Source organism: Procambarus clarkii, chromosome 92 (genome assembly GCF_040958095.1).
Source record: "Procambarus clarkii isolate CNS0578487 chromosome 92, FALCON_Pclarkii_2.0, whole genome shotgun sequence".
In the NCBI taxonomy this organism is placed as follows: domain Eukaryota; kingdom Metazoa; phylum Arthropoda; class Malacostraca; order Decapoda; family Cambaridae; genus Procambarus; species Procambarus clarkii.
Window position 1 is genome coordinate 980,403 of NC_091241.1, and position 144,179 is coordinate 1,124,581.

General features: G+C 47.2%; 3 protein-coding genes across 6 annotated transcripts in view; all 3 read right to left on the reverse strand.

The window, feature by feature from the left end:
* Positions 1 to 15,249: 15,249 nt before the first annotated feature.
* LOC138359681 (uro-adherence factor A-like) lies at positions 15,250 to 23,327 on the reverse strand. The gene has a single exon (XM_069319101.1). The coding sequence runs from the start codon at positions 21,740 to 21,742 to the stop codon at positions 20,234 to 20,236; it is 1,509 nt and encodes a 502-aa protein (XP_069175202.1). The 5' UTR covers positions 21,743 to 23,327; the 3' UTR covers positions 15,250 to 20,233.
* Positions 23,328 to 24,594: 1,267 nt separating this feature from the next.
* LOC123775177 (uncharacterized) lies at positions 24,595 to 98,157 on the reverse strand. Of its 4 annotated transcripts, none has more exons than XM_045770128.2 (8): positions 97,200 to 98,157; positions 86,405 to 86,559; positions 84,249 to 84,423; positions 77,570 to 77,793; positions 63,405 to 63,516; positions 47,916 to 48,239; positions 36,241 to 36,498; positions 24,595 to 25,770 (listed from the first exon to the last, which is right to left on the reverse strand). In XM_045770128.2, the coding sequence occupies exons 2-8, from the start codon at positions 86,551 to 86,553 to the stop codon at positions 25,618 to 25,620; spliced, it is 1,395 nt and encodes a 464-aa protein (XP_045626084.2). In that variant the 5' UTR covers positions 86,554 to 86,559; positions 97,200 to 98,157; the 3' UTR covers positions 24,595 to 25,617. The 4 variants fall into 4 exon arrangements, with proteins under 4 accessions (XP_045626084.2, XP_069175203.1, XP_045626083.2 ...); XM_069319102.1 differs by having other exon boundaries at positions 97,139 to 98,157; XM_045770127.2 differs by lacking the exon at positions 97,200 to 98,157 and adding an exon at positions 96,164 to 96,322.
* A 25,317-nt stretch (positions 98,158 to 123,474) lies between these two features.
* Positions 123,475 to 144,179, reverse strand: part of LOC123775178 (ankyrin repeat domain-containing protein 50) — a 217,066-nt gene continuing 196,361 nt past the window's right edge. The window contains exons 7-8 of the mRNA XM_045770131.2: positions 133,575 to 133,743; positions 123,475 to 126,294 (exon numbers count right to left, since the gene is read on the reverse strand). The gene's annotated coding sequence lies outside the window, so the exon portion shown is untranslated. The remainder of the gene's footprint in view (positions 126,295 to 133,574; positions 133,744 to 144,179) is intronic.

Here is a 144,179-nt window from a genome sequence, read left to right on the forward strand (position 1 = left end):
AAACAGAGAGTTAGTATAAATGGAATCAAGTCAGAGTGGGAAAATGTTGTAAGTGGAGTGCCTCAAGGCTCTGTCCTGGGACCTCTGTTGTTTATAATATATATAAATGATTTAGATTCAGGTTTGAGTAGCAACATTTGCAAATTTGCCGATGATACGAAAATCGGTAGGGAAATTAATTCGGAGGAGGACTCACTATCACTTCAAGTTGATCTAGATAGGGTTTTGAAATGGTCAAAGGATTGGCAGATGCAGTTTAATGCTGATAAATGTAAAGTTCTGAGGTTAGGTAATGATGATAGAGTTACAAGATACGAGCTAGATGGTGTTGTGATTGCGAAGTCGGATTGCGAAAGGGATCTGGGAGTTATGATTAGTAAGAATTTAAAACAAAAGGATCAATGCATAAATGTTCGTAATAAGGCAAATCGGACACTTGGATTTATTAATCGCAGCGTTAGTAACAAGACACCTGGTGTGGTTCTCAAGCTATATCTTGCTCTAGTTAGGCCCCATTTAGATTATGCAGTTCAGTTTTGGTCGCCATATTATAGAATGGATATAAATTCACTTGAACGTGTCCAGCGTAGGATGACTAAGTTAATTCCCCAAATTAGAAATCTTTCATATGAAGAAAGATTAACAAAGCTTAAGTTGCATTCACTGGAAAGGCGAAGAGTTAGGGGTGACATGATAGAGGTTTACAAGTGGATGAATGGACATAACCGGGGGGATATTAATAGGGTATTAAAAGTATCAACACAGGACAGAACACGAAACAATGGATATAAATTGGATAAGTTTAGATTTAGGAAAGACTTGGGTAAATACTGGTTCAGTAACAGGGTTGTTGATTTGTGGAACCAATTGCCGCGTAACATTGTGGAGGTGGGGTCCCTCGATTGTTTCAAGCACGGGTTGGACAAGTATATGAGTGGGATTGGGTGGTTATAGAATAGGAGCTGCCTCGTATGGGCCAATAGGCCTTCTGCAGTTACCTTTGTTCTTATGTTCTTATGTTCTTATGTTCTATTTTTGGCCGGTAGCGGCGAAAATCGCGATTTTTGATTGCCAGCTGCGAGAATCGCATAGTTTTTGGCCGCTAGCGGCGAAAATCGCGCGGTTTTTGGCCGGTAGCGGCGAAAATCGCGCTATTTTTGCCCGTCAGCTGCGAAAATCGCATGGTTTTTGGCCGCTAGCGGCGAAAATCGCGCGGTTTTTGGCCGGTAGCGGCGAATATCGCGCTATTTTTGGCCGATAGCGGCGAAAATCGCGATTTTTGCCCGCCAGCTGCGAAAATCGCATGGTTTTTGCGCAAAATAGCGCGGTTTTCGGCCGTTAGCGGCAAAAATCGCCAGATTTTTGGCCGCTAGCAGCGAAAATCGCACGGTTTTTGGCCGCTAGTGGCGAAAATCACGCTATTTATGGCCGGTAGCGGCGAAAATCGCGCGGTTTTTGGCCGGTAGCGGCGAAAATAGCGCTATTTTTGCCCGCCAGCTGCAAAAATCGCATGGTTTTTGGCCGCTAGCGGCGAAAATTGCGCAATTTTTGGCCGCTAGAGGCGAAATTCGCACGATTTTTGGCCGCTAGCGGCGAAATTTGCACGATTTTTAGCCGCAAGCGGCGAAAATCGGTCGATTTTTGGCAGGTAGCGGCGAAATTTGCGCGATTTTTGCCCGCTAGCTGCAAAAATCGCATGGTTTCTGGCCGCTAGCGTCGAAAATAGCGCGGTTTTCGGCCGTTAGCGACAAAAATCGCCCGATTTTTGGCCGCTAGCGGCGAAAATCGCACGGTTTTTGGCCGCTAGCGGCGAAAAACGCGCTACTTTTGGCCGGTAGCGGCGAAAATCGCGATTTTTGCCCGCCAGCTGCAAAAATCGCATGGTTTTTGGCCGCTAGCGGCGAAAATCGCGCGGTTTTTGGCCGGTAGCGGCGAAAATCGCGATATTTTTGGCCGGTAGCAGTGAAAATCGCGATTTTTGCCCGCCAGCTGCGAAAATCGCATGGTTTTTGCGCAAAATAGCGCGGTTTTCGGCCGTTAGCGGCAAAAATCGCCCGACTTTTGGCCGCTAGTGGCGAAAATCGCACGGTTTTTGGCCGCTAGTGGCGAAAATCGCGCTATTTTTGGCCGGTAGCGGCGAAAATCGCGATTTTTGCCCGCCAGCTGTGAAAATTGCATAGTTTTTGGCCGCTAGCGGCGAAAATCGCGCGGTTTTTGGCCGGTAGCGGCGAAAATAGCGCTATTTTTGCCCGCCAGCTGCGAAAATCGCATGGTTTTTGGCCGCTAGCGGCGAAAATCGCATGGTTTTTGGCCGCTAGCGGCGAAAATCGCGCGGTTTTTGGCCGGTAGCGGCGAAAATCGCGATTTTTGCCCACCAGCTGCCAAAATCGCATGGTTTTTGGACTAGCGGCGAAAATCGCGCGGTTTTTGGCCGGTAGCAGCGAAAATCGCGCTATTTTTGCCCGCAAGCTGCAAAAATCGCATAGTTTCTGGCCGCTAGCGGCTTAAATCGCGCGATTTTTGGCTAGTAGCGGCTTAAATCACGCTCTTTTTCCCGCCAGCTGTGAAAATCGCACGGTTTTTGGCCGCTAGCGGCGAAAATCACGCGGTTTTTGGCCGGGAGCGGCGAAGATCGCGCTATTTTTGCCCGCCAGCGGCAAAAATCGCATAGTTTCTGGCTGCTAGCGGCGAAAATCGCGCGATTTTTGGCCGCTAGCTTCGAAATTCGCACGATTTTTGGCTGCTAGCGGCGAAATTTGCACGATTTTTGGCCGCTAGCGGTGAAAATAGCCCCTTTTTAGGCCGCTAGCGGCGAAAATCGGTCGATTTTTGGCAGGTAGCGGCGAAATTCGCGCGATTTTTGCCCGCCACCTGCAAAAATCGCATGGTTTCTGGCCGCTAGCGTCGAAAATGGCACGGTTTTCGGACGCTAGCGGCGAAATTCGCGCGATTTTTGGCCGCTAGCGGCGAAATTCGCACGATTTTTGGCCGCTAGCGGCGGAAATCGCACGATTTTTGGCCGCTAGCGGCGAAAATCGCACGATTTTTGACCGCTAGCTTTGAAAATAACCCCTTTTTTGGCCGCTAGCGGCGAAAATCGCGCAATTTTTGGCAGGTAGCGTTGAAATTCGCGTGATTTTTCCCCACCAGCTGCGAAAATCGCATGGTTTTTGGCCGCTAGCGGCGAAAATCGCGCGGTTTTTGGCAGGTAGCGGCGAAATTCGCGTTTTTTTTTTGCCTGCCAGCTGCAAAAATCGCATGGTTTTTTCCCGCCAGCTGCAAAAATCGCATGATTTCTGGCCGCTTGCGGCGAAAATCGTGCGATTTTTAGCCGCTAGCGGCGAAATTTGCACGATTTTTGGCCGCTAGCGGCGAAATTTGCACGATTTTTGGCCGCTAGCGTTGAAAATCGCCCCATTTTTGGCCGCTAGCTGCGAAAATAACCCCTTTTTTGGCCGCTAGCGGCGAAAATCGCGATTTTTGCCCGCCAGCTGCGAAAATCGCATGGTTTTTGGCCGCTAGCGGCGAAAATCGCGCGGTTTTTGGCCGGTAGCGGCAAAAATCGCGCTATTTTTGCCAGCCAGCTGTGAAAATCGCACGGTTTTTGGCCGCTAGCCACGAAAATCACGCGGATTTTGGCCGGTAGCGGCAAAAATCGCCCGATTTTTGGCCGCTAGCTGCGAAAATCGCACGGTTTTTGGCCGCTAGCGGCGAAAATCGCGCTATTCTTGGCCGGTAGCGGCGAAAATCGCGATTTTTGCCCGCCAGCTGCAAAAATCGCATGGTTTTTGGCCGCTAGCGGCTTAAATCGCGCGATTTTTGGCTGGTAGCGGCTTAAATCTCGCGATTTTTGCCCGCCAGCTGTGAAAATCGCACGGTTTTTGGCCGCTAGCGGCGAAAATCACGCGATTTTTGACCGCAAGCTGCGAAAATCGCATGGTTTTTGGCCGCTAGCCGCGAAAATGGCGCCGTTTTTGCCAGGTAGCGGCGAAATTCGCGTGATTTTTGCCCGCTAGCTGCGAAAATCGCATGGTTTTTGGCCGCTAGCGGCGAAAATCACGCGGTTTTCGGCAGGTACCGGCAAAATTCGTGCGATTTTTGCCCTCAAGCTGAAAAAATCGCATGGTTTCTGGCCGCTAGCGTCGAAAATAGCGCGGTTTTTGGCCGTTAGCGGCAAAAATCGCACGGTTTTTGGCCGCTAACGGCGAAAATCGCGCTATTTTTGGCCGGTAGCGGCGAAAATCGCGATTTTTCCCCGCCAGCTGCGAAAATCGCATGGTTTTTGGCCGCTAGCGGCTTAAATCGCGCGATTTTTAGCTGGTAGCGGCTTAAATCGCGCGATTTTTGCAAGCCAGCTTTGAAAATCGCACGGTTTTTGGCCGTTAACGGCAAAAATCGCCCGATTTTTGGCCGCTAGCGGCGGAAATCGCACGGTTTTTGGCCGCTAGTGGCGAAAATCGCGCTATTTTTGGCCGGTAGCGGCGAAAATCGCGATTTTTGACTGCCAGCTGCGAAAATCGCATAGTTTTTGGCCGCTAGCGGCGAAAATCGCGCGGTTTTTGGCCGGTAGCGGCGAAAATCGCGCTATTTTTGCCCGTCAGCTGCGAAAATCGCATGGTTTTTGGCCGCTAGCGGCGAAAATCGCGCGGTTTTTGGCCGGTAGCGGCGAATATCGCGCTATTTTTGGCCGATAGCGGCGAAAATCGCGATTTTTGCCCGCCAGCTGCGAAAATCGCATGGTTTTTGCGCAAAATAGCGCGGTTTTCGGCCGTTAGCGGCAAAAATCGCCAGATTTTTGGCCGCTAGCAGCGAAAATCGCACGGTTTTTGGCCGCTAGTGGCGAAAATCACGCTATTTATGGCCGGTAGCGGCGAAAATCGCGCGGTTTTTGGCCGGTAGCGGCGAAAATAGCGCTATTTTTGCCCGCCAGCTGCAAAAATCGCATGGTTTTTGGCCGCTAGCGGCGAAAATTGCGCAATTTTTGGCCGCTAGAGGCGAAATTCGCACGATTTTTGGCCGCTAGCGGCGAAATTTGCACGATTTTTAGCCGCAAGCGGCGAAAATCGGTCGATTTTTGGCAGGTAGCGGCGAAATTCGCGCGATTTTTGCCCGCTAGCTGCAAAAATCGCATGGTTTCTGGCCGCTAGCGTCGAAAATAGCGCGGTTTTCGGCCGTTAGCGACAAAAATCGCCCGATTTTTGGCCGCTAGCGGCGAAAATCGCACGGTTTTTGGCCGCTAGCGGCGAAAAACGCGCTATTTTTGGCCGGTAGCGGCGAAAATCGCGATTTTTGCCCGCCAGCTGCAAAAATCGCATGGTTTTTGGCCGCTAGCGGCGAAAATCGCGCGGTTTTTGGCCGGTAGCGGCGAAAATCGCGATATTTTTGGCCGGTAGCAGTGAAAATCGCGATTTTTGCCCGCCAGCTGCGAAAATCGCATGGTTTTTGCGCAAAATAGCGCGGTTTTCGGCCGTTAGCGGCAAAAATCGCCCGACTTTTGGCCGCTAGTGGCGAAAATCGCACGGTTTTTGGCCGCTAGTGGCGAAAATCGCGCTATTTTTGGCCGGTAGCGGCGAAAATCGCGATTTTTGCCCGCCAGCTGTGAAAATTGCATAGTTTTTGGCCGCTAGCGGCGAAAATCGCGCGGTTTTTGGCCGGTAGCGGCGAAAATCGCGATATTTTTGGCCGGTAGCAGTGAAAATCGCGATTTTTGCCCGCCAGCTGCGAAAATCGCATGGTTTTTGCGCAAAATAGCGCGGTTTTCGGCCATTAGCGGCAAAAATCGCCCGACTTTTGGCCGCTAGTGGCGAAAATCGCACGGTTTTTGGCCGCTAGTGGCGAAAATCGCGCTATTTTTGGCCGGTAGCGGCGAAAATCGCGATTTTTGCCCGCCAGCTGTGAAAATTGCATAGTTTTTGGCCGCTAGCGGCGAAAATCGCGCGGTTTTTGGCCGGTAGCGGCGAAAATAGCGCTATTTTTGCCCGCCAGCTGCGAAAATCGCATGGTTTTTGGCCGCTAGCGGCGAAAATCGCATGGTTTTTGGCCGCTAGCGGCGAAAATCGCGCGGTTTTTGGCCGGTAGCGGCGAAAATCGCGCTATTTTTGGCCGGTAGCGGCGAAAATCGCGATTTTTGCCCACCAGCTGCCAAAATCGCATGGTTTTTGGGTACTAGCGGCGAAAATCGCGCGGTTTTTGGCCGGTAGCAGCGAAAATCGCGCTATTTTTGCCCGCAAGCTGCAAAAATCGCATAGTTTCTGGCCGCTAGCGGCTTAAATCGCGCGATTTTTGGCTAGTAGCGGCTTAAATCACGCTCTTTTTCCCGCCAGCTGTGAAAATCGCACGGTTTTTGGCCGCTAGCGGCGAAAATCACGCGGTTTTTGGCCGGGAGCGGCGAAGATCGCGCTATTTTTGCCCGCCAGCGGCAAAAATCGCATAGTTTCTGGCTGCTAGCGGCGAAAATCGCGCGATTTTTGGCCGCTAGCTTCGAAATTCGCACGATTTTTGGCTGCTAGCGGCGAAATTTGCACGATTTTTGGCCGCTAGCGGTGAAAATAGCCCCTTTTTAGGCCGCTAGCGGCGAAAATCGGTCGATTTTTGGCAGGTAGCGGCGAAATTCGCGCGATTTTTGCCCGCCACCTGCAAAAATCGCATAGTTTCTGGCCGCTAGCGTCGAAAATGGCACGGTTTTCGGACGCTAGCGGCGAAATTCGCGCGATTTTTGGCCGCTAGCGGCGAAATTCGCACGATTTTTGGCCGCTAGCGGCGAAAATCGCACGATTTTTGACCGCTAGCTATGAAAATAACCCCTTTTTTGGCCGCTAGCGGCGAAAATCGCGCAATTTTTGGCAGGTAGCGTTGAAATTCGCGTGATTTTTCCCCACCAGCTGCGAAAATCGCATGGTTTTTGGCCGCCAGCTGCAAAAATCGCATGGTTTCTGGCCGCTTGCGGCGAAAATCGTGCGATTTTTAGCCGCTAGCGGCGAAATTTGCACGATTTTTGGCCGCTAGCGGCAAAATTTGCACGATTTTTGGCCGCTAGCGTTGAAAATCGCGATTTTTGCCCGCCAGCTGCGAAAATCGCATGGTTTTTGGCCGCTAGCGGCGAAAATCGCGCGGTTTTTGGCCGGTAGCGGCAAAAATCGCGCTATTTTTGCCAGCCAGCTGTGAAAATCGCACGGTTTTTGGCCGCTAGCCACGAAAATCACGCGGTTTTTGGCCGGTAGCGGCAAAAATCGCCCGATTTTTGGCCGCTAGCTGCGAAAATCGCACGGTTTTTGGCCGCTAGCGGCGAAAATCGCGCTATTCTTGGCCCGTAGCGGCAAAAATCGCGATTTTTGCCCGCCAGCTGCAAAAATCGCATGGTTTTTGGCCGCTAGCGGCTTAAATCGCGCGATTTTTGGCTGGTAGCGGCTTAAATCTCGCGATTTTTGCCCGCCAGCTGTGAAAATCGCACGGTTTTTGGCCGCTAGCGGCGAAAATCACGCGATTTTTGACCGCTAGCTGCGAAAATCGCATGGTTTTTGGCCGCTAGCCGCGAAAATCGCGCGGTTTTTGCCAGGTAGCGGCGAAATTCGCGTGATTTTTGCCCGCCAGCTGCGAAAATCGCATGGTTTTTGGCCGCTAGCGGCGAAAATCGCGCGGTTTTCGGCAGGTACCGGCAAAATTCGTGCGATTTTTGCCCTCAAGCTGCAAAAATCGCATGGTTTCTGGCCGCTAGCGTCGAAAATAGCGCGGTTTTTGGCCGTTAGCGGCAAAAATCGCACGGTTTTTGGCCGCTAGCGGCGAAAATCGCGCTATTTTTGGCCGGTAGCGGCGAAAATCGCGATTTTTGCCCGCCAGCTGCGAAAATCGCATGTTTTTTGGCCGCTAGCGGCTTAAATCGCGCGATTTTTGGCTGGTAGCGGCTTAAATCGCGCGATTTTTGCAAGCCAGCTTTGAAAATCGCACGGTTTTTGGCCGCTAGCGGCGAAAATCACGCGATTTTTGACCGCTAGCTGCGAAAATCGCATGGTTTTTGGCCGCTAGCCGCGAAAATCGCGCGGTTTTTGCCAGGTAGCGGCGAAATTCGCGTGATTTTTGCCCGCCAGCTGCGAAAATCGCATGGTTTTTGGCCGCTAGCGGCGAAAATCGCGCGGTTTTCGGCAGGTACCGGCAAAATTCGTGCGATTTTTGCCCTCAAGCTGCAAAAATCGCATGGTTTCTGGCCGCTAGCGTCGAAAATAGCGCGGTTTTTGGCCGTTAGCGGCAAAAATCGCACGGTTTTTGGCCGCTAGCGGCGAAAATCGCGCTATTTTTGGCCGGTAGCGGCGAAAATCGCGATTTTTGCCCGCCAGCTGCGAAAATCTCATGGTTTTTGGCCGCTAGCGGCTTAAATCGCGCGGTTTTTGGCCAGTAGCGGCGAAAATCACGCGGTTTTTGGCCGGTTGCGGCGAAAATCGCGCTATTTTTGCCCGCCAGCTGCGAAAATCGCGTGATTTTTGCGTAAAATAACGCGATTTTCGGCCGTTAGCGGCAAAAATCGCCCGATTTTTCGCCACTAGCGGCGAAAATCGCACGGTTTTCGGCCGCTAGCGGCGAAAATCGCGCGGTTTTTGGCCGGTAGCGGCGAAAATCGCGATTTTTGCCCGCCAGCTGCGAAAATCGCATAGTTTTTGGCCGCTAGCGGCGAAAATCGCGCGGTTTTTGGCCGGTAGCGGCGAAAATAGCGCTATTTTTGCCCGCCAGCTGCTAAAATCGCATGGTTTTTGGCCGCTAGCGGCGAAAATCGCGCAATTTTTGGCCGCTAGCGGCGAAAATCGCACGGTTTTTCGCCGGTAGCGGCGAAAATCACGCTATTTTTGGCCGGCAGCGGCGAAAATCGCGATTTTTGCCCGCCAGCTGCGAAAATCGCATGGTTTTTGGCCACTAGCGGAAAAAATCGCGCGGTTTTTGGCCAGTAGCGGCGAAAATCGCGATATTTTTGGCCGGTAGCGGCGAAAATCGCGATTTTTGCCCGCCAGCTGCGAAAATCGCATGGTTTTTGCGCAAAATAGTGCGGTTTTCGGCCGTTAGCGGCAAAAATCGCCCGATTTTTGGCCATTAGCGGCGAAAATCGCACGGTTTTCGGCCGCTAGCGGTGAAAATCGCGCTATTTTTGGCCGGAAGCGGCGAAAATCGCGATTTTTGCCCGCCAGCTGCGAAAATCGTATGGTTTTTGGCCGCTAGCGGCGAAAATCGCGTGGTTTTTGGCCGGTAGCGGCGAAAATCGCGCTATTTTTGGCCGGTAGCGGCGAAAATCGCGATTTTTGCCCGCCAGCTGCGAAAATCGCATGGTTTTTGGCCGCTAGCGGCGAAAATCGCGCGGTTTTTTGCGAAAATTGTATGGTTTTTGCCCAAAATAACGCGGTTTCCGGCCGTTAGCGGCAAAAATCGCCCGATTTTTGGCCGCTAGCGGCGAAAATCGCACGGTTTTTGGCCGCTAGCGGCGAAAAACGCGCTATTTTTGGCCGGTAGCGGCGAAAATCGCGATTTTTGCCCGCCAGCTGCGAAAATCGCATGGTTTTTGGCCGCTAGCGGCGAAAATCGCGAGGTTTTTGGCCGGTAGCGGCAAAAATCGCGCTATTTTTGCCAGCCAGCTGTGAAAATCGCACGGTTTTTGGCCGCTAGCCACGAAAATCACGCGGTTTTTGGCCGGTAGCGGCAAAAATCGCCCGATTTTTGGCCGCTAGCTGCGAAAATCGCACGGTTTTTGGCCGCTAGCGGCGAAAATCGCGCTATTCTTGGCCCGTAGCGGCGAAAATCGCGATTTTTGCCCGCCAGCTGCAAAAATCGCATGGTTTTTGGCCGCTAGCGGCTTAAATCGCGCGATTTTTGGCTGGTAGCGGCTTAAATCTCGCGATTTTTGCCCGCCAGCTGTGAAAATCGCACGGTTTTTGGCCGCTAGCGGCGAAAATCACGCGATTTTTGACCGCTAGCTGCAAAAATCGCATGGTTTTTGGCCGCTAGCCGCAAAAATCGCGCGGTTTTTGCCAGGTAGCGGCGAAATTCGCGTGATTTTTGCCCGCCAGCTGCGAAAATCGCATGGTTTTTGGCCGCTAGCGGCGAAAATCGCGCGGTTTTCGGCAGGTACCGGCAAAATTCGTGCGATTTTTGCCCTCAAGCTGCAAAAATCGCATGGTTTCTGGCCGCTAGCGTCGAAAATAGCGCGGTTTTTGGCCGTTAGCGGCAAAAATCGCACGGTTTTTGGCCGCTAGCGGCGAAAATCGCGCTATTTTTGGCCGGTAGCGGCGAAAATCGCGATTTTTGCCCGCCAGCTGCGAAAATCTCATGGTTTTTGGCCGCTAGCGGCTTAAATCGCGCGATTTTTGCAAGCCAGCTTTGAAAATCGCATGGTTTTTGGCCGCTAGCCGCGAAAATCGCGCGGTTTTTGCCAGGTAGCGGCGAAATTCGCGTGATTTTTGCCCGCCAGCTGCGAAAATCGCATGGTTTTTGGCCGCTAGCGGCGAAAATCACGCGGTTTTTGGCCGGTAGCGGCGAAAATCGCGCTATTTTTGCCCGCCAGCTGCGAAAATCGCGTGATTTTTGCGTAAAATAGCGCGATTTTCGGCCGTTAGCGGCAAAAATCGCCCGATTTTTCGCCACTAGCGGCGAAAATCGCACGGTTTTTGCCAGGTAGCGGCGAAAATAGCGCTATTTTTGCCCGCCAGCTGCTAAAATCGCATGGTTTTTGGCCGCTAGCGGCGAAAATCGCGCAATTTTTGGCCGCTAGCGGCGAAAATCGCACGGTTTTTGGCCGCTAGCGGCGAAAATTGCGCTATTTTTGGCCGGTAGTGGCGAAAATCACGAGTTTTGCCCGCCAGCTGAGAAAATCGCATGGTTTTTGGCCTCTAGCGGCGAAATCCGCGCAGTTTTTGGCCGGTAGCAGCGAAAATCGCGCTATTTTTGGCCGGTAGCGGCGAAAATCGCGATTTTTGCCCGCCAGCTGCGAAAATCGCATGGTTTTTGCGCAAAATAGCGCGGTTTTCGGCCGTTAGCGGCAAAAATCGCCCGATTTTTTGCCGCTAGCTGCGAAAATCGCGCTATTTTTATGCCGGTAGCTGCGAAAATCGCAATTTTTGCCCGTCAGCTGCGAAAATCGCATATTTTTTGGCCTCTAGCGGTGAAAATCGCGCGGTTTTTGGCCGGTAGCGCCGAAAATCACGCTATTTTTGGCCGGTAGCGGCGAAAATCGCGATTTTTTCCCCGCCAGCTTCGAAAATCGCATAGTTTTTGGCCGCTAGCGGCGAAAATCGCGCGGTTTTTGGCCGGTAGCGACGAAAATAGCGCTATTTTTGCCCGCCAGCTGCAAAAATCTCATGGTTTTTGGCCGCTACCGGCGAAAATCGCGCAATTTTTGGCCGCTAGCGGCGAAAATCGCACGGTTTTTGGCCGCTAGCGGCGAAAAACGCGCTATTTTTGGCCGGTAGCGGCGAAAATCGCGATTTTTGCCCGCCAGCTGCGAAAATCGCATGGTTTTTGGCCGCTAGCGGCGAAAATCGCGCGGTTTTTGGCCGCTAGCGGCGAAAATCGCGCTATTTTTGGCCGGTAGCGGCGAAAATCGCGATTTTTGCCCGCCAGCTGCAAAAATCGCATGGTTTTTGCGCAAAATAGCGCGGTTTTCGGCCGTTAGCGGCAAAAATCGCCCGATTTTTGGCCGCTAGCGGCGAAAATCGCACGGTTTTTGGCCGCTAGTGGCGAAAATCGCGCTATTTTTGGCCGGTAGCGGCGAAAATCGCGATTTTTGACTGCCAGCTGCGAAAATCGCATAGTTTTTGGCCGCTAGCGGCGAAAATCGCGCGGTTTTTGGCCGGTAGCGGCGAAAATCGCGCTATTTTTGCCCGTCAGCTGCGAAAATCGCATGGTTTTTGGCCGCTAGCGGCGAAAATCGCGCGGTTTTTGGCCGGTAGCGGCGAATATCGCGCTATTTTTGGCCGATAGCGGCGAAAATCGCGATTTTTGCCCGCCAGCTGCGAAAATCGCATGGTTTTTGCGCAAAATAGCGCGGTTTTCGGCCGTTAGCGGCAAAAATCGCCAGATTTTTGGCCGCTAGCAGCGAAAATCGCACGGTTTTTGGCCGCTAGTGGCGAAAATCACGCTATTTATGGCCGGTAGCGGCGAAAATCGCGCGGTTTTTGGCCGGTAGCGGCGAAAATAGCGCTATTTTTGCCCGCTAGCTGCAAAAATCGCATGGTTTTTGGCCGCTAGCGGCGAAATTCGCACGATTTTTGGCCGCTAGAGGCGAAATTCGCACGATTTTTGGCCGCTAACGGCGAAAATCGCCCCATTTTTGGGGCGAAAAAGATATGAGGGCGGCCAGACGCACTAATATTTCTCCTACAACAATATTGTTTATGGTGTTATTACGCTATATACACACATTATATATAAATATCTACCTGTTTTATTCACCATACTTGTACAAGTAAACTGGTATGGTGCCCAAAGACCATCGTGGTCATTAGTAAACAACATGATAAGTCCTGCAGACGACGCTTCACCCTCACCAAAATGACGGCTCCCAATCTCCTACTCTCGCTGTTATCTCACACTATACACACGTTATATATAAGTATCTACATTTGTGTTCACCATAGCGAACCACTAAGCTGGTATAGTGAGTGAAGTCAAAAAAAGGAGGCCATGCACAGTCAGAAGACATCGCCACCACCCTCCCTCCCACAGCATTACTCCTCCCTCCATGGCGCAGAGCGCCAAATATCACCACAATCCTGCTATTATCAGAACCCTGGTCAGTTTTATCACAGTCTGGGGTCTTCTGTAATAATATCATCGCTACATAATAGCATGAACAAGTATATTTTGGCATTTTTAGGCGATGCTGTGGTCACAAGCTGAACAGCAGTGCTGTAAGCTCATGCTGCGTGCGTCAGGCTTGGTAGCTGGCTCAATACTGAGGCCCCTAACACCCAGGAGTTTGGCCCACGATTTTTTTTTTAAATAGCGTCTGTTTACAAGAGCCCTGATGAAGGTGTGGTGAACCCCGTGTATCCGAGGGCCGTCTAAATCTTGCGTAGTACTCCAAAGCATTACATGATGCGATGCGCAATTTACTGCAAGTCGGTCAAAGCATCATATGATGCGATGCAATTGAAGGGTTAAGAACCATCAGTCCATCGAGATTGGGTTCAGTGACAAAAGGGGGATTGACAATAAAAGGTTCCCCTCGCTCTCGACGTTGGGTACTACAGTTCTACGGGTGCAAGAGTATGCCTCCTCAAGCACCCGGGCGTCAAAATAGAAGAAGTCCAAAGGAATAATCAAAACAAGCAAAAGGTCGGCAGGAAACGATAAGCAGATAGGAGAAGAGGGGGGAGAAAAACGAAACAGAAGGAAAAGTTGTTCAGCACAATTTCGTAAAACAGTCTCCGTGGTGTAGTGGTAAGACACTCGCCTGGCGTTCCGCGAGCGCTATGTCATGGGTTCGTATCCTGGCCGGGGAGGATTTACTGGGCGCAATTCCTTAACTGTAGCCTCTGTTTAACGCAACAGTAAAATGTGTACTTGGATGAAAAAACGATTCTTCGCGGCAGGGGATCGTATTCCAGGGACCATAGGATTACGGACTTGCCCGAAACGCTACGCGTACTAGTGGCTGTACAAGAATGTAACAACTCTTGTATATATCTCAAAAAAAAAAAAAAAAAAAAATTTGAGAGGACAGCAGCAGGAGCACAAGGCCACAAAAGAACAGAGGACTGTTCCAAGGAGCATCACACTCCGGCAGCCGCCCACTAAGCGGCACATGATGCCTCACGGCATCAACAAGCTGAACAGGGAGGGGGACGTTCTAGGAAGCTTTTAAGGTCAGGATTGACATTACAGTTCAGCGTTTTATATATATAAATTACACATGAAAGGATGTGCAGTGACTTAATATCTAACATATTCAGAGATTTGAGAAGGGGTACCGAGTGATGTCTGGGGCCAGAGTTAGATATTGTCCTAAAAGCAGCTTTGTATTGAGTAATTAGAGGATGTAAATGATTTTGGGTAGTAGAACCCCAAGCACAAATACCATTGGTGAGCAGGCGATGAGTCACAATAACATGGCTAAATTATGTAAACCAGACAACACACTAGAAGGTGAAGGGACGACGACGTTTCGGTCCGTCCTGGACCATTTTCAAGTCGATTGCGATGAGGAAGTAGATGCAGGCAATAAATAGGCAATAGCGGTGAGGAGCAAAGTAAGATGTAGTAGAGGGGATAGTAGTAGCAACAAGAACTGCAGAGGGCCTATTGGCCCATACGAGGCAGCTCCTATTAAAACCACCGAATGAGAGGAGATAGTAATAGGAATAAGAAGAGGATAGTAAGGGAACGTAAGAGAAACAATGAACAGAAAAGAGAGGAAAAAGAAGATAAATGGAAGTGTAAGTTTAACCAAGCTTGACCAAGACAAACGAGTGCCAAAGATTAACCCTAAAAACCTCAGCAGAATCCCTGTACACAAGGGAATGACCATAAAGTCTTAAGGGATTGACGACAACTCCCAGATCCGATTGTACAGACTCAGTAAATACTGAGACATGCATGGAGGGAGATGGGGCAGCACTTCATAATGAATGCCATCGGAGCCCGCCGCCATAGAACCGCAGAGGGCCAGGGCAGACTGAAGCTCAGAGAGAAAAAGGATCATTATAGGGAAGGCGAAGATGAGTACAGAAATTTAAAGGACGAGATTCAAGAATAGGCTTACGAAGGAAGGAAGGATTGGGGAAGATGAGAACCAGAACTAACATTAAAAATGGGAACCCAGTTCGGTCGCGACCTGCAACGGGTCCGCCACAAGAGCACCACGGAGGCAAAGGACCTGCGAGACATCGGGAACGAGTATATAAAATAATCTACGTGAAATTCTCTGCAAAACAAGTTCTATTGTTGAAAATCCTTTAACTGTACCATCAGATAGTTTTGCTAGATTTATAATGCTGCATTTTTGGTGGTAAAATTAAAATGCCTAAACATCATAATTTTATTATTAGTTTTGAGTATTTTTTTATTAACAAAATTAGGTATACACAGCACTGTGCTGCTACCCTATTATATATGAGATAGAATAGACAGTGTAGATCAAAAACTAGCTATAGGTTCAACTATTTTCAAGCAAAATATTAATGAATTATTAATCTGAAAACATTGTTCTAAATGAGACTCGGGGCCTCTTGAGTCATTATTTTATGACTGTCACATGAATTTTTAAGGAAACGAGCATTAAAAATTATTATTTATTTTACTGTATAGTATATAATATACAGTTGTCAGTGGCCAAAACTGTATGTTAAATGCAGTCAACTTTTGTAGTGTTTTTTGACTGTATATACATTTGTATTCATGCATGTATATGCCCACTCAAACTCCCTCACTCTCTACATTACATACATTATAAATATTATAGTGTGAAAGAAATAATTCAAATCTAAAGAATTATTCCTTCTTAAACATATTAAAAATTCTGTAAAACATATTAAATAAAAGAAATTTAGAAATGTGCAAGTACATACTATACAGATTCCTAACTTATTATATCTTACACATCTATAGGAAATCAATATTAAAGTATGTTTAAGTGTTTAAAATCAATGGTGAATTTGTTTTATTCTTTTAATAACAATTCTTAAGGACTTGATCTAACACCACAAAAAAATAATCATACAAGGTCAAAAGTTTACAACAAATTTATAACACAAATATTTAGAAATTTCCCTAATCAAAAGATTCAGTTTTTATCAAAGGTATCTTTTTTACATTTTTGTTACTATCCACACATCATTTCTGCATTTTGAAATAAATTAAACTCATCTTTAATCATGCAAAAGCATAGACAAAAATATAAAATATTATAAATATATTTTTATACAAATGGTGATTAATAATAATTAGAGTTGACAATTTCTTCCCTGTCAAAAGCCATGTGTCATCGCTCTGAGAAAACGAGAATGAGGAGCCACATACAAGTGAGGGTAAATGAGAAGATAACTGAAAGAGTAGAAAAACAAAGACTGAGAAAACATTATTGAGGGGGTGATGAGGTGGAGAAAACTTTTAAAACCTGAGTGACACTGCAGTGTGAATGTACACACATAGGTAAGATGCAGGAAAAGAGCTAAGAGGGTAACTAAGTTCAACTAGTCTACTACAACTCTTACTTAAAACATATCAATTGAATTTATAAAGAGAGAGAGAGACAGGCAGGCAGACAAACAGGCAAGCACACGCCCGCATACGCACCGGTGAAATACTAAATTATAACGTGGAACTTCTGACAAGACTAAAAATTATTACCACCAGAATCCTACTCTAGTTTGTCTGAACGAGATCCCATTGTGATTCATCAAGGAAAGAGAACACAGCTCAAAATTTATCTGAGCCAGTTCAGCCCAAGTAAGTAATTATCAAAAGAAGGCACCAAGCCAGAAAGGCTATGCACCATCAAATGTGGGGGGTATTCAAAGGTGCTAAATATCACTAAGGATGCCAATATGAGAACAAAAACGCATTAGGCGAACGATATCAAAGGTATCCAATTCACCAAGAATTCTATCGAGGGGGACAAGTGACCGCGAGGGATGGTCGGACAGCAAGACACATGCTCATCCTGGAAGGCAGGACATTCAACAAGGATATACATGACCGTAAAAGTGACAATGCAGTTTGAGCAACAAGGAGCTGGGCGGCACGTCATTAAATGCCCATGAGTTAAACGTGTATGGCCAATACAGTGGGGCCTCGACCTACGATGGTAATCCGTTCCCAGAGAGGGATCGTAAGTCGAAGCGATTTTTCCCATAAGAAATAAAGGGAATTGAATTAATCCATTCCCCACCCTCCAAAATATTAACTTACAAATACATTTTATACTGAATACAATTTTGTTCTCTAACTACAATACAGTACATATGTTTATCTTACCTTTATGGAGGACTCTTGATGGCGTATGGAAGATGGTGATGAGGGGGAAGGAGAAGAGGTGTTACTGTTTAGGAGAGTCCCCTTCCATTATAACATCAGGCAGTGATGACTTTTCTGGGATACACACTCTGGCATGTTTTGCCTGCATACCACTAGGACCTCCTTGTGGCTCACTGCTTGCTTGTCAGAGAATGTCTAAAAACACTTGTTTTTCCCTACATTTTAACACTTGTCTGTAGTAAGACATCACATTGTCATTTAAAAGGTTAATGCAACGGCCTGCTACAGCTTTATCTGGGCGAGTTTTTTCAACAAAACTTTGCAGTTCTTCCCATACTTCACACATTTTCTTAATGAGGAAGGGATATCCTCTACTGCCTCAACTCACAACTATTTTCTTAGGTTGAACCTTACCACTGACTTTCTTGGGATCCATGGCATGATATATAATAATCAGTTTTATGTTCAAAAAGCAAAAAATCACCATAAAAGTGGAATTTCTTATAGGCGTGATCGTCAGTAAGCGGGCAGCTCTAGTAAACTGAGGCAGGTTGGCCCGCGTGACCGGGAACCACGCGCTCGGTCGACCCAAACGTGTACCAACAAATATCATTAGTCGATGACACTATCGTAAGTTGAGTCGCATTTTTCGATCAAATTTACATAGTAACTCGAAATTATCATAGGTCGAGGTGCCACTGTACATAACCTCACCACAGCTGGTTACGGTGGTAGGAGGAGGAAAGCCATGGGGATACACTGCTCTTAAGAGCATGTAGCTTGTTACCAGCAGTTCAGCCGAAGAAACGCATTCTTATTCCATGGAAAATAGCTTCATACCACTCTTGGTTTAGGGAGAAAGAAACCAAAACTTTTAAATAATATTAAATGGCGGCTTCATCCATACTAGCTAAAGAAGCAATTACAGAGCCCTAAGTTGAAAGGAAACTCACTCAATTTAAAATGTATGGTAGGGAAAGGTAAGCAAGCATAAAATGTCCAGCAGGTCTACTAACCTGAACCCAGGTCAGCTTAAATGGAAAACACTGTCATCTTGTCTTCAACAGGAGAGGAAAAAGATCTCATGACCAAGCCAAGGTAATCAGAAATCAAAGATAACGTCTATCTCAGCATCAGAAAACTGACGACCTGCCAACTTGACTCTCCACCTACCAATAAGGAAGTCTATTATGATCCAGAGACAATGGAAAAAGGTCAAACTCTGGATGTTTAACAGTAACAGCAATAGGTACTTGTTACACTGCACCGGTCTATGTCACCTACAACCTGAAGTATGGAACCAGATCCATATTCCCCGATTGTAATAAGAATCATTTTGACTAAGAAGCCCTAATCTAACCCTGTTACAACAATGAACAAGGAAAAGCCAGCAACTCTAATGGGGTGCAGTTATTCGCAAATTAATTTAAGGCTTAACCTCTAGCGTATAACAATTTATATGACCCACACACATGATGTTGAGGGAACAGACAACTGAATCTTGTGAGCCAGCAAAATATAACACCTGAATTTCCCTGATGGTTACTAAGGTAGAGTCACATTTTAAGCGACAAATCCCAAGAGGAAAGACACTGCTGCTCATCAATCGCCTCTTATTTACTCTGAACAACTGCTCCCTACCTGCTGACTAACATCGAATACAGTTAGGAAGCACAAAAGTTTTTGATATATGTTGAATAGCTGGGGGCTGGGATTTGTTTATGATGGTAGGATTACATGTAAGGGCAGGATTATGTGTGATAGTGGAATTGTAAGTAAATGATTATTAAAAGAAGGCACCAAGTCGGGAAGACTATGCCGCATCATCAGTGTTGCGGGATATTCAAAAGGCACTAAATATCACTGAGGACGCCAGTATGAGAACAAAAGCAATCAAGGCGAGCGATATAAAAGGTATCAGATTCGCCAAGGATTTTGTCAAGGGACATTAGTTGAGTAAGCCATACGATCGTCCTGAAAATCGAGACATTCCACAAGAAGGTACACAGCTGTAAGTGGGACAATGCAGTTTGGACACTAAAGAGCAGGGCGGCATTTCATTAAGTGTCCATGGCCAATATGTAATCTAGTCAAAGCCAATTCCACCATCTATTACAGTGGCAGAAGGAAGGCCAAAGGGATAGGTTACCTACAAGAGTGTGCAGTTTGTTACCCATAACCTCGGACCAATGATCCTGCCAGTAGCCTCCGATTGAGGAATGAATGACTGGGTAGAAATCTGAATAAGGAATGGCTTCTTTTTTTGAAAATAGGACAAGTGTGGATAGCCTCCTTAGTAGCAGTATCTGCACGTTCATTTAAGGTAATACCAATATGGCTGGGAACCCAGCAAAACTTAACTGTCTTAAATCTACTAGAGATAAGCAGCAGCCAACACTGAATATCGATTACCACAAAATGAACAGGGTTAAATGAATCCGGGGCCACTGCAAATCAACCACAATGACAAAGGAACACTGACATAAGGAAAGCAGTTGACGCACTGCTCACAAGATTGCATAAAGTTCTGCTAGTCTCCAGAGGTAGTTGGCACGTACAAGTTTAAAAAGGAAAGACAATGGAGTTGCGTACACCATCGGCAGACTTGACCCATCTGTGAAGAGGGCAATGGAATGTGAATGTAAAGAAAAGTTTTCTAGGAAAGGGGTTTCATAACTGTAAGAGGGGTAGAGCCTTTACCATGTGGGGTCAAGGTCATGCAAAATTTTGCAAGTGGGTCCCTCCATGGTGGGGTAAGGATGGAACAACACGAGTAGAGATTGTTAACATGAACCAAGAGGGACACTTGCAAGCACAGAAATCCATACAGAAAAAGGAAAGTAGTGAAAGGAAAGAGGCCCACATGAGGGGTAACAGTCAAAGCACAGCACAAGTGAGTGAGGATGTTGCAGGGACCGTGTACGGTAGCAAAGGCAGTAACGACCACAACTTGTGTGAGAGGCTGGCATTGTGTGAGAGGCTGGGATTATATGTGAGGGTGGCATTGTGTGAGAGGGTGGCATTGTGTGAGAGGCTGGGATTATATGTGAGGGTGGCATTGTGTGAGAGGCTGGCATTATATGTGAGGGTGGCATTGTGTGAGAGGCTGGCATTATATGTAAGGGTGGCATTGTGTGAGAGGCTGGCATTATATGTGTGTGGCATTGTGTGAGAGGCTGGCATTATATGTGAGGGTGGTATTGTGAGAGGCTGGCATTATATGTAAGGGTGGCATTGTGAGAGGCTGGCATTATATGTGAGTGTGGCATTGTGTGAGAGGCTGGCATTATATGTGAGGGTGGTATTGTGAGAGGCTGGCATTATATGTGAGGGTGGCATTGTGTGAGAGGCTGGCATTATATGTGAGGGTGGCATTGTGTGAGAGGCTGGCATTATATGTGAGTGTGGCATTGTGTGAGAGGCTGGCATTATATGTAAGGCTGGCATTGTGTGAGAGGCTGGGATTATATGTGAGGGTGGCATTGTGTGAGAGGCTGGCATTGTGTGAGAGGCTGGGATTATATGTGAGGGTGGCATTGTGTGAGAGGCTGGCATTATATGTGAGGGTGGCATTGTGTGAGAGGCTGGGATTATATGTAAGGCTGGCATTGTGTGAGAGGCTGGCATTATATGTAAGGCTGGCATTGTGTGAGAGGCTGGGATTATATGTGAGGGTGGCATTGTGTGAGAGGCTGGCATTGTGTGAGAGGCTGGGATTATATGTGAGGGTGGCATTGTGTGAGAGGCTGGCAATATATGTGAGGGTGGCATTGTGCGAGAGGCTGGGATTATATGTGAGGGCGGCATTGTGTGAGAGGCTGGGATTATATGTGAGGGTGGCATTGTGTGAGAGGTTGGGATTATATGCGAGGGCGGCATTGTGTGAGAAGCTGGGATTATATGTGAGGGCGGCATTGTGTGAGAAGCTGGGATTATATGTGAGGGCGGCATTGTGTGAGAAGCTGGCATTGTGTGAGAGGCTGGGATTATGGGTGAGGGTGGCATTGTGTGGAAGGCTGGGATTATATGTGAGGGTGGCATTGTGTGAGAGGCTGGGATTATATGTGAGGGTGACAGTGTGTGAGAGGCTGGGATTATATGTGAGGGCGGCATTGTGTGAGAGGCTGGGATTATATGTGAGGGTGGCATTGTGTGAGAGGCTGGGATTATATGTGAGGGTGGCATTGTGTGAGAGGCTGGGATTATATGTGAGGGCGGCATTGTGTGAGAAGCTGGCATTGTGTGAGAGGCTGGGATTATGGGTGAGGGTGGCATTGTGTGAGAAGCTGGGATCATATGTGAGTGTGGCATTGTGTGAGAGGCTGGGATTATGTGAGGGCGGCATTGTGCGAGAAGCTGGGATTATATGTGAGGGTGGCATTGTGTGAGAAGCTGGGATTATATGTGAGGGTGGCATTGTGTGAGAAGCTGGGATTATATGTGAGGGTGGCATTGTGTGAGAAGCTGGGATTATATGTGAGGGTGGCATTGTGTGAGAAGCTGGGATTATATGTGAGGGTGGCATTGTGTGAGAAGCTGGGATTATATGTGAGGGTAGCATTGTGTGAGAGGCTGGCATTGTGTGAGAGGCTGGGATTATGGGTGAGGGTGGCATTGTGTGAGAGGCTGGGATTATAGGTGAGGGTGGCATTGTGTGAGAGGCTGGGATTATGGGTGAGGGTGGCATTGTGTGAGAGGCTGGGATTATGGGTGAGGGTGGCATTGTGTGAGAGGCTGGGATTATATGTGAGGGTGGCATTGTGTGAGAGGCTGGGATTATGGGTGAGGGTGGCATTGTGTGAGAGGCTGGGATTATATGTGAGGGTGGGATTTCATATGATGCTGCCACCAAAGATAAATCAATGTGGTAAGTGGTTGTTAACCAAAGCCTGCCTTTGGCTGCCACCCTGTTATGTAATCCACGGCTTTCTTCAGTGGCATTTTAGCACCCTACATGACCCTGCAGTGACAGTTGTTTGAAAATATTCCTCTAGTGCCGGTACCATGTCGTCCTGCCCAAATGATTTTCTTATATAGTAAGATGTTATAATTTTTAACTCTAAACTCTGTACAGCCTGCAGCAGGTTATGCCCTATCTGATTCAGTCTATCATGATATTACTGGCTATATAAATGGAGAGTGGATCAGGAATGTGCTTAGTGGAACAAGAAGTATTGTGCTAACTTCTGTTACAGCAATGTTTTTGTGGTCTTACGTGCCATTACAAAACAAATATATACAATATTGTCATGCTTTAGTAATATAGTGCTTACCCTAAACCATTACATCCATGTGCAGTGTGTTCTCAATGCTACAATCCAAGAGAGTGGAGTTATTAGATTACTAAAAAATAACTCTGAGCAATTCTTAAAAAGTTAATTTTGTTGTACATTGGTGTTTGTGAGCCTAACTACGAATACAACTTGTGTAATACTTGAGAGATACATTAAATAAAGACTCCATTTTCAGTCAATCACTTGAGTAAACATAAACAAATACCTGTATTTTTATTATTTAGAATAAACACTTCTAAACAGCATAGCAAATTCTGGACATACTGAAAAACATTAATTAATTAAAAAAAAAAAATACAGACCCTGATTTTAAGACCCATCATCAACATTAAATTTACATTAAAAATTGCTGTGAACTCTGTATTATATTGAGGGAGGTGGTGTGTGTGTGCCGTCTCTCACAAACCTTGACTTTTATCATGTCTTATGAATTTTCAATATGCTCCCAAATATTGCCAAGCAATGAAGTTGCAATTTGCAACATAATAAGAAAAGAAACACTTAAATGTAGCCAAATTACAAATGCTTTCATAGAAGCTTGATAACATTAAATGTATCTGAAGACTTAAACCTCTTTGTTCTGACTATATAAAAATAGGATTAGAATGATGGTAACTACATACAACTCTTTGCTACCTTGACCTAAATACTGTACTGGTACTGACTTATTACAATAGGGGGTCATGTACTATACACATTTATACTCCTACCCTATTAAACCTTTTTTAAAAATAAAAATCTCAAATATGGAAACCCCCCCCCAAAAAAATTAAGTACAATTACATAAAACTAGTATGAAATTACATACTAATGAGTGATTTTCAGTTTTATTTCACACTATTAACACTTTCGCCACTCGGTGGTGCACGAGCGCGTCACTAAGTTTTGTGCGGGTTCCGCAAGGGTGACACTGGCGGGCATCACGAGAATAAATATTTGTATAAATTCCAATTTCGATCCGATCTACTTGGGGATAGTTTAGAAATGTTCACCATGAAATTTACGTTTTCTCTAATAGCCGAAGAGCTTATTTGGAAGAACGGCATGGCAGTGAATCATCGTGGTAAAACAATTGTATTATTGACACGACGAGTATGATCGACATAGTTTTTATATTTGTTGCTGGTCGAACGCATCCTTATGTGACGTTTTATACTTGTGTTCTTCTAGAACATTCTATTGCGAACACATTGGTACAAAAATGAAATACGTACATCGAAAAATAATGTCAGGACAGTGAATTGAATATACACTTTTCAATGCAGGTTTCGCCGATATGCCGCCGTGGGTAACACTTCGGCCACTTCCCACACTCTTTTGGGTCGGTTGCGACATTGATTCTATATTTATATGCATATGTCCGTGTAGAGAATTTTATTGAGATTTCAGTGATACCAAAATTAACCCTGTAGGACAAGTGTGGAGTTGACAACCCTGAAGATAGTAGAAACATTTCGTTGCTGTCTGGAGCTCACGGCTAGTGATCGACGAAGTTTTTTATTTGGTGCTGATCTAACTTATGTTTTGATGACATTTTATACTTATGTTCTTCTAGAACATTCTATCGGTACAAAAATGAAATACATACATCGAAAATTAACGTCAGGACAGTCAAAAGAGTATACACTTTTAAATGTTGCCGCTCGATCGCCAACACGCTCATTTCAGTTGGGGAAAGTTTTTTTTTCAAACTCCGTTTCGCGAAAGTGTTAAAGGTTTTTGGGCATGGGTAAAAGTAACGCTATAAGGGTGGGTAGAAATGGCTGACTTGACCGCTGAAGTTGTGGTAATTCAATTTTGACACCAACCAACACCACCAACAGTGGTGCTGGTGTTGGTGGCTTACAGTGAAGTGGTACAGGTATTTAACCATCTGGATGAAGCAACGAGTCAACAGTAATGAAAGTGCCCCCCCAAAAAGGGGTGCAGCTTATAATAGTGCAAATATATAATATGCAAATATACAAATATACAGTACACAACAATCAGTATTACTAGTCATATTTACATTGTATCATTGCAATTATCGGACACGTTAATCACATTGATGAAATCATCTGATATGAGGTGTCATAGGAATTTTTCACTTCCAAAAGTTCTAGTACACTGTTATTCATTGAATAAAGTATCTGGTTCTTAATTGAACACATCATAACATATATATATATATATATATATTTTTACAGAAAAAAAGGACATTACAAAGACAGTTACTCACCCAACAGAGCATAACCTTGGAGAAAAAAAATTCAGCGAGTTCAAACAGAATCTGACGACATATCTTAAATGACTTGAAATTATATCTTGGGTTAGGTTAGACTATTTTGGGATGGACACAATTAAATAGAGCCGATGGTAGTGTACTCAAAATATTTATATTTAGATAATAGCTTCATCAAAATACAAATTTAAGCAATTAACATCTTTGTTAAATAACTAATTTAAAAACCAGGATATCTTCAGTATTAAATACTACTCTATATCTTTCTTACTATTTGTACTTGAAAAATAATTATGCCAGCTCACAATATTAACTTTCTTGGCCACTTGATCAAAACTTGGTACATCAACTTTACGATGAGATTATATCATTTTTCTGTACTTTACTTCACCAAGCAGTGACACCAGTGTACCTTACTTCACCAAGCAGTGACACCAGTGTACCTTACTTCACCAAGCAGTGACACCAGTGTACCTTACTTCACCAAGCAGTGACACCAGTGTACTTTACTTCACCAAGCAGTGACACCAGTGTACCTTACTTCACCAAGCAGTGACACCAGTGTACCTTACTTCACCAAGCAGTGACACCAGTGTACCTTACTTCACCACGCAGTGACACCAGTGTACCTTACTTCAGCAAGCAGTGACACCAGTGTACCTTACTTCAGCAAGCAGTGACACCAGTGTACCTTACTTCACCAAGCAGTGACACCAGTGTACCTTACTTCACCAAGCAGTGACACCAGTGTACCTTACTTCACCAAGCAGTGACACCAGTGTACCTTACTTCACCAAGCAGTGACACCAGTGTACCTTACTTCACCAAGCAGTGACACCAGTGTACCTTACTTCACCAAGCAGTGACACCAGTGTACCTTACTTCACCACGCAGTGACACCAGTGTACCTTACTTCACCAAGCAGTGACACCAGTGTACCTTACTTCACCAAGCAGTGACACCAGTGTAACTTACTTCACCAAGCAGTGACACCAGTGTACCTTACTTCACCAAGCAGTGACACCAGTGTACCTTACTTCACCAAGCAGTGACACCAGTGTACCTTACTTCACCAAGCAGTGACACCAGTGTAATACACAGCATTCACTAACACTGCATGGCAAGTAACAGCACTCACACATGCATGCACACACTTCAGCAATATCCAGTTTCTATTTTGTCAGTTAGTTCATTATTTTCAAGAAACTGTTCCCACAAAATAGGGAATTTTGGTCGGATATTGCTGCTCTGTACGTGATTGAGCCGAATTTCTGCATCCAACCATCGTAGAAAACGTTGAGCAAGTTTCTAAAAAAAAAAAAAAATAATTAAAAACTAAAGAGTCATTTACTTAGAATAAACTGGCTTTGTAAGACTAAGCTACAGTATTGAGACTGGAACAAATAAACACAACACTGATACAAACAACCATGAGGGTATGATGTTTTGATCCTCACTAAACAACAAAGGGGCTGAAGCAAACAAATTCATTAGAAGATCACATGTAATATTAACTAAGTCTTTAAAGTCATCTTGAACTCTTATCGACATCTTGTATAAACATATCTGCTTTCCTTCCACTGTAATTATCTTTATATTTCTTCTATAAAATAAGAATATTGTACTGTAAATTCAAAATTAATTTATATTATGAAATTATAGTTTCCCTATTGGGAATACCTAATTAACTCAAGAGTTATGTAACAGTAAAAAAAAAAAAAAAAAAAAAAAAAAAAAAAAAAAAAAAAAAAAAAAAAAAGCATTGAATGTAATGAAACGCCATTTTCTGGGTGAATCCCAGAGGCTCCCCGGAGCTATCCATGGCTGATATGGATACCATAACTATTTTCCTTCAGTTGATGTAATTACATAGGTGTAATTACCCAAGTGTAGTTACAGGATGAGAGCAACGCTCGTGGTGTCCCGTCTTCCCAGTACTCTTTGTCATATAACGCTTTGAAACTACTGATGGTCTTGGCCTCCACCACCTTCTCACCTAACTTGTTCCAACCGTCTACCACTCTGTTTGCAAAAGTGAATTTTCTTATATTTCTTCGGCATCTGTGTTTAGCTAGTTTAAATCTATGACCTCTTGTTCTTAAAGTTCCAGGTCTCAGGAAATCTTCCCTATCGATTTTATCAATTCCTGTTACTATTTTGTATGTAGTGATCATATCACCTCTTTTTCTTCTGTCTTCTAGTTTTGGCATATTTAACCCTTCCATTGCTCGGGGGTCCTGAGGACATTTACACCCCTGTGCGCAAGAAAAAAAAACCAGCGTTGAATGTAATGAAACGCCATTTTCTGGGTGAGTCCCGGAGGCTCCCCGGAGCTATCCATGGCTGATATGGATATCCTAACTATTTTGCATCAGTCGATGCGGGTGAAGTTCTAGGCCTACCGGGGACCACGAGCCAGAACCTGGCCCCCCCTCACAGAGGCACGGGGAGTAATGGCCCATAGAATGCACATGTGATTTGGAGCATTCTATATCTGCCATCGACCGGGACCGGCACCCAGAAAGGTAAGCGCCCCCCAAAAAAACCTATTCTGGTTAACAACAAAAATTGACAAACGAGTGGACAACTCCCCAAAAGAAAAACAAGCAAACCAGCATGACGTCACACGAGCCACGCCGCATGTCTGCGCAGCTCCCCTCTCCCTGGGAGGGGAAAGGGGGAGCCCCAGACCCCTGAACCGGTGATCCACACCCCAGTTCTGAGGCTGGACATCAAAAACCGTGAAAAACCGCCGACCGGAGGGCGGGAGGGATGCCGGGAGCCTCCGGGACTCACCCAGAAAATGGCGTTTCATTACATTCAACGCTGGTTTTCTGGGGGGAGCCCCTGCGGCTCCCCGGAGCTACCTCACCAAAGACTACAAAGAAAACCAAGGGCACTTACCCGGGAGGCGGTCGGTGCTCCACACCTCAAGACGAAGCCGAGACCACGAGCTGCAACCGCCAACCTAAGGCAACACAGGCCCGACTGGGCCCAGGAACGTTAACAAGGTAGCATGCAGCCAGGACCCTGTTTGACCGCCAAAATCCCTGTGCCCGAATGTCAGCCCAAAACATATTGCCGAAGACAAGTTCGTTCGTAAGTTCGCAAGCGCAGCGAACTTACGAACGTCATGGGCACGGGGATAGACCGCAGGCTGGCTGGATTTAATAACCCTGCGGACGACCTGAGAGACCCGAACCCGCGAATAGGGAAGAAGGGAAACCGGATCAACCCAAAGCGCGTCCCCGGACACTGAAGCCGTGGCGCGCAGATAACGGCGGAGGGCTGCAACCGGACATAACACATGGTGAACCCCCGGCCTGACAAACCACGCATCAACAACCCAAGGACCCCTCCGGAAAGCAGCAGTCTCATTCTTCGCCAGAAAAGAGGGAGACGACTGCAAACAAACAAACCGAAGACCACGACCAAAGGAGCAAAAACCCCAATTTTTTGCTCCGGAAAAAAGCCGGAGAAGAGCATGAAGCTCCGCCACACGACCCCCAGAGGCTAATGCCAACAGAAAAAGAGCCTTAGCAAAGCAATCTTGAACTGAAGGGGCCACCACAAACCAAGGAGTGGAAAGATAGAAGAGCACTCTGTCCAAGGACCAGGACGGCTCAGGCGGTGCATGAACAGGCCGGAGGTGAAACAACGCCCGAGACCGCTTGCGAAACGATGCAGAAGTAACATCAATACCGAAAGCAAGCTGCAGCGGCTCTGCCAGCGCTGCACGATACGAGGCGACAGTATTAGGCATCAGATGACGGTCCCGAAACAACCAAGAGAAAAAGGACACCACCACCCGAACCAAAAGCGAGGAGCAACGACGAAGGGTCAAAAACAACCGGAAGGACCGCCAGGAAACTTCATACTGCCGCCAAGAGGAAACTCGCAGGTGAGAAACCAACAAGGAAGCCACCTGCTCACCATAAAGATGGTGATAAACACGAGTCAAAAACACCAAACGCGAAGACTCGCGGAGAAGAGCGAACCAGTCTCGTACCGGACCGGACCGATCTCCTGAAAGAGGCGGAGCAGCAGAAAAACCCCCGGGTTCGGACACCGAGCAAGCAGCGCCTGAAACCACGGCTGGGCCGACCACCAAGCGGCCAAGAGGACCACACGACCCTGGTAAGTCTCCAAGCAAGCCAAGACCCGGAGCAGCAGCCGAACTGGGGGAAAGAGGTACAGGAACCCCCACCTCGACCAGTCCTGCCGAAAGGCGTCGATCCCGACGGCCTCGCAGTTGGGGAAGGGCGCCATATAAACCGGAAGACGCCTCGACCACGCCAACGCGAAGAGATCCACCTCCGGGCGCCCGAACGTCCGGCAGAGCCAACGGAAGGAGCCGGCATCGACCGTCCATTCCGTGGACAGGGGAACGAACCTGAACAGGCCATCCGCCATAACGTTGGACACCCCCTGGACATGAACCGCCAGGAGAGCCAAACCCCAAGAACTCAGCAGACGAGTCACCCGAAGTGACCAACCCCAAAGAGCCAAGGACCGCATCGAACCCCCTTGGTTCAGACAATGAACCACTGGGGAGCAGTCCGAATGGAGCCGGATCGTCGATCCGCGGGCAACCCGAATCCTCCGAAGTGCAAATCATACCACCGCGAACTCCCGCACCGTGCTGTGGACCCGACGGAAGGACGGACCCCACTGTCCCTGGCCGGCCTGGTGAGCACTGGTCACAAAACCCCAGCCTAGGGACGACGCGTCCGTGAACACATCGAGCGAGGGCTCGGGTAGGCGCCAAGGCACTGAACCCCGAAAAACCCGAAGAGGAAGCCGGCGATGCAGCAGCCGACACAAAGCCCCCGGGGGTCGAACCCAGCGATCGTGAGAGAGGCGGAAGGGACGTCCCCGAAGGAACCAGAACAGCCGACGAAGCCAAACCTGACCCGGCGGGTAGACCAACATCGCGAAGTTCAGGCTGCCGCACAAACTCTCGAGCAACCTCTGGGTGACCCGGAAGCCCCCCAGAAACAGACCCAGGCGAGACCGCAGCCGAAGGAGAGGCTCGGATGAAGAGACAAGGAAGCGGCCCGAGAGTCCCACACAAGACCCAGCCAGGACCGAACCTGGGAGGGCACCAGATGGGACTTCCGCCAGTTCACCAGGAACCCGAACCCTGCGAGCTGGGAAAGCACCAAATCCCTGGCAAGCAAACACGCGGACCGACTGGGAGCCCAAACCAGCCAGTCGTCGAGGTAAGCCAACACCCGAACACCTAAGAGACGCAGACGGGCCACCACGACCCGAGTAAGGCGTGTGAACATGCGAGGTGCCAGGTTCAACCCGAAGGGGAGACAACGAAAGTGGTAGCATTGATGCCCCACAACAAAACCGAGCCAGTCCCGGAACCCCACATGAATAGGGACGTGCCAATACGCGTCCTTGAGGTCCAGGGACACCATCCAAGTGCCCAGCTCCAACAGAAGCCAGACCTGGGATAGAGTGGTCATCCGAAACAAGGGGCAAGAAACCCAAGGGTTCAGACAGGACAAGTCCAGAATGAATCGCAGGTCCACACAGTCCCGTTTCGGAACTGGAAACAGGCGGGAAACCCACCTGATGGATGGAGTCGTTTCGACCACGCCCAGGCGCACCCACTCCAAGATGACCTGACGGAGCGCAGGAGAGGAAGCCTGCCCCGTCAGCCCCGAACCCCCAGCAGGAGGTGGAGCCATCCAACGCCACCTCAGGCCGTGAGAAACGACCCGAAAAGCCCACAAATCGTGAGACCAGGCGTGAGCGAACAGAGACAGCCTTCCCCCCATCGACCCGTCAATGGGGCGAACCGCGAAAGGGTCGCTGCCCCTTATGAGAACCTGACCTGCGCGCAGAGCGAACACCGTGCCGACCAAGCACAGGTGGGACCTCAGGCGGCACCGGCACCGAACCCGACACCTGTGGCCCACCCCGACGAATGGAACCGCGCGCCCTGGTACGACCCCACTGGGAAGGAACACCCCGGATCCCCCGGAGAACCAACAACTCAAGACAGGGCGGCAAGAGGAAGAAGCCACCTGAATATAATGTTCTACCGCAGAAGCCTCAAAAAACAGAGGACAAAAGGGAGAAGACAACCTAAGAACCAGGGCCCAAGTGGATTCCAAAGAGGAAGCCAGGACCTCTTGACGACACGCGAAGCGCGCAGCAAAAAACCGCAGCAATGCCTCCCGCAGGATAGGCGCAAAAAGCTTCAACATGGCAGACAACGCCCGAGCAGCTGAGACCAAGGCGTCAGACCCTGGAATGGTCCCAAGCACCTCAACATCCTCCTCAAGCAAATCCGAAGACAGCTCCAGGAGGGAAAAGAAACGAAGGACCGAAGCCAAAAAGCCACGAGCGCGCAAGTCCTTAGCCAAAAGAGCAACCGACAGGGAAGGAACTTGCACATGGAGCTGCACCGCACCAACATCCCACAAAAGAGCAGGAGCGAAAAGACTCATTAAGATGCTGAAAATCGCCCCACAGGTAAACCTGGACCACCGTCAACGCCTTGCACCACTCAAACGTGCAGGTCCGACAGAATGAGTCCCAAGTATCCAATGAAAACAAGGGGCAGTCTGCAAGCCAGGATGACCCCAGAACCTCATAACGCATCCAGTAAGGACACGACAATCCAAACCTGAACGAAGAAGGATCCATTATGGAGGCGTACTCCAGGTCACGCAGGAGGTAAGCCGCAATGGCCGACTGCACCTAAGGCGGAGAGATACTGGAAGCCGAAAACCTCCGGAAAGACGGAACCGAAGAATCCATAGGGACATGAAACAGAACCCAGGGAGGAGCAGAACCCATGTCCAAATCGTACGTAGAGGGCGGAAAGGAAAACTCCACTCCTCGCAACAGTAAGCGTCGCTCAGAAAGACGGAAAATCCAGGCGGGGGTCCAATGGAGCCCAAGGCTCCCAAGTCAGGTCCTCCCCCACCCCAGGAACCTCCACACCAGGCCCCGGGGGTCGAGTTGTCCTTCAAAGCAACGCCTTCACAAGAAAAAGCCGGGGCAACCGAAAGAGCTGGAAGGGAAGGGGCCCACTGGTCAGACCCTGGAGCATCAGCAGGAGGAACAGACTTGAATGCCTCCGCAGCCACCCCGGATGGGGCAACCCCCGAAACTGCCGAGTCTCAGAAACCTCTAAACTCTGACCCGACCCCGAAGCCCTCAGATGTTTAGGGGCCTGAAGCAGGGGGGGGGGGGGAAGAGACCGAATGAACCACCGAAGGGGAAGAACGAGGGGGCACAGACGGAACCAAGGCCGAAGCGACCAACACCCCCAAGTCCAAGTCCCTATAAGCAAAGGGGGGGCAGCCTCTGGGCGTCCGGGGAAGCGTCAACCCGAGCGCGTTGCAATAACGTAAACCTACCCCGCAACGCGCGTGCTGGCTACAGCCGAAGCAATTCATCATCAGTCTGAGTGAATTGAGTCACGAACAAGCAACATAGCTCGCAGGACTCAGGGTCGAATGTGTCACCGACCCAACAGGCAGCATGACGGAGGCCAAATCAATGAGTGTCGCCCCGAGACAAGGAGACAGAGCAACTCTCAAACTCATACAAAGTGAGAGGGGACACAAGGGTCTCCTCCATCGGACCCAAGAGCCCCCATAGGGTTTTCCAGGGCCCCTAAACTGGGTCTGCTAAGTGTTATCCAGATGAGTGTGATACAGACAGTGATAGTGACACCGTGCCTGCCTCTAGGGTGAGGCTGCACCATCACCACTGCTGCCTTGCCCTCACTCCACACCAATACCACCACCACCACCACCAGACAGTTCATGTGGGCATGTGCAGCATGATGTTGCTTTGGGCCACCAATATGTGGAAGATGACTAATTTTCTGGCTTAAGTGGTGTGGAATCTGATAGTAGTTTCACTACTAGTCTTGAGCTAGGCACAGTGGTGTTACCTGGTGGAGCTTTGAAGCATCAGCTGCTCGCCCAGGCAAATGCCACTGTATATCACATGGAGAAAATGAGGAACAAATGCCCTCATCTTCAGTTTGTGCCCGTAGAGTGCATAGTACACTCCACGACCTAACTGCCGGACCTCAATCTTTCGTTTATTCCAACTATTTGTTTGCTATCCGATCCCAAGCGGTGCCTCAACTCCTGAGAGGCCTATGTAGTTTCACAGCCAACCACCGCATCGCTGCGGTGACCGCTACACCTGCTCAACGACCCAGTATTGTTTTAGTGGCTGCCCACGGCGTACAAAGACTTTTCCCCTCTTATCTGTGCATATTTTTCGCATCCTGATACTATGGCATCAGGAAATGCAGAAAATCTAACTACGGGCTCACCAGAGCCCGTGCTAATTGAAACTTTTTGTTCCAAGTAGCGAATCTTAAACAACAACAACAACAACACAGGAAATCTGTTGTTCTGGGCTTCAACAAGCGGTAGAGCCAAGAGAAAACATGTTGTGATGACTTTTGAACAAAAAGTTCAGCTTAAAGGAAGTTGAAACTGGAATTCCTAGAAGTGTTGTGTGCACCAAGTATAAAGTTAGTAAAACCACTAAGTGATATATTGAAGGCAAAAGATAGGATTTTTGCAAGTTATGCTAATAGTGAGAGTGATGTAGCAATGCAAAATAGAAAAATTGTTAGGAAGGCACATATTAAGTGTTGATGAAGCTGTGTGGAATTGTACAGGCAGACACGTGATGAATCAAAGAAGCCAGTGTCAGGATGGCTTATTAAGGAAAAGCCAAGCATTTTCACCAAGAAATGAAGCTTCGTGATAACTGTGCATATAGTGATGGGTGGCTAAGGGGCTTTAAGGTTCGTTACGGTATTAGGCGTGTGAAATTACGAGGTGAAAAGCAATCTGCTGATGTAAAAGGTGCAGAGGAATATTTGTCAAAATTTGAGATCGTGCAGGACGATTCTTTATCTCTCGAGCAAATTTATAACGCAGACGAAAGTAGCTTGTATTGGCGCATGTTGAACGGTTATACATACGCTCATCAGGACAAAAGTGATTGTTCAGCTGGGTTCAACGCAAATAAAGAACGGCTTTCTCTACTTGTTAGTGCAAATGCAGCTGGCGCACACAAATTAAAATGACTTGTTATAGGCAAAAGTGAAAATCCAAGGGCATTTTTACGGGTGTCAAGCATACTATATCTTATTTATAAGGCTCAGCCCAGCGCATGGATGTCTAAAACCATTTTTCATGAATGATATTCAAGTCATTTTGTACCCGAAGTGAAAAACCATTTTAAGAGTACTGGTTTACCAGAGAACAGCAAAGTAGTGCTCTTTCTTGATAATAGCTCAACACATCCACATGAAGATGACCTAGTTAAGGGCAATATATTTGGTACATTTTTGCTACCCAGCACAACTTCCTTGATCCAACCCACGGACCCAGGAATGATTGCGAACTTAAAACTCCACATCAGAAATGAGTTCGCAAGGCAACTCCATACAAAGAAGGGTATCAAGGACTTTATGAAAACATTTACTATAAAGTCAGCTGTGTGGTGTACTGCACATGCATGGGAAATGGTCAAGCCATCAACCTTGAAGCATGCCTGGAACAAATTTTGGCTTGCAGCTGGTTTGTTTCTTGACGACGACGACAATGCTGCCGATTTTGAAGGATTTGGTGGAAAGAAAATCAATGAAATGATGAAATTAAGACAAGAACTCCTTGCCTATGTTAAGGGAATATATGAACAGTCTCAACATCCAAGAAATGAATTGATCACAGCCAATCTTGAGGAAGGATTGGATGTATGGATTGAGTGTGATCGAGATGTTCCTACTGCACCAAGCAAGTCTGATGATGATATCATTAATTTGATGACAGAAAACAGCCAGGTGAATTTGCAGGACTCGGAAGATTCATCATCATCAGAGGAGGAGGAAGACAGAGCAACTCGAGCAAGCATTGCAGAGGTAGAGAAGAGCTTTGAAACCATTTTAAAGTTCATGGAGAGGATATCTGATGTCAATCCTCAGAGTCTGATGGCATTTTATAGATTTTACACAATTTTAAAAAATGCAAAGGCTTGAGGCAATTAACACTCAAAGAAACTTTTGAGAGAGCTTCCAAGAGAGCATGAACTGAAGGCTCTTGTGTTCCTTCTCTGTGTAACCCTCAACATTACCTCCACCCTCAATTAACACCATAATCACCTATCCATCAGTCCAAGATCAAATGTGGAGAAACATCTGGACACTTGGTGAGTACCCATATTTATTGTTCGTACTGTACTGTATGTGTGTCTTGTGACAGGTTTGTGTTACTCCTCAGGTGCCTGCATTTTGCAAATAATGAAGACCAGACCAAAGATGACACACTTTGGAATGGTGAGGCACGTTCTGAATGAACTGATTGGAAAGTTTAGAGATTTTTACATACCAGCTAAGAAATTGGTGATTGACGAATCGCTTGTGCTTTTCAAAGGACGTGTTGCTTTCAAACAGTATACTCCCTCCAAACTCCACAGATTTGGATTAAAATCCTTTGAACTCTGTGACTGTTTAACAGGAATGGTCTTACACATGATATTAAATTCTGGTACCAATGTAGACATTCCCAGTAATGATCAACATGGTTTCTTAGGTAGTGTGGTGAAGACACTGTGGGACCCATGGATGAACAAGGGGCCACATTTTATATACACAACTATTACACAAGTCCCTTGCTAACTAGGTTCTTGCTTCAATAAAACTGTAGTATGTGGAGCACAGTAAAGGCAAGAAGAAGGGAAATGCCAGTGCTTGACTGGCATTGCAGTAGGTGACTGCCAGATAAGAAAAAGTGATCAAATACTTTCAGTGTGGTGGAAAGACAGGCGAGAAGTGAACATGATGACAACCATTCACACTGGTACAATGGTGAAGAGTGGCAGGGTGAACAAAGTAACCAAAGAACAAATATATTAACCAGATTGTGTCATGGACTATAACATAAACATGCATTTGGTTGATAAATGAGACATGATGGTGGCCGCTGTCAAGTGTGTACGTAAAACAGTGAAATGGACCAAGATGTGTTTTCATCTTGTTGACGTAACCATGCTGAACAATCACAATATGTACCTGGTGAAAACAGGTTGTAAACCAATTTTCTGTGTGTTAAGTTTTGCCGTTCTGACACAATTACTGTACTAACAAAGTTCGGCAAAGATATTACTGTCATACAAAGATGTATTCAGAACCCCAACATTGCCTCACAGTGCTACAGACAGGCAAGCTTTCAGGGAAGCCTTACATGTACACAAAATAGAACATTTACCACCTGCTGGAAAGTGTGAATATTTTGATGAAAAATCAGAATTTATATTATATTTGCTCTGAAAGAAAATATTTGGGTATGGATAATTGTGACACGAATATGTGAGTGCATATTGATTTTTATTATAATCAAGTGATATCAAGTGAGAATATATTGACCAATACCAGTGAAAAAAATTGTTATAAAATACGTCATAGACATTGTAAATAATGCCAAGAGAATAAACTTGTGGCCACTCCGGCTGATTGAATGCTGCGCACAACGTGCAGCAAGTTTGATGATGCCATGGCGAGAGTTCTCGGCCAATTCACGTCAAAGGTAAGTAAAATTATTTTTTGTTTTCCCATGATCAGGGAACACATGTTAACATTCTTAGAAGAAAAAACTAAATTTCTTTCACACAGCAGTTTTGTTGGCTATTAATAGCTTTGCCACTCTGGGGTTAATTAAACAAATAAATTGAACTCACACACCAATGTTTACAAGAAAAAGATATATTGAATCTTACTTCCCATTTTTGTAGACATTCATCTGAAAGCTTTAACCATCCCTGAATTTCCAGAAAGCGTTTATTGGTTGAATTTATATGTTGCTCCAAGGTCCAGCCACCTTTTTTCATGGCCGCTGTGAAACAATACACGGCTTTTTCACGCAACGCCCTGAGGAGAATGTACCAGGTTGACTTCACTTTTGCTAATCCAATGGTTTCATCATTCTCATTCAGGAAATAAAACACTTCTCCTTCATTGTTGATGCTTCCTCGAATCTGAAGAAAAATGCAAAGTTAATTTTATACACAGTATACTGTACATTTTAGTAAAAAATAAAAACCAACCTAGAAAATATGAAAAGTATTTTTCTTAGTAGTAAACTTGATTGCTCCCTAGGGCAAGATTCTACTGACCTCTGGGTTAGAATCTACCAGTCAGGGTAGGACAACATTCTTGCACCGTCACAGTGGGAAACTTTTCAAAATATCTCTGTCGAGTCATACTGATGCCAAGGAGACACTGGAGAACTCTCAATGCAGCCCAGAATCTAGACAGAAAGGTGCATTACAAAAACTCTGAAACCTTTCTATGCCCAACTTTTCTATCATTATTCAATTTTTTTTATTTTTAATTTTTCATATGCATGCCACACAGGGCACTTTCCTTCCCTGACTCCCTCTACTCACAACTTTAGTCATACTTTCCTATTTATATGTACACCTTCCAATTTTCTTACATGCCTTCTCCACTTGCTGTCTGAACAGAAATAACGGTACAGTACTTGGTCCACACAACCCACTATGTGGGTTGTGGCATGAGCCTACTCATCACTGATCAATTTCTAAAGTTATTTCCTGTACCCTTTCAATAATTATTTTGCCATACATTTTGTCCCTACACTTAGTAGGCTTATGCCTCCATAATTTGTATACTCACTACATTCATCTTTGGTTTTCTGGGGAAGTCCCTTGGTTGCTCCCTGTAGTTATCATTGAGACTGCTCCATATTACAAGTCACATCAATCATGGAGTTCTGTTGGGCCTACTGGGGACCAAAGCCAAAACCTGGTCCCGCTCACAGAGGCACAGATAGCAAGCGACATTCCGCCATTTCACCGGGAAAGTATTCAGAATATCAGTGAAGCTGTACAGACAACTCCTGGGTTCACAAAACTCCAAGCCTCAAAACTGCCCAACAACTACCTAAACAATTCAATTAAAAAACAAATAATTTACTTGAAACCAGCTCAAACCCATTAGTATTGATTATTGTCACCAGGTGGCCCAGAGCTCATTCCGCCAGCTTGCCACTCAGTTCTGTCACTGATGTGGTGCCTAGTGCATCATAGTAGCTTTCCACGGTTGCCATTTCTCACGGCGGGTCCCAGCATTTCTAAGCTAAGTGCTGGTTATCCTAAGAATTGGCCTGTGAGAGCTATTTGCTTGTACTGGTATATTGTTCCATTATAGTATTCGTTTCATGACCGTGTTCATCAAAAACACGGTCATGTATTGGTCATCACCAAAACTCCTGGGTTAGAGTGTTAGGGAGGCCTAGCACTCCACACCTACCCTGCCAGGCCCTCGCAGGGTAGGTGGTTGAGTCCGTTTCTTCAGGCGTACATCATGGACAGTGAGTTTGCAGCAGTGTAGAATCCAGCTCCCTCCAGGCTACGGCTCTACTCCAACAGTTAATTGCCTGAACTGTGAGGGGTATCTTCGGTCCTACCCCTCCCTGTGGTGCTGAAGGCTGTGGAAAGCATGTCGTCAAGATTCTTAGGGCTTAGCTTTCTATGCAGTCTACGTGCAGGACACTTCCAACATTCTCACAGAACGTTCATCTTAGTTCCTTCCCATTTTCACAGAGTGGACCCCTCGACAATGTGTCCATCATTGTTGAGGGATCCACCAATGAGTTTGCATGACGTTCGGTTGCCTTGAGGTGGACCTCTTTGCGTCAGTGTAAAACTGGCATCTTCTGTCATACATGGATCCATTTTTCGATTGCAGAGTGCTTGTGGTGGATGTTTTCCAGTTTGACTGGTAAAGATGGGGGGATGCATTTACCTGAGTATGCACATACTTCATTTCACATGCATTTGATGTATGATGCATTTCACATATGCAAAATCAAAAGGAAAAACCACTGCCAGTATTGGGCCTACTCGTATGAGTGAAGGTTCATACACAGAAGATGACAAAGAAATTAGTGAAATCCTAAAAAAACCAGTGTTGAATGTAGTGAAATGCCATTTTCTGGATGAGTCCTGGAGGCTCCCCGGAGCTATCCAGGCTGATATGGATATTCCAAACTTTAGCATCAGTCGATGTGGGTGGACCCCTCAGAGAGGCATGAGGAGCAATGGCCTATAGAATGCACATGTGATTTTGGAGCATTCTATATCTGCCATCGACCAGGATAGGTACCCAGAAAGGCAAGCGCCCCAAAACAAACCCCTATTCTGGTTAAAAACGATGAAAATAAACGAGTGGACAGAACTCCCCAAAAGAAAAAAACAAGCAAACTAGCATGACGTCACACGAGCCACACCGCATGTCTGCGCAGCTCCTCCCTCCCCGGGAGGGGGAAAGGGGGAGTCCCAGACCCCTGTGCCGGCGATCCACCCTGCAGTTCTGAGGCTGGATATCAAAATATATGAAAAACCGCCGACAGGAGAGAGGGAGGGTTGCCAGGAAGCTTCTGGGACTCTCCCAGAAATTGGCGTTTCATTACATTCAACGCTGGTTTTCTGGGGGGATCCCCCTATGGGTTCCCGGAGCGACTTCACTAAAGACTAAAAAGAAAGAAGGGGACTTACCCAGGAGACAGTCGGTGCTCAACACCTCAACTCGAAGTCGAGACAGGCTGCAGCCACTGACCAAAAGCGACACAGGCACGACTAGACCCACGAACATTTACGAGGTAGTGTGCAGCCAGGAAGGCATCCACCGCAAACGCCTCTCAGTCAGGAAAGGGCGTCACATAGATTGGGAGACGCCGAGAGCACGCCGATGCGAAGTGGTCCACATCTGGGAGACCGTACGTCTGGCAGATCCAACAAAACGAGTCATTGTCGACCGTCCACTCCGTGGTCAGGGGATAGAAGTGAGACAGACTGTCCGCCAGAACGTTGGACACTCCCCAGGCATGAACCGCATGGAGAGCCAAACCCCAAGAATCCAGCAAACGAACCACTCGAAGGGACCAACCCCAAAGAGCCAAGGACCGGAGAGAACCCCCGCGGTTCAGGCAATGAACCACTGGAGAACAGTCTGAATGGAGGCGAATCCCCGAGCGACCCGAACCCTCCAAAGCGCGAACCAGACTGCCGCGAACTCCCGAGCCGTGCTGTGAGCCCGACGGAAGGATGGACCCCATCGTCCCTGGCCTGCCTGGTGAGCACTGGTCACAAAGCCCCAGCCGAGAGACGACGCGTCCATGAACACATCGAGCGAGGGCTTGGGTAGGCGCCAAGGCACCGAACCCCGAAGAGGAAGCCGGTGACGCAGCAACTGACACAAGGCCCCCGGAGGACGAACCCATCGATCACGAGAGAGGCGGAAGGGACGTCCCCGAAGGAACCAAAACAGACGCCGAAGCCAAACTCAACCAGGTGGATTGACTAGCATGGCGATTTTGGAGAGAGAGGCTGCAGCCACCGACCAAAAGCGACACGGGCACGACTAGACCCACGAACATTTACGAGGTAGTGTGCAGCCAGGAAGGCATCCACCGCAAACGCCTCTCAGTCAGGGAAGGGCGTCACATAGATTGGGAGACGCCGAGAGCATGCCGATGCGAAGTGGTCCACATCTGGGAGACCGTTCAGACTCCCGCACAACTGCTTGAGCAACCGCCGGGTGACCCGGGACCCCCTCAGAAACAGCCGAGAGCGGTCCCGCAGCTGCCACAACGCCTCTGGAGGGAGAGACAAGGAAGAGGTCCGAGAATCCCAAACAAGACCCAGCCAGGTCCGAACCTGGGACGGAACCAGATGGGACTTCCTCCAGTTCACTAGGAACCCGAACCTGGCGAGCTGGGAAAGAACCATATCCCTAACGAGCAGACGAGCTGACCGACTGGGAGCCCACACCAGCCAGTCATCGAGGTAGGCCAAGACCTGAATCCCTAGAAGACGCAGACGGGTCACCACAACCCGGGTCAGACGCGTGAAAACGCGAGGTGCCAGATTCAACCCAAATCTGGTAGGCATCGAAAATGGTAAGCGTGATGCCCCACCACAAAACCTAACCAGTACCTGAACCCCAGATGGGTTTGGGACGTGCCAACAAGCGTCCCGGAGGTCCAGGGACATCATCCATGCGCCCGACTCCAACAGGAGCTGAACCTGGGACAGTGTGGTCATCTGAAAAGAAGGGCAATGAACCCAGGGGTTCAGATGGAACAAGTCCAGAATGAACCGCAGGTCTGCACAGTCCAGTTTCAGGACTGGAAACAGACGGGAAACCCATCTGAGGGACGTCGTCGTTTCCACCACCCCCAAGCGAACCCACTCCAAGATGACCTGACAGGGGAAGAAGCCTGCCCCGCCAGCCCCGAATCCCCCGCAGGCGGAGGGGCCACCCAACGCCACCAGAGGACGTGTGAAACGACCCGAAACATCCACAAATCGCGGGACCAGGCGTGAGCGAACAGCGCAAGCCTACCCTCCATCGCCCCGTCAATGGGGCGAACCGCAAAAGGGCCGGCGCCCCTTACGAGACCCAGAACCTCATACAGAGAGAACACCGCGCCGACCAGACGAAGGAGCCAAACCAGAATCTAACACCACTGGCCTACCACGACGAGAGGAACCCCAAGCCTTGGCACGACCCTTCCTGGAAGGCCCACAATGGGACCCCCGGAGAACCAGCAAGTCCGACATAGGAAGGCAAGAAGCCAAAGCAGCCTGAATAAACTGCGCAATGGCTGAAGCCTCAAACATGAGAGGGCAAAAAACCAGCGTTGAATGTAATGAAACGCCATTTTCTGGGCGAGTCCCGGAGGCTCCCTGGAGCTATCCAGGCTGAATGGGTATGTATAACTTTCTGGCACCAGTCAAAGTGCTAGGAGTTCTTGCCTACCGGGGACCACGAGCCAGAACCTGGCCCCCTCAGAGAGGCACGAGGAGCAATGGCCTATAGAAACCCCCTTGTGATTGGGAGCATTCTATGTCTGCCATCGACCGGGACAGGCACCCAGAAAGGTAGGCGCCCCAAAACAAACCCCTATTCTGGTGAAAATATTTCTACCGAAAGCCGAACAAGTGGACAGAACTCCCCAAACAAAATTATCAAACTAGCATGACGTCATCACGTCGCCGAGCCACCGTCTGCGCAACCCCCACCTCCCAAAGAGGGGGAAGGGGGAGCCCCAGACCCTCCATGCCGGCGATCCAACTGGCAGTTCTTAGGCTGGATGTCAAAATACGTGAAAACGCCGCCGACCGGAGGGAGGGAGGGATGCCGGGGAGCCTCCGGGACTCGCCCAGAAAATGGCGTTTCATTACATTCAACGCTGGTTTTCTGGGGGAAGCCCCGTCGGCTCCCCGGAGTTACCTTACCAAAAGATAAGTAAAACAGGTAAGGAACCAGGAGGCGGATACCACACATCCTAACTGAACAACCAAAACCAGAGACAAAACAAAGATCAAAACGAGAAGAAAAAGGCCACCCAGGCCAACGACCAGGACAGCCCCAAAACTCAAGAGCAGGCCAGAGGGGAACAACACTCAGGACAGCAAGTGGAATGGAGCAGAAGGAACCGCAACACTGAACGCAAGCAGGAGCGGCTCTGCCAGCACCACCCAACATGAGGTGACAGGACCATCCCAGACGACGGTCCCAGAACAACCCCGAAGGGAAGACAAACCAACCCTATCAAAGACCGAAGGACCCTTCGCAGTGATAGGAAAACCAAACACCGCCCCCTAGACGAAACATGCAGGTGGGAGACCAATAACGAACCCACCTGTGCCGACACAAACGATGAGAAACGAACACCACGATCGAAAGCGCAAAACGCGAATCTAAAAACAGCGACCCCACAACCCAAAGGAGCAACAGAACCAGCTCCAGCAGGGAAGAATGATACACGCATCCCCGAGGCATCCAAGAGGAGAACTACCGAGGACGAGAACCGCAGGAAAACAAACACACCCGGTCCGGAAAAGGAACAAAGAAAAACCGACACCAGGACCGGAACCCAGCAAACCCGGTTCCAAGAAAAGGAACCAGGAAGGCAGGAGCGGCAGACCGAAAAGTCCACACCCCTCCCCCACAGACAGCGCAACCCGAAGCCTGCAGAAAACCACACAGAAATCGCAGGAACTCGGTACCACAACGGAACACCGGAAAAGCCTCCTGCCGCCCAAGAAGAACTTAAGCTACAGGCTTTGACTGAAAAACCATCTCCAATCCAAGGTGGACGGGCCACCGAACTTTCAAGCCTCCTCTTTCCACATCCAAATCCTCTTCCAAGAATTTCATCGCCCCATCCTTCTTCCTCCCACATCCTTTCCAAGCTCTTTGGACATCAAAGCAAAGCAGTCCAAAAGCAGGACGTGGAACATGGACAGAGGTCCACCGGAGAACCAAACAGGATAATCAAGTAGCACTGACTCACACAAAAAAAATGTAGCATGGGGGAGGAAAAACTGAATTAGGCAAGGAAAACCATGAATACGGCTCAAGGAGCGGCCGGGAAGTAATGCACACGACCAACCACAAAATGTGTAGAGGAACGCGTACATACCTGAGTGACCTTACGGACAGCAGGGTTATCTTGAGGTTCTTGAGATGATTTCTCCCTCGGCTATGTGAGGGTGCAGTCAGGCACCGAAGATAGGCAAGGAAAGTGTCCAGACAGGGAAAAGACCCAGGGGTCTACAACGAAAACAAAAGCACCGAAATGTGGGCCAGAGCCCCACAGGACAACAGATGGACAAAAAACCAGCGTTGAATGTAATGAAACGCCATTTTCTGGGTGAGCCCCGGAGGCTCCCACAGAAAAGGCACTAAAGACACATGCAAGGTGACCAAACACCACACCAAACACCCCAGTCAGGAGCCATCGACGCAATCCCGCCAAGCGGGGAAGAGTAAACAAGGATGGAACAGTGAACAAGGGTGGCGGAGGGAGTAGAGTATCCCAAGAAGATACTCGCTCCAAACGCATGAGCCTAACTAGAGAAGCAAAGCTCTACAAAGTACCAACGATGGAACTCAAACTGTTCCGTACGTCCAAGGAAAAGTCCTGCCAACCTGTGGAGAACTGTGAGGCGGCGCCCAAGCATATAACCAGAAGAGTAGCAAATAATAACTAGTCTACCGGCAAGTGTGGTCTAGAACAGACATGCAAGACACCGTACCGACACTGAGCGCCCAACCCGCACCATTGCCCGCCAAAATATCACCCGCAACTACTGAATACGCAACAAAAGATAAGTAGTTCTTTAGTGTTTGTGTTTATTGACCAATCTCCACAAAACAATAGAAACTGGGATAGTGGCACACGCCACCCTTGCGGCACATTGTGGGCACGAAACAATGGGCATAAAAGGGATAAGCGCAGAATCAGGAAAAATCGGAGGAAATGACCTGCACTGTAATAGGCCCGGTGATGCGCGGAACCAATTACCACGTAACGTGGTGGTGGGGCCCCACGATTGGTGCAAGGGCGGGTTGGACATGTATGTGAGTGGGAATGGATGGTAAGAAACAGTAGCTGCCTCGCACGGGCCAATAGACCCTCCGCAGGTCCAATGTACTTATGTCCTTATGTTTGTATGCACAAGGGGACACAGGAGGTAGTGAACACCCAAAGGAGCCACAGACACTAAAAAGAACCTGATTAACGTCAGAGGAGAAAGGAAGTGAAAAGCACCAAAAAGCCATGTGGAGGAGGCAGACGCCACCCACAGGAGCAAACATGAAGACAGAGCCCAGAAGGCTCAGGAAACTGCACAACCGTCAACTGACAGAAGTGGGGCCCAAGAGTCAGAGCTCAACCCCCGCAAGCACAACTAGGCAAGCACCCCACCAAAAGTGAGAACCAGCACTAGGCCGACAGAAGCGCCAGACAAGACAACCTCACCTGCAGAGCAGACACACGACCATGCCACAACACAGGCGAAACAAGTAACATACTAGGAGCAGCGCTAAAGGTGTGCCCGAAAGCCATGCATACTCGAGGCAGTAGGCATAGTATGTACCGTTACCTGAATAAAATGCGAAGTCGAAGGAGAAATACGGCGAGAGGCGCGCGCCCTGCAGAAGACGAAGCAGTACAGAGTGACACCCCCAGATATAAATCCAAAACACCCTCAGCAACCAGAGGGCCATGACTGGAGGGAGAAACGAGCATTAAGTAGTAGAAAATCACGAGAAGCGACGCGAACACACGAGCATACCGCCCGTAAACAAAACGCACACCGTGGCCCCAGCACACGAGGTACGAAACGCACCACCCATCCACTAGGAGGCGTGGCTTATACACCAGGCGGACACACAAATCGTACACACAATGTATAGACATCGTACAAACACCAGGAAGGCGTGCGGAACGAAGACAAAGAACGCTGAAACTGGAAGTAGAGACGACGAAAACAAAACAAAGCGAAAACGAAGCAAAAGAAAACAGATGATGGAAGGGAACCAACAAGGCCGACAAAAGACCCGAGGGAAACCACATCGCAAATTAACAGACGTTCCAATAATATTGGAAGGTACGAAGAGACTCGCGAACCAACAAGAACCACGACAAGCACCCCAGACCAAGGAACATGCAGGGACAACGATACAAAGCGGTTTAGGCACTATGTACTAGGTCAATATACAAATCCATCAATGTTTGTTTCACACCTTGTATGGATGTACCTTACCTGAACACAATTTTTTTTTTTTTTTTGTGAACAGCATCGCGACATAAGAGCGAAAAGGGTAAGGAAAAGGGGGTGAAACACACCCCCAGGAACGACGGGACCGACGAACCCGAAGGAACACGGAACCGAACCCAGGGAGGGGTATATCCGAAAACAACAGGAACACAGAGGGAAGGAACAACCCCACTGAGGAACTGCCAGCCCCACACCAAAGGTACAAAGACCCAAGAGGGGCAAACGGGGCCGAGGCCCCCCAGGCAACCCCTCCCTAACCCCAGGAACCTCTACGGCATGACCCAGGGCCGAGCCGCACCCCCAGAGCCCCAGCTTAACAAGGAAAAGCCGGGGCAGCCGTGCAATCACTAATGAAGGGAGCCCAATGGTCAGACCCATACAGCACGGCTGGAGGAACTGACTCGAATGCCTCCGCCACCACCCTGGAAGAGGAAAACCCCCGAGACCGCCCGAGTCTCAACCCAACCAGACCCCGCCCAAACCCTGAAACCCGCCTATGGTTCGGAGCAGGAAGCAAGGGAGGAAGTGAGTAGAACACAAGGGGAAGAACAAGAAGCGGAAGGAGCCAGAGCCGAAGCGACCCCCACCCCCAAGTCCAGACCCCAACCACCAAAACGGGGCAGCCTCGGGGCATCTGGGCCGCAAACAACCAAAAGCATTGCAGCAACATGCACCCAGCAAGCAACACCACAGCCGCCTGCACCCGATTATCAAGACCAGTGGGTGAAGGAGAGCGCGTACTGACAACAATCATCGGACGACTCCGGGGTCACAAGAACAAAGACCCAACAGGCAGCATGGTGGAGGCACAACTGGTGAGTGTCACCCTGAGACAAGGGGACAGATCAACCGTCAAACTCGCAGGACGCGAGGGGGAACTGCGGGGACACACCTAGAGGACCACAGAGCCCCCGTGGGGTTTCCCAGGGCCTTTAGCCTTTGGTACACGCTAAGGGAAGCCCAGGCAGGGAACCGCAAACCAGCACCCAAATCTACCAACAAATTGCTAAAGCTGAACCCCCGGGACGTGTCCACTCACTGGGGCCAAGCGGGGAGTAACGCCAACAGAATAATTCGAAAGAAATTCGCCTAGAACAGGAAGGGGACACCATAGTAAAGGCAGACCCCCCACCAAGCAAAAATAAAAGAAAAACCCCGCAAGAGGACAACGTACCCAGGCGGAACAGAGCCGGCCGCTGTTAATGGTGAAAACTAGCTGTGCAGTACCTGCAGCTCTACCAGTGACGAAAACCACCACCTACACAGACAAACCACGGCAACAAAACCCCAGCCGACTCCAAGGGCGGCCCAGTACCGAGCAGTAAAGGACACAGCGGAGGTAGAACCCAAGGTGACTTGTGGAAGGTGGCCCAAAGCCCTAAGGGCAGTACTTACAGGGCACCTAGGGAAGAGAGCCCTAGGCACATGCAGCCCGAGTACCGTGGAATCTTACTCCTGGCTCACACCCCACTGGTAGAGACAGTCCACACCACAAGGCACAGAACTGAAACAAAAACCAGAGCCAGAGGCACTCAACAAAGCCAGTAATACCATCAGCCAAGAACTGCCAGTTGGATTGCCGGCGTGGAGGGTCTGGGGCTCCCCCTTCCCCCTCTCGGGGAGGGGGGGTTGCGCAGACGGTGGCGCAGCGACGTGATGACGTCATGCTAGTTTGATAATTTTGTTTGGGGAGTTTTGTCCACTCGTTCGGCTTTTGGTAGCAATAATTTCACCAGAAAAGGGGTTTGTTTTGGGGCGCCTACCTTTCTGGGTGCCTGTCCCAGTCGATGGCAGACATAGAATGCTCCCAATTACAAGGGGGTTTCTATAGGCCATTGCTCCTCATGCCTCTCTGAGGGGGCCAGGTTCTGGCTCGTGATCCCCGGTAGGCAAGAACTCCTAGCACTTTGACTGATGTCAGAAAGTTATACATATCCATTCAGCCTGGATAGCTCCGGGGAGCCGACGGGGCTCCCCCCAGAAAAACTGCCATCACCGATCTAGAATATCAGGGACCCAGAGAGCTGGTGACTCAAGGACTGGTCAGACAAGTCGGATATCATGTGAATGACTAACAGCTATTGACATGAGAGCCAGCTGCTCCATTAGTGCTGGTACCTGGTGATGGGCACCAGTAACTAGGGATGTATGATCTAACTACTGGCGGGATTTTTTCCTGACTCATTTGCTATAATGTTTAATAGCTACAATAGTTGCAGTTGTCCATTTAGCTTCACTTCCTTTTAGGTTTGATTATTTGGCGAGGGTGAACATGAATTTCCAACTCTCTGCACCTCTGAGGAGGTAGGGGGGCAGGTTTTGAACTCTAGTCTCAGGTAGGCTTTTAATGACTCGCAAGGGCTGATGTGATTTATAGGTGTGGATGTGCAGTGCAGTGCAGCTAGCAACAGGAAGCCACCATCTGACACTCCAGAAAGTTACTTGTCTCAGTGCAGCTAGCAACAGGAAGCCACAATCTGACCCTCCAGAAAGTTACTTGTCTCAGTGCAGCTAGCAACAGGAAGCCACAATCTGACCCTCCAGAAAGTTACTTGTCTCAGTGCAGCTAGCAACAGGAAGCCACCATCTGACCCTCCAGAAAGTTACTTGTCTCAGTGCAGCTAGCAACAGGAAGCCACAATCCAACCCTCCAGAAAGTTACTTGTCACTGTGGGGCAATAGGTAAGCAAAGCCCAAAATGAATGTGGTGCCCTGGGCGGGGAACAGGACTTAACTTGGGAGAGACTATTGGGGCTATGCTTAAGAAATTTAGCTTACTTCATAACGAAACTTACCATATTTCTGCGCTCAAAAACTTCCTGAGGTGATATGACACTGTAGGTAGTGGATGACAATCCTAGAGATACAGATAAATCCAGGGCAAGGTGAGGAGGTATCGCAGTGAGGCTTGTCTCTGTCCCTGTGGTTGCAGTAGATGTAAATGAGATTACACTGATTTGTGGTTGATCAAGATGGCTGATGTTAACTATATGTTGATGTAAGGGCTGAAGAACCTCGCAGAATACCGTACATTTTGTATAGTGAAGGAGAGTGAATAGGAGATGCCGCTTCTTATCTTCTAGGGCATCCAAGGTTTCACATACGGATCTGGCTACAATCTGTAAAATAAAATCTTTTAATTACAGTAACATAGCACTAAACATTTAGTTATTACATGATAAACAAATTATGGCGACAAATAATCTTAACACTTTCGCGCTAACCGGACTCACCGAGGAGTCCTGTTTCCCTAACCGCTCGCGCATAGTGGACATAAAGTCATGTCCTCTTTTTAAAATATTTGTATAAAATTCAATTTTTATCCGATTTACTTTGGGTTTGTTTCAAACTGCGCGCCATGAGGCTCTCTTTCTCACCACTAGGCTGCATGGTACAATAAGTTCATCAAAGGTGTGGACCACTTCGATCAAATGGTATTATGTCCCAAACGGGTTGCAGGTGGGTGACTTTAGCCGTTTATACTGGTAATGCTTCCCCCATATCATATATTATATGCATATGTCTGTTTAGGGAATTTTATTCCGATCAATGTACAACCAAAAATAACTGTGCAACAAGTATAAACTTGACAAACATAACAAAAGTAAAAACATTTCGTGTGTGTTTGACGCTCACTGATATGTTCCAGCGTTGTTTTATATTTGGCGCTATTCTATCTTACGCTTTGTTGATCTTTTTTACCTATGGGCTCATAGAACATTCTATTGCGAACACATTGACACAAAAATGAATGACGTACATAGAAAATTAATGTCATGAGAGTGAAATAAGTATAAACTTTCAAAGCGCCGTGTGTCGTCCCGTCACCGATACCGGGTAACAATTTCACCACTTCCCACACTCTTGCGGGCGGGCTGCAATCATTATTCTACCCTTATATTCATATCACCGTGTTGGGAATTTCATTGTGAGTCCATTGATACCAAAATTAACGCTGTAGGACAAGTGTGGAGGTGATAATCCCAAGAGTAAAAACATTTTGTTGCTGTTGGGCGCTCACGGCGAGTCATCTTCGTAGTTATTTATTTGGTGCTGGTATCCCTATACGTTTCGTGACCTTTTTTACTGATGTTCTTCTAGAGAATTTTATTGCGAACACGTTGGTACCAAAATGAAATACGTAGCTCGAGAACTAAGGTAAGGAAAGTAAAAAGAGTATTCACATTTTTGTTTTTACGCTTACGCAGCAAAAACGCTCCGCGCACATACCGCTTTTTTTTTTACCATCCCAGAGAACGCGAAAGTGTTAATATCCAAGAACTTTCCAATTACAAAAAAACCAGCGTTGAATGTAATGAAACGCCATTTTCTGAGTGAGTCCCTGAGGCTCCCCGGAGCTTACCCGGCTGATATGCTAATGTCAGACTTTGGCATCAGTCATGAGTACGGAGTTCTTATGGGCCTACCGGGGACCACGAGCCAGAACCTGGCCCCCTCAGAGAGGCAAGGGGAGCAATGGCCTATAGAAACCCCCATGTGGTTGGAAGCATTCTATGTCTGCCATCGACCGGGTTAGGCACCCAGAAAGGTAGGTGTCCCAAAACAAACCCCTATTCTGGTGAAAATTGCAACCAAAACCCGAACGAGTGGCTAGAACTCCCTAAACAAAAATGAGCAAACTAGTATGACGTCATTCGTCATCGCGCCGCTGTCTGCGCAGCCCCCCCCCTCCCCGGGAGGGGGAAGGGGGAGCCCCAGACCTACCGTGCCGGCGATCCACACCCCCAGTTCTGAGGCTGGATGTCAAAAACACGCGAAAAACCGCCGACCGGAGGGAGGGAGGGATGCCGGGGAGCCTCTGGGACTCACCCAGAATATGGCGTTTCATTACATTCAACGCTGGTTTTCTGGGGGGAGCCCCTACGGCTCCCCGGAGCCGACTACCCACAGAAGAAAAGAATAGGGACTGACCCAGGAGACGGTCGCCGCACACTACACAATCCGAAGTCGAGACAACAGGCTGCATCCGCCATCCCAAAGCGACACCGGCCCAACTGGGCCCAGGGACGTGTACAAGGTAACGAACAGCCAAGGATCCTGTTCAACCGCCAAAATCCCCGTGCCCGAACATCCTCCCAGGACACAGTACCAAAGACAGCAGCAAGAGCCGCGAACTTGCGGACGTCATGGGAGACCCGCATCCTCTAACAGGGAAGAAGGGAACTGGAGCAACCCAAATCGCGTCCATGGACCCAGAAGCCGTGGCGTGCCAACCACGGCAGAGAGCCGCAACCGGACAAAAACAAATACACCCCCGGCCCAACCAACCAAGCATCAACAACCCATGGACCCCTCTGGAAAGCAGCAGTCTCATCAGTCTCCAGAAAAGAAGAAGGCAGCAGACGACCAAACCGAACACCTCAACTGAAGGAGCAGAAAACCTCTGCGCAGGAGGAGAGCATCAAGCTCACCTACCCGACCCCCAGAGGCCAATGCCAACCGGAAAAGAGCCATCGAAAAACAAACCGGAACCGAAGGGGCCACAAGAAAACGAGAAGAAAGAAAAGAGCACTCTGTCCAATTACCAGGACAGCTCAAGCGGCACAAGAACAGGCCGGAGGTGAAACAAGCATGAGACAGCTTACAAACAGCGCAGAGGAAAATCCGAAAGCAAGCCGAAGCGGCTCCGCCAGCGCCGCATAAAACGAGGCGACAGTATGCAGCAAGTCGACAGCCCACAACCTCCAGCAGAAAAGCCAAGCTGATGCCAACAAACGCAGCCACCGAAGAAAGGACAGAAGGAAAAGGAAGGACCGCCAAAACACCCCATACTGCCGCCAAGAAGCACACAGGTGGGACACCAACAAAGAAGCCACCTAACCACCAATGGACGCGAGATCCCTGAGGCAGAATGTAATCAGCCCTGCCAAGGGTCACCCGAGCCTAGGAAGAGGCGGAGCCGCAGGAAGATCTCGGGTGCGACCACTAAAGAAGCAGAGCCAGAAGCCCAAACCGGCAAGAAGGAGATGGAACGCCCGCCGAACAGAAAACTCCCCAACACGAGCAAGCTCACCAAGGGGACGGAAACCACGGGTCCGACGTGAGACACCAGAGAAGGCACATCGCAAGACCCTGAAAAAACCAACAGGCAGGGCAAGCCAGGAAAACAGGAAAGCAAACCTGGCAACCAAAGAAGGCCAAAAGGCACAAACAAAACACACAACAGTGTGAAGAAGGAATGATAAAAAGACTAGCAGAAACGCCCCAGCACCAGCGGCCAGGAACAAGAGTGAAGCAGGAAGACGAGAAGAATGCATTAGGAAGGGAAGTGGCAGAGGCCAACCCCACACCCAGCGTCCAGTGCAGAGAAGAGCCCAATAGGCTCCTGAGCTGGAACAGAAAGTGAATAATAAGCCAGGGGCGAGACGAAGAGCCCAAACTCATCCTCAGCCAGCACAACGAGGCAAGGACAACGAGGTTAGGACAGAGAATCCAAGTAACATGGAAAAAATCAGGACTGGCACAGCAAGACTGGCAAGGAAATTGGGTCCCAAAAAAGCAAGGGAACAAAAAACCCCAACAAGGAAGGCGCTAGAAGGAGCACGGAAGGGCCAAACAAACCGCCACAACCAGACCCCTACACGCAGCCGCAGCATCAAAACTGCAGCAATGCGTCACCACACTAGTAACAGGAATTGATAAAATCGATAGGGAAGATTTCTTGAGACCTGGAACTTTAAGAACAAGAGGCCATAGATTTAAACTAGCTAAACACAGATGCCGAAGAAATATAAGAAAATTCACTTTCGCAAACAGTGGTAGACGGTTGGAACAAGTTAGGCGAGAAGGTGGTGGAGGCCAAGACCGTCAGTAGTTTCAAAGTGTTATATGACAGAGTGCTGGAAAGACGGGACACCACGAGCGTAGCTCTCATCCTGTAACTACACTTAGGTAATTACACTCCCAGAGGAAGCGACAGGGAAGATAAAGATAAACTGGAACACGAGTGGTACACAACAAGGGGACACAGGTGGAAACCGAGTACCCAACCGAGCCACAAGGACGCGAGAAGAAACGTGTGCAGTGTAACAGGCAATCGAAGGAACACAGTAGGCAGCCCACACCCAGGCTGACCGCATACACAGCCCCAAGTGTAGAGACAAGAGAGCCCATGAGGCACAGAATCTGCACATCAGGCGAACAACTGGTGAGAGGCAGGACCAAAGAGCCAGAGCCCAACCCCGCAAGCACAATTAGGCGAGCACAATGAGGCGAGCACAGAACACCCTCGACACAGGAAAACGTACCACCGAACAGGCACCTCCACCGGTGCACCGTGGAACAAGGTGGAGACGGGGCCCCGAACTCAAGCATGGTAAGACAAGCATAGGAGAGGGGCAGGATGAGTTCAGGCAGGAGCCGCCTCGTATGGGCCAAGAGGCCTCCTGCAGTCACTTGTGATGCGAGGAAGGAATCGGGTGGTGAGAACAAAAGCCGCCACATATGGGCCAAGAGCCCTGCAGCAGGCACCTCGGTGTATTTTTTTTTATTTTTTATTATTTTGTTCTACATTCTCAAGTACGTACGTACGCCCATTCCTACTCCCAAAAACAAAAACAGTGTCAGGACGAAGAAGACGCCAGACCGCACCAACTCGCCTGCAGAACATAGGCGCGAAAGGGCCATGACGCAAGCCTATGAGAACATAGCCGCCGGAGGCGGCCAGGGCGCTCATGCCGGAGAGGAGGAGGGGAGCGGCGAAGGAGGCTCCCCCCACCCAAAAACACAGGGAAAAACCTCGTGACTTCCCCACAGCGGCATTCCAGAACACCTCCAAGAGCAATGGGGCACAGATTGGAGAATGACAAGAGCGAGAGGCGAAGCCCCCAAGATAAAAAAAAAGGACACAGAACACCAGCATGAGTGCACACCGCCCGGAACCAAAACAAACTCCCATGGCGCACGTGCAAGACACTAAAAAGTAGCCTAACAGGTAGGGCTACACAGGTTCATCCTACTCCGTCCAACAACAGAGCAGAAAAGTAGCTCAATGGGTCGTATCCCGAGCGAACCGTTGAAGAAACAGGCCAACTCATGGAAACAAACCAACATAGCCGGCCCATGTAAGGAAAACAATGAACCGAAACGGAACCCAAGCGGGCTACTGCCGGTGGCCAGCATGGCGAGAAGTGGCCCAAACCGGCGACAAGTGGCCCAAACCGGCGACAAGTGGCCCAAACCGGCGACAAGTGGCCCAAACCGGCGACAAGTGGCCCAAACCGGCGACAAGTGGCCCAAACCGGCGACAAGTGGCCCAAACCGGCGACAAGTGGCCCAAACCGGCGACAAGTGGCCCAAACCGGCGACAAGTGGCCCAAACCGGCGACAAGTGGCCCAAACCGGCGACAAGTGGCCCAAACCGGCGACAAGTGGCCCAAACCGGCGACAAGTGGCCCAAACCGGCGACAAGTGGCCCAAACCGGCGACAAGTGGCCCAAACCGGCGACAAGTGGCCCAAACCGGCGACAAGTGGCCCAAACCGGCGACAAGTGGCCCAAACCGGCGACAAGTGGCCCAAACCGGCGACAAGTGGCCCAAACCGGCGACAAGTGGCCCAAACCGGCGACAAGTGGCCCAAACCGGCGACAAGTGGCCCAAACCGGCGACAAGTGGCCCAAACCGGCGACAAGTGGCCCAAACCGGCGACAAGTGGCCCAAACCGGCGACAAGTGGCCCAAACCGGCGACAAGTGGCCCAAACCGGCGACAAGTGGCCCAAACCGGCGACAAGTGGCCCAAACCGGCGACAAGTGGCCCAAACCGGCGACAAGTGGCCCAAACCGGCGACAAGTGGCCCAAACCGGCGACAAGTGGCCCAAACCGGCGACAAGTGGCCCAAACCGGCGACAAGTGGCCCAACTGGCTACAAGTAGCCCAATCCAGCATGCCGGATCAGAACGGAAAGAAAACGAGAAGCGCTGAGACACAGCATGAAGAGAGGAACAAATGAACGAGAAGGCCAAAAACCCAGAGGCAGCCCGGAATAGGACCCACAAGCCCTAAAAAGGGCCCGAGGGAAGTCCCACCGAACGACGACAGATGTACCAGTAAAACGGGAAGGAGCAAAACAGTCCCGAACCTTCGAGAACACACAGAATCAAACAACGGACGAAGGCACAGAAAAACCCAGTCGCACCTGAGACCAAAAGTTGTGCAGAACCCCAAGAAGAGGGGGGACAAGATGGAGAAGCCCCGTCCCGGAAAAAAAGGGGCGAAGAACGTAGAAAAGCACCCACCGACAGGACGGAAGCAATGGGCATATTGGACAAGGAACCGAGCCCGGGGAGGGGCCGACGCCCAAATACTCGTGTGGAGAGGGGGGAAGGAAAAACCCCACTCCACAAAACCGCAAGCCCCACCCAGAGGGGTAGAAAGACCCCGGTGGGGACCAACGGGGCCTAAGGCCCCCCACGTCAGCCCCATCCTAGCCCCGGGAACCCACCCAGCAGGCCCCGGGGCCGAGCTGTTCCCCCAAAGCCCCAGCCTGAAGAAAACTGGGGCAGCCGTGAAAAACACAAAGGAAGGGAGCCCACTGGCAGACTCTTACAACATGGCTGGAGGAAACAGGCTCGAATGCCCCCATCGCTACCCCGGAAGGGGAAGTCCCCGAGACCAACCGAGTCTCAAAACCATGGAAGCCCCGTCCCGACCCCGAACCCACACACGGTAACGACCCGGACATAGGGAGGAAGGGGGGGGGGACCCGACAAGACCACCAACGAAAACGGGGCAGCCTCAGGGCTTCCGGGGAGCAAACAACTAGTGCGTTGCCACTGAAACCCAAAGTGCAACGCCCGTGCAGCCTGCACCCAATTAGTCAGTATAAGACTGGGTAACCGAATCACAAACAAGCAACAAAACTTGCAGGACCCCGGGCCGAAGGTGTCACCGACCCCACAGGCTGCAGACGGAGGCAAAACCGTGAGAGTCATCCCGAGACAAGGGGACAGAGCAACCCTCAAACTTGCCCAATGCGAGGGGGGGGGGGGCACCAGGGCCACACCTATCGGGCCCACACTCCCCCTAGGGGTTTCCCAGCATCCCGAGCGTTTACTATAAGAGGACTCACGCTCAGGTTATCCCAGGCAGGGTACTGCTAACCTGCGCCCATGGCTACCAAACAACATTCTAAAAGCTGAACCCCCGGGACGTCTACACTCACGGGGACCTAGCAGGGGGAACCACCATAAGAAGGAAGAGAACTCGACACAAAGGGGGAAAGAATCAAAGGCAGAGCTCCCCACCAGGTAGACAAACAAAAAGAAAAAGAAAACCCTGCAAGAGGACAGCGTACCCAGGTACCCAGGCGGAACAGAGCCAGCCGCTATGATTGGTGAAGACAAGCTGCACAGTACCCTGTGCCCTGCCAGTGCAAAACTGCCCCTTACCCTAAGGCGAACAAGGGAGACAGAACCCCCTATCACACAAAGGGCGGCCGTAGGGGCTCCCCCCAGAAAAAATAGCGTTGAATGTAATGAAACGCCATTTTCTGGGTGAGTTCCAGAGGCTCCCCGGAGCTATCTAGGCTGATATGGATACCCTAACTATTTTACATCAGTCAATGTGGGTGGAGTTCTAGACCTACTGGGGACCACGAGCCAGAACCTGCCCCCCCCCCTCTCACAGAGGCACGAGGAGCAATGGCCCATAGAAATGCACATGTGACTTGGAGCATTCCATATCTGCCATCGACCGGAACGGGCACCTAGAAAGGTAAGCGCCACAAAAAACCCCTATTCTAGTTAAAACAACGAAAATCACCAACAAGTGGACAGAATGCCCCAAAAGAAAAACGAGCAAACAAGCATGACATCACACGAGTCGCATGTCTGCGCAGCTTGCTTCCCCCCGTCCCCGGGAGGGGGAAGGGGAAGCCCCAAACCCTTGCGCCGGCGATCCACACCTCAGTTCCGAGGCTGGATGTCAAAAACGTGAAAAGACCACCGACCAGAGGGAGGGAGGGTTGCCGGGGAAGTCTCCGGGACACCCAGAAAATGACTTTTCATTACATTCAATGCTGGTTTTCTGGGGGAAGCCCCTACGGCTTCCCAGAGCTACTTCACCAAAGACGAAAACAGAGGAACACATCCGGGAGGAGGTCGTCGCTTACACCACAATATGAAGTTGAGAGAACAGGTTGCAACAGCCGACCCAAGGCAACACAGGCCCAACTAGGCCCAGGAACATACACGAGGGAGCGCGCAGCCAGGACACAGCGCGACCGCCAAAAACTAGTGCCCGAATGTTAGTCCAAAACATGCCACGAAGACGGCAGCAAGCGCAGCAAGCCTACGAATGTCAAGAGCACGGGGAGAGGCTGCAGGCAGGCTAGACAAAAGGAAGGGAAACCGGATCAACCCAAAGCGCAGCCCTGGCCACAGAGGCCGCGGCGCGCAAAGAACAGCGGAGAGCCACAACCGGACACAACACCCCGGCCAACCAATCAAACAGCAACAACCCCAGGAACCCCTCCGGAAAGAGCCGCCACAACCCCACCAGAAAAGAAGATACGGCCGCAAGTGAACAAACCAAACACCAGAACCTCAAGAAGAAGAACCACTGACAAAAACCGGAACCGATGGGAACACAATAAACCAAGGGGAAGAAAGAAAAAGAGCACCCTGCCCAAGAGCAGGATGGCACAAGTGGAGCAGAAGCAGGTCGGTGGCGAACAACGCCCGAGACAACGCGTGAACAGTGCAGAAGGAACAACAAAACCGGTTCAATCCGAAGCGGATCCGCCAATGCCGCACAAGGCAGGGCGACGGTATGCGGCCAGATGACACCCCTGAACCACCATGAGAAAAGAACAAGACCATGACAAGAAAGATTGCAGCACACCTACAAAGAGACCAAAAGAACAGGAAGGACCGCCAGAAAACCCCATACCGCCGCTGAGACGAAGCACGCAGGTGGGACACATTCAAGAATCCACCTGATCACCAAACAGACAGTGAGATATTCGAGTCAAAACGACCAGACTAGAAGACTCGAGAAGACCGAACCAGACCCATCACGGAGCAGAACGACCATGCAAGAGAGGCAGAGCCATGGGAAAACCCCTGGGTGCGGGCACAGAGTAAGCTGCTCCAGAACCAAGCTTGTCAAAGAACCAAAAGGAACGTCTGCCGGGGAACCAGGAACCCGACAAAACCCGGCAAGCCGGGAAAGAACCAACCCGTCCAAGCAGACACGCCCTGTCCAGGAGGCACCCCCCCCCCCCCCCCCCAAGACCCTGGAAGGAACAACAACAAAAAAACGTAGCCAGGGCCAGAAACCAAACACCTCCTGCCCCAACAAAAGGAACTGTAGGGGCAGGAGTGGGTGATTGGAAGCAATAGACACCAGCAGACAATGCAACACAGAAGCTGGTAGTGACAAAAGAGAAGAGGAAGAACGTAGAGCTACACTGGAAAACCGGACCTGTTCCACAACAGGAAAACTGAACAAGAACAGAACACAACTTAGCACAAGCATGAAAGCAGCCAATATGCGCCTACCAAGAAACACAACAATGTGTAAGATAAGGTAAGAACACGTAAAAATGCAAAGAAAAGACAGTCCAAGTACCAGAAGCCAGGGACAAAAACATAAGCAATCGGCAACAGAAGGCACAAGACCCACATGCAGACGTGAAGCGAGGGAAAACAAGACACTCGCCCAAACTCAAGTGCTAATGGGAGAAGCAACCCCCACCTGAGCACCAAAAATCCCAACCCCAAGAAACAGGAAAAAGTCATCCAAACCACAGGAGGAAGGTGAGGGGTACAGAAGGCGTGTATACACGCCAGGTGTATATGAATGTGGAGAAGGAGCGTACATATGGTTGAACCACATGGTAGAAACCGACCAGAATGGCAACTGGTCTAACCCACACTCTGCGACCCCACAATGGACGCCCAAGTCAAAATCGGGAATGCCCAAGTCAAAATCGGGAACACGCGAGGTGGCAGGTTCAACCCGAACGGGAGACAACGAAAGTGGTAACTAGACACCCCCACCACAAAACTGAGCCAGTCCCTAAACTTTGGATGAACCGGGACACACCAATACGCGTCCTTGAGGTCCAGGGATACCATCCAAGTGTCCGGCTCCAAAAGAAGCCGGACCTGGGACAGATTGGTCATCCAAAAGGAAGGGGGGGGGGGGGGAAAAAAAAACAGGGGTACAGACGGGACAAGTCCAGAATGAACCGCAGGTCCACACAGTCCCGTTTTGAAACTGGAAACAGGCAGGAACTCACCTGAAGGACTTTGTCGTTTCGACCACGCCCAAGCGCACCCACTCCAAGACAGAGCGCAGGAGAAGATGCCTGCCCTGAACCCCCCGAAGGAGGAGGAGGAGCCACCCAGCGCCACCGCAGGCCATGAGAAACAATCCGAAAAGCCCGCAAATTGTGGGACCAAGGGAACAGAACAAGCCTCCACCCTATCGCCCCGTCAATGGGGTGAACCGCGAAAGGGCCGATGCCCCTTACGAGAACCCGACCTGCATACAGAGTGAGCACCGTGCCGACCAGATGCAGCCGGGACCGAAGGCTGCACCAGCTCCGAAACTGGCACCTGAGGCCCACCTCGAAAGGCGGAACTGCGAGCCCTGGCACGACCCCTCCGGGAGGAACAAGTCCCCTGCATATACTGTTCGACTGCAGAACCAGCAAACACCAAAGGACAAAAGGGCTAAGACAATCTAAGAGCCAGGGCCCGAGCGGATTCCAAAGAGGAAGCGAGCACCACCTGCTGACACTCAAGGCGCGCAGTGAAAAATCGCAACAGTGCATCCCACAGGATCGGCACAAACAGCTTCAAAAGGACAAACAATGTATGAGCAGTCGAGGCCAAGGTGCTAGACCCAGGAACTGCCCCAAGCGCCTCTACATCCTCAGTAAGCCAATCCGAAGATAGCTCAAGGAAGGAAAAGCAGCACAGGACCAAAGTCAATGAGCCCCGTGCGCGCAAGTCCTCAGCCACAAGTGCTGCCGACAAGGAGGGAACTTGCACGTGAAGTTGGACCTCTTCAACATCTCGCAGAAGAGTCTGAGCAAAAAGGCACTCATTAAGATGTGCAAAGTCACCCCCCCAGGTAAACCTGGACCACAGTCAATGCCTCATGCCACTCCAGAGTGCGGGTATGCCAGAAGGTGTTCCACACATCCAGCAAAAACAAAGGGCAGTTCGCTAGCCAGGACGACTCAGGAACTTCATAACAAACCCAGTATGGAGACAAAGCCCCAAACCTGAAGGAAGATGGATTCATTATAGAAGCATAATCCAGGTTGTGCAGGAGGTAAGCCGCAATGGTTGCCCGCACCTCAGGCGGAGAGTTGCGGGAAGCTAAAAACCTCTGGAAGGACAGAACTGAAGGACCTGCAGGGACACAAAACCATACCCTGGAAGGAGCCAAACCCAAATTCAAGTTGTACGCAGAGGGGGAAAAAGAAAACCCCACTCCTTGTAACAGCAAGCCCCACTCGGAGGGTCAGAAAACCCAAGCGGGGTCCAACATGGCCCATGGCCCCCCCCCCCCCCCCAAGTCAGCTCCTCCCCAACCCCGGGAGCCTCCACGTTAGACCCCGGGGCCGAGTCGTCCTCCAAAGCCCATGCCTCAAGAAAAAGCCTGGGCAGCCAGAATAGCAGGAAGAGGATGGGGCCCACTGGTTAGACCCCGGAGCTACGGGAAGAGGAACCGACTCGAATACCTCCGCAGCTACCTCGGAAGGGGCAACCCCCGAAACTGCCAGAGTCTCAGAAACCTCTAAACACTGCCCTGACCCTGAAGCCCTCAGATGCTTAGGAGCCAGAAGCAGTGGAGGAGGAACATGATGAACAACAGCAGGGGAAAGGACTAGGGGGCATGGACGAAACTATAGTCAAGGTGACTAACACCCTCAAGTTTGGGTTCCTATGACCAAAACGGGGCAGCATCAGGGCATCCGGGTGAGCACCCAACCTAGTGCTGCAGCAACCTAAAACACGCATGCAACACTGAAGCTGCCTGCACCCGAATGTCAAGATCAGTTGATTGGGTGAACTGGAGTACATGCAAGCAACTCCACTTGAAGGACTCCGGGTTGAAGGTGTCACCAACCCAACAGGCAGCATGACAGAGGCACTTCCAGTGATTGTCACCCTGAGACAATGAAACAGAGCAACCTTCAAACCTGCACGAAGGGAGACGAGACCCGGGGGACGCATCCGTCAAACGATAGATCCCCAGTGTGGTTTTCCCGGGTCCTTAGATGCACTGCTAAGGGAAGCCCAGGCAAGATACTGCTAACCGGCACCCCAAACTATCAAACAAACTACTAATTGCTGAACCTCCGGGACGTGTTCACACACACGGGGACCTAGTGGAGGACCACCAAGAATACAATTAGATGAGGGTCAATTACACCAAGGGCAGACCCTCCACCAGGCAGAAAACAAAAAGAAAAGAAAAACCCTGCATGAGTACAATGTCACAGGCAGAACAGAGCCAGCCACTGTTATATGGTGAAAACTAGCTGCACAGTACCTAGTGCCCCTACCAGTAACGAATTTACCTCCTATCCAGAGGCAAACAGGAGTGCATGAAACACCCCAGCTGACTCCAAGGGCAGGCATTCACTAAGCAGCTAAAGACCACGGTGGAGATAGATCCCGAGTGACTTGTGGAAGAGATTCCCCGAGCCACAGGGTCAGTGTTTACAGGGCACCTAGGAAAGAGAACCCCCGGTGCATGCAACCCGAGTACTGGTGAAATTATTCCTGCCTCAAACACCACCAAGGACAGGACCACACCACAAGGTACAGCACTGGAACAAGTCTGGAGCCAGAGTCGCACGACCACCAGGTCTCGCTCAGCCACTGAACTGGGGGTGTGGCTATCCGATGCAGTGGTCTGGGGCCCCCCCTCCTTTCCCCTCCCAGGGAGGGGGGAGCTGTGCAGATGACGGTGCGGTGACGGTTGTGACGTCATGCTCGTTTTTCACTTGAGGAGTTCTGTCCAATGGTTCGGCTTTCGATAGCAATTTTTTAACAAGATAGGGGGGGAGGGGTAGAAATAGTCTAAACTACTCTATCCCTTTGAGATATATTTTCTTGTCTCAATAAACATATTTGAACTTGAACATGATAGGGTTTGTTTTGGGGCACCTACCTTTCTGGGTACCCGACTCCGTTGATGGCAGACATAGAATGCTTCCAACCACACGGGGATTTCTATAGGCCATTGCTCTTCGTGCCTCTCTGAAAGGGCCAGGTTCTGGCTCGTGGTGCTCGGTAGGGCTAAGAACTCCTTTCGATTTGACTGATCCCAGGCCTGGTGGACCAAACTCTCACAAGTCGAGCCTGGCCTCGGGCCGGGCTTGGGGAGTAGAAGAACTCGCAGAACCCCATCAAGGAGGTATCAAGCAGGTACAATACATTCATATCAGCCCAGATAACTCCAGGGAGCCGAAGGGGCTTCCCTCAGAAAATAGGAACACTGGAAGAGTCAATTTTACAGCATAACAACATTGATTCAGAGGGGTAAAAATTACAGTATGTCTAACTTGGTTGAATGCTAGGACAGGGAAATCAAAATTAAGCACGAGAACAAAGGATAGGCAGTCTGCAAATTTCTAGACTGGCAGAAAGCTTTTAATACAGTTCTTCATAAACAACAGATACACAAGCTGGAGATACAAGCAGGGATAACAAGAGACTCTGAAGTGGGCAAGGGAGTACATAATGCATAGGAAACCAATGATCAGATATACCAGGTGGGAGAGTAGGGAAAAGTGAGGTCCCCTCAGTGCTCTCTTCTGTTCAAAACTAATGAGATTAGTTTTTGTATAGAATATTATATATTAATGCAGACGAGGAGTCACAATAACGTGGCTGAAATATGTTGACCAAACCACACACTAGAAAGCGAAGGGACCATGACGCTTCGGTCCGTCCTGGACCATTCTCAAGTCGATTGTAATGAGGGAAGGAGGCAAAGGCAATAAATAGGCAGGAGAGAAGTGAGAAGAAAATCTTAAGAGGAAGAAAAAGCAAGGCAAAAGGTACGAAAGGTAAGATGTAATAAGGGGGATAGTAATAGGAATAAGAAGGGGATCGTAAGAGAAAACAAGGTAAAGAAAGAAGGAAAGAGAAAGAAAGATGGAGGGGTAGGCTTATGTTAGGTCACGTTTGTTAGAAAGCTTAGAGCATTTGAGTATATACTGTGCAAGGGAAGAGTCAACAGCAACAAAGCCAGGACTCAAGTTCATGTTGGGTACGTTGTGTATTAGAGCCGATTCAACAAGACAGCGTCTGTGCAAATTAGAGTTATTATATATTAATAATATTCTTCAGTAAGAACTGAAGAATATTGATAATGTGCTGCAGGAGAACACTGCCAAAATTCAGGAAATGATAGATAAATATTTGCTGAAATTCAACCTAAACATGTGTAATGAAGATATGAACAAGAGATAAAAAACCTATAAGGAAGCTTCATCATAAGGGAAGGAATCACTGAGAAACAATAAGAGAAGAAGACTCATATACACAAAGTCATCATCTCTTCAATTTCTAGTGTGTGGTTTGGTTAACAAGACTCAGATAGTCTATACAATATCAACAACAACCCCAGAAACTCATCTGAACAGGCTAACATCAACCTCATAAAAAGAATGGACAAATATATGAACAGCATTCACAAATCTAAACAAGGAGGCATTAAAGTCCACATACACTGTCCATTACTGTAGCATGTAGCATTGGCATAGGAAAGGCATTTCAAGAAGCACAAAAAGAAACCTGAGAAAATACAGGTTTGCAACTAGTATTGTATCTGAATCGAGGGCTGAGTAATAAGGATATATTAAGGAAACTAAACCTAACAACCTCAGAGACAAGACACAGAAGTGATACAATCACTACATGCAAGATACTGAGAGAGTATACTGTGGACAAGAACAGCTTATTTAAATTGAGAGAAAGTTGAGAAATTGAGAGAAATGTAGAGAAATAGTTATACCTTGTGTGAGTGATCAACAAGAGGAGTGCATTGAAATGAAAAATTATTGAAGCCACTTCCTTTAACAAAAGAAAAGATATGACAAAACAGACACACAAAAAGTTGCAATAAGTTTGCCAGGTATAACAGGTTTGGAGGGGTACAAAGAGCTACATCTCACTGCCCGGAAATCACTGATATGTAGGCACTATAATATTTCATATTATAATACAAGAGTGAACACACAACTTTAAATTTATAATAAGAAAATATATGGCATGACTGACACTGACTGACCTTAGCTACACCATATCTATCTCCATAATACTGGTCTATGTCCTTGGCCTCTTTAATCAGCATATGAACATTCTTGCTTCCAGTAAATAAATAAAATTCATCATCTATATACCTGAAACATAAAAAGAAAAAATATATATACATACAATACATAAAATCATAAACAAAGTGTATACTTATAACAAGATACATGATATACATAACACCACACATTTCAGAATTTTTAACACCAATCATCCGTGAAGTATTAAGGTGATCACTATTCAAGTTTAAAGTTAAAACACTTGGCTAAAAAAAACCAGCGTTGAATGTAATGAAACGCCATTTTCTGGGTGAGCCCCGGAGGCTCCCTGGAGCTTATCGGGCTAATGTATGTTATGTTAGACCGGGACATTAGCTAAGGAGATCAGACCTACCAGGGACCAGCGCCAGAACCTGGCCCCTTCAGAGAGGTTTCAGGGAGCAATGGCCCTGGAAAACCCCATATGGTTGGGGGTTTTTCTTATCTGCCATCGACCGGGGTTAGGCACCCAGAAAGGTAGGCGTAACAAAACAAACCCCACATGGTAAGAAACTACAACAAAAACCGAACAGAGGTAGAAAACTCCCTACAATCCCAAGGAAACAAGCAAACAAGCAAACATCACACTTTACTGCCGCGCCGATCGTCCGCGCAGCCCTCCCCACCCCGGGAGGGGGAGGGGGGAGCCCCGGACCTATCGCGCCGGCTGCCAAGCTCCAGTTCGGAAGCTAAGCTTCAACCAACGCGAAAAAACCGCCGACCGGTGGGAGGGAGGGTTTCCAGGGAGCCTCCGGGGCTCACCCAGAAAATGGCGTTTCATTACATTCAACGCTGGTTTTCTGTGGGGAGCCCCTACGGCTCCCTGGAGCTTCATACCCAAAGAGAAGAAAAAGAAAGGGCTAACCCGGGAGGCGGCCGCCACAAACTCTGCAACGCAAAGCCAAGACAACCGGTCGCAAACCTGCGACCCAAGGCAACAAGAACGCCCAAGAACAGACGCACATATGGATGGGCGGCCAAAAACCTGTGCGACCCACAATTCCCTGCGCCCGAAATGAGCCCGAGACGTCACCAACACAGCAGCAATTGCTGCAAACGTCTGAACAGCACGGGCGCAAAGACAGACCGCAGGAAGAAGGAAAACACTGCGGACGACCCGGGAGACACGAGCCCTGAAAACAGGGAACGAAGGAACCGGATCAACCACAGCGCATCCCCAGGCACGGTACGCCGGCAACAGCAAAAAGCACAACTGGACAACACAGGACGCACCCCCCGGCCAAACCAAACAAGTACCAATACCCCAAGAACCCCTCCGGAAAGCAGCCGTCTCGACCGTCGCCAGGACAGCGAAAGGCTGCACACCAATAAAGCTACCACCAGTACCAAAGAGGAGGAAACTGAAACCGAAGGGGCTACCACAAACTGAGGGGAAGAGAAGAAGGCACCCTGAACAAGGACTAGGATGGCTCAGGCGACTCATGAGCAGGCCGGAGGGGAAACAAAACGCGAGAAAACGTAATAAACGTCATACAGTCTCCAAGACGAAGCTCGCAGGTGGGACACCGTCAACAAAGCCACCTGAACACCATAGAGATGGCGATACCTGCGTCAAAATACCAGACGCGAAGAGCCAAAGAGAAGGCCGAACCAGTCACGGACAGGACCAATTCGGCCTGCTGAAAGAGGCGAAGCCTCAGGAAAAACGCCCCGGGTACGGACACCTATCAAGCAGCGTCTGAAAAGAAGGCCGGGCCGGCCACCGTGGAACCATAAGGACTGTTCTCGTGGGAATGGGCTGCAACCGAGCCAGAACCCGAAGCAACAGCTGGACCGGGAGAAGAGGTACAGGTACCCCCCACCTCGACCAGGCCTGCCGAAAGCCTCCACCGTGAAGTCCTCGCAGGTGGGAAGGGCGCCACAAAACGGGCGACGCCTAGACCATGCCGACCCGAAGACGTCCATGGCCAGGAGTCCATAAGCCCAACAGAGCCAACAAAACGAATCGGCGACGACTGGCCAACCCACGAAGAGGAATGAACCGAGACAGCTGTCCACCAGGACGCAGGACACACCCCGGACACGAACCACACGGTTAACCAAACCCCCTGTGGTTCCGGCAAGAACCACCAGAGAACAGTCCAGAGCTGAATGGTAGAGTACCTAGTGACCCAAACCCTCCGAAGCGCAAACCAGACAGCCATGAACACCTGAACCGGGCTGTGAGCCCGACGGACAGACAGACTCCATCAACCTCGGCCGACCTGGTGAGCACTGGTCACAAAGCCCCAGCCGAGAGACGACCCGTCCGTGAACACATCGAGCGAAGGCTCGGGGAGCTGCCAAGGCACGGAACCCCGAAAACCCCAAAGAGGAAGCTGGTGACGCAGCACCAACACCAGATCCCCAGAGGAACCCAAGGAATGCAAGAGGCGGAAGTGGAGTCTCCGTAGGAACCAACCGACGCCGGAGCCAAACCCGACTCTGCGGGCAGACAAGCACGCCGAAGTGCAAACTCCCGCACAACCGCCCAAGCAACCGCTGAGCAACCCGGGACCCCCACCTGAACAGCCAAAGGCGGGACCACAGCCACAGTAACACTTCTGGAGGGAAGACAATGAGGGGCCCAAGAGCCTGAAACGAGGCCCAGGTCCGAACCCGGGACGGAAACAGAAGGTAAAACCTCCAGATCACCAGGAAACCAAACCCAGCGATCTGGAAAGAACCATCCCCTGGCGAGCAGACAAGCGGACTGACTGGGAGCCCACTCCAGCCAGTCGTCGAGGTAGGCCAGACACCGAATCTCAGACGCAGACAAGGCACTAAGATCCGGTAAAGATGCAAAGAGTATACAAAGTGCCCTTCACAAAATAGGGAATGCAATAAAAACAGCAAACCTGAAGCCCCACCACCAAAGCATTGTATGACAATCATATTAAGACATATTATGACATATGACAATCATTATAGGACAATATGACAATTATAATCAAAGCATTATATGACAAAGAGTGCTGGGAAGACGGGACACCACGAGAGTAGCTCTCATCCTGTAACTACACTTAGGTAAGTACACATAGGTAATTACCAACCGTGCTAGCCCCAGAAAAACTGGAGAGGAACGTGCCAAGAAGTGACCTGGAGGTCCAGGTCCACCATCCATGCACCCGGCCCTAACAGAATCCAAACAGGAGACAACAGTCCTCCGAGCAGGGCAGAGGATCCAGGGCGCAGACGGAAGTAGTCCAGAAGAACTGCTGACTGGAAAAGCTCATGACTGCAAAGAGCAGACGGGAAAAGCTCATGACTGCAAAGAGCAGACGGGAAGCCCAGAAGGATGGGGCGGAACGACCACGCCCCACGCACCCACGAAGAGGAAATGACGAAGCGCAGGGAAGAAGCCCACCCCGCCAGCTCTGAACCCCCCCCAAGGGGAAGAAGCCGTCCTCCGACGCCAGCAGAGGCCGGAAGACAACCCAAAGCGCCCACCAACAGCGGGACCAAGCGAGAGGCAACAGAGCAAGCTGCTCCCCCAGCGCCCAGTCAACAGAGAAGGGAACAGAACCCCTTCAGAAAGAAAAAGTACACTACCGAAGTCATGAGGAGAGACTACGGGAATGAAACCACACTTCGCTGGAAGAGGAAGTGAGGGGAGACCTGATCACCACATACAAGATACCCAAGGGAATCGACAGGGTTGAGGAGGACAGGCTATGTAACACAAGGGGCACACGCACTAGGGGACACAGGTGGAAACTGAGTACCCAAAAGAGCCACAGATAGAATTAGTTTTTTTTTTTTTTTTGAGTGTCAGAATGGGAACGGGAAAGCACTAAGAAGTAATGTGGCGACTCCTCACACAAGTAACGAGGCTGACCCCCATACAATGTCACATGTAGACATGACAGAGCCCAAGAGGCACAGGAACCGATACACCTGTTGACGGACGGTTGAGAGGCAGGACCAAGGAGCCAGAGCTCAACCCCCACAAGCACAACTAGGTGAGGACATATATTGTAAAAGCACAAGCCGCCGACTAGTGGCAAAGAGCACTACGCCGGCCAGGCAAAGAAGGCACAAAACTGCATCAAAAGGCCCACCTCGACAGCAAAACTACAAAGTCCCAGCACAACCACAACATGTGCCAAGACCCAAAAAGCTCAGTCTGCAAGCCAGGAAGACCCCGGAACCCCAAAAGACAGAACCGGGTCACACGAGGAAACAAAGTCCCCTGAACCCACAAAAGGGGGCCCAAGAGGAAGAAACCTCCAGAACGAAACCAAGGAACCCAAAGGAACCCAGAATCGAACCAGGGGGAGCCCAAACCACCACATTTGCCGGCGGAGAACACCACTAAAAGGCAAAGCACAGACCCCAGCAGAACGCCCTGGGAAAACGGTCCCAACAGACCGAAAACCGAGGGGCAAGGTGTGGGAGCAAGCATACCAGCCAGGGGCACTGAGCCTAAACCCAGAGGCTCAGACCCAAAATCAACACCCAAACGTTCCCAGAGGAACAGGCAACGGCAAGAAAACACCAGAAAAACAAAGAAACGACAACAGGAGAACAAAAACCCTGCAAATTTTTTGAAAACTCACCAGAGACGCTCGCTCGCACACCCAGACGCATGTAAACAAACCGCAACGCCGCCCTGGTGGCCACGCCGGGAAACCGGCAGACGAAAATGGCCGGCAGCAGGGGCTGTGACTGACGCTTAATACACAAAAACACGCCAGCAAATGTGGGAAGCTAGCAGACTGGAAGGGCGAAAAACGACGCCCAACAGTAGAAAAACCCCTGAAGGGGCAAAACCGCCCCAGAACTGCTAGCAGGCAACCCCCACAGCCCCGGGAACCAACAACAGAGGCCCCGGGGCAGAGCCGTCCTCCAAGCCCTCCGCCCTTAAAGAAAAGCAAGAGCCCATGGGAAAGACAACAAGAAAGGGCCGCTGGTAAGACCCAGAAGCCTTGGCAGGAGGCACAGGCTCAAACCTCCGTCCCCAACCCGAACGGGGCATCCCCCGAAAACCGCCCGAGTCTCTGCCGCAACTGAACCCCGCCCCGACCCCGAAACCCGCAGACGGTCCGGAGCCGGGAACATGGAGAGAAAGGGGCGAGCAGCACCTAACCAAACGGGGCGGCCACGGGGCATTCGAGTGGGAAACCAACCTAGCATGTTGCAGCAACCTAACCTAGCTTGCAACACGGATGCCGCCTGTACTCTGAACAGTAATAACATCAGGAGAGTACTGGAGAACAAGCAGAGAATCACTCGCAAGACTCCGGGTCAAGGTGTCAGTGACCCAACAGGCAGCATGACGGAGGTAAAAATGGCGACTGTCACCCGGAGACAAGGGAACAGCAACCAACGATCCCGTACAAGACGGGTTGGGACCCGGAAGACACATTCAATGGTCCACCGAGCCGCGACAGGGATTTCCAGGGCCTGTAGGGGTAACAACTACGGGAAGCCCGGGCAAGGTGTTGCTAACCGGTTAAGAAACCCAAACATAACAAGAGGGTAGATTATAGCACTGAAAACCCCTGAGACGTGTACAAGCACGGGGGCCTAGCAGAGGGCCGCCAAACACTACCAGTGGAACTATAACCACCTTAGGCAGACCCCCACCAGGCAAGAAAATGAAAAACAAAAGAAAAACCCCGCAAAAGTACACCGTCTCCAGAGGCAACAGAAACCGGCCGCCGCTTAGGTGGCAGGCTGCGCAACACCTTGACGCCCTAACCAGCACAATACCAATCCCTACCCAGGGCCAAACAAGGGCCCCAAGCCCCAGCTGGCCCCAAGGGCGAGGCAAATGCCGAGCAACAAGAACCTCTACGGGAATGGTTCCCGAACGCCCCAGGGAAGATAACCCTGTTACGCAAGGGCAGTACTCACAGGGTGCTTAGGGAAGGAAGCCCCTAAGCGCATACAGCCCCGGCACTGATGAGGCACTCCTGGCCACCGCACAACACAACAAACGGCAGTGAACGCCACACAAAGCAAACACCACCTAGGAAACTGAGGCCAGAGAAGAGTCTATTCCGGTTGACATTAGCTTACGAACTGATGCTAGGCAGCCGGTGCGGTAGGTCCGGGGCTCCCCCCTCCCCCTCTTGGGGCAAGGAAGTTATCTTTAGGTTATCTCGAGATGATTTCGGGGCTTTTTAGTGTCCCCGCGGCTCGGTCCTCGACCAGGCCTCCACCCCCAGGAAGCAGCTCGTGACAGCTGACTAACACCCAGGTACCTATTTTACTGCTAGGTAACAGGAGCATCAGGGTGAAAGAAACTCTGCCCATTGTTTCTCGCCGGCGCCTGGGATTGAACCCAGGACCACAGGATCACAAGTCCAGCGTGCTGTCCGCTCGGCCGACCGGCTCCAGGAGGGTTGCGCGGACGACCGGCGCGGCAGTAAAGTGTGATGTTTGCTTGTTTGCTTGTTTCCTTGGTATTGTAGAGAGTTTCTACCTCTCTGTTCGGTTTTTTGTTTTAGTTTTTTACCATGTGGGGTTCTGTTTTGTTATGCCTACCTTTCTGGGTGCCTAACCCCGGTCGATGGCAGATAAGGAAAACCCTAACCCATGCCATGCCATGTTTTCATTCTGACCAACCAGTAGGATACACCACTAAGGCACAATTACTGCCGAGAAACCAAGGCCAGAGTCGACGACTGCCCCAAAGCACATCAGCCTACGAACTGGAGGTGTGAGTAGCTAGCACTGGAGGGTCCGGGGCTCTCTCCTTCCCCTCCCAAGGCTGCGCGGACAAGCGGCGCAGTGACAGTGTATGAAGTTTGCTTGTTTACTATTTTCTATAGAATTGTTGGAGTTCTGCCTCTCTGTTCAGTCTTCGATTCACTATTCTTAACATGTGTGGTCTGTTTTGTTATGCCTACCTTTCTGGGTGCTAACCCCAGTTGATGGCGGACATGGAATGCCCCCAAATACAGGGAGGGATTTCCATATGTCATTGCTCTTGGCCAGGTTCTGGCTCGTGGTCCCAGGTAGGCTGAACTCCAATTAACTGATGCCCCAGACTAATATAGCGTATATCAGTCCGATAGCTCCAGGGAGCCGAAGGGGCTCCCCCCTCAGTAAACATGTGATATTATTAAGTCTGGAGGAACAGAGAAATGTATATACTGTATATTATATACCAATTATATCCCTCTGTGCAAAATAACAACAATTTGAGTAAAGATGGAAAGAAATACCTACTGTGCTATCCTATGGTTTAGACATCTTGAGAAGTTGGGGGATGACAGGACAGGATCATTTAAAGGAGCGAGATTTAAATGTTAGTATGTTAGATATGCAGTGCATCCTCACTAACGAACCCCGCTCTATCGAATTCCCGGGTGATCCGAACAAATTGAATTCAATACTAAATGTTCAGTGGAACATACAAATGTTCGATTAAATTAGGATTGTTCGTCCAAGCGATCACCGAGACGGAGCTGTCATAGTTGATGACAGCCGCTGTCATAGTTGATGACAGCCACTGTCATTAACTATGATTCACCAAAGTGTAAACAGTTGTACAGTATTATATTTTGCTTACCCATTGTTTCCAGTGAGAAATGGTTAAAGGATGATAAAATGGCATCAGGGGAGGCAGATTGCATCATTGGTGAGGGTTGGAGTCTGGGGCAAGTGGTGTCAGTAGTTGGGGGTTTAGTGTCAGGAGCCAGGTGGTGGAAGTTATTCTCATTGGGGGTTGTCAGAGAAGACCTGGTGGTGTCAGTGGTGGACGTTGTCAGGGGAGGCACTTGGTGGTGTCAGTGGTGGAAGGTGTCAGGGGAGGCACTTGGTGGTGTCAGTGGTGGAAGGTGTTGTCAGGGGAGGCAGGTGGTGTCAGTGGTCAGAGGGAGGCAGTGATGGAGGGAGGCAGTGATGGAGGGAGGCAGTGATGGAGGGAGGCAGTGATGGAGAGAGGCAGTGATGGAGAGAGGCAGTGATGGAGAGAGGCAGTGATGGAGAGAGGCAGTGATGGAGGGAGGCAGTGATGGAGGGAGGCAGTGATGGAGGGAGGCAGTGATGGAGGGAGGCAGTGATGGAGGGAATGATGGAGGGAATGATGGAGGGAGGCAGTGATGGAGGGAGGCAGTGATGGATAGAGGCAGTGATGGAGGGAGGCAGTGATGGAGAGGCAGTGATGGAGGGAGGCAGTGATGGAGGGAGGCAGTGATGGAGGGAGGCAGTGATGGAGGGAATGATGGAGGGAGGCAGTGATGGAGGGAATGATGGAGAGAGGCAGTGATGGAGGGAGGCAGTGATGGATAGAGGCAGTGATGGATAGAGGCAGTGATGGATAGAGGCAGTGATGGAGGGAGGCAGTGATGGAGGGAGGCAGTGATGGAGGGAGGCAGTGATGGAGGGAGGCAGTGATGGAGGGAGGCAGTGATGGAGGGAGGCAGTGATGGAGGGAGGCAGTGATGGAGGGAGGCAGTGATGGAGGGAGGCAGTGATGGAGGGAGGCAGTGATGGAGGGAGGCAGTGATGGAGGGAGGCAGTGATGGAGGGAGGCAGTGATGGAGGGAGGCAGTGATGGAGGGAGGCAGTGATGGAGGGAGGCAGTGATGGAGGGAGGCAGTGATGGAAGGAGGCAGTGATGGAAGGAGGCAGTGATGGAGGAAGGCAGTGATGGAGGGAGGCAGTGATGGAGGGAGGCAGTGATGGAGGGAGGCAGTGATGGAAGCAGTGATGGAGAGAGGCAGTGAGGGAGGGAGGCAGTGATGGAAGCAGTGATGGAGGCAGTGAGGGAGGGAGGCAGTGATGGAGGGAGGCAGTGATGGAGGGAGGCAGTGATGGAGGGAGGCAGTGATGGAGGGAGGCAGTGATGGAGAGAGGCAGTGATGGAGAGAGGCAGTGATGGAGAGAGGCAGTGATGGAGGGAGGCAGTGATGGAGGGAGGCAGTGATGGAGGGAGGCAGTGATGGAGGGAGGCAGTGATGGAGGGAGGCAGTGATGGAGGGAGGCAGTGATGGAGGGAGGCAGTGATGGAGGGAGGCAGTGATGGAGAGAGGCAGTGATGGAGAGAGGCAGTGATGGAGAGAGGCAGTGATGGAGAGAGGCAGTGATGGAGAGAGGCAGTGATGGAGAGAGGCAGTGATGGAGAGAGGCAGTGATGGAGAGAGGCAGTGATGGAGGGAGGCAGTGATGGAGGGAGGCAGTGATGGAGGGAGGCAGTGATGGAGGGAGGCAGTGATGGAGGGAGGCAGTGATGGAGGGAAGCAGTGATGAAGGGAAGCAGTGATGGAGGGAGGCAGTGATGGAGGGAGGCAGTGATGGAGAGAGGCAGTGATGGAGGGAGGCAGTGAGGGAGGGAGGCAGTGAGGGAGGGAGGCAGCGATGGAGGGAGGCAGCGATGGAGGGAGGCAGCGATGGAGGGAGGCAGCGATGGAGGGAGGCAGCGATGGAGGGAGGCAGCGATGGAGGGAGGCAGCGATGGAGGGAGGCAGCGATGGAGGGAGGCAGCGATGGAGGGAGGCAGCGATGGAGGGAGGCAGCGATGGAGGGAGACAGCGATGGAGAGGGGCAGCGATGGAGAGGGGCAGCGATGGAGAGGGGCAGCGATGGAGAGGGGCAGCGATGGAGAGGGGCAGCGATGGAGAGGGGCAGCGATGGAGAGGGGCAGCGATGGAGAGGGGCAGCGATGGAGAGGGGCAGCGATGGAGAGGGGCAGCGATGGAGAGGGGCAGCGATGGAGAGGGGCAGCGATGGAGAGGGGCAGCGATGGAGAGGGGCAGCGATGGAGAGGGGCAGCGATGGAGAGGGGCAGCGATGGAGAGGGGCAGCGATGGAGAGGGGCAGCGATGGAGAGGGGCAGCGATGGAGAGGGGCAGCGATGGAGAGGGGCAGCGATGGAGAGGGGCAGCGATGGAGAGGGGCAGCGATGGAGAGGGGCAGCGATGGAGAGGGGCAGCGATGGAGAGGGGCAGCGATGGAGAGGGGCAGCGATGGAGAGGGGCAGCGATGGAGAGGGGCAGCGATGGAGAGAGGCAGCGATGGAGAGAGGCAGCGATGGAGAGAGGCAGCGATGGAGAGAGGCAGCGATGGAGAGAGGCAGCGATGGAGAGAGGCAGCGATGGAGAGAGGCAGCGATGGAGAGAGGCAGCGATGGAGAGAGGCAGCGATGGAGAGAGGCAGCGATGGAGAGAGGCAGCGATGGAGAGAGGCAGCGATGGAGAGAGGCAGCGATGGAGAGAGGCAGCGATGGAGAGAGGCAGCGATGGAGAGAGGCAGCGATGGAGAGAGGCAGCGATGGAGAGAGGCAGCGATGGAGAGAGGCAGCGATGGAGAGAGGCAGCGATGGAGGGAGGCAGCGATGGAGGGAGGCAGCGATGGAGGGAGGCAGTGATGGAGGGAGGCAGTGATGGAGGGAGGCAGTGATGGAGAGAGGCAGTGATGGAGAGAGGCAGTGATGGAGAAAGGCAGTGATGGAGGGAGGGAGGGATGGAGGGAGGCAGTGATGGCGGGAGGCAGTGATGGAGGGAGGCAGTGATGGATAGAGGCAGTGATGGATAGAGGCAGTGATGGATAGAGGCAGTGATGGAGGGAGGCATTGAGGGAGGGATGGGAGGCATTGAGGGAGGGATGGGAGGCAGTGATGGAGGGAAGTATTGAGGGGGAGAGGCAGGGAGGTGTTTGGTTAATATTGTAACCACATTGTCATATTGTAATTATTGTAACTTTTAATAACGTTAATATTTTTAATTTTCTTTAATTAATTATAATTAATATAATTAATTTTCTTTTTTTAACGTTAATATTGTAACTTTTGTCAACAAGTGGACCACACTTGTTGTGTGGTCCACTTAAAGTGGATACTATATATATATAAAAAATTTAAGGTTGTTGGGGCCAGACGGATGGAACGAATTCCGCACTGGAATGAATCGGCTTTGTCCCATATACAGTATCCACTCGATTTAACGGCCTATATGGGGCTGTACCCTGGTCATTATTTCCGGAGCTCCGGTACTTCCGAAGTTAAGTGTCGGTAATTTTTCAAGCAACGTTCAGGTAAGATGTATTTTATACAGACAGCCACTGGATCCACCACTCTAGTGCCTTCTACCCTGTGACGTCACAGATTCACGGCACATTGTTTTGATTTGTCAAGAGGCTGGAGTATTCATTCCGTGACTTTGTTGGACATATCTGCACAATCAAGGAACATCCGTGCACCATGTTGGCTCCAAATGCTCTCGTTGTGTCAGTGATGGCTGACTGGTGGGTGGATGGGCAGGCAGGCAGGGATGGAGAGGCAAGGAGAAAGGCAGAGCTTGGGAGGGAGGCAGGCAGAGGCAAGGAGGGAGGGAGGGAGGCAGGCAGGCAGAGCTTGGGAGGGAGGGAGGGAGGCAGGCAGGCAGAGCTTGGGAGGGAGGGAGGGAGGCAGGCAGGCAGAGCTTGGGAGGGAGGGAGGGAGGCAGGCAGGCAGAGCTTGGGAGGGAGGGAGGGAGGCAGGCAGGCAGAGCTTGGGAGGGAGGGAGGGAGGCAGGCAGGCAGAGCTTGGGAGGGAGGGAGGGAGGCAGGCAGGCAGAGCTTGGGAGGGAGGGAGGGAGGCAGGCAGGCAGAGCTTGGGAGGGAGGGAGGGAGGCAGGCAGGCAGAGCTTGGGAGGGAGGGAGGGAGGCAGGCAGGCAGAGCTTGGGAGGGAGGGAGGGAGGCAGGCAGGCAGAGCTTGGGAGGGAGGGAGGGAGGCAGGCAGGCAGAGCTTGGGAGGGAGGGAGGGAGGCAGGCAGGCAGAGCTTGGGAGGGAGGGAGGCAGGCAGGCAGAGCTTGGGAGGGAGGGAGGCAGGCAGGCAGAGCTTGGGAGGGAGGGAGGCAGGCAGGCAGAGCTTGGGAGGGAGGGAGGCAGGCAGGCAGAGCTTGGGAGGGAGGGAGGCAGGCAGGCAGAGCTTGGGAGGGAGGGAGGCAGGCAGGCAGAGCTTGGGAGGGAGGGAGGCAGGCAGGCAGAGCTTGGGAGGGAGGGAGGCAGGCAGGCAGAGCTTGGGAGGGAGGGAGGCAGGCAGGCAGAGCTTGGGAGGGAGGGAGGCAGGCAGGCAGAGCTTGGGAGGGAGGGAGGCAGGCAGGCAGAGCTTGGGAGGGAGGGAGGCAGGCAGGCAGAGCTTGGGAGGGAGGGAGGCAGGCAGGCAGAGCTTGGGAGGGAGGGAGGCAGGCAGGCAGAGCTTGGGAGGGAGGGAGGCAGGCAGGCAGAGCTTGGGAGGGAGGGAGGCAGGCAGGCAGAGCTTGGGAGGGAGGGAGGCAGGCAGGCAGAGCTTGGGAGGGAGGGAGGCAGGCAGGCAGAGCTTGGGAGGGAGGGAGGCAGGCAGGCAGAGCTTGGGAGGGAGGGAGGCAGGCAGGCAGAGCTTGGGAGGGAGGCAGGCAGGCAGAGCTTGGGAGGGAGGGAGGGAGGCAGGCAGGCAGAGCTTGGGAGGGAGGGAGGCAGGCAGAGGCTGGGTAGTAGGCAGGGGGGGGGGGGGGAGGTAGGCAGGCAGGCAGGCAGGCAGCCTGCCTGCCTGATGGATGGAGGGAGGGAGGGATGGTTGGATGGAGGGAGGGAGCTGGGAAGGAGGGAGGGAGGGAGCTGGGAAGGAGGGAGGGAGGGATGGAGCATAATGGATGTTGAAGTGAAGCAGAGACAGTGTGTGTATGGGAAGTATGGGGGGGGAGGCGGGGGGGGGGGAGGCGGGGGGGGGGGGGGAGGTGGTGGGGAAGGGAAGAGATAAGCCTAACACTTTACCTAGTTAACCAGATGTTTCTTAATTAAATTCTGGATGTACATCATATATATTTTTGCTTACAGATTTTGTTTAGTAATAATATTAGAATAATAAAAAGTTATAAAATACTTGTTTCATGAATGCTTTATTAGATGGAGATTCTCCAGGCTGTCTCTGGCTGGCTGGCAGTCTACTGAGCCATTTCCCAGAAGGGTCTTGGGGGGGGGGGGGGAGGCGGAAAGTGAGGGTGTGGGGAGGCAGAAAGTGAGGGTGTGGGGGGAGAGGTTCAGTGAGGGAGGGGATGAAAGGGGTAGGTGGCCTGCTTGCCATGTGAGGACCCTCTGATGCAAAGAAACCCAATACTGACCTTCGGTAATATCGACCACCAGACCGTTATATGAGGCTCTAAATACCGGTCTCCCAAACCGGTCGTTATTACCGGCAGATCGGTATAAAAGAGGCCGTTAAATTGAGTGGATACTGTAGTTCGTTCAAGTGAGGACACACTGATTATAAAGTGAGTCATCTTGAAACAAGAAGGAAACTGTAGAATACACACAACAAAGATCTTATAAAGGTTGTAATGGGAAAGACAAGACAGTGATATTTAGATGTGGTATTACCAATGGTTTCTCAGCCGAGGGAGGCCTCCCTCTAAAAGAAAAGTTCCATGGGTAACCAAGACAACAGTGAAGGTAAACAAACAATAGCGAAGACTAGATAGAAAAAATATTAAGATAATAAAAATAAGCAAGAATATTTCAGCAATTATGAACAAGAGAAGCAGGGCATTTTTTAATGTCACTTAAAATGCATCTGCTTTGCCGTGTGTCTATGTATGTGGATATAATTACCCAAGTGAAGTTATAGGATAAGAGCTATGATCACAGTGTCTTGTCTTCCCAACACTCTTTGTCATATGCTGCTTTGAAACTATAGATGTTGTGTGCAAGCATATGCATGTGAATGCTTGTGTGAATGTTTATTTAACTCCTTACTTTTGTCTAAGGCAGCTAAATTCAGCATGGTACAATTAATCCTCCAAATTTTATAATACTCTATCACACCTTCCGATAAGAGCTCTAAACTGAGGCGGGTTCCATTATCTCCACTCTTGATGCATTCTGCAGTCTTACCACCATTTCTAGCTTGGAATATTTTCTTGTGCATCTTTAACATTAGCATTTCCTATTTCCACCTGTGCCCCATTTATTCTATTTCCCAACCGTCTCATCTATCACCTTCAGTGTCTTGAATGTTGTGGGTTTTTCTTCTCTGGTTCTTCCCTCTTTTAGTGTTGTTAGACTGAACTCCTTTAGCCAGTCTTCATAGCTCAAGTCCTTCAACTTTTGTCACCAGTCTTGTAGCAAATCTCTGAACTTTCTCAATCTTTTGTGCACATGTGAAAGTAAATTAATAAAAAAAAAAGTATCCGTACCTCCCACTGAAATGAGCTGCTTCTCCATTGAGTTTATTCATGCAGACCACATTTCTAGCATTGTCTGGATTGCCAAGACAATATTCACGCCATGTATCACTGTCTTCTGGTTGATATTCATCTTCATCCCCAACACCACCGATAAACTTCTTGTTTGCATAAATGACCACATCATGCAACGAAACATTACCATTTAGATGCATGATGGTGGTACCGCGGGGAATCTGAGAGATAATTTGGTTTATTCTTCACTGAATTCAAGCCTAATGAAAACTATATAAATTTCGATCTCAAGTGATCGAGAGAAGTATTCCCAGTGTCTATGGCAGTTATACTTGATTAAACAAACAATATTAGAATTACTCTTAAATAACAAAATAGTTGCCCCTTTCTCTGTCTGTAGATATAAAACAGTGTATTTCAATATACTAAATGTAATACATACGAAGAAAGTGAGCGAGGCTGGATGTGGTGAGCGGGTAGGTTAGAAAGCTTCAAGTGGGGTAAATAAATAGAAGAATGTAGGTGAGGATTGGCATATGGTAGGTGGGGTGGGTGCCGTCATATTGGGGATGGCAGCATGGTTTTTAGGTTTATCATGGAGCAAGTGGGTTGTGGGAGTGTTGGATGGAAAGTATGATGGAGGTGGTGGTGAAGGAGTCCTGAGTTGGTGGTGGTGGAGGAGACCCGAGTTGGTGGAGGTGGTGGTGGAGGAGTCCTGAGTTGATGGAGGCAGTGGAGTCAATGAATGGGGGGTAGGGATTAAGGAGGAGGATAAGAGAGCAATATGTTGCTGGACCAATTGGAAACTAATTACAGTATATAAAATTAAATAATGGAAGGAAGAATATTATGTTTTGTTTTATGTAGGGATTAAAGAGGAAATATGTTGCTGGACTAAATGAAACAATGGAAGAAAGAATTGTATGTTTTATTTTTACAAGCTTAGGTATGTAGCATCATGTTGCTACACATGTCATTCCAACGGAGTGATGCAGTAGCCAGAGCGGTGTGGTGGAGTTGAACAACAACAACTGTTGTCCAGCTGGACTCCTGGAGCAAGATTCATGAAGCAGTTATGCAAGTACTGTACTTACAAACGTGTACATCTTTCCTCAATATTTGATGGCTTTGGTTACATTTATTAAACAATTTACAAGCATGAAAGCTTCCCAATCAACTGTTATTGTTATAAACAGCTTCCTGGTGCTTCAAAGTTCATTAACTGTTTAATAATTGTAAGCAAAGCCGCCAAAGATTGAGAAAAGATGTACTGTACAGGTTCGCAAGTGCTTGCGTAACTGCTTTATGAATCCGGGTCCAGGAACTGGCCCAACAATGCACATCTTACGAACAAATCCACAAGGGCCGTGACGAGGATTCGAACCTGCGTCCGGGAGCATCCCAGATGCTGCCTTAATCGACTGAGCTACAACATGGTCAAAAGAGTTGAAACCGAAGTTCTACTGAACTTACTGGATCCTGCAGCCTCTCCGAGACACAAACCAGGGTTTTGCAAAACTTCCCCATGCACTCGAGCTATGTCAATAGGCCGTTCTCCCTCTTCACCCTTACTTCATTACACATAGAAATCACAATAGCATGATGCATCAAATGATGTTCATTTGATGCATCACGCTATTGTGATTCTGTGTGTAATGCACATCTTCAAGTCTGACACAAAGAATAATGTCTTCTACTGAATCTTCCAAAAGAAAGACAAAAAACAACTTATCAATAGCCTTTCTTCCTCATCCAATTTTGCACAAACTTCCTGCAGCTGAGCTCCCAGCAGCCAGGACAATGAGAACGAAGTCTAGCCAAGTGTGCACTTTCAAGTTCCTCTGTGGCACACCTGTGGCTTTTTACAATTGTGTTCTGCTACTCAACACTTGGAACACAGAGCAATAACAGGTCACCAGGTTCACTGCCCCATCTGTCTTAGTTGCAGAATTCCTGCTGCCTAGGAAAGAGGTAAAGGAATTTTCAAACCTACCGTTATCATACTCCCAGCAACAAAAGGTGGGACCTGGTGAAACCAATTACGCTCGATACTGAGGGAAATGGCTGAAAGCATTTAGTGCCAAATTTTGTCAGAGGAACAAAACTATGACACAATTGACTGTAAGCAGACCAGCAAGGAATAAACATTAAAACACATGTGAAAGCGTTAAATAAAAGCATGTATCCAATGTGCAAAGACGCAGTTTCAATGCACAAACAAGTCACTAAACTTTAACTCAGTTCTTTGCCTGCCTTTGACAAAGTCCCTCCAGGAAAGATTCAGACAAGGTCCGGTAAGATGGAACATATTGTGGTTCTGATGCTGCCACCTGATGGTGGGTAAGATGCACACAAGGGCATGTAAACATTTTGATTGTATGAATTTTGAGATTTCTATAGCTCATTATAGCTGGAAGATCTCCTCCAGTGTGCCCTAGAACCACTACACCATTGCAGGAACATTTAAGAAGTTCCCCATGTCACAACTGCCTAGAATGTCACCCAACATCAATGTCACTGCATGATTCACTACTCCATTGACACACAACTTGATTAACCAAGTTGAACAGCCAAGAAACAAATTATTGTTGTTAGTTTGAATATAATTAAGTTTTCTCACGATATTGTACATAAAAATAGAAAAAAAATTACCATAGGTAGGACAACAATGCTCCATTTTCAGAAGCAGGCATACTATTATTTTTTAAAATGTACATTAATAAAAAATAAATTTTTATTCAGGTAAGGTACATACATACAAGGTAAGATACAAAGTTGATGGATTTATAGATAGAGCTAGTACATACAATGCCTAAAGCCACTATTATGCAAAGCATTTCGGGCAGGAAAAACATTAAAGACTAAAACTTAATACTAATTCAGTTTAAAGTATAAAATGTGTTGAGAACAAATAAAAATAAGTGGGAACATGGCTGAAAAAGCAGCACAAATACAATTAGGTCGACAAACAGTGTTGTTTAAAAAAACAGACATGGGTTGACAATAGAGGGGTAAGGTAGGTTACAGGGAATTTATTAGGTAGTGCTTCATTTTTATCTTAAACTGGTTGAGAGGGGTACAGTCTTTAACATGGTTGGGAAGATCATTCCTCATTCTGGGTCCCTTGATTTGTAGAGCATTTCTAGTTTGATTAAGTCGTACTCTTGGAATATCAAAACTGTGTTTGTGGTGTGGTGCTCATGGGTTCTGTTACAACCTTCAATGAAGCTTTTGAGGTCAGGATTGGCATTACAGTTCAGCATTTTATATATGTATAATACACATGAGAGAATGTGCAGTGACTTAATATCTAGCATATTCAGAGATTTGAGTAGGGGTACCTAGTGATGTCTGGGACCAGAGTTGGATATTGTCCTAATAGCAGCTTTGTGTTGAGTAATTAGAGGATGTAAATGATTTTGGGTAGTAGAACCCCAAGCACAAATACCATAGTTGAGATATGGATAGATGAGGGAGTAATAGAGAGTCACCAGGGCAGGGCGGGGTACATAATATCTGATCTTAGAAAGAATGCCAACAGTTTTTGAAACTTTTTGATATATATAGATAATTTATTAGGTAATTTAAGTTTCAAACCATTACGATGGGACATCCTCAAGATATTAAATAGAAACCAGCTGAAAGAAAAACTCTGGCTAGTGTAATGAAATATAACACCTCTTTCCAGGTGGCTTCCCAATAGCTTCCTTCCAAATCAGCACTGGCACCATAGAACTGTATTGGAAATATTAAGCTTATGTTGGCAATTTTTGTCTACGGCAAGTAAATACCATTTCACACTGACTTGCCCACTCTGTGGAGTGCAGACCAAAAAGGAAAACAAGAAAGGGAGAACAAATCCACAAGGGCCGTGACGAGTCTTTGAACCTGCGTCCGAGATCATCCCAGACGCCTTTATCGACTGAGCTACGACATGGTCAAAAGAGTTGAAAGCAAAGTTCTACTGAACTTATTGGATCCTGCAGCCTCTCCAAGACACAAACCAGGGTTTTACACAACTCCCACATGCACTCGAGCTATGTCAATAGGCCGTTCTCGCTCTTCGCCCTTACTTCATTACACACAGAAATTTGTTTGTTCGTTCACAGAAATTTGAGGTTCGAATCCTCGTCACGGCCCTTGAGGATTTGTTCATTTGATGCATCACGCTATTGTGATTTCTGTGTGTAATGAAGTAAGGGAGAAAAGGAAGAACAGCCTATTGACATAGCTCGAGTGCATGGGGGAGTTGTGTAAAACCCTGGTTTGTGTCTCGGAGAGGCTGCAGGATCCAGTAAGTTCAGTAGAACTTCGGTTTCAACTCTTTTGACCATGTCGTAGCTCAGTCGATAAAAAGCAACATCTGGGATGATCTCGGACGTAGGTTCGAATCCTCGTCATGGCCCTTGTGGATTTGTTCATTTGATGCATCACGCTATTATGATTTGTGTGTGTAAGAAAGGGAGCCCAAGACAGCTAACCACTAGTACACTACTGTACATACGAATGAATCGAAATACATCCTCTTACGTGCAAGAATGTGGAGTTTGTATGTTTTTCCCCCTTCCTACACAGGCTTCTACACACCTTGGGTGGGATGCTGCCTAGGACATTTAACGCCCAGACCTGGCCATATGCGAGTGTTGAAAGTTCAGCTCTAAGTGCAAAAGGCTTTCTCCGGCTATCGTGCAAGCTATGAAAATTTTGAAGGAAAACAAAATACTTTTAACAAACCAAGCATACCTGCCATAATCAGACAGAATAAACACCATACCTGCCATAATCAGACAGAATAAACACATGATAAAGGAATACAGAAAGTTTGAATGACTTGCTCAATTCATAGCATGAGAACGAAAGTATTAGTCGGGAGAGTAAAAAGAAACTTCACTTAATGTCTTTCAGTTTAATATGTGGTACTGCATATATTATGCATCCCTAGAGTGATGAAGATGAACACACTAACAACTATTTGCACTAATAAGACACAAGGGACAGGAAATAAAGAGATATTAATCTACCAGCAGCTCCTAAGCAAGGCAACATTTCCTTGTAATGTGCAATGCTGTCTAAGCTCACTGATCCAAATTACAGTACAGGTATACTTAAAGGACCTCCTGCTGCATAAGCCAGACATTTTGATATGCAATATTCTTACAAGGGAAGTCTGAAGATGACCATATTGAATTTTTTTAACCATAACCTCCATATTTCTTACACACACACACACTATAAATAGAAAATAAAATTTAAAAAGCGTAACCTCAGCTTAACTTGTTGTAGCTTGTTTTCTTGTGCGATACTGTAAATCTAGAAATGTATAGTTCTTAAAAATTTACATAACCTAAACTCCAATTATCCAAATTTTTATTCGGATACGTCAAAGTTTTGCCAGAAAATTATCTAAGTTTGACTTACAACTCTGTGGCAGTCTGCGTTATCCATCCAAATTTCTGGTTTTCAAAATTTCTGTTAGGATATTGTGAAGTTTGGCAGAAAATTATCTGAACCTGATTTTGGCCAGATAACCCAATTATTCAGTTTGGCAGGCCTTGGATAACCAAGTTCATACAATATTTAATTACTGCATAACCAATGAGGAGGAATGCAGGATAAGAGTACATAAAAATTAATAGACTTTAACCCTTAGACAGCAGTTATCATCAAGTGGTAATTCACAGGGTAATGCAGTTATCTTCAAATGAAGATTTAAAAACTTATTTTCTGGGTTTTACATGTATGATGCATATATTGTATGGATATACAGTAGAGTAATAGGTCAATGAGGATGTAATGGAGTTTACCTTGACCCATAAAAAAAAAAATCCTACCACCATTTCATAGTACAAATGCAGTTATCACGAATGTTGCAAAGGGAATGGTCATCATGTGACGATTAAACAATTATTGTCCGAGTTTTACATGCATGATGCAACTATGGATATAAAAGCTCTCTTATGTAAATAATAAAAACAAATGATAAAAGATCAGTGAAACATCAGAGAATAAAACAGAAGCATCAGCAAAGTCGAGCACTATGTGTTGACAAGTGCCAGAAGCAGGACTGTAGAATGTCTCCACCCAGTGAAACTATAAATATTCACTTTTTTGCCCAAAACGCTAAGCATATTAGTGGCTTTAGGCATAGTATGTATTAGTTCTATCTAGAAATCCAACATTCGGTTTGTAACTCATCTTGTATGTATGTACGTTTACCTGAATAAACATTTATTTATTTATTTATTACTTATTTGTGTTTTTCTTATATTCTGCAAATAAATTAATAATTCTATAATGAAAAATTATTTTTTTTATTTTTTTTATTTTTTTTTATTTTTTTTGTGCACAGTGTATTTTTGTGTTTGATCATTTTTCCACAGCCACTGTCTACGGGTTAAAGCATGCAATTAGAATAGGAAAATGAGAAAGTTGAGGAAAAGAAAAAGAAAATTTATAATAATAATAATGATCTCAGAGATAAGGACAAACATCTTACACTGGTACAGTAAAGAAGTAAAGAAAATGAACCTTAACTCATTCAAAGTAAATATCATACAGTTTATTTAAATGAACACTGTATTTCAGACTCATCAGATGAATCCATTTTGTACTAGTTTTCAATATTCAACAATAATTATAGCTTTTATTAGTATAAATACCAGTAACAGCAACTTACCCATTTGCGAATGTCTGGATTTTTACTATAAATTTTATCATCTGGACCTCGAGAGTGGATCTTGATGTCTTCAAGCACAGCGCTGTACCCATCTGGCAAGATCCCTGCGGGAACCACAGCACTCACTATCTGCACTTTCCTCTCCTCTTTCTTCACCTTTGCAAACCTTTCTAATCTGTGGATTCAAGTACCTGTATACTGTACAGTATATTTTAACTTCTGCTTCATAACATGTCAACACCCAGACAAGGCAAATAAATATTGGTCAGAATAATTGAAAGAAAACTAAATGGCAAATACTTGAGCAAAGGACTAAATTTGTTTTGCTGTTTAACAAAAGAATGGCAGGATTATATCAAAGAGTATAGTGCTATAAATAAACTATATACTTTCTATAAATAAGAAAGTACTGTACACCAATTATACATATTTTTACTTGCACAGGTTTTCCATAAGTTTAGGACCGAGATTAACTGGATATGGTATTTAGGAAACAAGTGTGGTGGCAAAGGAGGAAAACTGAATACATATTGTACACTATTACAGAATATTTGTTTCACAAAGTTGTATCAAGGAATGATTTTCGTGAAACTATAATGTTAGTAGTGGCATAAGTGCATTGAAAGGTATACCAAACATATTCAGAGTCAATCTACTGTACTTAAATATTTTAAGTCAGATGTTTATCAGGAATATATCACCAGTACAAATGCTGCATAGTTCTGTGAAATATATAATAATGTTTGAGATGAAGAAATCTTAAATGAAATCAAGTACTGTACTGTACTGTACAGTAATATTAATGAGATTACTATGCTTATTATTTTTTTACAAAGGCACCTTATTGTGACAGAAATTAAGAATTATACAAAAAATTTCAATGATCATATAACTGATGGGAAGAGAAAAGGCTGTAGACTTTCGTGGAAATAAATAGTCCTACAGGTATACAATATAAATAGTCTCTACATACTACACAATTTATTCTTAAATACTACAAATAACGAATACTTCACACGATTAAAATTAAAGAAATACTGTAATAAGAATATAAACACTCAAGAGTGTGTGTGTGTGTGTGTTTACAGCACAGTGCATTGGGCCCAATTGACATCATTTCTGGGACACGTGCAAAGCCTCTTGGTACGGGACACAGCATGTGTGGTTCAACTACTATACTGTACACACTAGTCAATTTGGCAACAATAATATAGAACCTGGTAACACACCTTCAATTTCATATGTTGAAATAACCTGAATTTACCTGAGGGCCATCATCTACTTAGTGACCACATTGGGGACAAGAAACCGGCAGCTTGTCAAAGGTTCACGTGATGATTTGCATTGCATTGCATTGCTTGCCAGTGTGTAGCAACCTGATGCCCAACCAATGCTTGCTTGCCTGTGTGTAGCAACCTGATACCCAATGCTTGCTTGCCTGTGTGTAGCAACCTGATACCCAATACCTGCTTGCCTGTGTGTAGCAACCTGATACCCAATGCCTGCTTGCCTGTGTGTAGCAACCTGATACCCAATGTCTGCTTGCCTGTGTGTAGCAACCTGATACCCAATGCTTGCTTGCCTGTGTGTAGCAACCTGATACCCAATACCTGCTTGCCTGTGTGTAGCAACCTGATACCCAATGCCTGCTTGCCTGTGTGTAGCAACCTGATACCCAATGCCTGCTTGCCTGTGTGTAGCAACCTGATACCCAATGCTTGCTTGCCTGTGTGTAGCAACCTGATACCCAATACCTGCTTGCCTGTGTGTAGCAACCTGATACCCAATGCCTGCTTGCCTGTGTAGCAACCTGATACCCAATGCCTGCTTGCCTGTGTGTAGCAACCTGATACCCAATGCCTGCTTGCCTGTGTGTAGCAACCTGATACCCAATGCTTGCTTGACTGTGTAGCAACCTGATACCTAATGCTTGCTTGCCTGTGTAGCAACCTGATACCCAATGCTTGCTTGCCTGTGTGTAGCAACCTGATAACCAATGCTTGCTTGCCTGTGTGTAGCAACCTGATACCCAATGCCTGTGTGACTGAGTATTGCCTTGATATACAGTGCCTGCGTGTTTGTATAAACCCAATACTTGGCATAACAAATTCGTACAGATAACTACAAAAACTAACGTGAACAGTATTAAAACTTACTGTAAGGCAGCCTCTTCACTTTTTTTAGCAAGTACTATCATTTTTTTAATTGCTGAAGAAAGCGTTTTGGGCATATTTCTGTTGTAATGGTCTCTGTACACGCATCGTAACTCTGACAGCAATTCATCAACAGAAAGACGTTTATCCATGACTTCCTGAAAAAAATCAAGAGTGAAATGAAACTAAACCAGTGTAAATATTATGATATAATAACAATAATAATGATAATTAAGACACTAATAATGATAATGATGATAATTATGACGCTAATAAAGATGATATAAATGACAATATAGTTCATAGCAACTAATATAGATAAGGAATACAGTGATATATACAGTACAGATAACCGATACCAAGTAAGTAAGTAAGTAATTATCAAAAGAAGGCACCAAACCGGGAAGGCTATGTAGCACCATCAAATACGCAAAATAATCAGAGGGCGCTAAATATCACCAAGGATGCCAATACGAGAACAAAAACGCATAAGGCGAACGATATCAAAAGTATCCGAGTCACCAAGAATTCTATCGAGGGACAGGTGACCGCGAGGGGCGGTCGGAAAGCAAGACACACGCTCGTCCTGGAAGTCAGGACATTCAAGAAGGACATGCACGACCGTAAGAGGGACAATGCAACTAGGACAATAAGGAGCAGGGCGGCGCTCCATCAAGTGACCATGGGTTAAGCGAGTATGGCCAATACGCAACCTCGCCAGAGCTGTTTCCCACCGCCGGTTACGGTGGAAGGAGGACGGCCACGAGGAAACACAACATTTAAGAGTACGTAGCTTGTTACCAGTAACAGACAACCAAGAAGCCTGCCAACGGGTAAGAACTGAGGAATGGATAACTGGGTAAAAGTCGGAATACGGAATGCCTTTACGAGAGATGGGACAAGAGCGGACAGCTTCCTTAGCGGCAGCATCCGCACGCTCATTTAAAGACACACCAATATGGCTGGGAACCCAACAAAACTCAACCGACTTAAATTTACTGCGAACGAGAAACAGCCAATGCTGGATCTCGACAACTACTGGATGAACCGGATTAAAGGACCCGAGAGCCATGAGGGCACTACGAGAGTCAACAACAACCACAAAGGAAGACTGACAACGAGAAAGCAGGAGACGAAGAGCATAGAGAATAGCATAAAGTTCTGCTGTAAAGATGCTAGTCTCCGGAGGCAAGCGACACATATAAGTGCGATCAGGAAAAACAACAGAGTAGCCAACACCGTCCGCTGACTTAGACCCATCGGTGAAGACAGAAACGGAGCGGGAGTGAGAAGAAAAGTGCTCGAGGAAAAGGCGTTTTAGAACCGTAGGAGGGGTAAAAGCTTTAGTGATACGGGTCAAGGAAGTACAAAACCGCGGAAGAGGGACCCTCCACGGGGGCAAAGAAGGAACAACACGAGGAGAAACATCAGAAATACGAACGGAGAGAGAATCCTGTAGGCGAGATAACCGGACAGAAAGAGGGAGGTGGTGAAGAGGAACAGGAACCGCAGGAGGGGCAAAAGTTAAAGCACGACAGAGGCGAGAGGAAGGATGTTGCAAGGACCGCGCAAGATAGCGAAGACAGTAGCGATCACGGCGGTCCTGGAGAGACAGGAAGCCAGTGTCAACATACAAGCTAAGGATGGGAGTCGAACGAAAGGCACCAGAACTGAGGCGCAACCCAGTATGGTGCAAAGCGTCAAGACGGCGAAGAGTAGAAGGAGAAGCAGACGAGTAAGCAGGGCAACCATAATCGAGCTTAGACAGGACGAGAGAGGAATGTAAAGCAAGGAGAGTGCGCCTATCTGCCCCCCAAGAAGTATGGGACAAGACCCGAAGGAGGGTAAGGGCCTTAGAGCACTCAACACGGAGGTAAGAGATATGGGGAGACCAAGACAAACGAGTGTCAAGGAATAACCCCAAAAGCTTCGCGGAATCTTTGTATTCAAGGGGATGACCATAAAGTGACAAAGAGGGACGAAGAACAACCCGTTTCCGCGTAAAAGTCATGGCACAAGTCTTAGAAGTAGAGAACTTGAAGCCATGACCTGTGGCCCAAGACGACACGGCATCAATTGCAAGTTGAAGCCGGCGTTGAAGGAGAGGCGAATCATCACCCTGACAACAAAGGGTAAGATCATCGACATAGAGAGCGGAAAAGACACCAGAAGGAAGAGAGGAAAGAAGACCATTGAGGGCAACAAGAAAAAGAGTAGTGCTCAGAACACTACCCTGGGGCACACCTTCGTATTGCTGAAAAGAGGGAGACAGAGCGGTACCAAGGCGCACCCGAAAGGAACGACGAGAGAGGAAGCTGCGGAGAAAGAGAGGGAGATGACCACGAAGGCCAAAAGAATGAAGTTGAGATAGGATATGATATCGCCAAGTGGTGTCTTAAGCCTTTTCTAGGTCAAAAAGGACGGCAACAACGGAGGTCCTCGCAGTAAAAGCAGTACGAATATAGACCTCCAAGTTCACCAGGACATCTGTCGTGCTGCGGCACTTGCGGAAACCAAATTGAGAAGGGGAGAGGAGGTGATGGTGTTCCAGGAACCACATCAGACGAACGTTAACCATACGTTCAAAGAGTTTGCAGACACAACTTGTGAGAGCAATAGGGCGAAAGTCCTTAGGGGAAGTACCCAGAGACCCCGGTTTGCGAACAGGGAGGACAACGGCATCGAGCCAGTCCTCAGGGACTGACGACGACTCCCAGATCCGATTATACAGACTCAGTAAATACTGAGACGTGCTCGGAGGGAGATGGCGAAGCATCTCATAATGAATACCATCAGAGCCCGCCGCCGTAGAACCGCAGAGGGCCAGGGCAGAACGAAGTTCAGAGAGAGAGAAGGGATCATTATAGGGAAGCTGAAGATAAGTGCAGAAATCTAAAGGACGAGACTCAAGGACAGGTTTACGAAGAAGGAAAGATTGGGGAAGATGAAGACCAGAGCTAACAGAAGAAAAATGGGAACCCAGTTCGGAAGCGACCTGCAACGGGTCCGCCACAAGAGTATCATGGAGGTGAAGGACCGGTGAAACATCGGGAACGAACTTACCCGCTATCTTGCGGATACGCTTCCAGATCTGGGCCAGAGGGGTCTCGGACGTAATTGTTGAGACATAAGATGCCCAACATTCACGTTTAGCCGTACGGATGGCCCTACGGGCCACCGCACTCACTTTCCGAAAGAAAAGAAAAGAATCGGTCGTCTGCCTACGGCGGTGCCTCTTCCAGGCTGCACGCTTACAGCGGACAGCCCGAGCACAGTCCGCATTCCACCAGGGAACGCACTTCCGTGGACCCCGAGAGGAAGAGCGAGGAATAGAGCGGAGGGCAGCGTTGAAGACAGTGTCATGAAAAAGGAGGAGAGCGCGAGAGAGAGGCAGAAGGGAGAGGTCAGGGAGAGCAGCACTGAGGGTAAATAGGGTCCAGTCTGCCTTAGCAAACTGCCACCTAGGGAAAGAGAGGGAAGGGCGAAAAGAGAAAAAGGAAACAAGGATGGGGAAATGATCACTTCCATGGAGGTCATCAAGAACCTGCCACGTGAAATCTAAGTAAAGAGAAGAAGAGCAGAGAGAAAGATCAAGACAAGAAAGGGTGCGAGTCCGAGAGTCCAAATGAGTGGGCTCACCAGAATTCAGAAGAGACAGGGAAGAAGAGAGGAGAAACGGCTCAAGGAGGCGACCCCGGGTATTCGTCAGAACGTCACCCCAAAGAGAATGACGACAATTGAAGTCACCCAGCAGGAGCACAGGCTCCGGCAAGGAGTCCAGGAGGTGTTTCAAATCAGGAAGAGAGAGCGGGACACTCGGGGGGAGATAAATGGAACAAACTGTGTACCATTTCCCCACAAAGATACGAGCAGCAGAACAATGGAGAGGCGAAGGAAAAAGTAAAGGAACAAAGGGAACATCAGCCCGAATCAAAAGAGCAGAAGAATTAGAAGCCCCAGCAATGGCTGGGGGAGGGGAGAGAAAGGAATAGCCACGAAAACGACCAGGACGAGCACCAAGCATTGGCTCCTGGAGGCAGACACAAAGGGGCGAAAACCGCGAAATCAGAAGTTGGAGTTCGAGGAAATTGGCGTAATAACCTCGAACGTTCCATTGAAGAATGGACAACGACGAGAAGAGAAAGGACAAAAACAGAGAACAAGGAAGAAACAAAGGCGAAAGAGCAACAGAGCACGTTAAAGAATATCAGGGTCGGGATCAGGGTCAGCAAAGTCAGGGTTAGGGGGCATGGGTAAACTGAGCAAAGACGGAGGGAAGGAAACGGGAGAACAGAGCAGAGGTGGGCGGGCAGGGTCTGGAGGAGGAGGAGGAAGAGGAGGAGACAACGGAGAGGAGCCGTCAAGGACAGCAGCAGGAGGAGGGGGGGGAGTCGAAAGAGGATAGCGCACCCCAGCAAGAGCAGCAACCGAAAGGGAAGCAGGGGCCAAAGAAACCTCCATAGCAGGAACAGGGGGCGCAAGCACTGAAACGGGAGGGGAAGGAGCAACAGAGCCAGAAGGAGCTGAGGAAGAAAGCGAAGCCTTCTTACCCGCCGGGGAAGAGGAAGGAGAGGAGCCAGGCTTACGCTTCTGACTTAAAGAGATCGGTGTCCCAGCAACCACGTACCGGGCAACGGATTCCAGTGTCTCAACAGGAGAAGCCGAACGAGAGCACACACGACGGCCGCTAGGAGAGCGATGGACATCCGCCCGCACCGACAGGCGGTGGGGAGAGCCAATAGATGGAGGAAGAGGATGGGAAGGAGGATCGGAGGGGGACGAGGAAGAAGACACAGAAGACACGACAGACCGGGTAGAAGGAAGGGGAACCCCAGACAGAGGACCAGGAGGAGGATCCTTCGGGAGAGAACCCAAAGGAACAGAGGAGGGGGCAGTGGGCGCATCAGGGTCCAAGGCCCGGAAACGGTTGTGAGTCTGAGGAAGGCGGGAAGGACGAGGAGAGGAAGAGCGCAACACGCGAGCATAAGAGATATTAGTATAAGGCGGGAGCCGGCGAACCTGGCGCCTCGCCTCAGGAAAAGATAAACGCTCCCGGTGCTTCAGGTTGAGGACGGCTGCCTCAAGCTTGTAATGGACACACGCACGGGAGAAGGTAGGATGGGCTTCACCGCAGTTGAGGCAGCGAGCTTGGGGAGAAGTGCACTCCGACTTAGAGTGACCTTCACTCCCACACAAAGGACAGAGAGAGACAGTCCCAGAGCAGCGGAGGGCACCATGCCCAAACCTCCAGCACTTATTACAAAGTCGAGGAGAAGGAATATACTCCTGGACAGAGCACCTAGCACCAGCAAGAATGACAGAGGATGGAAGGGTCCTACCATCAAAGGTGATCTTCACAACGCGAAGGGGTTGACGGCGACGACCACGAGGGGGACGAGTAAACGAGTCAACCTGGAGGACAGAATGGCCTTGGGCATCAAGGATATGCCGAATATCATCGTGGCAATCCTGCAGATTCCGAACACCGGTTGCAACATGGGGTGGGAGGAGAATAGTGCCAACACTGGAATTCATCTGAACATTCTTGGAGACCCGAACAGGGATCTCGCCAAGGCAAGATAAGGCAGCCAAGCGGGAAGCCGCATCCTGAGAAGGAGCAGCAACGACACGTGTACTGAGACGAGTGGGGTTGAAAGTAACACACGCATCCACGAAATCTACAAGATGCCGATGGAGGGAGAAATCGTCAGGAGGCGCAGAATCAAGAGGGAGGAGATCAAAGTATTTGGCCCATGAAGCAGGACCAAACAAGGCCTGATACGCATCAGCACGGGAAGGAATCGAGCGAGTGCGGTTGGGGCGCGAACGGCGTTGAGAACCCCTAGAGAGAGAGGGGTCAAAAGGCGCAGTAGTCACAACGAAAGACTTAGCCACACCAGGGGACGAAGTGGTCACCACCGGGGGCTGGAGGCTCGACCCAACCTCAGAGGAGGGAGGGGAGCTGGGGGAAGAAGACAGGACGGTCAAAGGAGGAGCAAGGTCGGGGCCCAACGCAGCGGGAGCTACAGAGCCTGGTCTTCCAATACAGGCCGACTCGGGGGCTTGGTCGCCCACCCCACGAGCCTGAGAGGGTACAACGGAAACATTCAACGACATAGAGACGAAAAGTAACAAATTCATCCACGAATGTGCCCCCAAACCCACCATGGAGCCACAATTAGAGGCAGGACACCCAACAGGAAGCTATCGCCGATCATGCCGGGGCCCCCTAGGGGTGCGTCGTGAGTATACGCCCCACAAACGCCACCTTAAGAACCGTCAGTCCGTCGAGATCGGGTTCAGCGACGAAAGGGGGATTGACAATAAAAGGTTCCCCTCGCTCGAGACGTCGGGTACTACAGTTCTACGGGTGCAAGAGTATGCCTCCTCAAGCACCCGGGCGTCAAAATAGAAGAAGTCCAAAGAAATAATCCAAAACAAGCAAAAGGTCGGCAGGAAACGACAAGCAGATAGGAGAAGAGGGGGGAGAAAAACGAAACATAAGGAAAAGGAAAAGCGATCCGGCACAATTGGAGAAGACAGCAGCAGGAGTGCAAGGCCAAAAAAAAGGACAGAGGACTGCCCAGTGGAGCATCACACTCCGGCAGCCGTCCACCAAGCCCCCTCACGACGCCAACGGGCCGGAAGCGGAGGGGGGGAGAGGGCCAAGTATGCTGCCCTGAGGAACACCAATGTTGATGGGTAGGGTGGGAGAAATTGAATTATTCACAGAAATATACTGGAGCCTGTCAGTAAGGTAAGATTTGAGGTATTGCAGGGAGTGTCCACTGACTCCATAGTTATGTAACTTAAGAAGAAGGTTTTGGTGGTTGACTGTCAAAAGCCTTACGCATGTCCACAAATAACCCAACAGGGAACTGACTTTTTATCAAGAGCTGCATGAATCAAGTTAATCATACTAATAAGTGCATCGTTAGTGCTTTTTTTGGGGTCTGAAGCCATATTGACAAGAGCTAAGTATATTGTGTTTGGCTAGATAAGAGTAAAGCTGCTTGTAAATTAGTTTTTCAAATATTTTTGACAAGTTAGGCAGGATTGATATAGGTCTGTAGTTGTTAACATCTGTGAGATCACCACATTTGTGGACAGGGGTTACTCTTGCTTTTTTTAGAATGTCTGGAAAGGTTTGGAGTTCAAGTGACTTGTTGAAGAGCAATGCAATAGCAGAGGCTAAAGATCTGGAGGCTTTTTTGTAAATTAAAGTTGGTATCTCCTCAAGGGCACTAGACTTGGTTTTAATGGAAGAGAAGAACCTATTGAACTCAATAGCAGAATCAGAGGCTGAAAGCTGACCATCGTTATTGGACATGAGTGTTGGTTTGTTATTTAAAATCTTCTTTGATCCCAATATTTGTGAAATTGTGCTCCAAGTTTTTTTAATGTTGCTCTTTATTTGGGTAAATTTACCTTCATAGTATTTAGTTTTGGCTCGTCTAATTATTTTAGATAGCAATAACAAGTAATTCTTTGAGAATTCTTTGGAGACGGTTCCTAACCTATACTTCTTCTCAAGGTCATGTTTTTTATTAATGGTTTTAAGTATTCCCTTTGTAAGCCAAGGATTGTTAAGCCTTTTGGTTGTGACTTGTTTTGTAAGCATAGGACAGTGGGTGTTATAAAGCATAAGAGTTGTTTGAAGAAAAGATTGCACTGCTAGGTTGATGTCCCCTATGTTACCTAACTCGGACTCCCAGTTGACATTATCAGCAGCAGTTATAAAATTGTCTATAGCAGTTTCATTGTGCAGCCTAAAACTTAACTCCCTTGACTCAAGAGGTGGTTTGTTAATGTTAGTTAAGAGAAATGTGAGGTAATGGTTTGTACTGCTATCGGTGATTATACCTGAAGTAAGCAGAGAGGTTATGCTGGTCCAGATGTGATCTAGAGTCGTAGCAGTACTATCAGTGATTCTAGTAGGTCTAGTGATTAAGGGTATGAGGAAGCAGGAATTCATACAGTTGAGGAAGCTAACAGCAGTAAGGTGTTCAGGCTCGCAGAGGTCAATATTAAAGTCCCCTGCGATAATTAGATGGTTTTTGTTCAGTCTGTTATCAAATATTAGATTTCTAAGGTTTGAATTGAATTCGGACACATCAGTGTTAGGAATTCTATAGACTGCACCCACAGACAGGACAGACTCGACACCCTTGACTCTGAAACTGGCGAAGATATACTCCCCACAGCAGTCTCTAGTTCTAATTATTTTTAAGCATGTTAGTTCTTGGTGGTAGTAAAGAGTACCACCACCTCTGTGAATTTGACGACAGTTGTGAATTGCCGAGTAGTTAGGCATGTTAAAGATTTGAGTAGTATCCTCTTTCAACCACATTTCAGTAAGTATAATAAAAGAGAATTTGTTAATAGTTTCAATCAAGGCACTAACATCATCGAAGTGTTTACCTAGGGATCTAACGTTCAAGTTGATTACAGAGATATTGTGATTATGTGTTAATACATTGTTTACATCATGTTCTGCAAAATATCTGCAATTTAGATCATTAAAGTAATGATTGTCATAGATAGTGGATAAGAGGTTTAGTTCTGGGTCTATACTTGTCTGCATAAAAAAGGCTGGTTGTAGGAAAACAAGGCAAGAATGGCAAATTACAAAATAGAAAACAAAGAAAAAAGTAAAATAAAAATTCTAAAGTAACATAAACTTAATGGTAGTTTAAGTAATAAAAACTTAATGGGAACTAGGAATGTAAAAAATGAACTAGAATAAATAATAACAATAGATGACCAAAAAAGTCAAAAGGCAATTATGAAATCCATATGAATATGAAATCCACACTGCACATTCTCTCATGTGTAGTATACATATATAAAACGCTAAACTATAATGCCAATCCTGATCTCAAAAGCTTCATAGAAGGTTGTAACAGAACCCATGAGCATCACACCAGAAATAAATACAGTTTTGATATTCCTAGAGTACGTCTTAATCAAACTAGAAATGCTCTACAAATCAAGGGGCCCAGAATGTGGAATGACCTTCCCAACCATGTTAAAGACTGTACCTCTCTCAACCAGTTTAAGTTAAAAGCGAAGCTATACCTAATAAATTCCCTGTAACCTACCTTACCCTTCCATTGTCAACCAATGTCTTTCTTTAAAGAGCGCTGTTTGTCGACATAATTGTATTTGTGCTGCTTTTTCATCTATGTTTTCATTTCTTGTTTTCATTCTACTCATTATGCTCAATTAGTATTAAGCTTGTCATTTAAGTTTATCATGCCCGAAACGCTTTGCGTAATAGTGGCTTTAGGCATTGTATGTACTAGCTCTACCTATAAGTCTACCAATCCTTGTAAAAATTTATTGTATGTATGTACCTTACCTAAATAAAATTGTATTGTATTGTATTGTATTGTATAAAATGAAAAGCTTCTTACTATACTATTATAAGTACACTATAGTTGAATACTAAAGTTACACTAAAACAAACTGAGGTAGTTTAAGTAGAGATACACTCAGGAACACTGGATAATGAAGTTAATACTAGAGGACACAGGCAAAGCCAGTGTACTATGGAACATGGGAGTAAAAAGAAAAAGACAATAATAAAGATGACAATATATATATATATATATATTTTTTTTTTAACTAAAGTTAAAACCTTTTGAAAGGAAAGGCAGAGCTAAAATACACAATGGTAGTTAAATGAGATTATAATTTGAATTCAGGCTATACAGCAGCTATCCCAAATCCAGTACTAATACTGTACAGTAAACATTACACACGGGGGACCCTCCTGCAGCAGGCGTGTCTGGGACAATACAAGCCAGGGAACACTACTCACACGGGGGACCCTCCTGCAGCAGGCATGTCTGGGACAATACAAGCCAGGGAACACTACTCACACGGGGAACCCTCCTGCAGCAGGCGTGTCTGGGACAATACAAGCCAGGGAACACTACTCACATGGGGGACCCTCCTGTAGCAGGCGTGTCTGGGACAATACAAGCCAGGGAACACTACTCACACAGGGAACCCTCCTGTAGCAGGCGTGTCTGGGACAATACAAGCCAGGGAACACTACTCACACGGGGACCCTCCTGTAGCAGGCGTGTCTGGGACAATACAAGCCAGGGAACACTACTCACACGGGGGACCCTCCTGCAGCAGGCGTGTCTGGGACAATACAAGCCAGGGAACACTACTCACACGGGGAACCCTCCTGTAGCAGGCGTGTCTGGGACAATACAAGCCAGGGAACACTACTCACACGGGGGACCCTCCTGCAGCAGGCGTGTCTGGGACAATACAAGCCAGGGAACACTACTCACACGGGGGACCCTCCTGTAGCAGGCGTGTCTGGGACAATACAAGCCAGGGAACACTACTCACACGGGGGACCCTCCTGCAGCAGGCGTGTCTGGGACAATACAAGCCAGGGAACACTACTCACACGGGGGACCCTACTGCAGCAGGCGTGTCTGGGACAATACAAGCCAGGGAACACTACTCACACGGGGGACCCTCCTGCAGCAGGCGTGTCTGGGACAATACAAGCCAGGGAACACTACTCACACGGGGGACCCTCCTGCAGCAGGCGTGTCTGGGACAATACAAGCCAGGGAACACTACTCACACGGGGGACCCTCCTGTAGCAGGCGTGTCTGGGACAATACAAGCCAGGGAACACTACTCACACGGGGGACCCTCCTGCAGCAGGCGTGTCTGGGACAATACAAGCCAGGGAACACTACTCACACAGGGGACCCTCCTGCAGCAGGCGTGTCTGGGACAATACAAGCCAGGGAACACTACTCACACGGGGGACCCTCCTGCAGCAGGCGTGTCTGGGACAATACGTATCGAGACAGGAAGCGCGCAAGAGTTCTGGGCCGCAATTCTATGTCAAATACGTTTTGAACATTTATTTTTTTCTCCCAGGACGCGCGCGGTAGCCAGTTGTCCGTGTTCTACAGCTGCTCTTCTCGCCGTTATAATAATTATATTGCACTCTTGGTCGTCCTTTTTCTTCGAGACACGTTGTGCAACTTGCGTCACTGTTGCAGTGTTCACAATTTGGGTAAATACTAAACGTAATTGGTGACGTCACAGATGACGGACCCGCTGTGTACTGCCTCAGTTCCTCTGCCCCAGCTGGAGATCTGCTCGTGACGTCATGGATATTGGTCGTGACGTCATGGATATTGGTCGTGACGTCATGGGTATTGGTCGTGACGTCATGGGTATTGGTCGTGACGTCATGGATATTGGTACGTCATGAAAGGTGTTGCTGGCGTACGGATAAGAGTTTCCTTAGCAGATAATGCTATCATGCAAGACGAGCCACATATTAATGGATCATGCAATAGATTCGTCAGACTCCTAGATGTTACTGCTGCTCGTGTTAGACTCTGCTATAAGTATCTCTGGGAATGTTGATGACCTGCTGCTGATGTAGTGTGGACTCTTCCCTTCAACAATAGCAGCAATCAACAATCCCTTTCATTCCTAAAAGCAGTCTCCGTGGTGTAGTGGTAAGACACTCGCCTGGCGTTCCGCGAGCGCTATGTCATGGGTTCGTATCCTGGCCGGGGAGGATTTACTGGGCCCAATTCCTTAACTGTAGCCTCTGTTTAACGCAACAGTAAAATGTGTACTTGGATGAAAAAACGATTCTTCGCGGCAGGGGATCGTATTCCAGGGACCATAGGATTAAGGACTTGCCCGAAACGCTACGCGTACTAGTGGCTGTACAAGAATGTAACAACTCTTGTATATATCTAAAAAAAAAAAAAAAAAAAAATAACACCTCTCAGCTGACTGCCATGACGTCATGAGTGTTCCGCTCCTGCCATGGGCGCATCCGATCCCATGATCGTCGTCGCCCCTAATCAACACAACAACAATACTCCTGCCATGCTACAAATTAATCAACACTTGCAACACCTTAAACCACCTACTGGCCCCTTGTCCTGACTTTATTTATTTATTTGTATTTGTTTATATATATGCAGGAAGATACATTGGGTTTATGAGAGTACATAACATTGATGATTTTATATTTTTGATCAGGGAAAGGAATACACCAACAGTATGGGGGCGTAATATATTACGTAGAAGTATAGGATATAATCACTGATTTTCTCAGAAAAGCGGTGAAATTCTGCGAAGAAAATGCATTACCATGAGTCGGAGACTAACCGACTATGTAGCGCGCGCGCACCGAGTGGGGTACTTAAATGCAAGCCGCGGGCTATTCTGATAAAGAACACCTATAAACATGACCACCTCACTACCAACTGGCAGCACAAACACTTCCTAGCAGTCCGCATTCACACTCAACACGGGCAGATGATCATTGGTACCACATACATTCGTCCAAACTTAGGTCTCCCCCTCCAGGACCTAAACACTCTCTTCAACCACACACACATACCAGTCTTCCTCCTAGCAGACCTAAATGCAAAACACCAAACATTCAACCATCGCCAACACAACATGCACGGTCAACAACTACACCAAAACAAACACCTCACCTTCCTTGGCCCTGACTTCCAAACAACCTATACACACAATGGAACTGGGAGACCAGATCTCATCCTCACCAACAGAGCAGGCACCCACCTCCAACACTACATCACACCCGGACCCCTCACCGGCTCAGATCACATACCCATATCACTCACTCTCCAGCAACCCCATACTCATCCCAGCCACCCCATAATATGTATCAAAATGCAGATTGGGAAGCCTTCAAACAACACCTAACTGCCAGCACACAGCCCTACAACTTTCAAGACAAACCACACACAGACATAGATTCCCAAATCCTCACCATCCAGAATAACATCATACAAGCAGCTGATGCTACCATTCCAAAAACTACCCACAAAACCAGATACTCCTTTTTTCCTTCGATCAGAACAAAAAGGCTACTCTCCTGCTATCACAACAGATTCACCCACAACCTTCACAGATACAATCAAGTAAACACAGACTTCACTATACTCAAAAACCACATACTCAACAGCCTTGACCAAGACCATGCTAACCACTGGGAGAAACTCATACATAAAGCTGAAATACAAAGAAAAACAACTCCACAACAATTCTGGAACTTCATAAAGAGGATCAGGGGGAAACTCCTCCTCTTCTGCCTTTACATACATCACTCACAACAATCAAAACTACACCGATCCCTCAGAAGTAGTAGACATATTCAAACAACACTGGCAGGACATCTTCAATCCCCACCCCCCACAGCCAACAGCAATACAAAACAAACAGTAGAAACATGGATCCGACACAACCCTCATGCCATCACACACTACCCTACCATTGACCTCACGACACTAGACGACTTAGAAAGTGACCTCACAGAATCAATACTACCTGAAGAAGTTAAACTCATGCTCAAGAACACCAGACGTAAAGCCCCAGGAGCCTCTGGCATTGGCCAAGCTCTCCTCAAGCAACTTCCAGACCCCCTAATCTTTGCACTCACAGACGTCTACAACGCCTCACTAGCATGAGGATATTTCCCAAGCCCATTCAAAGAAGCCACAGCAATCCTCATTCCAAAACCCCAAAAATCCCCGACAGACCCCAAGAACTACAGACCGATCAGCCTACTAGAGACATTAGGGAAGTATACGAAAAACTCATAAATCATAAACTCAGGAATCACCTAGAACACAAAAACATATTGACAGACAAACAATTTGGCTTCAGACAACACCGCTCAACACAAGACGCACTGAACATAATAACAAACTACCTCTCCATAAATAAACACCAGAGGGCCAAGACGGCCCTCATTGCAAAGGACGTCGAAAAAGCTTTTGACACTGTATGGCACGACGGCCTACGTTACAAACTCTGCACTCTATTTCAACTATCTGACAACATGCAGAGGCTACTTTGCAGCTTTCTAACAAATAGAAAGATGCAAATCAAGTTCCTCAGCAAGCTGTCAGGTTACTTCAACCTAAATGCAGGTGTCCCCCAGGGCTCAGTTCTCTCACCAACCTTATACATACTCTATATAAACGACATCCCTGACCCAATATACTGGATATCAATGACCCTTTGCTACGCTGACAACGTAATCCAACTGATCTCAGACTATACGATTAACGCCCTCACACGGAAAGCACAAATAGACAAAGTCACCCTCTGGGAACACGACTGGCGAATAAAAACAAACCCCAACAAGTCTAAAATTACATACTTTTTCTACAACAAACGACGTAACCCTGACCCAGTAAAACTCTTGTAGCGAGTAGATTATCGAGTAGAAAATAATATACTCGCTCCAAATGCATTGTTAATATTCCTGTCAACCTTTGGAGATGAATGAGGTGAAGCGTTGCCCGGGCAACACGGTGAGGTGTTGCCCGAGCATAGCAAACATATCGAGCGAGCTACTGAGGAAGCAGTACGACTCTGTTTTCAGCGAGCCATTAAACACACTAAAGATTGATAACCCAAATGAATTTTTCATGGATATGATACTAACATCAAATCATATTAGACGTTACCCTATCCCCACTGGATTTTGAAGAAGCCATAAACAGTATGCCTATGCACTCTGCACTAGGCCCGGATTCTTGGAACTAAATATTCATCAAGAACTGTAAAAAAAACTATCGCAGGCCCTCCACATTCTGTGGAGACAAAGTCTAGATACTGGCGTTATTCCTGATATACTAAAAACAGCAGAGATAGCACCACTTCATAAAGGAGGAAATAAGGCAGAGGCAAAAAATTACAGACCGATAGCACTAACATCGCACATCATAAAAAATTTTGAGAGAGTGCTAAGAAGTAAGATCACAAAATACATGGAATCACAGCATCTCCATAACCCCGGACAACATGGTTTCAGAACAGGACGCTCTTGCCTGTCGCAGTTGCTGGACCACTATGACATGGCATTAGATGCTATGGAAGACAAACAAAACGCTGATGTAATTTACACAGATTTTGCAAAAGCTTTTGATAAATGAGACCATGATGTTATTACACATAAAATGCATTCAAAAGGAATTACCGGAAAAATAGGCAGATGGATCTACAATTTCCTGACCAACAGAACCCAATGTGTAATAGTCAACAAAATAAATAATATATATAAATAAATAAATAAATATGTTTATTCAGGTAAGGTACATACATACAAGTGATGTTACATTAATGGATTGATATATAGATAGAGCTAGTACATACAATGCCTAAAGCCACTATTACGCAATGCGTTTCGGGCAAGAAAAACATTAATATCAAGAACTTAATACTAATTGAGCATAAAGAATAAAAAGTGTTGAAAACAAATACAAATAAAGATAAAAAAAAGGGGGAACATGACTGAAAAAGCAGCACAAATACAATAGGTTGACAGTGTTGATTAAAAAAAAAAAAATAATAAAATAACAGACATGGGTTGACAATAAAGGAGTGAGGTGGGTTACAGGGAATTTATTAGGTAGTGTTTAGTTTTTATCTTAAACTGGTTGAGAGAGGTACAGTCTTTAACATGGTTGGGAAGGTCACTCCACATTCTGGGTCCCTTGATTTGTAGAGCATTTCTAGTTTGATTAAGTCGTACTCTAGGAATATCAAAACTGTATTTATTCCTGGCGTGGTGCTCATGGGTTCTGTTACAACCTTCAATGAAGCTTTTGAGGTCAGGATTGGCATTACAGTTCAGCGTTTTATATATGTATAATACACAAGAGAGAATGTGCAGTGACTTAATATCTAACATATTCAGAGATTTGAGTAAGGGTACCGAGTGATGTCTGGGGCCAGAGTTGGATATTGTCCTAATAGCAGCTTTGTGTTGGGTAATAAGAGGACGTAAATGATTTTGGGTAGTAGAACCCCAAGCACAAATACCATAGTTGAGGTATGGATAGATGAGGGAGTAATAGAGAGTAACCAGGGCAGGGCGGGGTACATAATATCTGATCTTAGAAAGAATGCCAACAGTTTTTGAAACTTTTTTTGATATATATAAAATCCAGCCCATCAACCGTGAAGAGCTCAGTCCCCCAGGGTACTGTGCTTGCTCCAGTACTTTTTCTCATCCTCATATCGGACATAGACAAGAACACAAACTATAGCACTGTATCATCCTTTGCAGATGACACTAGGATCTTCATGAGAGTAGGCAACATAGAGGGCACGGCAAACCTCCAGTCAGATGTAGATCAGGTCTTTCTATGGGCTACAGAAAATAATATGGTGTTTAACGAAGATAAGTTCCAGCTCATTCGCTATGGAAAAAATGAAAATATAAAAACGGAAACCACGTACAAAACTCAGGCAAATCATAACATAGAACGAAAGGGCAATGTAAAGGATCTGGGTGTACTCATGTCGGAAGACCTTACCTTTAAAGAACACAATAAAGTAGCTGTCACAACTGCAAGAAAAATGAGAGGTTGGATAACAAGAACTTTTCACACTAGAGATGCTACACCAATGATGATACTTTTCAAAACGCTTGTACTCTCTAGAGTGGAGTACTGCTGCAGAATGACAGCCCCTTTCAAAGCTGGAGAAATTGCTGACCTGGAGAGCGTGCAGAGATCCTTTACTGCTAGAATCCACTCAGTAAAACATCTAAACCTCTTAGTAAAACTCAGCAACTCAAAACTCTTAGTAAGACTCGGTAAAACATCTTAGGACCTCTTCTATTTCTTGTATATATAAACGATCTGCCTAATGTCTCTAATATTCTCAAACCTATACTGTTTGCTGACGATACTACTCCTATCTATTCAAACCTCAACCCACATACACTAAATAATGTTGTGAATAATGAATTAAAAAAAGACCACTTATGGATGTAAACGAACAAACTAACATTAAACATCGAAAAGACTTACTACATCTTATTTGGAAGCAAATCATCGAATGCAATTCAGCTGCAGATAGACAACATTAACATCAGTAATAAAAATGATGGCAAATTTCTTGGCCTATTCCTAGACAAGAGACAACTTCAGCACCCACATTCAACACAACTAAGAAAGTCTTTAAGACAGTTGGTATACTCTCCAAAATCAGATATTATGTTCCTAACTCTGCTCTCCTCTCACTATATTATGCACTAATCTACCCCTATCTTAATTATGGTATCTGTGCATGGGGGTCTACCACTGCAAACCACCTTAAGCCCATCATCACACAGCAAAAATCTGCTATCAGAATAATTAACTCTGCTTTCAGACAACACTCAGCTCCCTTGTTTAAATCCCTAAACTTGCTAAATATTAACTCCCTCCACACATTCTCTTGTGTCAACTACATTTACAAAACCCTGTTCTTAAATGCAAACCATGCTCTGAAACTCTCCCTGGGCAGATGTAATAGGACCCATTATCACCACACCAGAAATAAATATCTCTTTGATATCCCCAGGGTCAAACTTAATCTGTGTAAACACAATATGCAAATTAAGGGACCTAGTCTATGGAACTCACTCCCTAGTGAATTGAAAAACTGTAAAACTTTTGCCTTATTTAAAAGCAAAACCAAAAAACCAGCGTCGAATGCAATGAAACGCCATTTTCTGGGTGAGTCCCGGAGGCTCCCCGGAGCTATCCCAGGCTGATATGCTAATGTCAGACTTTGGCATCAGTCATGTGTATGGAGTTCTTAGGCCTACCGGGGACCACGGCCAGAACCGGGCCCCCTCAGAGAGGCAAGGGGAGCAATGGCCTATAGAAGCCCCCGTGTAGTTGGAAGCATTCTATGTCTGCCATCGACCGGAACAGGCAACCAGAAAGGTAAGCGCCCCAAAACAAACCCCTATTCTGGTTAAAATTGCTACCAAAAACCGAACTAGTGGATAGAACTCCCCAACCAAAAACAAGCAAACTAGTGTGACGTCACACACTGCCGCGCCGCTGTCTGCGCAGCTCCCCCCTCCCCGGGAGGGGGAAGGGGGAGCCCCAGACCCCCCCTCCCCGGGAGGGGGAAGGGGGAGCCCCAGACCCCCCCTCCCCGGGAGGGGGTAGGGGGAGCCCCAGACCCCCCTCCCCGGGAGGGGGAAGGGGGAGCCCCAGACCCCCCTCCCCGGGAGGGGGAAGGGGGAGCCCCAGATCCCCCGCGCCGGCTACCCACACCTCAGTTCTTGAAGCTGGATGTCAAAAACGCGAAAAACCGCCGACCGGAGGGAGGGAGGGATGCCGGGGAGCCTCCGGGACTCACCCAGAAAATGGCGTTTCATCACATTCAACGCTGGTTTTCTAGGGGGAGCCCCGTCGGCTCCCCGGAGCTAACTACCCACAGACAGAAAAAGAGGGACTTACCCGGGAGGCGGTCGTCGCTCACCCCTCAACTCGAAGCCGAGACAACTGGCTGCAACCGCCGACCCAAAGCAACACAGGCCCGACGAGGCCCAGGGACATTCACAAGGTAACTAGCAGCCAGGACCCTGTTCGACCGCCAAAATCCCCGCGCCCGAATATCAGACCAAGACATATTCCCAAAGACGGCAGCAAGAGCCGCGAACTTACGAACGTCATGGGCACGGGGATAGACCGCAGGCTGGCTGGACCTAATAACCCTGCGGACGACCTGAGAGACCCGAACCCGCGAACAGGGAAGAAGGGAAACCGGATCAACCCACAGCGCATCCCCGGACAGAAGCTGTGGCGCGCAAATAACGGCGAAGCGCCGCAACCGGACACAAAACATGATGCACCCCCGGCCTGACCAACCAAGCATCAACCACCCATGGACCCCTCCGGAACGCAGCAGTCTCATTCTTCGCCAGAAAAGAAGGAGACGGCTGCAAACGAACAAAACTAACACCACGACCAAAAGAGCAGAAACCCCTGCGCCGGAGGAGAGCATGAAGCTCCCCTACCCGACCCCCAGAGGCCAAAGCCAACAAGAAAAGTGCCTTGGAAAAACAATCCTGGACCGAAGGGGCCACAACGAAACGAGGAGATGAAAGGAAAGCGAGCACTCTGTCCAAAGACCAGGACGGCTCAGGCGACGCATGAGCAGGCCGGAGGTGAAACAATGCACGAGACAGCTTGCGAAACGGCGCAGACGTAACATCGATACCGAAAGCAAGCTGAAGCGGCTCCGCCAGCGCCGCACGATACGAAGCGACAGTGTTAGGCATAAGATGACGGTCCTGAAACAACCACGAGAGGAAGGACAAGACCACCCGAACAGACAAGGAGCTAACACGACGAAGACGCAAAAAGAAACTGAAGGACCGCCAGGAAACTTCATACTGCCGCCGAGAAGAAGCCCTCAGGTGGGACACCAACAAGGAGGCCACCTGATCACCATAGAGATGATGATAGACTCGAGTCAAAAAAACCATACGCGAAGACTCGAGGAGAAGATCGAACCAGCTACGTGACGTACCGGTCCGATCTGCTGAAAGAGGCGGAGCCGCGGGAAAACCCTTGGGTTCGGACACCGAGCAACCAGCGCCTGAAACCAAGGCTGGGCCGGCCACCAAGGGGCCAGAAGGACAACTCTCCCCTGGTAAGTCTCTAAGCGAGTCAGGACCTGGAGCAACAGCCGAACCGGGGGAAAGAGGTACAGGAAACCCCACCTCGACCAGTCTAGCCGAAAGGCATCGACCCCGACGGCCTCGCAATCGGGGAAGGGCGCCGCATAAACGGGAAGACGCCGCGACCACGCCGACGCGAAGAGGTCCACTTCGGGGCGCCCGAACGTCTGGCAAAGCCAACGGAAGGACTCGTCGTCGACCGTCCACTCCGTGGAGAGGGGAACAAAGCGAGACAGGGCGTCGGCCAAGACGTTGGACACGCCCCGTACGTGAACCGCCAGGAGAGCCAAACCCCGAGAACTCAGCAGACGAGTCACCCGAAGCGACCAACCCCAAAGAGACAAGGACCGCATCGAACCCCAGCGGTTCAGGCAATGAACCACCGAAGAGCAGTCCGAATGGAGCCGAATCGTCGATCCGCGGGCCACCCGAATCCTCCCCAGAGCAAACCACACTGCCGCGAACTCCCGCACCGTACTGTGAGCTCGACGGAAGGACGGATCCCAACGCCCCTGGCCGGCCTGGTGAGCACTGGTCACAAAACCCCAGCCGAGAGACGACGCATCCGTGTACACATCGAGCGAGGGCTCGGGTAGGCGCCAAGGCACTGAACCCCGAAAAACCCGAAGAGGAAGCCGGTGACGCAGCAACCGACGCAAGGCCCCCGGGGGTCGAACTCTGCGATCGCGAGAGAGGCGGAAGGGGGAACCCCGTAGGAACCAGAACAGCCGTCGAAGCCAAACCCGACCCGGCGGGTAGACCACCATCGCGAAGTTCAGGCTCCCGCACAGCCCCTCGAGCAACCGCCGGATGACCCAAGGGCCCTCCAGAAACAGACGAAGGCGGGACCGCAGCCGCAGGAGAGACTCCAGAGGGAGAGACAAGGAGGCGGTTCGAGAGTCCCACACGAGACCCAGCCAAGTCCGAACCTGAGAGGGAACCAGATGGGACTTCCTCCAGTTCACCAAGAACCCGAACTCGGCAAGCTGGGAAAGAACCAAAACCCTGGCTAGCAAGCAAGCTGACTGGCTGGGAGCCCAAACCAGCCAGTCGTCGAGGTAGGCCAACACCGAACACCTAGGAGACGCAAACGAGCCACCACAACCCGTGTAAGGCGCGTGAACACGCGAGGTGCCAGGTTCAACCCGAACGGGAGACAACGAAAGCGGTAACTCAGACGCCCCACAACAAAACCGAGCCAGTCCCTGAACCGCGGATGAATCGGGACATGCCAATAAGCGTCCCGGAGGTCCAGGGACACCATCCAAGCTCCCGGCTCCAAGAGGAGCCAAACCTGAGACAGCGTAGTCATCCGAAAGGAGGGGCAATGAACCCAGGGGTTCAGACGGGACAAGTCCAGAATGAACCGCAGGTCCGCGCAGTCCTGTTTCGGAACCGGAAACAGACGGGAAACCCATCTGAGGGACGACGTCGTTTCGACGACGCCCAAGCATACCCACTCCAAGACGACTCGACAGAGCGCAGGGGAAGAAACCTGCCCTGCCAGCCCCGAACCCCCAAAGGGGGGAGGGGCCACCCAACGCCACCGCAGGCCGCGAGACACGACCCGAAAGGCCCACGAATCGTGGGACCAGGCGCGGGCGAACAGCGCAAGCCGCCCCCCCATCGCCCCGTCAAGGGGGCAAACCGCGAAAGGGCCAGCGACCCTTACGAGACCCAGAACCCCGCACAGCGCGAACACCGCGCCGACCAGACGAGGGAGGGTCCGCAGGAGGAGCCAACCCCAAACCTGACACCAGAGGCCTACCACGACGAGAGGAACCCCGAGCCCTGGCACGACCTTTCCGGGAAGACCCACCCCGGGACCCCCGGAAAACCAACAAGTCCGACATCGGACGACAAGCCGCCGACGCAGCCTGAGTAAACTGCGCCACGGCCGACTCCCCAAACAGGAGAGGACAAAAAGGTGAAGAACGCCTAAGAGCCAGAGCCCAAGCAGATTCCACGGAGGAACCCAGCACCGCCTGCCGACACGCGAGACGGGAAGCATAGAACAGGGAAACCACATCCCACAAAATCGGCGTGAACAGCTTCAACAAGGCAGCCGACGAACGCGCAGCCGAGGACAAGGTGCCGGACCCCGGGACGGACCCAAGCGTCCCCACATCCTCCACGAGCCAATCCGAAGACGGCTCCAGGAGGGAAAAGAACCGCAAGGCCGAACACAAAAGGCCCTGGGCGCGCAAGTCCTCCGCCACGAGCGCCGCCGAAAGGGAGGGAACCTGCACATGGAGCTGAATAACGCCCACATCGCGGGGAAGGGCAGGGGCAAACAAGCACTCATTCAGGTACTCAAGTTCACCCCCCAGGAAAACCTGAAGCACTGGGGAAGCTTCCCGCCACTCCAGCGTGCGGGAACGACAGAAGGAATGCCAGGAATCCAGACCAAACAAGGGGCAGTCTGCTAGCCAGGACGACTCCGGAACCTCGTAACGGAGCCAGAAAGGGAACGAAGTCCCAAACCTGAACGTGGACGGATCCATTTCCGAGGCATAATCCGGGTCACGCAGGAGGTAAGCTGCAAAGGCCGCTCGCACCACACCAGGTTGGATGCAATAAGCCGAAAACCTCCTGAAGGACGGAACCGACGTACCCGGGGGAACACGGAACCGAACCCGGGGAGGGGCCGACACCAAATCCAACTCGTACGCAGAGGGGGGAAAAGAAAATCCAACTCGTACGCAGAGGGGGGAAAAGAAAACCCCACTCCTTGTAACAATAAGCCCCGCTCAGTGGGAAGAAAAACCCAGGCGGGGTCCAGCGGGGCCCAAGGCCCCCAAGTCAGCCCCTCCCCAGCCTCAAGGTCCGTCACCACAGGACCCGAGGCCGAGTCCTCTCCCCAAGCCCCGACCCCACAAGACAAGGACGGAGCAGCCGGAAAAGCTGGAGGAAGGGGGGCCCACTGGTCAGACCCTGAAGCTTCGGCCGGTAGACAAAAGACTAATGCCTCTGCCGCCCCCCCGGAAGGGGCAACCCCCGAAGCTGCCCGAGTCTCGAGATCAAGTAACCCCTGCTCCGACCCCGAAACCCTCAGACGCTTCGGGGCCGGAAGCAGGGGCGGGGGACCAGAACGAACAGAAGGGGAAGGACAAGGAGGTGCGGACTGAACCAGGATCAAAGCGACCCCCACCCCCAAGTCCGGGTCTCGAAAAGCAAAGCGGGGCAGCCCCGGGGCATCCGGGGAAGCAACCAACCGAGCGCGTTGCAACAGACGAAACCTAGACTGCAACGCACGTGCCGCCTGTACCCGAATAGAATCAGAGGATTGGGTAAATTGAGTCACAAGCAAGCAGCAACACTCACAGGACTCAGGGTCGAAAGTATCACCGACCCAACAGGCAGCGTGGCAGAGGCAAAAACAATGAGGGTCACTCTGAGACAAGGGGACCGAGCAACCCTCAAACTCGCACACAGCGAGTGGGGACTCCGGGGTCACATCCATCGGACCCACGCGCCCCCTAGGGGATTCCCAGGGTCCTGAGCATTTACTTTAAGAGGACTCGCGCTCAGGTAGTCCCAGGCAGGGTGCTGCAAACCGGCGCCCAAAACTACCAAGCAAACTTCTAAAGCTGAACCCCAGGGACGTGTACACTCACGGGGACCTAGCAGGGGGCGCCACCGAGGAGAACAGTGGAAGGGCAAAAACAAACAATAAAACGACAGAACCCCCCACCAGGCAAAAACAAAGAAAAACAAAACCCCGCAAGAGGACAGCGAACCCCAAGGAACAGAGCCGGCCGCGATGTCGGGAATTACAAGCTGAGCAGCACCCTGCGCCCCTACCAGTGCAAACTGCCTCTTACCCGCCGGTAACAAGGGAGAACAGAACACCCAAGAGCCCAACAGGCGGCCGAAAAACCGAAAGGTAAAACGGACCAGCAGAGGCAGACCCCGAGGAGCCTGTGGAAGGTGGCCCCGAGCCCCAAGGGCAGTACTTAGGTACTAACTCTGCTTTCAGACAACACTCAGCTCCCTTGTTTAAATCTCTAAACTTGCTAAATATTAACTCCCTCCACACATTCTCTTGTGTCAACTACATTTACAAAACCCTGTTCTTAAATGCAAACCATGCTCTGAAACTCTCCCTGGACAGATGTAATAGGACCCATTATCACCACACCAGAAATAAATATCTCTTTGATATCCCCAGGGTCAAACTTAATCTGTGTAAACACTATGCAAATTAAGGGACCTAGTCTATGGAACTGTTACGACCCTGGGTTCTCCAGTGGAAACCAGAGGTCAAAATTGAGCTATTAAACTTTCTGGTAGTACAGTTGGGCATCTAGAATGTCAATTGTTTGTATCTTCCCTGCCAGACGTAAGACTATTATTGTTTCTCAAAGAGCATTTAAAGACTGAGCTGGGGGTTGATTATTAAATAATAACATAGGCACCAACTTTGCTTACTAATACTTTCTAATCATTCATAAAGTAACAATACGTTTCATAGGGGAAGATCTTTAATGTGCTTAGCTGCACGATCAATTAGGCTCTATTACGTATCACAAAATTTTAAAGTATTTTTTCTGGCCCAAGCTGAAAAGCGATGTGGCAAAATTTTGTAATGCGTGTATTGTTTGTCAACTGGTTGGGAAACCAAACCAGACTCCACCTAAAGCTCCTCTAAGGCCTATTGTCGTGCCGGAGGAACCATTTTCTCATGTGGTAATGGACTGTGTTGGACCATTACCTAGAACTAAGTCTGGTAATATTTACCTAATCACGATGATGTGTATCACTACTCGTTACCCAGAGGCTTTTGCTGTAAGGAACATCCGAGCAAAAACTGTTGTTGCTCGTATGTTGCAATTTTTTTCCACTTTTGGACTGCCTCGGGTCGTGCAAACTGACAATGGTACTAATTTTAAGTCTGATGTTTTCGAGCAATTTTGTAAGGAACATGGAATAACTCATAAGGTTTCCAGCCCATACCATCCACAGAGTCAGGGGGTAATTGAACGTTTCCATCTAACTCTGAAGCAGATGTTGAAGACATCGTGCGAGAGTTCCCACACCTTCTGGGATGAGAATTTACCGTATGTTTTGTTTGCGGCTAGAGAGGGATTACAAAGTTCACTGGGCTGTTCTCCTTTTGAGTTAGTCTTTGGCCATAAAGTTCGTGGACCCTTGCAAATGTTACAGGAGAATCTGTTAGGGAACGTAACGTTATCCGAAGGTTCGGCTTTCTTTGCGCAACACCACCAGAGACTCAAGGACTGCAAGGCGGCTGCATTAAAGTATCTTGGCAAGGCCCAAGAAAAGATGAAAGAACGTAACGATGCTAAATCTAAGTTACGGGTATTTCAGCCTGGCGACCCTGTCCTGGTATTAAAGCCTCGACTAGGGAACACTATGTCCCACAAGTACGAAGGCCCCTACATTGTGACAGAAAAGACTGGGGACCTCACGTACAAAGTGAGGCACTCTGACAAACGTAACCAGGTAATGCTCATACATGTAAATCGACTGAAGAAGTTCCAGGGCCCCAGGCCCATTGCACTAACCAATGTTTTCATTTCCAGTGAGAGAGGGGATGATTGTTCTGGGGACCCAACTAATCTCATTTTCAATAATTCTAGTTCTGTGAATGCTGTGGAGGAACTGTCCCATTTGCAGATGGCCCAACGTGAAGAGGTGCAGTCGTTGGTTGATGAATTCTCCAGTCTGTTCGGGGAGGTCCCGACCCAGACTGATGCCATTTGCCATGATGTCGAGTTGACGGACTACACTCCCATTCGCCTTCAACCCTATCGGATGAGTCCAGAAAAGAAGGCCATCGTACGGAAGGAGGTCGACTTCTTGCTCCAGCACGGCTTCATCCGGCCGAGCCAGGGCTCTTGGTGCTCGCCCTGCCTTTTGGTCCCCAAACCAGACGGCTCCTGGCGATTATGCACCGACTATCGGCAGCTCAACAAGGTGACCATTGTGGATGCCTATCCGCTGCCCCTCCTCGAGGACTGCATTGACGAGTTGGGAAATGCCAAGTACGTTTCGAAATTCGACCTCTCGAGGGGGTATTATCAAATCCCACTCACTGAACGTGCTAAACAGCTCACCGCGTTCGTGACACCCGAGGGTGTTTTTGAGTATCAAGTGTTACCGTTCGGCTTGCGTAATGCCCCTGCCACCTTCCAGAGACTCATGAACTCTCTACTCGCTAGGGTGCCAAATTGTCGGGCGTATTTAGATGATATCGTGCTGTTTGACAGTAATTGGGCTGACCACATAGCTAGGTTACGCCAGTTGTTTGCCATCTTGAAAAGGGCAAATCTTACCTTAAATGCTAAAAAGTGTCATTTTGGCCAAGGCACAGTGACGTACCTCGGTTATGAAGTGGGCCAAGGAAAAGTGTTACCTCGGCAAGATAAAATCAATGCCATTCTGGAGTATCCAGTACTAAAGTCTAAAAAGGACGTTCAAAGATTTATCGGTATGTGTGCGTACTATCGACGTTTTTGTCAGAACTTTTCCAGTGTTGCCACTCCTCTCACAGACTTGTTGCGGAAAGCCGTTAAATTTAAGTGGTCATCAGACTGTGCAGAGGCATTTAAAAATTTGAAATTGATCTTAGCTTCCGCCCCAGTGCTTGCTAGTCCAAGGTTCGACCGACCGTTTAAAATTCATGTTGACGCGTCTGACTCGGGTGCTGGTGCAGTGTTGTTGCAAACTGGGGATGATCAGGTGGAACACCCAGTATATTATTACTCTGTGAAATTCGACAAGGCGCAACGCAATTATTCAGTGGTAGAAAAAGAGGCGTTGGCGCTAGTGTTAACATGTAAAAAGTTCGAAGTTTACCTCACAGGTAATATAGTGGAAGTGTACACGGACCATAACCCACTAGTCTTCCTGACTCAGATGAAGGGTAAGAATAAACGCATCCTCAGGTGGGCATTGTACCTACAGGACTTCAATCTTTCCATTACCCACCTACCGGGCAGACTCAACGTGATAGCCGACGCTCTGTCCCGGTTGCCTGAATAACATTCATCTGAGCCACAGAAAGCCATTTACCAACTGTCATGCTTTAGTTATTTTTTTTTAGGTTCTCCTGTGACATTAAATATTCCGTGTCCAATTTATTTACTTCCCTGTTCTTTTATTTTTTTGTGTGTTTTTTTTTTTTTTTTTTTTCTTTCAGAGAACTCCTTTGTATTTTTTTTTTGCAAAGAAATTGCTTTTGATTGATTTTTTGTTTTTGTCATATGTTTTTCTTTTTGTTCTCTGTATACTCTTACAAAAAAATATGACTACTATTCTAGTAGTCACATTTTTTTTTCTCTGAAGGGGGGAGGAGTGTTACGACCCTGGGTTCTCCAGTGGAAACCAGAGGTCAAAATTGAGCTATTAAACTTTCTGGTAGTACAGTTGGGCATCTAGAATGTCAATTGTTTGTATCTTCCCTGCCAGACGTAAGACTATTATTGTTTCTCAAAGAGCATTTAAAGACTGAGCTGGGGGTTGATTATTAAATAATAACATAGGCACCAACTTTGCTTACTAATACTTTCTAATCATTCATAAAGTAACAATACGTTTCATAGGGGAAGATCTTTAATGTGCTTAGCTGCACGATCAATTAGGCTCCTCCCGGCACCACAACATGAGGGAGGCAGCTGGTGGCTAGCTCGGTCTTCTCTTGGCTGGTGGCGTGAGGTTAAGACCTACTCTGTGGCTGTATCCCTACTCTCCTTCCTTCTCCTCTTACTTATTTCCCTTACCTGAAGTTCCTGTACCCTTAAGTTAAGTATTATATGGTGTAAGTGTGCCTACTCTGGTAGTAACGATTGGTGAGACCTGGGGATAGTATTTTGCCAGTGTTTGGGTACCCCTAAGTGTTGTGTTTTGTATTAGGGTCCCACGTGGTTTCACTACCCTAAGCTGCATCCAGCTTCAGTGCTTATCCAGTAGTACTTTACCCTAGCTTGTTATTAGTGTAAACCTTGTATCCTGCCTACGTGGACCAAGGCTTTTAACGTAAGATAGTGTGGTAAAGTTATTATTATTATTGTTATTGGTGTGAGTGTATATGGGGGGTTGTTAACGGGTTAATAAATAAGTACATGAATTACAGAGTATCTCTTCTTCCAAGGTGGGAGCGCAGTGATCAACCCTTAGACGAACATATTTGGTCTTGTAGCAAGTTATTACTACTGTGGATAGTTTATTTTGGGGGCCGGGCCTTTTAGCTCTCCCATATATATGATACTCCTGTCTTCTAACTACCTATACCCCTTAATAGTACCAGTACCCCATAGAAGCCCCACTCATATCATTTGTAACAGGAACTCACTCCCTAGTGAATTGAAAAACTGTAAAACTTTTGCCTTATTTAAAAGCAAAACCAAAAAGTACCTAACTTCATCTATTTAGTTTCCTACACTGAGCTTTAAATTTGCTCTGTACCTAGTGGTACCCAATCTCCTAATTTTTATGTTATTTATTTATTTATTTATTTATGCATATACAAGAATGTACATAAGGAATGTGAGGATACAATTATGGTAATTACAGTCTTGTAAAGCCACTAGCACGCGCAGCGTTTCGGGCAGGTCCTTAATCTAAGAAAATTTTAAGGAGGTAAATACTTGCAAAATTTATAGACAAAAAAATGATAACAGATTACATGGAATGAAAAAAAAAAAAAGATGAGAGAAAATTATAGGTACAGTATATTAAAGCACATAGGTAGCTATGATTGATTGCAATGACAGCTTAAAATGGTAGTTGACAACAAATTGGTAGGCACAATACAGCAGAAACAATAAAAGATTGATTGCAATGACAGCTTGAATGGTAGTTGACAAAAATTGGTAGTCACAATACAGCATATGGCTAGCACATAAAAGAAGACAGCAATGAACACAATGATAAGGTTGTTTGATATTACATAAAAATTAGGAGATTGGGTACCACTAGGTACAGAGCAAATTTAAAACTCAGTGTAGGAAACTAAATAGATGAAGTTAGGTACTTTTTGGTTTTGCTTTTAAATAAGGCAAAAGTTTTACAGTTTTTCAATTCACTAGGGAGTGAGTTCCATAGACTAGGTCCCTTAATTTGCATAGAGTGTTTACACAGATTAAATTTGACCCTGGGGATATCAAAGATATTTATTTCTGGTGTGGTGATAATGGGTCCTATTACATCTGTCCAGGGAGAGTTTCAGAGCATGGTTTGCATTTAAGAACAGGGTTTTGTAAATGTAGTTGACACAAGAGAATGTGTGGAGGGAGTTAATATTTAGCAAGTTTAGAGATTTAAACAAGGGAGCTGAGTGTTGTCTGAAAGCAGAGTTTGTTATTATTCTGATAGCAGATTTTTGCTGTGTGATGATGGGCTTAAGGTGGTTTGCAGTGGTAGACCCCCATGCACAGATACCATAATTAAGATAGGGGTAGATTAGTGCATAATATAGTGAGAGGAGAGCAGAGTTAGGAACATAATATCTGATTTTGGAGAGTATACCAACTGTCTTAGAGACTTTCTTAGTTATGTGTTGAATGTGGGTGCTGAAGTTGAGTCTCTTGTCTAGGAATAGGCCAAGAAACTTGCCATCATTTTTATTACTGATGTTAATGTTGTCTATCTGTAGCTGAATTGCATTTGATGATTTGCTTCCAAATAAGATGTAGTAAGTCTTTTCGATGTTTAATGTTAGTTTGTTCGTTGACATCCATAAGTGGACTTTTTTTAATTCATTATTCACAACATTATTTAGTGTATGTGGGTTGAGGTTTGAGTAGATAAGGGTAGTATCGTCAGCAAACAATATAGGTTTGAGAATATTAGAGACATTAGGCAGATCGTTTATATATATAAGAAATAGAAGAGGTCCTAAGATGCTGCCCTGTGGCACTCCAACGGTAATTGGTAGAGTGGAAGAAGTTGTATCATTGATGGTTACATATTGGTGTCTGTCACTAAGATAGGATCGGATGTAGTCAAGGGCAAGGCCTCGGATTCCATAATGCTGGAGTTTAAATAAGAGGTAGTTGTGATTAACAGTATCAAAGGCTTTTCTTAGGTCAATGAAGAGTCCAATCGGAAACTCATTTTTGTCAAGGGCTGAGTAGATAATGTCAAGGAGACTAATGATTGCATCATTGGTACTCTTTTGGGACTGGAAGCCAAACTGGCAGGGGCTGAGTATGTCGAATTTTACGAGGTAGGAATAGAGCTGTTTGTAAATAATTTTTTCAAATATTTTTGATAGAATGGGTAGATTTGATATTGGTCTATAATTGTTTATGTCCGCCGGATTGCCTCCTTTATGGACTGGCGTTACTCTTGCTTTTTTGAGGATATCAGGGAAGGTGTGACACTCTATAGATTTGTTGAACAGTAGTGCTATGGGTGGGGCAAGGGCATGGGAGGCTCTCTTGTACACAATGGACGGAATTTCACTGGTGTTCCCTGCCTTGGTTTTTAGAGAGTGTATGATGGACACAACATCTGCCGGGCTGATTGGTGAAAGGAGAAGAGAGTTTGGATAGCTGCCTGAGAGATATGTGTTAATATGTGTCTGAGTCTGTGGGATTTTACTGGCAAGATTAGCACCAACCGATGAAAAGAAACTATTAAATTCATTTGCCATTTCTAAATCAGTTGACGGTATATCCCCATCCTTGTAGAGTTTTATTTGGTTATGTGAGTGATGTTTAGTTCCTAGGATACTAGAGATAGTTTTCCAAGTGTTTTTCATGTTGCCTTTTGCTTCATTGAATCTATTCACATAATATGCAAGTTTTGCCTTTCTTATGATACTGGTAAGCATTGATGAGTACCTTTTAGCTACTTCCTTTGAAACTAGGCCAATCCTAACTTTCTTTTCATATTCATGTTTCTTGTTGATTGAGTTGAGAATGCCACTTGTGAGCCATGGATTGTTTAATCTTTTGTCAGTTACTTGCTTTGTAAGAAGGGGACAATGAAGGTTGTAGAGGCTTAGAGTTTTGGAGAGGAAGAGGTTAGCTAATGAATTTATATCATGGGTATTATTGAATTCAGATAGTAATAGTAATCGTAATAGTAAATAGTAAATAGTAATAGTAGATAGTAGATAGTAAAAGTAATAGTAAGAGTAATATCAAACAACCTTATCATTGTGTTCATTGCTGTCTTCTTTTATGTGCTAGCCATATGCTGTATTGTGACTACCAATTTTTGTCAACTACCATTCAAGCTGTCATTGCAATCAATCTTATATTGTTTCTGCTGTATTGTGCCTACCAATTTGTTGTCAACTACCATTTTAAGCTGTCATTGCAATCAATCATAGCTACCTATGTGCTTTAATATACTGTACCTATAATTTTCTCTCATCTTTTTTTTTTTCATTCCATGTAATCTGTTATTTTTTTGTCTATAAATTTTGCAAGTATTTACCTCCTTAAAATTTTCTTAGATTAAGGACCTGCCCGAAACGCTGCGCGTGCTAGTGGCTTTACAAGACTGTAATTACCATAATTGTATCCTCACATTCCTTATGTACATTCTTGTATATGCATAAATAAATAAATAAATAAAACTTACAGGGCACCTAGGGAAGGCAGCCCTAGGCGCATGCAGCCCGAGTACTGAAGATAACTCCTGGCTCTCGCACCCACAAAACTAACACCACACGCAAAGCACAGTGCAGTAGCGACACCGGAGCCAGAGCACACGACCATCGCCTATAGCATCAGCCTCAAGAACTGAGGTGTGGGTAGCCGGCGCGGGGGGTCTGGGGCTCCCCCTTCCCCCTCCCGGGGAGGGGGGAGCTGCGCAGACAGCGGCGCGGCAGTGTGTGACGTCACACTAGTTTGCTTGTTTTCGGTTGGGGAGTTCTATCCACTAGTTCGGTTTTTGGTAGCAATTTTAACCAGAATAGGGGTTTGTTTTGGGGCGCTTACCTTTCTGGGTGCCTGTTCCGGTCGATGGCAGACATAGAATGCTTCCAACTACACGGGGGCTTCTATAGGCCATTGCTCCCCTTGCCTCTCTGAGGGGGCCCGGTTCTGGCCGTGGTCCCCGGTAGGCCTAAGAACTCCATACACATGACTGATGCCAAAGTCTGACATTAGCATATCAGCCTGAGATAGCTCCGGGGAGCCGACGGGGCTCCCCCCAGAAAGTACCTAATTTCATCTTCTTAGTTTCCTACACTGAGCTTTAAATTTGCTCTGTACCTAGTGTTACCCAATCTCCTAATTTTTATGTAATATCAAACAACCTTATCATTGTGTTCATTGCTGTCTTCTTTAATGTGCTAGCCATATGCTGTATTGTGACTACCAATTTTTGTCAACTACCATTCAAGCTGTCATTGCAACCAATCTTATATTGTTTCTGCTGTATTGTGCCTACCAATTTTTTTGTCAACTACCATTCAAGCTGTCATTGCAATCAATCTTAGCTACCTATGTGCTTTAATATACTGTACCTACAATTTTCTCTCATCTTTTTTTCATTTCATGTAATCTGTTATCATTTTTTGTCTATAATTTTTGCAAGTATTTACCTCCTTAAAATTTTCTTAGATTAAGGACCTGCCCGAAACGCTGCGCGTGCTAGTGGCTTTACAAGACTGTAATTACCATATTTGTATCCTCACATTCCTTATGTACATTCTTGTATATGCATAAATAAATAAATAAATAAATAAACTATTGGGACCGACTAAAGAGCCTAAATCTGTACTCCCTTGAGCGCAGGCAGGAGAGATATGGTCACTGCTTGATCGCAAGCGGGGATGTTTCTGATGGGGGAGAAAGAAACAATTGCGCAGCGCGTCCCGCGGCGTTGCGCGGGCAGTTTGGGGCCGTATAAATACGGGCGCACAATGGGGTTCTGCCCTCACTCCGCCTGCCCTCGCCGCTGCCCTCGCAAAACCCCACCCTCCCCCCCTTTGCAAGCGGCTGCTTTTGTACCCCCGTCATGCTTTGCACAGTTGTCCCCATTGTCTCCCCACTGCATGTGGGAAGGGGGGTGCAGCGCCGGTCCCCAAGTGTCCCGCTGTCCGCAGCTAATACTTTGCCCAGTCTAGGTGCTAGTAAGCCCTACTTGTAGTCACCCCCTTCTCCTTATTCATTAGGTCTTTCCGGCCTCTTGGTCGGGTACATTATGTGTTATGTGGTCTCTCACTTATTAGTTACTCTTTGTGTCCTGCCTGTTATATCCCAGTGTTATATAATTACTACACATTTGCACTCGGCCTTAATTCTAGTACCAGTTAAGCTTTACGTTTCTGCAGAATTAGTTTCCATGTCACTATAGGCTAAGGTCTCATAATTACTACGGGTGTACCTTTTATGTTAAATCTAGTCCTCGGACTTGGAATTGTTACTGTTAATTCTTACTTTATATATTTGCATGTTCTGCAGAATTTAATCTTCAATAAACTTTAACGCCCCATACTGCCAGTATCTTTCTCCCCCTGGTCAGAAAAGTGCCGTTGTTGTTTCTCTTGGTACAAATCATGAACCCCATACATTCTGAGTTGAGTTCCAGTTTTTGTTATCCATTTGGAACAATGCTGATCTTCAATAAAGAAATTCTGGAGGGCTTCTGTGCAAGGATTAGGATGAGTTAGCCTAAGCATTTTTATACCAATTTGACAGTTAATTTCAGTAACACGATCAACAACGCTCAGAATATTAAGTTCCTTTCTCATATTAAGTATCTTTGTGGTACGAGGGCACCCAAGGATTATCCTCAAGGCTTCGTTCTGCAATTTTTCAAGCCCTCCAAGCTTTCTTTCAGGCATCAAAACAAGCAGAGGTGCAGCATAATCCACTAAAGATCTGATGTATGCAAAGTACATCATTTTGACAATTCTGACATTGGCACCATAGCCTGAGTGATAACCTGCAACAGCCTTGAGAGCTCGGAGCCTTTCTTTAAACTGACGACAGAGTCTGAATACAACAGGACCATACAGTGGCACCTCAAGGCCAAGGTATTTGAATCTGTTTACATAGTCAAGGTGGGAGCCATCAGACAGTTGCATCTTGCGAACAGCTCCTCCCTGCCTGGGTGGGCGCCGATTTAGTATCTTTGTTTTCTCTGCTGAGATAATTAAACCTAGGTCCTGACATGAGTCTAATACAGAGTTAAGAGTGTTCTGCGTGTTAGCATACCCAGCGGTGTGTATCATTATATCATCAGCATAGCTAATGATGTGGACGTTGGGTTTGCTCGGTATAGAGTTTAACAGCGTGTTTATTAAGATATTAAATAAGGTAGGACTGAGGACACCACCCTGCGGGGTGCCTAGTTCAAAGTCTCTTGTTACACTTCTATGCCCCTGGAAAAATACAGATGACTTCCTGTTGGATAAGTAACCCCTGATCCAACAAAGAAGCCGACCACCAATATTCATTCTTGCAAGCTCACTCAAGATAACATGTCTATTTGCAATATCAAAGGCAGACTTAAGATCTAGGAAGGTGGTATATGACTTTTCAGTGTGCAGGGTAAGAAAGGTGGTGATGCAATGATGCACACTCCTTCCATGCATGAAGCCATATATCTGGGGGAAAAGCATACAGCCGATATGGGCTGCTTCCTGGGGATGTACAACAAAAAGGAGGCCTGGTCAAGGATCAAGCTGCGGGGACACTAAGCCCCAAAATCATCTCAAAATAACCTCTCAATAAGATCTTTGTTGAATGTCTGGACTTCCAGGACATGCATGCGTCTTGCTTCCCGACCATCCCTTGTCCCTCGATAGACTCCTTGGTAAATCTTTGATATCGATAAATCTCGATATCTTTGATATCGTTCGCTTATGAGCTTTATTTCTAGTATTGGCATCCTTAGTGATATTTAGCGCCTTTTGAATGTCACACCCATTTGATGGTACTACATAGCCTTCCTGGCTTGGTGCCTTCTTTTGATAATTACTTCAAACAGCATTTTGAATCGAGCCTTGATCCTGCAACGCATCATATTTTCCCTAAAGATCCTTACCAAATATATGCTCTGGTTCTATGTGGCTCTCAAGGTGGTTCTTAATAAATCACTTTCGGTCAGTAACGACTCGGCATTGCGTCTTTTTTTAGTAGACGCATTTCCGGTAACGACACAGCATTGCGTCGGCGGCGGCGGCAAATTGGCGGTGGGTTCGGGTGGGGCGCGCCGCGGTTTTGGACATTACATGTATATACTTCTGTAGGGAATTTCATTGGGAATACATTGATACCAAAATGAAAGACCTAAGACCAGAATTGAGGTAACAAAGTTGAAAATAGTACAGTGGTACCTCGGAATGCGAGTGTCCCTGTATGCAAGTTTTTCAGAAGACGAGTAGGATTTCCTCGGAAAATGTCTCGGAAGGCGAGGGTTACCTCGGAACGCGAGTTTGTTGATACATGTACAAGCCGACTGGCGCGTGGTGGCATGGCGATCGCGCCTCAGTTTACCAGTGTCTCGTGTCCAGTGACTATCCCACCTGAATTCTTCACAAGGATTTACAGTTTTTTATCGGTTTTTTGGCCATTTGAGCATAAAAGTTGTCATTATATATCTTGCCATGGGTCTCAAGAAAGCCATTGGTAAGGTTCAACCTAAGAAAATAGCTGTGAGTAGAGGCAATAGAGGATGTCCCTTCTTGATTAAGAAAATGTGTGAAGTATGGGAAGAACTGCAAAGTTTTGTTGAAAAAACTCACCCAGATAAAGCTGTAGCAGGCCGTTGCATTGACCTTTTAAATGATAATGTGATGTCTTACTACAAACAAGTGTTAAAATGTAGGGAAAAACAAGTGTCATTAGACAAATTCTTAGTAAAACAAGCAAGTCCTAGTGGTATGCAGGCAAAATGTGCCAGAGTGCATACCAGTGAAGTCCTCACTGCCTGATGTGATAATGGAAGGGGACTCCCCTTCCAAACAGTAACTCCTCTCTTCCTCCCACCTCCTCACCATCTTCCATACGCCTACAGCATTCAACAGCAAGGTAAGTAATAACTTGAACATAGTTTTGTAAGTTTATTTAGATGAATTAGGTATAAAAATTTAGTTTGATGTGGGGTTTTTGGGGTAGTCAAGAACGGATTAATTCATTTCCCTTTATTTCTTATGGGGAAATTAGCTTCGGAATGCGAGTTTTCGGAATACGAGGCGTCTCCAGGAACCCATTAAACTCTTAAACTGAGGTATGCCTGTATACCCATTTTATTAGCGCTGACTGGGATTACGCTCCGTCACTTTCTCTGTTTGCTGTGGGTGGTACACCTGGCATTTGGACTTTATATTTTCATATACTCCTGTAGGGAATTCTATTGCAAACACAATGTTACCAAAATGAAAGACCTAGGACGAGAATTGAGATGTCCAGGTTATATCTTGAGGTTATCTTGAGATGATTTCGGGGCTTTAGTGTCCCCGCGGCCCGGTCCTCGACCAGGCCTCCACCCCCCAAGAAGCAGCCCGTGACAGCTGACTAACACCCAGGTACCTATTTTACTGCTAGGTAACAGGGGCATAGGGTGAAAGAAACTCTGCCCATTGTTTCTCGCCGGCGCCCGGGATCGAACCCGGAACCACAGGATCACAAGTCCAGTGTGCTGTCCGCTCGGCCGACCGGCTCCAAAGTGAAGAGTGTACATATTTTATTACTCTTGCGTGGTTCTGGGTAATACACTCTTACTTTCTCGCTGGGCTTTTGGGCTTTATATGCATTTCGTCTTGTAGAGAATTCTATTGCGAACACATTGATACCAAATTGAAAAACCTAGGACGAGAAATGAGATAAAGTGGAAAAAGAGAATACACTTTTCAGTAAAGTATTACCGCGCTCTCTAATGTAATGAGAGGTGCCTTGGGGTGGCGCAGTGCTCTCTGTCTGAGCCACTTTCATCTTGTTGGCGGGTGGAGCGCGCTGTGGTTTTTTACTTTATATGCATATACTCTTGTTGGGAATTCTATTGCGAACACAATGATACCAAAATGAAAGCCCTAGGACGGGAATTGAGGTGACAAACGTGAAAGGAGTGTAAACATTTTATCGCTCTTGCGCGCTCCCAGGTAACACGCACTCACTTTCTCTGTTTGTTGTGGATGGTACGCTGGGCTTTTGGACTTTATATGCCTTTAGTCCTGTAGAGAATTCTATTGCGAACACAATGATACCAAATTGAAAACCTTGGACGAGAATTGAGGTGACAAAGTTGAAAAGATTATACACTTTTCAGAATTACCGCGCACTCCTGTGAAACGCTGAGGCCTACCCGGGGTAGTGTGGGTCTCGCACACGCGGTGCAATAAAGTGTTAAGCAGTTAACTCCATTAAGATAATTTGTTCTTACAATGCTTCCCAAAATGTCATATTTTAATCAATTAGTCTTTTGATAATTACAGTACTTTGATCAAATACAGTAATACTGTACTGTAATTAGATCCAAAATATTATCTTTAAATATCGTTAGTGTTTTGAAGTGCTGCTGTTGCCTTCTAATATTTCAGTGTTTGAAGAGAGCTGTGATTGAAATACTGTACCTGGGGGAAAACTTTAATTCCCACTATGTTTAGAGAAAATGCATACAAAATATAATAATTTTATTAGTATTTCAGAAAATAAAATGCAGATGGTTTCAGTGTTTATGTAGATTTTTCACTATTCAATAATGATCACTTACAAAATCTTGGTTTACTATTAGGTTCATTGTACATTAATTAACCCTTCAGTACCCAAAAATGAATGATTTTCAATATTACAATAACAAGATGTGATCAACTAGTTTTTCTGAACCACGTACACCAAAATGACAGATAATGCATCAACCTTTTTTCTTAGTCAAGGTATCTATAATTGGTAGAGGAACTGAACCAAATGCAGAATTTATGCCAAATCTTATATTAATGAGGATAGACTCAAAGGTTGTGGCAATGTTTGTTGCCTCACGGTCATAAGAAAACACAGACTTTGTGTTTTCAGAAACACAGACACAGACTCCCCCAGGGATGTTACAGCTGTGATAACAAAACTCAAGGAACTCTGATACTTTAAAAGAATTCAAGAATGATCCATTCCTCATGAATTCTGAAAGGGAAAAATTGCATTCACAGCTTACAAGAAATATTATAGACTGCATTATTTAAAAAAAACTTACAACTCTGACAAACATTCAATACATAGACAGTCAATAATAAAAAATTAAACTATACATGGATCTATGAACTATTTTTGTGCAGTAATATGGATACGTGTCTAAAGCATCGAATGGCTATCTAGGGAAGATATCTACTCGTTACGTTTGGCACCTATTCATGTTATGAAAAAAGTTATAGGCCCATATATTAAAAATCTCAAAACCTAAAAGGAACAAATTGTCAGTGATATATTTTTATATATCTCAGTAATGCTGGTCTTTTTTTGCATGCTTCCTTCAACAACATACAGTACAATATTTAGGAAATGTAGTTCACCATTTTACATATAATGTACTAAGACAATTCTTGAGAAACTATCAAAATACCTGATACAATACAAATTTATGATATATATACATAGCTCTATACAGTTAGTGTTCACTTGCCAAGAGCTTCGTGATATGGTAGTGTTCATGTTTAATACCATATATATAATTCATTAGGGATCCAATCAATTTAACTGCTGTCATTTAAAGCTTACAGTACAATAATTGTATACTGTATATTAATACTCGCATAATATTTTAATATTAGCTGCATTATATCCATTTGGTGATTCTATAAGAACCAAAATTTTTTATTATAGCATGTTAAAAAAAAAAAAAACTTGCCATTGAGAAAACTTGGTCTTGTGAGTGTTTCCTCTCGACATTATTGTGAGCTACGGCTCTAATATGTTAACAAATACAGTTCGAGAGTTTTGTGTTCATATTTTATTGGATTTAATCCAAACCAAAAAAAATCAAGCAGTTTAAGAATAAGTTACATTGTAATATAGTTTTGAAGTGCTAATTGTTTGGATTGAATGTAAAATTCTAAATCTGCAAACCCAATAAAATGCACAGAAAATTAAGCTTTTCATTTTAATGATATTCACTTCTATAAATCTACATATTTATTTCTGACAAAAAATATATACTGTACAGTACTTCAAAATAAGATAGCAACACACTTTTGAGAAATACTGTAGATAATATTGGCAAAAGCATGAAGGATTACTATGGCTAAACCTGTTAAGCATGTAGTAAAATAGTTTCAAATACCCTATTGCCTTGTTGCTGAGCTAGAGAGAGACTCATAATGCATAAGCATTATGAGGAATGAAATTAGTGTTGACAAGTGCATGCAACAGAAGTATCTTTAACAGATATTGGATACCAACCAAATAATTGTTCAATGACCAGCAATAAATGGTATGGTTGTAGAACTGTACATTATTACATCATACACTGTAAATGTTTACTTAGGTTTACACTGCTAATCTGTACATGTGCAAGGTGACGACACTTTTTACATGTGCACACGAGTAGTACAACAGCAAACTACACGACTAGTACAGGCCATTGCTATATACACATAGGATACAACAGCAATAAAACATACACAGACATGCTCTTATGGCAGTTTGGGACCTTAATAGAAAAACAGCTGTGAATTTTTGGAAATATTACCATAATAAAATTTAAGATAATTTTATAACAAAAAAATTATCTAAGTAACTTTTTGAAACTGGAGCTTTTAAATATAAATACTGTATTACACGAAAAAGCTGTCAAACCTTATTGTAATAATTTGACAGCTGTCAAAATAAAGAATTATCTAAAGTGAACTTAAGTGTTCCAAGTTGCCATAATGACAGCCTTGCAGACTTTGGTGTGGGGTATCTCAGTTCAGCCATCAAAATACTGCTCTGAGTACTGTCACCAGCTTGGCACCAGGGACGGTAATATGACACCCAAATGAAAAGTTGTTTACACAAAGTAATCATATTTTATCCACCCAATTCATATATTAATAGGTATACTGAAAATACCTATGGTGGTTTCTGACCTTTTTAAATTTTAATTTAATAATTGCCAAATAGTATGACTGAACCCCTATTTAGAAGATGTGATAAGCTTTTGAGGTTTGCTCTGAAGATTTCTTGCCAGCATTTCATAAACTTCATAATATGCTGGCAGATGAAGATGCCAATGCTGTCACTGAACACATTAAACTTGCATATGATACTCAGAAGTCATTTTGCCATTGCTATATCAAAACTAAAAATATAGCATGTCTTAAATTTCCTGCAACATCCATCATAAGTGTACAGAATTCAAATCTTGATATTATATTTTCATTATTCCAATTTTTATCTTAGGTTCCCCCTGCTCTCACAGTACTGTCATCTATCTCTTCTACCTCAGCATCATCTCAGAAGTAACTTTCCTGAAATAAAACTTTTATTTTAATGCCACAAATAATAATACTTATGATCTAAAAATCTAAGCAAAAAAAAAATTATTGAAAGGAAAGTGCTCAGTAAGAAACATACGATACATGACTTGTGCCAATCCTAGTGGATAACTGTAATTGTCATGAGCAAGCATTAACTTGGTATGAATGTCCCCCCCCCCCTCCCTTTCTGGCCCGTTGTCATCGTGAGGGAGGCTTGGTGGACGGTTGCCGGAGTGTGATGCTCCATGGGATAGTCCTCTGTCCTTTTGTAGCCTTATGCTCCTGCTGCTACCTTCACAAATTGTGTCAGAAGTCTTTTCCCCTTCCATATGTTAACTTTTTCTTCCCCCCTTTTACTCCTTTCTAATTGTCATTTCCTGACGACTTTATGCCTTTCTTGATTATTCTTTCGAACATCTTCTGTTTTGACGTCCAGGTGTTTGGTGAGGCACACTCTCTCACCTGTAGAACTGTGGTAGCCAACGTTGCGAGCAAGTGGATGCTTTTATTGTCAATCCTCGCCTTCGTTGCTGAACCCGATCTTGACAGACTGATGGTTCTTAAGGTGGCGATTGCGGAACATATACTTACAATGCACCCTTTGGGGAGCCCCATCTTGTCGGGTGTCCTATCCTCTAATTGTGGCTCCATGGTGGGTATGGGGGTTTATTTGTGAATGAAATTGTTACCTGCTCATTATTATGCTAATGATTGACCCTCTTTTCACTTTCCAGACTCATGGGGTGGGCGACCAAGCCCCCTGAGTTAGACTGTGCTGGAAGACAAGGTTCTGTAGCCCCCCGCTACATTGGGCCCTGACCATGTTCCTTCTAAGATCTCTCCTGACTGCCTCTCTCTGTTCCCCTCCCACCTCTGTGGTGGGGTTGAGCCCAAGACCCCACTGGTGACCCCATCACCTGGCGTGGCTCCGTCTCTCATTGTCACAATTGCACCATTTACCCATCTCTTACTGGGGGTGCTCGGCATCATCATCTCTGCAATTGCTCTCACTTGATTCTTTCCCTATCTCTTTCTTTCCAGGCTTTGTTTGATCCTGCTACATGGACTATGTATTTTGATCTTAGTCATGTTGACTCGACTCATCCTGATGATTTATTTCTCCATAAGCATCTTGCTGATTCGGTGGATACGTTGATCACCTTTAACCCCACTCGTTCTGGTATCCATGTTGTTGCAGCCCCTTCTCAGGAAAAGGCTGCCCACTTGGCTTCGTTGTTCTGCATTGGGAAGACCCCCTATTCGGATCTCCAAAAATGCCCAGTTGACAGCCTGCATTAGCACAATTCTTCTCCCACACCATGTCGCGATTGATGACAGGGAACTTAAGGACTGCCACAAGGATATTAATTTAAGTACATTCTTGAGGCCCAAGGCCATTCTATCCTCCAGGTGGATACCTTCACTCGGCCCCCTCGTAGTCATCGCCATCAGCCCCTTCGCGTTGTGAAGGTCATGTTTGATGGTAGGTCCCTTCCTTCTTCAGTCATTCTTGCTGGTACCAGATGCTCCATTCAGGAGTACATCCCCTCTCCTCGCCTGTGCAGCAAGTGCTGGAGATTTGGGCATTGTCCCTCCAGGTGCCCATGTGAGGTGCCTTTCTGCCCCTTGTGTGGAACCTTGAGTCATTCTAAGATGGAGTTCCCTTCTTCCCAAACTCTCTGCATAAATTGTGGTGGTGATGCCCATCCTGCCTTCTCCCGTGCATGTGTGCATTTCAAATTTGAGAAAGCCATCCTCAGTTTCAAGCATCGTGATCACTTGTCTTTTCCCTGAGGCTAGGTGCCAGGTTCGCCGTCTTCCCTCTGTCTCTGGCATGTCTTATGCTCGTGTATTGCGTGCCCCTTCTTCTCACCCCTCCCACTTTCTCAGTTTCGCAACCCTTTTGAGGCCTTGAACCCCGACACCACCACCAACACCTCGTCTGCTCCATCTGCTTCTTTGTGTTCTGGCCAGAGGGTCCTCCTCCTGGTTCTCCGTCTGATGTTTCCTTACTTCCTTCCCGGTCTTCCTTGTCTCCTGTGCCCTCCTTCCCTTCTTAGCCCTTCCCTCTGTCTCTTGGTCATCCTCGCTGTCTGTCTGTTCAGGCCATTGTCCATCCTCCTCCCAGCGTTCGTCATGTTTCCAGTTCTCCTTCTTCTCCTGTTGAAACTGTTGAGGTGGTCGCCCAGTATATTGCTGATGGTACACCTGTCTCTCTCCATCAGAAGCGTAAGCCTGGCTCTTCTCCTTCTTCCTCTTTGGCGGGTAAAAAGGCTTCAATGTATTTCTCACCTTCCAACTCCGACACTATCCCTGCTTCCTCTCCTTTTTCAATGGTGGGGTCTCCTGTCCCTCCTATGGAGGTTTCCTTGGTCCTTGATCCTCTCTTGGATGCTGCCCTTGCTTCGGTGCCATCATCTGTTTCTGTCCTTCCTCCCCCTAATTTCCTTGACCACTCCTCTCCATTGCCTCCTCCCGCTCCAGATTCTGTCCATTCGCCTCTGGTCCGTCCTCTCACTCCCTTATCTCGGTTATCTTTGCTAGCTTTAATTCTGCCCCATCACCCTGATTTCACTGATCCTGATCTTGTTCTTCCTTAGTCTACTGTGCTCTGCTTTGCCTTTGTTTCTCCCTTATTATCTCTGTTTCTTTTCTTTTTTTGTCTATGTCTGTTCTTCAATGAAATATTGGTGATTTTTATGCCAACTTCCATAAACTCCAACTTCTGATCGTGTAGTTTTCCCCGCTTTGTGTTTGGCTCCAGGAGCCAATGCTTGGCGCTTGTCCTCGTCGCTTCCATGGTTATTCCTTTCTCTCTTCCCTTCCAGATCTTGCTGAGGCCCATGCCTCTACTGCTCTCTTGATCCGTCTTGATATTCCTTTCGTCCCCCTACTTTTTCATTCACCCATTCAGTGTTCTGCAGCACATATCTTTGTGAGTAAATGGTATACAGTCTGTTCTATTTATCTCCCCTGAATGTCCTACTTTCTCTTCCTGATCTTAAACACCTGTTGGACTCCTTCCCAGAGCCTGAGCTCCTTTTGGGTAATTTTAGCTGTCGGCATACCCTCTGGGGTGATGTTCTGACAAACTTCCAGGGCCGCCGCCTTGAATCTTTTGTTCTCTCTTCTTCTCTGTCTTCTAAATTCTGGTAAGCCAACTCATGTTGACTCCTGCACTCACACCCTTTCCTGTTTTGATCTCTCTCTCTGCTCATCTTTTTATTTGGACTTCACATGGTGGGTTCTTGATGACCTACATAACAGTGACCATTTCCCCATCCTTGTCACCTTCTTCTCATTTTGCCCTTCCCCCCTCTCCTTCCCTAGGTGGCAGTTTGCCAGGGCTAACTGGAATCTCTTCACTTTGCGTGCTACTCTTTCTGTCCTCTCTAATATGCTTCTTCCCCTGCGCCCTCCTCTTCTTTCATGACACTGTTTTTGATGCTACCCTCTGCTTTGTTCCTCACTCTGCCTCCAAGAGCATGCAGAAGTGCATTCCCTGGTGGAACGCAGACTGTGCTCAGACTATCCGCTGTAAGTGTGCAGCTTGGAAGAAACACCGTTGCTGTAGAACATCCGATTCTTTTGTTTTGTTTTGGAGGGCAAGTGCGGTAGCCAGTAGGGCCATCAGTACGGCTAAACGTGAGGGTTGGAGATCTTTCATTTCCACCATTACGTCTGACACTCCTCATCCCCTGATCTGGAAGAAAATCTGCAAGATAGCGGGTAAGTTTGTTCCAGATGTCTCTCCAGTTTTTCACCATGGTTCTATTGTGGCAGATCTGGTGTCGGTTGCGACCAAACTAGGTTCTCACTTTTCACCAGTTGGCTCTGGCTCTCATCTTCCTCCTCCTCCTTTCCTTACTCGTAAGCCATTTCTTGAATCTTCTCCCTTAGATTTTTGCACTTCTCTTCAGCTTCCCTATAACGATTCTCTCTCTCTCTCCGAATTCCAGCCTGCCCTGGCCCTCTGTGATTCTATGGCAGCGGGCTCAGATGATATTCAATATGAGATGCTTCGCCATCTCCCTCCATGCACGTTTCAGTTTTTACCGAGTGTTTATAACCATGTCTGGTGTCGTCGTCAGTCCCTGAGGACTGGCTTGAGTTGGCTGTTCTTCCTATTCAGAAACCTGGTTCTCTAGGTCAGCCCCTAAAGACTTCTGCCCCATTGCTCTCACGAGTTGCGACTGCAAACTCTTTGAGCGTATGGTCAATGTCTGTCTGATGTTGTTCTTGGAACGCTATCACCACCTCTCCTCTTCTCAATTCTGCTTTCGCAAGTGTCGCAGCACGACTGATGTCCTCGTGAACTTGGAGGTCTATATTCGTACTGCCTTTGCTGTGAAGTCCTCCATTGTTGCTGTCATTTTTGACCTGGGAAAAGGTGTATGACCTGGCGATACCATATTCTGTACCAACTTCATTCTTTTGGTCTTCATGGTAATCTCCCTCTCTTCCTCTAGAGCTTCCTCTCTCGACGTTCCTTTCAATTGCGGCTTGGTTCCACACTCTCTGCCTCTTTTCGGCAATACAAAGGTGTGCCCCAAGGTAGCGTTCTGAGCACTACTCTTTTCCTGGATGCCCTCAATGGTTTCCTTTCCTCCCTTCCCTCTGACATTTTCTCTGCTCTTTATGTTAACGATCTTACACTCTGCTGCCAAGGTGATGACTCGCCTTTTCTCCAACGGTGGCTTCAACTTGCGATTGATGTCGTGTCGTCCTGGGCCACCAATCATGACTTCAAGTTCTCTCCAGCTAAGTCTTATGCTATGACCTTTACTCGGAGGCAGGTCGTTCTTCGACCCCCCTCTGTCACTTTATGGTAATTCTCTTTCATATATAAGGATTCTGCTAAATCTCTGGGGTTAATCTTTGACACTCACTTGTCCTGGTCACCCCCATATCTCCTACTTCAGAGTTGAATGCTCTAAAGCTCTTAACTTACTTAATGTCTTTTTCCATACTTTTTGGGGAGCTGATAAGCACACGCTTCTCTCTTTACATTCCTCTCTTGTACTGTCTAAACTCGATTATGGCTGTTCTGCTTACTCGTCTGATTCTCCCTCCACCCTTCATCATCTTGATGCTCTTCACCGTACTGGACTCCATCATAGCTCTGGTGCCTTCTGTTTGACCCCTACCCAGAGCTTGTATGTTGAGACCGGCATCCTGTCTCTACAAGATCGCTATGATCGCTACTGTCTTCGTTACTTTGTGAGGTCCTTACAACACCCTCACTCTCGCTTATGTCGTGCTTTGACCGTTACTCATCCTGTTGGGGCTTGTTCCCTTTCACCACCTTTCCCTTTTTGAATGGTTGTCTCACTTGTAAGGTTCTCTCTTGGTTCATGCTACCAATGTTTCTCTTCATGTGATTCTGTCCTTGCCACCCGACGTTGGGTTTCCTCTTCCTAAGTTTTGTAGAACTATGACCTGCATTACTAAGGATTTTACCCCTCCTCCAGTTCTGAAACGCCTTTTCCTTGCTCACTTTTCTTCACACTCCCGCTCCATCTCCGCTTTCACAGATGGGTCTAAGTCTGCTGACGGTGAAGGCTACTCCGTTGTGTTTCCTGACTGCACCGATGTGTCACCTGCCTCCAGAGACTAGCATCTTCATGGCTGAACTTTATGCAATTTTGTTTGCTCTTCATCAACTGCTTTCTCGCTATAATTCTTCCTTTGTTGTTGTAGTTGACTCTCACAGTGCCCTCATGACTCTGGAGGCCTTTAATCCTGTCCATCCTGTGGTCATCAAAATTCAAGATTGGCTGTTTCTTATCTTCAGCATATTTAAGAGAGTCGAATTTTGCTAGGTACCCAGCCATATTGTGTTCTTAAATGAGCGTGCAGAAGCTGCCGCAAAGGAAGCTATCCACGCCTGTCCCCATCTCCCGTAAAGCTATTCCTTATTCCGACTTCTACCCAGTAATTCATTCCTCAATCCTTGCCCATTGTCAGGGTTGTTGGTCTTCTGTTTCTGATAACAAGTTGCATGCTTTTAAGGGTAGTGCGTCTCCCCATGGCCTTCCTCCTACCACCGTAACTAGCGGTGAGAAATGGCTCTGGTGAGGTTACGTATTGGCCATCAACGCTTAACTCATGGGCACTTAATGGAGCACCACTCTGCTCCTTATTGTCTGAATTGCATTGTCCCTATTACAGTCGTGCATATCCTTGTTGAATGTCCTGACTTCTAGGATGTGCATGTGTCTTGCTTCCCAACTGTCTCTCGATAGTATTTGTGGTGAATCAAATGCCTTTGAAGTTGTTTGCCTCCTGCGCTATTGTTCTCATATTGGCATCCTCAGTGATATTTAGCACCTTTTGAATGTCCCGCACTTTTGATGGTGCTACATAGCCTCCCTGGCTTGGTGCCTTTTTTTGATAATTACTTACTTGGTATGACTGTATAGCACTTGAATGAGATACAAGGACATGATAGGAGCAGAGTCCAGGGTGTATGATGATTGAGATAGTTCCAACTATCATGTTGGATATTGTGTTCCAACTCAGCTCATGCTTGTGGTCAGCATGAGCTCAGTGTGGATTTTCACTGCTATGGCTTATTAGCTTATATGTTCCAACAAGATAAATTAAAATGATAGATAAACTTGAAAATCTTATAACTTCAATCTATATTCAAGTTCTTATGAGCATTAAATTAGCAGAAACCAACTATGGTAAAGTAGAAGTCACAAGGAGCTAAATGGCCACAAATGAATAAATATACAACTTTCTTTTTGGACATATTGTCCTGCAAAATAAATATAGTTTTTTGTATCAGTCCTGTGGCAAATCTTCAATAATGCTCTGAAAGTCTACATCTCCACAATATCACTAAGCTGAGTAATACCAGTGATGATAGGCAAGTATGACCCATTGTAGATGTAGGTTATTAACCCTCTTTAAACTCTATAAATTACCTCCCTTTTCATCCCCCACCTGTGTGGGTGTTGCACATTGGGTGGATGATCATAGGGGAGCCAAATTAGCATTGTCTTTGCTCCACCAACTTTTATTTGCTCCCCCTTCCCCCTCCTTCCTTGGAATAGACTGGTAAACATGCCAAAAATGCATGTTATATAATAATAATAGTGCATGCAGTTTAAATCATTAGTCACTACATGAAAACTGCATCATGGCAAAAACAAACTGTTTAAACATGCGTTATATAAGAGTGAACTGAATTGTAGAAACTATGGCATAATTCTTAACTTCAAGATAAAACACAATCTAAACTAAAACAAACAATATTACAGTACCATTGATATAAATATCTGCTGCTTTGAGGTCAGCATGAGGAATACTACAGTACAATGAGTTTTATAGTTGATGTTTTGACAAGTTTTACTTCTATGATGTGACAGCTGGCATCTTCAGTTGTACCCTTGGTGCCATGGTGCAGGCTCACCGCAATCTGTTTTCATCTTTCTGCAATGAGGATTAATAATAATATGGTACGAGTCTAGACAATATTAATTTTAATAAAGGTCTTCAATAGCACATACAGTGGTACCTCGGAATGCGATTGTCCCTGTATGCGAGGTTTTCGGAAGGCGAGCAGTATTTACTCCAAAAATTTGTCTCGGAAGGCGAGGGTTACTTCGGGACGCGAGTTTGTTGATACGCGTACAGGCCGACCTAGCGCGTGGTGGTTCGGCGATCGTCGCCCCTCTGCCCCGCCGCCCCTCAGTTTACCATTGTCTCGCGCTCAGTGACTACCCCCACATCAATTCTTCTCGCGGATTTTCAGTGTTTTGTTGGATTTTTGGTGATTTGTCTATACAATTTGTTATTATATATCTCACCATGGGTCCCAAGAAAGCCAGTGGTAAGGATAAAGGCCAGAAAGCTCATGTGAGGATGACAATAGAGGAGAAACAAGAGATCATTCGGAAGCATGAGAACGGTACACGTGTTGTTGAACTTTGTAGGCAGTACAACAAAGCCACATCAACAATATGCACTATACTTAAGAAGAAAAATAAGATTATGGGTGCTAAAGTGGCAAAAGGAGTAAGAACATTAACGGCACAAAGACCACAAATACTTGAAGTGGAAAAGTTGTTATTAATTTGGATACACGACAAGGAGTTGAGGGGTGATAGTGTTTCGGAGGCCATTATTTGTGAGAAAGCAAGGGTGTTGCGCGAAGACCTTCTAAAGAATACCCCTGCAACGAGTGATGCAGATAAGAAAGAGTTTAAGGCAAGCAGGGGCTGGTTTGAAAAATTTAGAAAGAGAAGTGGTATCCATAGTGTTACAAGGTGTTACTCCCCTTCCAAACAGTAACTCCTCTCCTCCTCCCCCCTCCTCACCATCTTCCATACGCCTACAGCACTCGACAGCAAGGTAAGTAATAACTGGAACATAGTTTTGTAGGTTTATTTAGATGAATTAGGTAAATTAGGTATAAAAATTTAGTTTGATGTGAGGTTTTTGGGGTAGTCAGGAACGGATTAATTCATTTCCCTTTATTTCTTATGGGGAAATTAACTTCGGAATGCGAGTTTTCGGAATGCGAGGCGTCTCCAGGAACGGATTAAACTCGTATTCTGAGGTATGCCTGTATATATATAACATCTTCACTCCTTCTGAAGATGTATTAATATACGAAAGTACTTAAGGAAATTCCTGTTTCAAATTTCCTTCGTGGTCTGACACTGTCATATATAACAGTGTATAGTGTGATGAAATTACCCTTTCTTATTCCCTCCATGTGGTGAGGGAGCTTAGAGAGATCTACTCACTGCCAAGATAAACTCCCCCACCAACTAAAGAAAATACTGTAATAAAATAATCAACTGAAAATTTTACTGTAATTTTCTGAGTTACAGTACTGTACTTTATACCCACTAATCTGACTACACCATGTGGCAGCCTAGGTCAACTGAGTGATGAAGTAATTATCAATAGAAGGCGCTAAGCCAGAGGAGACTCGAGCACCATCAGTGTCTTCAAGTATCACCACCAAGTATTCAAAAGGTGTTTAACCCTCAAACTGCTAGGGGCCCAAATGGATTTAACACCCACAGGCGCAACAAAAAAAAATTCAAAAAAATTCTTTCGTCTTATAGAAGTGTTCATTTTTGTACCCCGATCACGGAAAAAATAATAAAAAAATCGTAGGTGGCATATTTTAGCCGCAATAGGGTAGGGAAGTGTGGCAAAAAAGGGGCGTTGACAGAGCCTTCGCCAGACGAGGTCTACTCCGCTCGAGCTATTAGGCGGCAGTTGCCACAAATATATTATTACCTAATTATTTCAATGTGTCTGATTTTTTCTTAGTTTTTTTTGCAGTAATATTATTCAATACAGCAAATTGTGAAATATTTATATAATAAAATGTGTGAACCATCGCTGTACTCAAAATTATGGTGTGCATATTAGTGATTCAATTATGTTCATAAAACAATAAACAAACAGTTTTGCTGCTGTTACACTATATACACAAGTTATATATAAGTATTTGTATGTTTTGTTCACCATAATGAACAACTAAGTTGGTATTGTGAGTCAAAAAGCAACAAAGAGTGACCGCCACACACCAACCAGCCACTCACTGCCACTCCCTCCCTCAACAACACCTCACTCCCCCCTCATTCTCCTCCCACAATACTGTTTGTGCATTTATTCACTATACACAGACGTTATATATAAGTATTTACATGTTTTGTTCACCATAACTGTACATCTAAGCTTGTATAGTGAGTAAAGACACGAAGACGTAGCTACTCACACAGTCAGCTGGTGGCGGCCGCCCTCAAGGCCAGACACACTAATATTTCTCCTCCAACAATATTGTTTGTGGTGTTATTACGCTATATACACACATTATACATAAGTATCTACCTGTTTTATTCACCATACCTGTACAAATAAGCTGGTATGGTGCCCAAAGATCATAGTGGCCACCAGTAAACAACATGATAAGTCGTGCAGATGACGCACCTCCCTCACCAAAATGGCAGCTCCCAACCTACTCCTATTGCTGTTATCACACTCTATACACACATTATATATAAATATCTACATTTGTGTTCACCATAGCGAACCACTAAGCTGGTATGGTGAGTGCAGTCATTAAAAGGTGGACCCACACAGTCAGAAGACGACGCCACCACCCTCCCTCCCACTGCCTTACTCCTCCCTCCATGGAGCACAGCACTAAATATCACCACAATCCTGTTATTATCAGAATCCTGGTCAGTTTTATCAGTCAGGGGGTCTTCCATAATGCTATCATCACTAAATAATAGCATGATCATATATATTATGGCATGTGTAGGCGATGCTGTGGTCAAAAGCTGAACAGCGGTGCTGTGAGCTTGTGCTGCGTGCGCCAGCCTTGGTGGCTTGCTCAATACTGACCCTCTCACACCCAAGAAAGTTAGCCTGGATTTTTTTTCTAGGTGGCATCTGGCAACTATCGGTCGTGGTTGCACTATAGCTGCCCCTATCCCAGGCGGGGCGTTTAAATTATAGCGCTAGACACGAAATCATATATATATGACATGCGCGGTTTCGGTTTTGCCACTGAAAGCATATATATATGATTTGCGCGGTTTAAGGGTTAACCACTGGACTGTGCCGTCCGACAATACTCATGGCAGAAAAGGCGCAGGCCAAGAAAACATGATTTTAAGATTTTGTACCATTCAAAATGTGTGTACAGTAGGTTGGGTACAAAATGAACTCCTGGGACCACCAGTGAGAGGCAGCTATCTTGAAAAAAATTCCCAGATTCTCCTAGAGCTGCTGGTTGGATCAGTTCTGAATGAGCAACCATGGGTTGCGCACGCGCCCCTGGTTCCCAATCCCCTGTCGGTGGCAGTGTTGAAAGGTCGCTCTTCGTAAGTGAAATTCAGATCATATTGTTTGAAGAACATAAGGGTCATGATATTGATGAAGCTAGGCACAATAAAGACCTAACCAGTGTCGGATACAAGTGATACAGCACCGATGAAGACGATACAGTGAGAGTAACCAGTAATGGCTGAGCGCCACCCATGACCACTTGTGTCATCTCTAATTAGCCCTTAAATGGCGCCTGGCTATTTGGCATGTGTCACTAACAGGCACATACCATAAAAAAAAAAAAATCTTCTAAACCTGTTAATTTGTTTTCACTGATCATGGGAAAAATAATAAAAAAATCATAAGTGGCATATATTGCCCGCTAGAGGACGGGGAAGTCTGCCAAAAAACAGGCGCTGACTCAGTGTGCGTCCCAGACGGTCTGTTGCTCGCCAGCTGTCAGGCCGGAGTTGCCACAAAGAGATAATTACCTAATTATTTCAATGTCTCTGATTGATTTTTCTTAGTTTTTTTTGCTATAATATTATTCAATAGTGTGTAGTGTGATATATTTATATAATAAAATGAGTGAATCATCGCTGTACTCAAAAATATGGTGTACATCTTGTTGATTCAATTATGTTCATCAAACAATGAACAAATATTTTGTCGGTTATTGCACTATATACACACAGGTTATATATAAGTATCTGCATGTTTTGTTCACCATAACAAACCACTAAGTTGCTATCATGAGTCAAAAAGTAATGAGGAGTGACCGCCGCACACCAGCCGGCGACTCGCTGCCACTCACTCCCTCAACACCTCACTCGCCCACATTCTCCTCCCACCATACTGTTTTTGCTTTTATTCACTATATACAGACGTTATACATAAGTACCTACATTAGTGTTCACCATAACGAACCACTAAGTTGGCATGCTGAGTGGCAGTGGCAGCCCGCCACTGGCTGCTACTTCCTCCTTCCCTCAAGTCACCTGACTCATCCACATTCTACTCCTACCATACTGTTTTTGCTTTTATCCACTATATACAGACGTTATATATAAGTATCTACATTCGTGTTTACCGTAATGAACCACTAAGTTGGTATGCTGAGTGGCAGTGGCAGCCAGTGGCAGCCCGCCACTGGCTGCCACTCCCTCCCTCCCTTACCTTACCTGACTTGCCACGATTCTCTTCCCACCATACTGTTTTTGCTTTTATATACAGACGTTATACAGTATATAAGTATTTACATGTTTTCTTCACCATAACTGTACATCTAAGCTTACATGGTGAGTAAAGGCACAAAGACGTAGCTACTCACACAGTCAGCTGGTGGCGGCCGCCCCCAAGGCCAGACGCACTAATATTTCTCCTCCAACAATATTGTTTGTGGTGTTTTTACGCTATATACACACATTATATATAAGTATCTACCTTTTTTATTCACCATACTTGTACAAGTAAACTGGTATGGTGCCCAAAGACCATAGTGGTCACCAGTAAACAACATGATAAGTCATGCAGACGACGCACCTCCCTCACCAAAATGGCAGCTCCCAACCTACTCCTATTGCTGTTATTACACTCTATACACACATTATATATAAGTATCTACATTTGTGTTCACCATAGCGAACCACTAAGCTGGTATGGTGAGTGCAGTCAATAAAAGATGGCCACACACACTCAGAAGACAACGCCACCACCCTCCCTCCCACAGCATTACTCCTTCCATGGAGCACAGCGCTAAATATCACCACAATCCTGCTATTGTCAGAACCCTGGTCAGTTTTATCACAGTCAGGGGTCTTCTGTAATAATATCATCGCTAAATAATAGCAAGAACATGTATATTATGGCATTTTTAGGCGATGCTGTGATCACAAACTGAACAGCAGTGCTGTGAGCTCATGCTGCGTGCATCAGGCTTGGTAGCTCACTCAATACTGAGGTCCCTCACACCTGGGAATTTGGCCCACGATTTAAAAAAAAAAATCACATCTGTTTACAAGAGCCCTGATGAAGGTGTGGTAAACCCCGTGTATCCGCGGGCCGTTTAAATCTTGCGCGGTACTCCAAAACATCATATGATGCCGAGCACAAGTTACTGCAAGTCACTAAACGCATCATATGATGTCTTGCGCAACTAAAGGGTTAATACTGCAGACATCCCGTGGAGTGCCAGGAAGCGAGGATTGGCCGGGATAAAGAGTCAAAAGCTTTATATTCAAGAGTCTGTAGCAGGGACGGACGTAGGCTGGAAATGTCTGGGACGACTGGCAAATCACGTTCTACATATCAAACGAGTAGCGACGGCCGGGCCGAATCTACTGGAAGTGAGGCAAGGGAAAGGTCCACTGGACTGCAAGTGTGTCTACAGCGCCCGTGAGAGGAGGACGACGATGGCGGCGCAGGTACCTGACTCCAGTACCCCCATGAGAGTAGGAAGGGGACTGTACCTGCCAGGTGCGAGTACGGCAAGGATGCGATACTACGAGGACAAGTGAGGAACTTGAGTGTGTGGGAACTGATCAACGGAAGGCCAGAAGCCAGGACCAGGAACCTCATCATCCCTCGCCAGAGGACGAGTCGGCTTCATAAAGGAATGAAGTAAGGTAGATAGTTATCCCTCCCTTTACCCCTTTGATCTAGGTGAGCTAGAATATTTTATATATCGTGAGCATTTCTTGTTACCTGGTTGATACCTGGTTGATGGGGTTCTGGGAGTTCTTCTTCTCCCGAGGCCAGGCTTAAATTGTCAGAGTTTGGTCCACTAGGCTGTTGCTTGGAGCGGCCCGCAGGCCCACATACCCACCACAGCCCGGTTGGTCCGGCACTCCTTGGAGGAATAAATCTAGTTTCCTCTTGAAGATGTCCACAGTTGTTCTGGCAATATTTCTTATGCTCGCTGGGAGGACATTGAACAACCGTGGACCTCTGATGTTTATACAATGTTCTCTGATTGTGCCTATGGCACCCCTACTCTTCACTGGTTCTATCCTGCATTTTCTTCCATATCGTTCACTCCAGTACGTTGTTATTTTACTGTGTAGATTTGGTACTTGGCCCTCCAGTATCTTCCAGGTGTATATTATTTGATATCTCTCTCGTCTTCTTTCTATCGAGTACATTTGGAAGGCTTTTGAGATGATCCCAGTAATTTAGGTGCTTTATCGCATCTATGCGTGCCGTATATGTTCTCTGTATTCCCTCTATTTCAGCAATCTCTCCTGCTCTGAAGGGGGAAGTGAGTACTGAGCAGTACTTAAGACGGGACAACACAAGTGACTTGAAGAGTACAACCATTGTGATGGGATCCCTGGATTTGAAGGTTCTCGTAATCCATCCTATCATTTTTCTGGCTGTCGCAATATTTGCTTGGTTATGCTCCCTAAACGTTAGGTTGTCAGACATCATTATTCCCAAATGCTATACATGCTGTTTTCCTATGGACACATTTGGTTGTGTTTTGTACCCTGTATTATGTTTAAGGTCCTCATTTTTACCATACCTGAGTACCTGGAATTTATCACTGTTAAACATCATGTTATTTTCTGATGCCCAGTCAAAAACTTTATTAACATCAGCTTGAAGTTTTTCAATGTCTTCAGCAGAGGTAATTTTCATACTGATTTTTGTGTCATCTGCAAAGGATGATACGAAGCTGTGACTTGTATATTTGTCTATATCTGATATAAGAATAAGGAAAAGCAATGGTGCAAGGACTGTACCCTGAGGTACAGAACTTTTAACTGTGCTCGGCCTAGATTGACTGTTACTCGCTGAGTCCTGTTTGACAGAAAACTGAGTATACAGCGTCCTACTTTACCGGTTATTCCCATTGACTTCATTTTATGTGCTATCACGCCATGGTCACATTTATCGAAAGCCTTTGCGAAGTCCGTGTATATCACATCAGCATTCTGTTTTTCTTCTAATGCCTCAGTGACTTTGTCGTACTGCTCAAGTAGCTGTGAGAGGCACGATCTTCCCGCTCGAAATCCATGTTGGCCTGGGTTGTGAAGGTCATTCGACTCCATGAAATTGGTGACCTGACTCCTAACCACTCTCTCAGATACTTTTATTATGTGCGATGTTAGTGCAACTGATCTATAATTCTTTGCCAATGCTTTGCTCCCTCCCTTGTGTAGAGGGACTATGTCTGCTACTTTAAGTGCATCTGGTATCTCCCCCATGTCCAAGCTCTTCCTCCACACTATACTGAGTGCCTGTGCTACCGGCACTTTGCATTTCTTTATAAATATTGAATTCCATGAATCTGGACCTGGGGCCGAGTGCATGGGCATGTTTTCAATTTCTTTTTCAAAGTCTAGAGTGCTCGTGTTGATATCAGTTATATTTACATGGGCTTGAATATCCTGCATAAAGAAATTGTCTGGATCTTCCACTTTCATGTTGTTTATTGGAGTGCTAAACATGTCCTCATACTGCTTTTTTAGGATTTCACTAATTTCTTTGTCATCCTCTGTGTATGAACCTTCACTTGTACGAATAGGTCCAATACTGGCAGTGGTTTTTGCTTTTGATTTCGCATATGTGAAAAAGTATTTTGGATTTTTCTTTATTTCCTGAATTGCTTTCTGTTCTAACTGCCTTTCTTCAGTTTGATATTTATTATATTATTATTTATTTATTTATTTATTTTTTTTATTTTTTTTATAAATATACAAGAAGGTACATTGGGAGTGTGAGGATACATAGTACAGTAATTACAATCTTGTAAAGACACTAGTACGTGCAGCATTTCGGGCAGGTCCTTTATCTAAGAAAATTTTAAGTAGGTAAATACTTGCAAAATTTATAAAAAATGATAACAGTTACAAAGCAAGAAAGAAAAAAAAAGAAAAGATGTGAGAAAATTGTTGGTATAATAACCCTTAACATGCTCGGGGTCTAATATCCTGCCATCCGCACAGGCGCATGTCATTTTGAAAAAAAAAAAAATTTTTTTTTTTTGCTAATCTGTTAAGTTCTGTTCACTGATCACAGGAAAAATAAAAAAAAAATTCTATTGTACTTACTTTTGTTGCAATAGAGCCGAGAAGCTCGGTGATGACGTCACAATCTGCATGTTCGCTCATGCAGTACACGCCTGGGAGGTGTTGCGCGCGGTCCTCAAACAGCCAGAGTTGCCACAAATATATTTTCGCGCTATTTATTTACAATGTCTAAGCGCATTTTATCTAATTTTTTTTCACTAATTGTGTTTCAAATACTGTTTGAACATATTTTGTATCAATAATTGTTGCATATTTGAGTATACACAGGCGCACACAAATGTTTTAAATTACGGCAATATAATATGTCATTACAGTCTATTATATTGTATGTTCTGCTTATATTTGTATATATTTACACACACGCACACGCTATCTGCTTATATGTTTACATATTTACACACTCGCACACGCAATACACACTTTGAAGCACACTTAGAAGATTTCTAGACTGTGGTAGTCATTGAAGCAGTCGACAGCACATAATGGGATACCACACGTTTCACACCATGTTTGCACAAGCTTCCGTTTCTTGTCTCTACGTGTCGTTGTTTTACACACCAAGCAATCACGTTGGGCTATTGCACGCTTCACACCAGGTGGCAAATACTTAAGTTTGTGTGCTAGGAAGCCTTCAGTGTGAGCGAGGCGTGGAGTACCAGCATGCTGCAACAGTGGGTTTATGATGGGCCGCTGAATACCTGGGACATCTTTTGCAAACTTTCCTAATACAGTGGCACCTCGGAATGCGAGTGTCCCTGTATGCGAGGTTTTCGGAAGACGAGCAGTATTTACTCCAAAAATTTGTCTCGGAAGGCGAGGGTTACTTCGGGACGCGAGTTTGTTGAAACGCGTACAGGCCGACCTAGCGCGTGGTGGTTCGGCGATCGTCGCCCCTCTGCCCCGCCGCCCCTCAGTTTACCATTGTCTCGCGCTCAGTGACTACCCCCACATCAATTCTTCTCGCGGATTTTCAGTGTTTTGTTGGATTTTTGGTGATTTGTCTATACAATTTGTTATTATATATCTCACCATGGGTCCCAAGAAAGCCAGTGGTAAGGATAAAGGCCAGAAAGCTCATGTGAGGATGACAATAGAGGAGAAACAAGAGATCATTCGGAAGCATGAGAACGGTACACGTGTTGTTGAACTTTGTAGGCAGTACAACAAAGCCACATCAACAATATGCACTATACTTAAGAAGAAAAATAAGATTATGGGTGCTAAAGTGGCAAAAGGAGTAAGAACATTAACGGCACAAAGACCACAAATACTTGAAGAAGTGGAAAAGTTGTTATTAATTTGGATACACGACAAGGAGTTGAGGGGTGATAGTGTTTCGGAGGCCATTATTTGTGAGAAAGCAAGGGTGTTGCGCGAAGACCTTCTAAAGAATACCCCTGCAACGAGTGATGCAGATAAGAAAGAGTTTAAGGCAAGCAGGGGCTGGTTTGAAAAATTTAGAAAGAGAAGTGGTATCCATAGTGTTACAAGGTGTTACTCCCCTTCCAAACAGTAACTCCTCTCCTCCTCCCCCCTCCTCACCATCTTCCATACGCCTACAGCACTCGACAGCAAGGTAAGTAATAACTGGAACATAGTTTTGTAGGTTTATTTAGATGAATTAGGTAAATTAGGTATAAAAATTTAGTTTGATGTGGGGTTTTTGGGGTAGTCAGGAACGGATTAATTCATTTCCCTTTATTTCTTATGGGGAAATTAACTTCGGAATGCGAGTTTTCGGAATGCGAGGCGTCTCCAGGAACGGATTAAACTCGTATTCTGAGGTATGCCTGTAACTGTATTGCAGCATCAAATACAAAGTCACGGAAAGTGGGCTTACGTCCAGTTCTCACAAGGTACATGTTGAAACAGTTCAGCATGCTCATGTCCACAAGATGGAAGAACACTTTTTTCGTCCACCTACATGTCTTCCGCACACACTCTGCAGTGCCAATCATCATGTCTGATTTATCAATCAACCGCATGTTGATATTATAGTCTAAAACACAGTCTGGCTTATATAGTGGTGCGTTTGTTTTA

What these genes read in the sequence shown, in the direction of transcription:
- LOC138359681 (XM_069319101.1), bottom strand. Translation starts at nt 21,742, where the DNA reads ATGCCACCCTCACCCATAATCCCAGCCTCTCACACAATGCCACCCTCA.
- LOC123775177 (XM_045770128.2), bottom strand. Translation starts at nt 86,553, where the DNA reads ATGGATAAACGTCTTTCTGTTGATGAATTGCTGTCAGAGTTACGATGC. An exon ending in AGTGAAGAGGCTGCCTTACA is followed by an intron (nt 84,424 to 86,404) that starts GTAAGTTTTAAT and finishes TTGAATCCACAG; the next exon opens with ATTAGAAAGGTTTGCAAAGG. An exon ending in GCAGCTCATTTCAGTGGGAG is followed by an intron (nt 63,517 to 77,569) that starts GTACGGATACTT and finishes TTTATGTTTCAG; the next exon opens with GTATATAGATGATGAATTTT.